Source organism: Saccopteryx leptura, chromosome 4 (assembly GCF_036850995.1).
Source record: "Saccopteryx leptura isolate mSacLep1 chromosome 4, mSacLep1_pri_phased_curated, whole genome shotgun sequence".
In the NCBI taxonomy this organism is placed as follows: domain Eukaryota; kingdom Metazoa; phylum Chordata; class Mammalia; order Chiroptera; family Emballonuridae; genus Saccopteryx; species Saccopteryx leptura.
Genome location: NC_089506.1, coordinates 221,470,330 through 221,610,106, shown reverse-complemented (window position 1 = coordinate 221,610,106; position 139,777 = coordinate 221,470,330). Strand labels below are relative to the sequence as shown.

At 58.0% G+C, this 139,777-nt stretch overlaps 3 protein-coding genes and 1 non-coding gene across 7 annotated transcripts in view; 1 reads left to right on the top strand and 3 right to left on the bottom strand.

Moving 5' to 3' along the window:
• The window catches only part of SCNN1B (sodium channel epithelial 1 subunit beta), a 53,636-nt gene extending 9,110 nt beyond the window's left edge, over positions 1 to 44,526 (top strand). Inside the window, exons 1-13 of one of the 4 annotated variants that reach the window (XM_066383415.1) lie at positions 12,089 to 12,108; positions 24,278 to 24,597; positions 25,753 to 26,029; positions 29,236 to 29,426; positions 34,615 to 34,718; positions 36,292 to 36,455; positions 36,777 to 36,884; positions 38,094 to 38,211; positions 39,876 to 39,951; positions 40,051 to 40,108; positions 41,998 to 42,059; positions 43,756 to 43,831; positions 44,069 to 44,526. In XM_066383415.1, coding sequence (XP_066239512.1) covers positions 24,287 to 24,597; positions 25,753 to 26,029; positions 29,236 to 29,426; positions 34,615 to 34,718; positions 36,292 to 36,455; positions 36,777 to 36,884; positions 38,094 to 38,211; positions 39,876 to 39,951; positions 40,051 to 40,108; positions 41,998 to 42,059; positions 43,756 to 43,831; positions 44,069 to 44,449 — 1,926 coding nt within the window. In that variant the 5' untranslated portion in view covers positions 12,089 to 12,108; positions 24,278 to 24,286 and the 3' untranslated portion in view covers positions 44,450 to 44,526. Of the gene's footprint in view, positions 1 to 12,088; positions 12,109 to 24,277; positions 24,598 to 25,752; positions 26,030 to 29,235; positions 29,427 to 34,614; positions 34,719 to 36,291; positions 36,456 to 36,776; positions 36,885 to 38,093; positions 38,212 to 39,875; positions 39,952 to 40,050; positions 40,109 to 41,997; positions 42,060 to 43,755; positions 43,832 to 44,043 lie in introns of those variants that run through there. The other 3 variants (XM_066383414.1, XM_066383417.1, XM_066383416.1) reach the window with 3 other exon arrangements.
• A 6,098-nt stretch (positions 44,527 to 50,624) lies between these two features.
• COG7 (component of oligomeric golgi complex 7) lies at positions 50,625 to 104,294 on the bottom strand. The gene is made up of 17 exons (XM_066383408.1): positions 103,385 to 104,294; positions 99,574 to 99,722; positions 99,148 to 99,264; positions 93,966 to 94,134; positions 90,911 to 90,993; positions 89,187 to 89,309; positions 86,793 to 86,991; positions 82,697 to 82,824; positions 80,067 to 80,221; positions 71,590 to 71,706; positions 69,537 to 69,602; positions 66,035 to 66,221; positions 64,079 to 64,222; positions 58,385 to 58,468; positions 55,176 to 55,290; positions 53,878 to 54,021; positions 50,625 to 51,002 (listed from the first exon to the last, which is right to left on the bottom strand). Exons 1-17 carry the CDS (start codon positions 103,548 to 103,550, stop codon positions 50,836 to 50,838), a joined length of 2,313 nt encoding a protein of 770 aa, XP_066239505.1. The 5' UTR covers positions 103,551 to 104,294; the 3' UTR covers positions 50,625 to 50,835.
• A 1,688-nt stretch (positions 104,295 to 105,982) lies between these two features.
• LOC136404635 (U6 spliceosomal RNA) lies at positions 105,983 to 106,089 on the bottom strand. The gene has a single exon (XR_010751355.1). It is a non-coding gene; the product is annotated as a U6 spliceosomal RNA (small nuclear RNA).
• Positions 106,090 to 106,317: 228 nt separating this feature from the next.
• GGA2 (golgi associated, gamma adaptin ear containing, ARF binding protein 2) lies at positions 106,318 to 139,159 on the bottom strand. The gene is made up of 17 exons (XM_066383418.1): positions 139,040 to 139,159; positions 130,523 to 130,607; positions 128,341 to 128,416; positions 127,266 to 127,364; positions 124,963 to 125,086; positions 123,879 to 123,982; positions 122,607 to 122,687; positions 121,939 to 122,076; positions 118,860 to 118,941; positions 116,637 to 116,762; positions 115,821 to 115,940; positions 115,345 to 115,373; positions 114,238 to 114,368; positions 111,940 to 112,097; positions 110,585 to 110,754; positions 109,194 to 109,304; positions 106,318 to 108,738 (listed from the first exon to the last, which is right to left on the bottom strand). Exons 1-17 carry the CDS (start codon positions 139,110 to 139,112, stop codon positions 108,628 to 108,630), a joined length of 1,818 nt encoding a protein of 605 aa, XP_066239515.1. The 5' UTR covers positions 139,113 to 139,159; the 3' UTR covers positions 106,318 to 108,627.
• Between the last annotated feature and the right edge of the window lie 618 nt (positions 139,160 to 139,777).

Genomic DNA, 139,777 nt, shown 5'->3' with positions numbered 1-139,777 from the left:
GTGGAGCCCACTCTGGGGCCCGGGCCTCAGGGAGCCCCGCTGAGCCAACACTAACAGAGTGCTAGCTATCGAACAGGCTCAGTGAGCAATGTTTTATCTGAGTTATTTCATTTAATCTGCACAAGGACCCTATCAGGTAGGAATATGATCGCCTGGCCTCTGGTGGCGCAGTGGATAAAGCATCAACCTGGACCACTGAGGTTGCCGGTTCAAAACCATGGACTTGCTTGGTCAAGGCACATATGGGAATTGATGCTTCCTGCTCCTCTCCCCCTTCTCTCTCTCTCTCTCTCTCTCTCTCTCTCTCCGTCTTTCTGTCCCCTGCCTCTCTAAGATGAATAAGAAAAAAACCAAAAAAAACCATAATCATTATCATCACTATTATCACCATCACTATTATCACCCTTACCATCACCCTCACCACCATCATCACCATCATCTTCATCATCATCCTCCCCACCATCATCACCATCATCACCCTCCCCACCACCCTCCCCACCATCATCACCCTCACCCTCATCATCATCATCACCATCATCTTCATCATCACCCTCCCCACCATCACCATCATCACCATCATCATCATCACCACCATCACCATCATCACCATCATCATCATCATCACCCTCACCATCATCATCACCCTCACCATCATCATCACCCTCACCATCATCATCATCATCACCATCATCTTCATCATCACCCTCCCCACCATCACCATCATCACCATCATCATCATCACCACCATCACCATCATCACCATCACCCTCCCCACCATCATCACCATCATCATCACCACCATCATCACCCCCACCTTCACCCTCCCCACCATCATCACCATCATCATCATCATCATCACCCTCCCCACCATCATCACCATCACCATCATCATCACCCTCCCCACCATCACCATCACCACCATCACCACCATCACCATCATCATCACCCTCACCATCACCCTCCCCACCATCGTCACCATCATCATCATCATCATCCTCGCCACCATCATCGCCACCATCGCCATCACCACTAGTAGCAATATCACGGACACCCACATGACTTCCCAGACCCAAGGATGAACCTGCAGGTGGGAAAAGAGACTCAGAAGACCTTACACATCCATCCCCCTAGAAAGATTGTAAAGTCTGAAGACCCAAATGTGATTCTCAGTTCTGACACTTTCTAGCTGTATGACTTTGGGCAAGTTACCTGACTTCTCTGTGCCTCTGAGTCCTGTCTGTAAAATGGGGCTGATTACAGTTCTTGCCTCACAGGGCGGTGATGAGGGTCGCACGAGCGGGCGCATGTAAAGCACTCAAACCGTAAAAGCAGTCGAACACGGGAGAACACTCCGGCAAGGGGAGCAGCAGTTCAGAGGAGAGCTTGGGATCTGCCTGGCCAGGCGGTGGCACAGAGGACAGAGAGTCGATCTGGTGTCCTGAGGACCCAGGTTCGAAACCCCGAGGTCGCCAGCTCGAGCGCAGGCTCACCTGTTTGAGCGCAGGGTGGCCGACTTGAGTGTGGGATTATCGACATGACCTCATGACTGCTGGTTGATCCCAGAGGTCGCTGGCTGGAGCAGGGGGGTCACTGGCTTGGCTGGAGCACACCCCCCCCTCATCAATGCAGGTATGAGAAGCAATCAATGAGCGACTAAAGTGACACAGCTACAGGTTGATGCTTCTCATCTCTCTCCTTTTCTGTCTGTCTGTCCTGCTAAATAAATAAATAAAGGAGAGCTTGGGGCATCTGTTTGGAGATCCCAGCGGCTCTGACTGTTGAGGGCAGGCGCTGCCCAGCTAACACGAGAACAGCAGTGAGGCCAGCCCGGGGCAGCTCGGTGGCAGGACTGGAGAGACCACTCATGGGTCCTTCTTTCTCCCTAAGAAGCCGGGGGGTGGAGGGTGGAGGAGGGCAGCTCTCACCTGGAACAGGACTGAGAGTTCAGAGCGGGAGCTACGACCTGCCCGGTCTGGGAGAGATCAGGGAGCAGGACCCTCTTCCACACGGATAGAGGAGGTTCCAGCCAGAGCCAGCCACCCCCGGCCGCTGACCGAAACGGTCCTCCAAAGCTGCCAGCCAGCCCAGACTGCCACCATCGTGGTGCCGCTGCCTCTGGGCCCCTCCCCCTTTGTGAGGATGTGCGTCTGAGGTCAGTGCTCCGCCAGGTGCCCCGAGTCTCCCCCCTGCAGCCTCCAGGGCTGCCGCACACCCCTGAGTGGGTCCAGCTCCGGGGACGGCACTCCCACAGAACACGTTGTGAAGGGTGCCCCCTAGGGTTGTGTAGTGCGTGGCCTCCACGGCCGTGTGGGGCAGCTCTGGGAGCCCCCTTCTTCCTGGAGAGGGGACAGAATCTCTTTTGGGTGCCCCGCGGCCGGCTGCAGTTCATGGCACAGAAGGTTAGAGCAGCGTCTGGATGTCAGTCAAGACCCAATGAATGCCTTGCCGTCCAAGGCCAGTTCTTGAGAAGGTTGTGCCCGGCCATTGCGGTGACCGGGGATTGTGATGGATGACACATGGTCCTTGACAGAGATTACTGAGAGACAATATAGCCAAGTGGTCATAAGAGCGGGCCCTGGAGTCAGACAGACACGGGTTCAATTCTGCGCTCCTACTCTTCCTGTGTGACTTGGGGCAAACCACCTGACCTCTCTGTGCCTCAACTTTCCTCATCTAAAAAATAGGCATTATAATAATCCCCATGGGCGTGTTCTAGTCCTTCCTCTCTGGCCGTTACTGGGAGAAGGGAATGAAATGCTGCAGGTGAAGCTCTGAGCAGGGGGCCCGCCCAGTCGTAAAACGGTCACCACCTGTTAAAGGTCGGTGACATCCCTACCCAGGGAGGTGCGGTGCGGGGCTCCCTGAAATCCGTGCCGAGGCCACTGAAGGATCCGGGGCCCCGTCTGAAGCCTGTGGCCCGGAGCCACATCCAGGCAGTACTTGATCGGACTTGTCAACATAACTTTTGCGTAATCAGGTGCCACTGAAATGTCGGAGATTGTGTGCCGGGAAGGAAGAGGCCTCGGGTCCAGGCTTCTGTGCCCTCCGTTCATTCCTGTCGACCGGAGGTCAGAAAACTACAGACCACCTGTGTTTGTGCAACCTGTGAGCTAAGAATAGTGTGGGGGGGGGGGAACGGTTGGAGTTGGTAAAAAAAAAAGAGAGAGAGAGAGAGAAGTATTACTCCATGACACAGGCAAATGACATGAGGCACAAAACTCGGCGTTCGTAGAGTAAGTGTGATAGAAACACAGACACACCCCGTCGTGTATCTGCGGCTGCTCCTTGAACCGCTGTGGCAGCCCGTGGCGGCCACCGAGACCACGGGACCCACAAAGCTCAAACTCTTACTGCTCGGCCCTCTGCTGAAAAGTGCTGAACCTTGCTCCAACACACGGCTCCCAAATTCAGCTGCTTGTTGGAATTACTGGGAACTTTTTATTTCTTTTTTAAGATTTTATGTCTTCATTTTAGAGGGGGGGGAGAGAGAGAGAGAGAGAGAGAGAGAGAGGGAGAGAGAGAGAGAAGGGGGGAGGAGCAGGAAGCATCAACTCCCACAGGTGCCTTGACCAGGCAAACCCAGGGTTTCGACCCAGGGACCTCAGCATTCCAGGTCGACGCTTTATCCACGGTGCCACCCCAGGTCAGGCTGGGAACTTTGTAAAAGCTTGATGCTTGGGCCGTGCCTCAGACCAAGCGAGTCGGACTCTGGCGATAGAGCCAGATGTGGATCCACCGTGCAGCTGAGTCCGGGCCCTCCGTCCCAGCCCCTACTGTGTGTCCTTCCAGCCGTGCCTGGGTGGGCTGTCCTGAGTCCGGAAAGTTTCCCCAGAGTCAGGCACCTTTTCTGCCCCAAGGCCTGTGGGCAGGGTGGCAGGCTGGCCCACACGGGCCTTATTTTTGTGTGACCCACACAGTAATTTTTATATCGGGAAGTCTCACTGGAGCGTCTGGGCTCAGGTCCTCTTGAAACGCCGGAGCCCGGGCCGTCCTGAGCCCGCATTTCCACGGGGCGGGAAGCCCCTGGGTCTGACGTGGCTCCGTTTCTTCATGCCGCCTGCTTGGCCCCTGCCAGCCCTTCAGTTTGAGAGCCCTGACTTCATGGTGAGGGAATCTAACCTAGCATCTCTCTCAAATTTTAATGTGTCCATGCGTGCCCCGGGGTCTCGGTCCAGGAGGTCAAGCGGGTCTGGGTGTTGTGTCTCAAACATGCTGCTGGGTGATGCTGACCCGCTGGGCCTGGAGGAGGCCTTGGTTCTGAAACTTCAGTGTGGCCCAGTCAGCTGGGGGCGGGGGGGGGGAGGGTGCTGTTCCAACCCGGAGTTTCTGCCTCAGGCGGCCGGGGGTGGGGGGGTGGATGGATGCGAGGATTGGCCTCTCTGACAGGTCTGCGGGAGCTGTGGCCGCTGCCTGTTTGGAGCTGGACTTCAGAGCCGCTGGCCCTGGCCGTGCAGCCTGTGCTGGACCCGCCGGCTCACACCTGGGCGGGGGCTCGGTGGTGCCCCCCCCCACGGCGGACTCTCCACCCTCTCTGACCTCAGACGCCCCGCTGTTGCAGAGGGAACCGGGTCTCTCCCGGCGTCTTCAGCCAGCGGTCTCCTTGACCAGACCCAAGCGGTCTCCTTAAGTTCAAAGCCACGATTTATTTAAAAGACACCTGGAGCCTGGAGAGAGCAGAACTGTCCGTCAGTCCGTCCGTCCGTCCGTCCGTGACAAACCTCTTCCCCGTTCTGATAGGCTCTGATCCCCACCTCCTACAACAAAGGCCCCCTCCACAGAGGTCTCACGTGAGATCCCACAGCCCCCCCACCCACCCACAAGCAGATCTGAGCCCCAGATCCAGGGTCTGGGATGGGCCAGGCCTGCAGTCACAGGGCGGGAGGGGACAGGCCACACCCCGAAGACAGCTGTGGCGGCTGCAGCTTCAGGAACCCTCCCAGGGCCCTCCTGAGGGTCAGGCTGGGCCGGGCGCCGTCTGCCACAGCTGCCTTGAACAAGAACGAGCACCCCGGTCAGGACCGGTTTCCCGCAGCCGTTGAACCTGCGAGGGCTGGCAAGCCAGATGGGTGAACTTGAGTTGATCAGAGATTATGAATGATTTAATTCTCTTTCTGGATCCTTCCGGGCCGGGACCGGCTGCCTCACAGGACCTCCGCGTTGGCTCAAGGAGCACCTGCCCACCGTCCTACGGGGCAGTCCCGTCTGACAGGAGGCGAGCGCGTGGGGCCCGGCCCCTGGGGCGGGGTGGGGAGGTCTGGGCAGCCGAGGGCAAGCTCCGGCCCCCCTCGCCCCGGCTGGGTGACCTTGGGCGGCCAGCTGCTCTGTGCAGGCAGCGAGGATCACACCTGCAGGACTGACCCGGGCATCAGATGCGACGGTGTGGACTCGGTGCCAGGGCAGCTCCTGGCACACGCTGGGTGCGCAACAATGGTGGCTGCTCCTGCCAGCGTCGTGATGGGTATAAATCGTGGTGATTGAGCTACGTGAGCGGCTCCTCCCATGCTCTCGCAGCCCGGCAAACGGAACGGCGCTTGTATGGGCAAAAAAGTACCTGTTTGGCACCAACTGTACTCGTACTGATATTCAACTCTTATCTAAGTGCCGACTGTGCTCTAGGCCAGCACCAGTCAATATAAATATAACACAAACTGACCCACATAAGCAAACTATGTATACATTTTCTACAGGTCACATTTTTTTTTAAAAAAAAGTGAAAAGATAAAGGAGAAATCAACTTTAATCTATTTTACGGAATCCCTATAGGCAAAATACCGTCCCTTGAACATGTCCTCAATATGAAAAGTTACTAACGAGATTTTTATTTTCTGGTCAACACATCTTTTTTAAAATTTTGACAGTTTAGAAAACAAACACCTTGACCGCCTTGACCATTTCTAAGCGTCCAGTCAGGTGGCGTTGGAGACGTTCACGTTGACACGTCACTGTCACCACCGTCCCTCGCCAGAACTCTCTGGAGCATCTTCCATCTCTGGGGGGCTGGGGCCTCTCTGAGAGGTGTTGTTGGAGCCGGGGCTCCGTGAAGATCTGGGGCCCTGGCCCGCCACGCTGCCCCTGCCTGGGCTCTGTGCCGGAGTTTCGACATGTGGACAGACAGACGCCAGACCCCACCTCCACCTGCAGAGTCGGAGGAGCTGTGTGTAAGGTCTGGACGTGCATGCACGTGTGTGCATGTGCGTGTGTGCGTGTGTGTGCGTGCGTGTATGTGTGCATGTGTGCGTGTGCGTGTGTGCGTGTGTGTGCGTGCGTGTATGTGTGCATGTGTGCGTGTGCGTGTGTGTGCATGTGCGTGCATGTGTGTGCGTGTGTGTGTGTGCGCGCGCGTGTGTGCATGTGCGTGTGCGTGTGTGTGTGCATGTGCGTGTGTGTAAGAGTTCACTGAGGGTCCCAAAGCACAGCCAGGGGAGCTGTGGTGGCCTCTGGGGAACCGCTGGCCCCGGGTCACTGCTCTACACAGCGGGAACAGCAGGCACAAAGCACCTGTGCTGACGTGGTCCCCGCTTAGTGGAGGAGCAGAGTGGGGAAGGCAGACCGACCGGGTAGGACCTGCGTACCAGGGACAGCGGCCAGGCCCCGTTGGCCCTCGGCTCCTGAGACAATGGTCAGGAGCTCAGTGTTAGTTTTTTGTTGTTGTTGTTTTTGTATTTTTCTGAAGTGAGAAGCAGGGAGGCAGTCAGACAGACTCCCGCATGCGCCTGACAGGGATCCACCCAGCACGCCCACCAGGGGGCGATGCTCTGCCCCTCCGGGGTGTGGCTCTGTTGCAACCAGAGTCATTCTAGCACCTGAGGTGGAGGCCATGGAGCCATCCTCAGCGCCCGGGCCAGCTTTGCTCCAATGGAGCCTCGGCTGCAGGAGGGGAAGAGAGAGAGAGGAAGGAGAGGGAAAAAGATGGAGAAGCAGATGGTTTGTTCTCCTGTGTGCCCTGGCCAGGAATTGAACCCGGGGTTTCCACATGTTGGGCCAACACTCTACTGCTGAGCCAACTGCCCAGGGCCTCAGGTGTTACTTTAAGTGCAGCGGGAAGCTATTGCTGGACTCGTTGCAGGAAAACGTGAGGTGTTCTGGACAAAAACTTGGGACTCTCACTCTTTGCCTAGGCCAATAATAATAATAATAATAATAATATTGGGGTCAAGGCACCGTGTATTACTGCCTTTAATCTGCTAGTGGGGGGGCTTCCAAGGCTGGTGGTGAAATAGGGGACTGTATTTCCACAGGAGGGTACGGAACTTGTTAGTTGGGGGGAAAAAGACTAGATTCACCCCCAGGCAGAAATCGGTCCTGCTTGGGGCGAGGAGTGGACGAACTGACCCTCTCTTCCCAGTCCCCGAGTTAGGAGGGGGTCTTCCAGCCCCCTCTCTCCCCGCCCCGGTCTCCCCTTCATGCTGGATGGCGCCTCTTCTCTTGGCGGCCTGTGTGTGAAGTCTACCTGGGCTGCCGTAGCCAAGTACTACCGCCGACTGGGCGGCTTCAACAGCAAAACCGTGTTTTCTCGCGGCTCTGGAGGTGGCAAGTGCAAGGTCGAGGTGCCCCCGGAGACGCTGCTTCAGCGTGCAGGGGCCACCTTCTCGTGTGTCCTCACAAGGTCTCTCCTCTGAGACGGCGTGGTTCCCCCTGTCTCTTTGGGTGTCCGAATGTCTTCTTAGAAGGAGGCCACGGTCAGATCAGATTAGAGCCCACACTACTGGCCCAGTAAGCTGAATTATTTCTATTTCTTTATATATATATATATATTTAATATATTGATTGATTTTACCTAGAAAGGAAGACAGAGAGAGAAAGAGAGAGAGAGAGAGAGAGAGAGAGAGAGGAACACTGATCCATTCCTGTGTGTGCCCTGACCGAGGATCGAACCGGCAACCTCTGTGCTTCGGATGGATGCTCGTCTCACCAATAATCCGGCTGCGGTCTTAATTGGTTTTTTAGAGACTCTGTCTTCAACTACAGCTGCATTCTGAGGTCCTGGGGGGTTGGGGCTTCAGCACACGAATTTGTGGAGGACACAATTCAACTCCCAGTGGCAGATGGATAAAAGGGAGGCCACTCTCACCCCAACACACACAGTCAGCGGTCGTGTCTGGAATGCTAAGTAAAAGACGCCTTCCCCCTGGAAGGCTTCCAGCCATAATCAACCCTCAAAACCACACCAAGGGACACCGGGTGGATGTCCACCCTGCCCCCACCTAGCCCTGAAGGCCAGACATACTTGTTGAGCACCTACTGTGTGCAGGTTCCGGGCTGTTCAAGCACCGGGAAACCTGTCCAGACCCCTCCCCACCTATAGTAGTAAGACATAAATAGCCATGATCCGAGGCAGATGGGAGCAAATAAAACCGAAGGAGTTGGTCCTCAGAAAATGCTGTGGGGCTGGGGGGTGGGGGGGTGGCAGGAAGAAGGAAAGATGACTTCCATTCACTGGGGACTGGGAAATGAAATAGGTACTCCCTCCCCTCGTTTTACAGATGGGGAAACACCAGGGCACAGAGAGGGTAATTCAGCTCCACAAGGCCACACAGCTACTAAGTGACCGCCGGGATACAGAACCCAAGCCCTTAAGCACTACTCTCTTTTAAAGGGGGGATGAGAGGAGTAAGAGGGGACCCAGGTTGGGGCCACACTGAAAGCCGTCTTGAACGCCAGCTAAGGGTTTGGTCTTTATTCTGGGGACACGGGACGCCGCCCCCATTGAAAGCTGCTGGCAGAAATGTGGCAGGTGACAGCTAGGCCTCCCGGAAGTGCAGTGCCAGACCTGGGCATTCACCGATGGAGCCGGGAGACGCCCCTGCCAGCCACCGCCCTCCCTAGAGCAGGCTTGCAGGTCAGGGTGTCATCTCAGCCGCCAGCTCCACGCTCCATCCATCCCTCAGTCCCCGACAATGATAACGACGGGCCACCGTGACTCGCCGCCCGGCTGAGAGCTGTACACGACGCGTGATCTCGTGTCAAGCCTCCCTGGAAATACAGGCCCACGGAGGGAGGCGCACTGGCAGGCCCATGTACAGGTAGAGACACCTGGAGCCCAGAGACCGTGCTGTGGTGGGTCCAAGACTCCGCCCACTGGGTCTGACGCCCAGAGCTGACGTCTGGAATCATCGCAAGATCATCTGTGTTTCCTGCTGGGACACGGAGTGGCTCTAGAGCCGGACCGAGGACACAACCGACACAGGACACGCGCCTCTGAGTTTAACCTGGTTGACCTTGTCTTTCTGAGTCTCGTCGGGGACGTGGCATTCTGTGCCCCGTGGAGCAACCGCCTCCCGCCCCCTCCCCTGCTCCCCACTCGGCTGGCACCTGCTAAGGCTGGCAGATACCTCTGCTCCAAGGTGCCTCCGCCTTAGCAGGGAGGGAAGAGAGCAAATGAAACCAGCTGCATTCTTCCCCGGGCCGCCCCACACCACCCACTCTGGGCAAGTGGCCACTTGCCCAGGGTGGGTGGGGCAGGACCGTGGGCTGGGTGCTCGCCACGGGCGCCCCCACGTTGTCTGTGCACACAAGGACGTGATGACACGGCTCCTGGCATCGGGCCCGGTGGGCGAGGTGTGTTTTTTTCCCCTTGTCACTGTGACCCGGGACACAGGATCAAGCCGGGTGCTGCTGAGTCCCCAGCAATAAGGAAGCAAACGCAGCTCCAAGGCTCCTTATGTCAACACGGGTTTGGAGGAAGACAGGAGCCGTGCAGGAAACACGCCTTCCGAAGCTGGCCCCTCCTCCGAGATCCCTCCTGGGCCCGCCCGCCCTGTCCGTCCGCAGGAGGAAAAGAGGGGTCCTCCCCAAGACGCCACTGCGGGAAGAATGGCTGAGCCGCTGGAAGACCCGCAGTGGGGTCTCCAGGTTGATTTCACGCCCCTCTCCCGGGGGCTTTTTCCCCCCCTTATATTATAAAAGGAGCAGACATGTTTAGGGAACAGTTGCAACTGCTAGACCCGAGGCGGAAGTGTAGACACCCCTGACCTGCACTTCTGTGCTAAACCCCCCTCTGCCCCACAGTGGGTGCCCAGTCCCAGACCACCCAGCCTCCTCCCCTCCTCTTTCCCTGAGGCAGTATCTGAATTCAGAGACGCCGACCTGTATTTATTTATTTTTATTGAATGTTTTGGGATGACAGTGGTTAATAAAATTATATAGGTTTTAGTTAGACTGTACAATGCTATAGAAGCCTACATGTTTTTAATATATATTTTATTTTTTTTAAACTTAAAATTTTTTGTTGGTTGGTATTTTTTGTTTTGTTTTTAATTTATTTTTTTAGAGACAGAGAGTGAGTCAGAGAGAGGGATAGACAGGGACAGATAGACAAGAACGGAGAGAGATGAGATGCATCAATCATTAGTTTTTCATTGAGCGTCGCAACACCTTAGTTGTTCACTGATTGCTTTCTCATATGTGCCTTGACCGCGGGCCTTCAGCAGACCGAGTAACCCCTTGCTGGAGACAGAGACCTTGGGTTCAAGCTGGTGGGCTTTTGCTCAAACCAGATGAGCCCGTGCTCAAGCTGGCGACCTCGGGGTCTTGAACCTGGGTCCTCTGCATCCCAGTCCGACGCTCTATCCACTGCACCACTGCCTGGTCAGGCCTAAACTTAAATTTTTAAAAAAATTTCATTTATTCATTTTAAAGAGAGGAGAGAGAGAGAGAGAGAAAAGTGAGAGGGAGGGGTAGAGAAGCAGATGGTTGCTTCTCCTGTGTGCCCTGACCGGGAATCAAACCCAGGACATCCACACACCAGGCTGATGCTCTACCACTGAGCCAACCTGCCGGGGCCTAAGCCTACCTGTTTTTTTTTTTTTAAAAGGTTCTTCTATAATTCTTACTGCCTAACAACCATTTGTCCTGACAGTCCATTTTCCAGTAGAACTGTAGTTCTCACTTTTATCAAAGTAACATTGTTTTCATAAACCTTTTCCACGTTGACTTTTAAAAAAATAATAACTTTCTCTTTTATTATTTTTTTAATCATACAAGCAATATCTCTTCCTCTGTTCCTTGTGGAAAAGTTACAAACCACAGATAAACTAAAAGTATCAATATATTCTTAAAAATCAACCACAGGGCCTTCCTCCACACAAAGATAATCAGTATAGACTTTCTGGTCAATCCCATGCAATTTTTTTTTTTTAACCTCATGCACATCAATACCTATCATTCTATATAGCTTTTTAACAGTCTTTTTTTTTTTTTTTTTTTTTTTTTACAGAGACAGAGAGTGAGTCAGAGAGAGGGACAGACAGACAGGTACGGAGAGAGATGAGAAGCATCAATCATTAGTTTTTCATTGAGCATCGCAACACCTTAGTTGTTCATTGATTGCTTTCTCATATGTGCCTTGACCGCGGGCCTTCAGCAGACTGAGTAACCCCTTGCTCGAGCCAGTGACCTTGGGTCCAAGCTGGTGAGCTTTTGCTCAAACCAGATGAGCCTGCGCTCAAGCTGGCAACCTCGGGGTCTCGAACCTGGGTCCTCCGCCTCCCAGTCCGATGCTCTATCCACTACACCACCACCTGGTCAGGCTATATAGCTTTTTAAAAAAACAAATAAAATGAACCATCCCCCTTCGGGGCTCCCAGCGCCTCCTCTTGGGCCGGCATCGGACCCGGTTGCACCCTGTGCTCTGGTGAACATTAACGTAGCACCTGAGACTATAAGCAGAGGAGAAAGGCAGTGAGTGTTTCATCATCATCAGGTGTGGTCGCCTTTCCACCCGGCCAGGCGGACAAGGAAGTGACATACCAGGAGCGCTCTGGCCACGTGACAAGACCGCCTCTCCAAGGCTCGGCCTGTTGGCCCCAGGCCAGAGAGCTGCTCGTGACTGCTCTCCGAAGCCCTCCTGAAACAGAAAGTGTGTTTCTGGCAGCTGTGGCCACATCTGGTGTCCTGGAGACAGGGTCACCGGGCTGGGTCGGCAAGACAGGTGTCCCACGGGAACTGCTGGGTGGAGGCTGATGTCACCCTTGACCGGCGGTAGACGAGCCAACAGAACAGGTTTTGTGAGAGCTCTGGCCTTTGCCCGGGCGGCCAGCGAGGGGCCCGAGGGGTCCACAGAGCAGGCTGTCCTTGAGTCGCAAGTGGCCAGGTGTTGTATCTCATCCGGTGAGTTGCAGAGACAACGGCGGACCTGGGCTGAGTCTGCCTCTTCCGTGCGGGGCGCGTGGAGATGGTGTTTGGATGGCCCTCGACACATCTCTCATGTCCCCTGGTAACTGTTTGTGTTGCATTAGGAAACATCTCTAATTAGCGACCTCAAACCTGTGATTTTGTGGATGTCGCGGCTTTGGACGAAACTCAAGGAGGTGTTTAAGTAAAAAACAACAGTGAGTCAGTTTTTTAAAGAAAGATATGGAGACTGTGACTGGTACCCGGTTGCAGCCCAGAACGAGAGAGAGAGGGCAGCACTCCGGGTCTGTCCTTGGGTGTCAAGAGGCCCCTGGCCGGGGAGCTCCGTGGATAAAGCCTCGTCCCAGCCCTCCAAGGTCGCAGGTTCGACCCCCGGTCAGGGCACCTATGAGCAACAACCAATGAGTGAGTGCACAACTAGATGGAACAACTCAGCGGGACAAGGAGTTGATGTTTCTCTCTCTCTCTCTTCCCCTTCACCTCCTCCCCTCCGTCTCGGCTTTACTCTCTCGCTCTCAAGTCAATGGAAAAAATTAAAAAAAAAAAAAAAGTTGGTGCTAGCGAGCTGGCCACTATCAAAGCCAGCTGGTCACCACCGGCTGCCCCTGTCTTCAGAGCAGCCCCCGGGGCAGTGTGCGCGGGACCACGGGTCCAGCAGCTGCTGCAGACGGGCAGTCGGCAGGCGTGTGTGATCTGAGCTCCGGCCGCCGGGGGGCTGGGCAGGTCCAGGCACTTGGGAAAGGAAGTCCTGTCCCGCAACGTGGTCCCACCACGTTGTCTCTGAACTGTGGGCCCCGCGCACCAGCCCTGGAATGTTTCTTTTATTCCTTTAATTTTTTAAATACTTTTATTTATTCATTTTAGATAGAGGAGATAGAGAGAGAGAGAAGGGGGAGGAGCAGGAAGAAGCATCAACTCCCATAGGTGCCTTGACCAGGCAAGTCCGGGGTTTTGAACCGGTGACCTCTCAGCGTTCCAGGTTGACACTTTATCCATGGCACCGCCAACAGGTCAGGCTTGCACGTTTATTTTTTGAAGGGAGATTTCTAAATAGGTCTGTGTATCTGAGAGATTTTTTTTTTTTTTAGATTTTATTTATTCATTTTAGAGAGAGAGAGACAGAGAGAGAAGGGAGGGAAAAGCAGAAAGGATCAACTCCCATATGTGCCTTGACCAGGGAAGCCCAGGGTTTTGAACCAGCAACCTCAGTGTTCCAGGTCGATGCTTTTACCCACTGCGCCACCACAGGTCAGGCAAAGAAGTTATCCCCCAAATCTGAGAGATTTTTTTTTTTTTTTAGATTTTATTTATTCGGTCTGTGTATCTGAGATTGTCTTTTAGACTCTAGACAACCATGTTCGGGTCTAGAAGGGGTCCCAGGGCCCTCCCGCCATTGTGGACGATCCTCTTTCGTTGTGTGGCAGTCTTTTAAAAAAATAAATAAATAAAATCCTTCTAAGCTCTTGACCGTCAGCCCTCAGCGGGAGCTAGTAAAAGGGACTCTCGGGAAGTGAGTGTTGGATCGTCACCAGGAAGGGGGGAGGTCCCAGGTCTGTCACCCTCAGGATGTACCCAAGTTCAGAAAAAGTGCAGACAGAGGTCCTCACCCTTGTGGCCAGTTTCTTCTGTGATCAGATCTTTATAACAGTCACTGTCAAAAATAAATGAGTTCCCACGTCTTTTGCCTGTCACCACCTGTGAGCCGAGTGGCACTTCTCTGGTTGGCAATGGTGTCAACGCCGCGGTGATCCACCCGCGGCCACGCTGTCCACGCCGCCGTGATCCACCCGCGGCCACGCTGTCAGTGCCGCGGTGATCCACCCGCGGCCACGCTGTCCACGCCGCCGTGATCCACCCGCGGCCACGCTGTCCACGCCGCCGTGATCCACCCGCGGCCACGCTGTCCACGCCGCGGTGATCCACCCGCGGCCACGCTGTCCACGCCGCCGTGATCCACCCGCGGCCACGCTGTCAGTGCCGCCGTGATCCACCCGCGGCCACGCTGTCCACGCCGCCGTGTCCCACCTGCACTTGGAAGACTGTGTTGCTGCTCTGGTCACTTGCGTGAGCTCTTGAACAACAGAAGCTAGTAAGAGCCAGTACACATACAGTGCTGTGAATCGGGCACCACTTGTAGCATGAACTTTAGAAAACGCTGGCATAGGTAGGCGTCCTATTGTCCCCAGTCCTCGGATGAGAAAACGGAGGCACAGAGACACCGTGCAGCTTGCCCCTGGCACAACCCTCCGCGAGGTGTGGCCAGAGGTCCCCACCAGCAGCAGCTGGGCGCACTTGCCTGGCATCCTCAGTCACCTTCCAGCCAGCACCAGCCAGCCTGGCACAGCGGGGGCCGCTCGCGGCTGGCAGCCAGCAGGGTGGAGCCTGGCTCAGGGTCGGGGTGAAGACGGAGGCAGGCCCCGCCCCGTGCGCTTGGCCCGTGCTGGCTCCTGTCGCGGCCACCACGCTGCTCCGACCTGAGCCCTCCTTGGCCCGTGCTGGCTCCTGTCGCGGCCACCACGCTGCTCCGTCCTGAGCCCTCCTTGGCCATGCTCAGTGCCTGCAGATCGGGCCTGACGGGCCCCCTTCCTCTCTCAACACCCCAGGGGACAAAGCTCCTGCCGTCACGGGCCTCTTTGGGAAAGGTGGTTTCATTTTGCCGGGAGACAAAGAAAGGGTTCAGGTGGCTGAGTCCTGACCAGATATCCTGGAAGTTTTTTGTTGTTGTCTTTGTAATTTTTTTTTTTGTATTTTTCTGAAGTGAGAAGCAGGGAGGCAGACAGATTCCCGCACGCACCCAACTGGGATCCACCCGGCATGCCCACCAGGGGGCGATGCTCTGCCCATCTGGGGTGTTGCTCTGTTGCAACCAGAGCCATTCTAGCACCTGAGGCAGAGGCCAGGGAGCCATCCCCAGCGCCCGGGCCATCTTTGCTCCAATGCAGCCTCGGCTGTGGGAGGGGAAGAGAGAGACAGAGAGGAAGGAGAGGGGGAGGGGTGGAGAAGCAGATGGGTGCTTCTCCTGTGTGCCCTGGCCGGGAATCGAACCTGGGACTTCCACATGCTGGGCCGACGCTCTACCACTGAGCCAACCGGCCAGGGCCTATCCTGGGGTTTTAAAGAAGGTACAGGGAGGAGAGTGCACGGCGTGGGGTCCTCTGCCCCCAGCTTGATGCAGCCGGCCTTCCTTCGAGAGGGAGCCCTCTCCACTCCACCCCCAGGAGGCAGGGGTCTGTATTCCAGGTCTGGGCGCTGCTTTGCCACCTGCGTCCTGTGGCTGGCACCAGCCATGCGGGGGCGGGGACGAATCTGCACCAGCACAAGGTGTGGGTTAGGGAAAGGGCTTCATAGGAATGCCGCAGGCTACGGCCGGCAGCCAGATGGAGTGCTCCAGTCTCCCAGGCTCTTTAGGGGCCCGGACCCCTGCCGTGGTGGTCAGGCCTCCCGTCCAGGCAGGGCAGCGACCCTCAGCTCCCTGGGTCTCCCTCCACAGGGGACAAGTCTAGTCCGTAGCCGGCCGACTTGGCTGCTGGTACCAGGCAGGCTGGGTTCAGGTAGAGCTGTTTACAGGAGTTGTCTGGAAAAGCCAGCTGCCAGCCACTGGGGACTCTGGGGACCACTGGAGACCTTGGGGACCGTGGGATTTCCTCACCAGAGAAGGAGTCGGTCCCACAGAGAGCAGAGCCTGGGCCCCACATCTCCTGCTGGCCGTTCTCCGTGAATGACAGTCCCCTCACAATTCAGAGTGAGGACGCAGGGCCATGTGGAGTGATTCTGCTCCTTGCATAAAATCATACTGACCGTAGCAGCAGCGGCAGCGGCGACCGTGGGCCCAGCCTCCCTCCGTGCCGGCGCTGTGCAGAGGGCTCCCCGGCCTGATCTCCTTCGAGCCTGGCAACAGCCCAGGAGGCACGGTTACTGTTGTCCCCATTGGACAGATGAACTCCAAAAGGCTAACCTGTTATTGTGGTGGGTTGAGCCCCCCCTGAGGGGACAGCAGAGCCAGACCCTGACGAGGACCTGACTCCCACGCCCCACCCTGTCGGCCCGCGATGAGAGTGGAAGTCATTTCTGGGTCCTTCACGTGAGGCGTTTGGGGGCTTGTCCAGGGCCGTGGGACGCGCCCCTCTGTGCTGTGGACAGGACTCCCTCACGGCTCTTTGAGGGTCTCCCCGCCCCTAGGGTGAGAGGGTGACCCCATCCTCACCTCACCACTGAGGGAGCCGGTGGGACTCCCTATCAACGTGCCCCACCTCGTGCCCAGACACCACCCTAAAACGGGGGACAGTGGTCCCACAGGACCCCTCCACCCCCTCCACGGGGTGCAGGCGTGTGGTCACCGCCGAGACACCACAGAGACAGAGGAGAGTGGCCCATCGGTGACCCTGCCACAGACTCAGCAGGGACGTCAGGAACTTGGCCGTACATTCTTATAGCATTTCAGAGCTGGAATGAGCGTGGAAACACTTCTGGACCAGTGCCTGCCGGCCGACCGACCGACCGCTCCCTTCGTGGCCCACAGAGAACGGGTGTGCTCCTGTCACGGGCCGCGGTCAAGGAACCAGGCGGCTGGGGCAGATGGCGCTGGGGGGTGGGGGAGCGCTCGGACCGCCCCCCACCGGCCTGGCCAGCCCGCTCACGCCCAGGCCCAGGGTGTTAACACCGCCGCTCACCTGCGGCTCCTATCGGAACCGCTCCCCCCAACCCCCAGCCAGCCTAAAACACAGCTGCTCCGCCTCGCTTCCCGCCCGCAGGTGTGGCGATGCTGTGTGCACCCCAAACACCCCACAGCAGCCTTCTCGTTCCGGGAGGCGAGGATGTCTGTAGGTGGAAGGTCTTACCGTGCCGCGGTCACCTCAGCCCCTGCTCACTGGGCGCGTGCGGGCACCCAGCTCACCTGCGGGCACCCAGCTCACCTGCGGGCACCCAGCTCACGTGCGGGCACCCAGCTCACCTGCGGGCACCCAGCTCACCTGCGGGCACCCAGCTCACGTGCGGGCACCCAGCTCACGTGCGGGCACCCAGCTCACGTGCGGGCACCCAGCTCACCTGCGGGCACCCAGCTCACGTGAGGGCACCCAGCTCACCTGCGGGCACCCAGCTCACGTGCGGGCACCCAGCTCACCTGCGGGCACCCAGCTCACGTGCGGGCACCCAGCTCACGTGCGGGCACCCAGCTCACGTGCGGGCACCCAGCTCACCTGTGGGCACCCAGCTCACGTGCGGGCACCCAGCTCACCTGCGGGCACCCAGCTCACGTGCGGGCACCCAGCTCACCTGCGGGCACCCAGCTCACGTGCGGGCACCCAGCTCACCTGCGGGCACCCAGCTCACCTGCGGGCACCCAGCTCACGTGCGCACGCCCATGAGACGTGGAGGTGCTGGGTCCCGGCCGTCCCGTTCCAGATGCGGTGGAGACGGCCAGTCGCTCCCCACAGGACGGCGCGGCTCACACCCCAGTCGCTCCCCACAGGACTGCGCGTCTCACACCCCATCCGCTCCCCACAGGACTGCGGCTCACACCCCAATCGCTCCCCACAGGACTGCGGCTCACACCCCAATCGCTCCCCACAGGACTGCGCGGCTCACACCCCGTCCGCTCCCCACAGGACTGTGCGGCTCACACCCCGTCCGCTCCCCACAGGACTGCGCGGCTCACACCCCAGTCGCTCCCCACAGGACTGCGCGGCTCACACCCCAGTCGCTCCCCACAGGACTGTGCGGCTCACACCCCATCCGCTCCCCACAGGACTGCGCGGCTCACACCCCAGTCGCTCCCCACAGGACTGCGCGGCTCACACCCCAGTCGCTCCCCACAGGACTGCGCGGCTCACACCCCAGTCGCTCCCCACAGGACTGCGCGGCTCACACCCCAGTCGCTCCCCACAGGACTGCGCGGCTCACACCCCAGTCGCTCCCCACAGGACGGCGGCGGCTCACACCCCAGTCGCTCCCCACAGGACTGCGCGGCTCACACCCCAGTCGCTCCCCACAGGACTGCGCGGCTCACACCCCAATCGCTCCCCACAGGACTGCGCGGCTCACACCCCGTCCGCTCCCCACAGGACTGCGCGGCTCACACCCCATTCGCTCCCCACAGGACGGCGGCGGCTCACACCCCAGTCGCTCCCCACAGGACTGCGCGGCTCACACCCCGTCCGCTCCCCACAGGACTGCGCGGCTCACACCCCAGTCGCTCCCCACAGGACTGCGCGGCTCACACCCCAGTCGCTCCCCACAGGACTGCGCGGCTCACACCCCATCCACGTGGGAGCTGGGTTTTCCCTCAACGCTTGGCCAATACCTGGTATTTCAAAATATTTTAACCCTTTGGGTTGTGAGTTTTTTCCCAAAAAAAACTAAATTCGTTCCAGTTACACTTTTATTAACTTAAAATCATGTTTGTTTGATAACCCATTTATGGAAACAAGAGGAACATACATTTGCCTTTTTTTTTTAATGTTGCCTGACCCATGTACCACCGTCCTCTGGACGGCCAGGAGGCACGAGGACGTCCGTGAACGTTCATACTAACAAAGGGTTCATCTTTGTGAATCTAATGGCTGCCACACAGAATTTTAAAACATAACTCCAATCAGCATCAATTAAAAATTGCTTTAAAAAATTTTATTTACTTTCTGGCTCCTGTGGGCATGTCGGCGACAGAGAGCCAGGGGTGCATTTCTTAACTGTCCGCCGACTGTGCATGCTCGGCTCTTAGAGCGAGCTGAGCATACAACTGGGGCTTACTAGTTACTAAGTGAACAGAGTAGACATTTATATGTGTTCACTGATGTTATGCCAATAAGTGGGATTTTAAAAAACGTCGATACGGTTCAAAATACAAAAGGTACAAGAGGAGTAATCAGGATTTTGTGTGTGTATGTTATTTTTCTGAAGTGAGAACTGAGGAGACAGACTCCCGCATGCGCCCGACCGGGATCCACCTGGCATGTCCACCAGGGGGTGATGCTCTGCCCATCTGGGGTGTTGCTCCGTTGCAACTGGAGCCATTCTAGCACCTGAGGCAGAGGCCACAGAGCCATCCTCAGTGCCCGGGCCAACTTTGCTCCAGTGGAGCCTTGGCTGCGGGAGGGGAAGAGAGACAGAGAGGAAGGAGAGGGGGAGGGGTGGAGAAGCAGATGGGCGCTTCTCCTGTGTGCCCTGACCGGGAATTGAACCCGGGACTTCCACACACCAGGCCGGCGCTCTACAGGAGTAATCTCCTTCCCTGCCTGTCCTCCACCCCCAGTTACCTAGTTTCGTTTCTCGAAGGCCGCGCCTGTGACCACTTCCTGGTGTCGCCCCCTGAGAGGTCACTATCTCTACACTTTCTTTTCTTCACCCAAATGCACGCAGGCTCTACATACTGACCAGCCCTTTCTTGTCGTCCACTGAACTTCAGGCCTGGGCAGAATCCTCCTTCTCCGATCATCTCCGATAAGACTGTGCGCACCCTCTCCGGAGCGCTGGGGGCGGAGCGCTGGGGGCGGAGCGCTGGGGGCGGAGCGCTGGGGGCGGGGGGCTGGGGGCAGGTTGGGGGCTGGGGGTGGGGAGTCTCCTTACGGCCCCCCTGAGCCACATGGCGCTTGACTTTTTGGGAGGCCCTGCGGCTGCTGGTGAGCTCAGCCCCAGGTGAGCGAGGGGCACACCAGGGAGGAGGCCGGTCCCTTGCCGACTTCCCTGACACCCGCCGCCAGAGCAGGTGTGAGAGATCAGGTGTCTCATCTCGGTGCAGAGGTGGCTGGAAGATGGGTGGCCTGGTTTCTATCCCCAGACCTCCTACCTCTGACCCACAGCCACAGCAGGTTAGTCCTGCCCACTGCAGTCACCGCTCTGGGAAGTGGGCATACTTGTGCCCACCCCCACGGACTGGAAAGGGGGGGTAGCAGGAAGACGTGAGAGGAAACACTTGGGGGAGATCGCAGGCTTTGGACCGGCGCACGCTGCAGCCAGGTAGAAAGTAATTAACAGAATGTCTAAAGGGTGGCAGGTGCGACCACTTTAAGCGGTCCACAGAGAAACCCTTTCTAAAATAGTGAAATCAGCCTGACCAGCCAGTGGTGCAGTGGATAGAGCATAGGTCTAGGATGCTGATGGACCCAGGTTCGAAACCCTGAGGTTGCTGGCTTGAGCGTGGGCTCAGCAGCTGGAGTGTGGGGTCACTGGCTTGAGCATGGGATCATAGACATGACCCCATGGTCACTGGCTCGAAGAAGGGGTCACTCGCTCTGCTGGTAACCCCCTGGTCAAGGCACATATGAGAAAGCAATCAATGAACAACTAAGGAGCCACAACAAAGAATTGATGCTTCCCATCTCTCATCCTTCCTGTCTGTCTGTCTTGCTAAAAAAAAAAAAAAATTTAAAACGTGAAATTCTTTTCATGTGTATTAGAGAAAGTATGGCTTAGGATATCAAATGTATTTCACAGGCATATTTTTCCTTAGTGTATGTAGTATTACTTAGGACCAGGCTGCAAAATTTTAAGCTAAAAAATGAGTCAAGTTGATATTCTAGGCAAAAATTGTGGAGGTGGTGTGCAAGTGACTGCTGTTTGGGACACACTGAATTAGTGGGTATTTGTGAGGGAAACAGCAAAATCAAACTTACAGAGGCCGCTATGGAAACCCATTTGAAAGGTTTCTTTTTACCTAAAGCACATACGCAGGGCACAGTCAATCAGGTGTCAACCAACTCGTTCTATAAAGGGCCACCTCGTTCATCATTTCGGCTTAGCAGGCCACCTTTCGTCTTTGTCACGCCATCTTCTTTTTTTGTTTTTATAACCTTGAAAAACCTCAACACCCTTGTCAGCTCCATGGCTGTACAGAGACGGGCCTGGGCCTAGGTGTCGAGGTGGAATAGGCAGGCGTTTTACCGTAAATGAAGCAGTTACGGAACAAAGGAGCTGCTGGTGCCCCAAACACAGTCAGACCACGGGAGTGACACCTGTTTATTCAAGACACTTGTTTCCTGATAACATTCCTGTTTTCCTTAGTCCCCTTTTTCAGTATTTTTATGACCTCACAGATTGTGTGTTTAATGTTTCAATTCATTGCCGTGTATCTTTTTTTTTTTTTTTTAAGATGCTCCAATTGTCCCTCCTTTCCCAGTAGGAAGCACTTCAAGGAGTCCTTTGGAGTGAGCCCAGGAGACTTGGGGCGCCTGCCGTTGCTTTCTGCTGTGATAAGCTACCCCAGTTTCATCTGGTGCACTTCCTGCACCAGAGGTGGACTGAGCCATTTTTCTAAGAAGCCCTGGTTTCTTTCGGTCAGGAATGGTGTTTATAGGGACCAAAATCTGGGTGCCTACAATGCACGGGTTTGTGCCTTGACTGGATTGGGGGTGGGGGGCTCCAGCTGAGCCAGTCACCCCTTGCTCAAGCCGGCGACCTTGGCGTTTCGAATCTGGGTCCTCCGCATCCCAGTCCGACGCTCTATCCACTGCGCCATCGCCTGGTCAGGTGACTTCTGCACTTTCGATGGATGAGTTCTGTGATATGTGAATTATATCTCAATAAAGCTGTTATTTTTAAAAGGGAATTTTAAAAAAAATACTAGGCTAAGGACAAAAAACAACAACTTGTTGCAAACCCGGTGCAGTTCCTGGGTCGTCCGTGTGCAGCCTCCCCTTCAGAAGGCTGACCTTATGAATGACATTTATGTGTCTGTGGTCAAAATCATTAGTGACACCCACCGGGTTCCCAACTCCCCTTCCTCCCGGAGGCTGAGTCCCATCTCAGGGAAGGTCCCTCTCTGAATGTGAGGGGACGTTTTCTCCGGGGAAACAGACACGGGTGCACGCCACATCTGTCACTCTTGAACTTGCGGCCAGAAACATCTGCCCCGCGTGGGGGACCAAGATGTCAGCTTGCACCTGTGACTCTCCGGAGCGTGACAAGGTCCACTCTCCCTGCGTCCACGTTCGGGACGCCGTCTCCCACAACCTGGCTCGCTTGGGTTGGTTTCAGCTGTAAGCAGCTTTAAACCTTTCTGCACAAGCTGTGTGTACATTCCAAACACAGACCATCCATCGCCTTGGGGATAAAATCTGACAGAGCATTGTTTGTAGCATTTCTGGATTCTGATTGGACTCATCTCCTGAGGGGCCGAACAGTCGTTAGGAAATAAGACAGTGTGGAGTGGACTTTCATGCGCCTGTCCTCGACACCACCCTGGTTTTTCCTGCTCTCCTATTGCGTACTGAACAGTTTTCTGTTTCTTTCTTTTTGTTTCTACATAAATGTACTTAAGAACCCGAGTAAAAGCCAGTAGCTCCTCTTAACGGTAAACAGAAGATCAGCACTTAACAATAAACCCAGGGGAAACAGAGTGTTGTTAATTCAAAGTGGATACTGTTGCCCGACAAGGCTCTGCGCCTGAGGTCTCATTGTTCAACTGGAAGATTAGAGAGGGGGGTTAAATGGTGTTAAAGACCTGCTTGTTCCCAGCTGAGAGGTTCTCCCTGATGGGAAACGGAGTGATCACACGAGAGAAGCCCTTTCTCCGCATCTTCGGCTCCGATTTATCAGAGCTTAATGTGCGAGTCCAGGTCTCGGGGGTTCCATACCCAACGGTTCTTTATGACAGTTTCTGTGGATCATCACGATAACAATGAAACAACCTCAGAAGCACCCGGCAGTGCCTGGGTCACGGTGAACATGTCGTGCTTTGACGTGGCTCTTGCAGTTGTTACTATTATAGTCATTGTTGCTTTATTATTCCAGAGCAGGGAGTGGGCCCTCTGGGGAAAGGCGGGGGGCGGGGGGCTGGGTTAATCTGGCCGGGCGCTTACTCAGAGAGCTTCCTTTCCATCAGAGAGCAGAGGGCGGGGAAGCGGGGAGCCTTTAACAAATGGACTAGCGAGGTGAGGGCCGTGGCTGGGTCGGAAAGGCAGGTCAGGAGTGCAGTCGCTTGGGCGCGTTTAAGATCACTGTTTAGAGGAAGAGGTCGGGTGTCATTCGTTTGGCTGTCTGGTGGCGTTCCGGGCACTGTGCTGGTCTGGCTGGGGACACCACTGTCCTCAGAGGGTTTACGACCCCACAGGAGTGAGAGACTGCTTGCAGAAGTAACTGTGACACAGGGTAACAGAGGCGAATTTCTTTTGTGTTAAGATTCTGACAGTAGGCCCTGGCCGGTTGGCTCAGCGGTAGAGTGTCGGCCTGGCATGCGGGGGACCCGGGTTCGATTCCCGGCCAGGGCACATAGGGGAAGCGCCCATTTGCTTCTCCACCCCTACCCCCTCCTTCTTCTCTGTCTCTCTCTTCCCCTCCCGCAGCCAAGGCTCCATTGGAGCAAGAATGGCCCGGGCGCTGGGGATGGCTCCTTGGCCTCTGCCCCAGGAGCTAGAGTGGCTCTGGTCACGACAGAGCGACGCCCCGGAGGGGCAGAGCATTGCCCCCTGGTGGGTAGAGCGTTGCCCCTGGTGGGCGTGCCGGGTGGATCCCGGTCGGGCGCATGCAGGAGTCTGTCCGACTGTCTCTCCCGGTTTCCAGCTTCAGAAAAATACAAAAAAATACAAAAAAAAAAGATTCTGACAGTAGTGCCTGACCAGGCAGTGGCGCAGTGGATAGAGCATCAGACTGAGACGCAGAGGACCCAGGTTCGAAGCCCCGAGGTCACCAGCTTGAGCACGGGGTCGCTGGCTTGAGCGTGGGATCATAGATATGACCCCATGGTAACTGGCTTGAGCCCAAGGTTGCTGGCTTGAACAAGGGGTCATGTGCTCTGCTGTAGCCCCCCCCCATCAAGGCACATATGAGAAAGCAATCAACAAACAACTAAGGAGTCACAACAAAGAATTGATGCTTCTCATCTCTCTCCCTTCCTGACTGTCTGTCCCTAGCTGTCCCTCTCTCTGTCTCTGTCACACACACACACACACACACACACACAAAAGACTCAACCAATGATGCATAAATAAGTGGAACAACAAATCAATCTCTCTCTCTCTCTCTCTCTCTCTCTCTCTTCCCCTTTCTCCCCCCTTCCTCTCTCTCTAAAATTAATAAAACTTAAACATTTCTAAGGAAGGAGAAAGGGAGGAGGGACGGCTGCCTGGTGTGCCGCCTCCCGCGGGCACCCTCGCCACGCGAGGCCGGAGCCGCCTCTGACACGCACCCCCCCCCCGCCCGGGTCTCTCCGCAGGTGCCCACGATGCAGGTGAAGAAGTACCTGGTCAAGTGCCTGCACCGGCTGCAGAAGGGCCCCGGCTACACGTACAAGGAGCTGCTGGTGTGGTACTGCGACAACACCAACACGCACGGCCCCAAGCGCATCATCCGCGAGGGGCCCAAGAAGAAGGCCATGTGGTTCCTGCTGACCCTGCTCTTCGCCTCCCTGGTCTTCTGGCAGTGGGGCGTCTTCATCCGCACCTACCTGAGCTGGGAGGTCAGCGTCTCCCTCTCCGTGGGCTTCAGGACCATGGACTTCCCTGCCGTCACCATCTGCAACGCCAGCCCCTTCCAGTAGGTGGGCCCCTGCTGGCCTCAGCCCTGGGCTCTTTCTCTTCCTTCCTGCGAGCTTTCCTTTCCTCCCTTCCCTCTTCTTTCCCTTTCTCTCTCTTTTCTTTTCTTACCCCCGGGCCCCACCTCCTTTCTACTCCGATACCTTTTCTTCTCTTCCCTCCTTTCTCTTTCTTCCCTTCTTGGCTTTTATAAACCCTTTGCCGCAAGGAAGGTTTAAAATTCAGAAACATCCTGGGCTGAAAGAGAAGCTCGGGATCGTCTAGTGGTCCCTGGCTTGGGGCACAGCGGTGCCCAGTGACTGGTTCCAGAGGTGTCATAGAAGCATCTACCATGTGCCAGGCACTGTTTTGGGGCTCTGGGGATACATCACTGAACGGAAGTCCCTGCCCTCTTCACGGCCTACCAAAGAAAACGAATGCTCATCTTTTGTTCCTTTCGATATTAAATGAAGCACCATAGTTTAATCATTATCAGGTGATGATAGAAACATACACGGTGGCCGTGCACTGAGTGCTTACGAGACGCCAGGCGGTGTGGTGAGTGTTCTCGGGTAATTGATGTCATTCTGACCCACGCAGCTGCCCTAGAGCTGGGCGCTCCTGTAGTAGCCCCTAATTCACAGGCCAGGAAATGGAGATTCAGAGAGGTCAAGGAACCTGCCCCCAGAGACACACAGTGGGCAGTGGTGGCGTTTTGAACTCAGGCCTGGTCTGAGTCCAGAGCTGCCACCGTGTACCCACTGGATGGCGAGGGCTATGAAGAGGACAAGCAAGAAGACCCAACCTAGTCAGGGATGAAGAGAATATTTCAAGTGGAGGACACAGTATGTGCCAAGGTCCTGGGGTGAGACAGAACTCGGTACATTCAAAGAATTGAAAGAAGGACCAGTGTGGCTGAGTCATGAAAAACCTGCCTGACCGGTGGTGGCGCAGTGGATAGAGCATCGACCTGGGATGCTGAGGTCCCAGGTTCAAGACCCCGAGGTCACTGGCCTGAGCAGGGGGTCGCCAGCTTGAGAGGCGGAGGCTTGGGCGGGGCTGTCTTCTCCCATCGAGGCCGCTGTACTAGGATAGGAGGGGTCCGCAGCCCGCTCTTGCTGTGTTTCTCGGCTGCCCCTGGCCCCTGACCAGTCTCTTCCCCCCAACCCCCACCCAGGTATTCTAAAGCCAGGCACCTGCTGAAGGACCTGGACCAGCTGATGGAAGCAGTCCTGGAGAGGATCCTGGCCTCGGAGCCGGCCCCGGCCAACGCCACCGCGGCCCTGAACCTCACCCTCTGGAACCACACCCCCCTGGTCCTGATCGACGAGCGCGACCCCCGGCACCCGGCCGTCCTCGACCTCTTCGCGGTCACTCACAACGACTCCACAGGCCGCAGCCCGGCACCCCGAAGGGCCTGCAACGCCCAGGAGTGCAAAGTAGCCATGAGACTGGTAAGTGGGGCCCGGGCACACGGCATCGGGGGCCCCTCTCGGTGATGCCGCCGAGAGATTCCTTCCTTTAACAAGCAGGGTCTCGCTGGGGTGGAGGGAAGGCAGGCTGGGAGCCAGGGCCGATCCTGTGTGCTTACCAAGCTATTTCAAAAGTAGAAATAGGCCTGGCCTGTGGTGGCGCAGTGACCCGGAACGTGGAGGTCGCCGCCGGTTCAAAGCCCCGGGTTTGCCCGGTCAAGGCACATACGACACGCAATCAATGAACAACTACAGTGAGGCAACTATGAGTGGATACTTCTTCCTCCCCACCCCCTTCCTCTCTCTGTAAAATCAATAGATAAAATCTTTTTTTGTTTAAGTAGAAATAGATGGTATGGTAGTCAAGACATTTTTGGATGCAGGTGATCCAGCTCAGACTAGCTCAGGCAAAACAGGGACGTCATTGGCTCACACACTCAGAGGCCACGGGTAGGTGGAGTGCAGGTGCGGCTGGATCCAGGCGTTCAGCTGCCCTCATCAGGGCTCTATTTCTCTCCATCTTGGTTTAGGCTTTTTGTTTGTTTGTTTGTTTAATTGGATTTATTGGGGTGACAATGGTTAATAAAATGATACAGGTTGCAAGTGCACAGTTCTAGAACACATCCTCTGTACTTCTCTCTCAGTTGTCTTCTCTCGCCGGTTGGCTCTCTGCGCACAGAGGGCCTTGGACATGCCTGGTCTGTCCCTCCAGCTTAGCACCCCCTCCAGGAAGCTCCTTTTCCCCGTGGCCACACAAACGTCCTGGGCTTGACCCGCAGGTCACAGGCTCGCCCCTAAACCCATCACTGTGGCTGGAGAATGGACTCTTGTGGTTGGCCAGTCCTGGGGTCATGTGATTGAGCATTTGTGGGCTCGGAGCAGGTGGAAATCACTGCTGTGTGTTGTAGCCACTGCCCCAGGGGTGCTGTACAGCACCAGGCAGTGGCCGGCGGTGCCTGGAGATGCCCTGAGAGCCCTGGGGGTACCATCCCTGGGGGTACACATCGCTGGGGGTACCATCCCTGGGGGTACACATCCCTGGGGGTACCATCCTGGGGGTACCATCCCTGGGGGTACACATCGCTGGGGGTACCATCCTTGGGGTACACATCCCTGGAGGTACACATCCCTGGGGGTACACATCCCTGGGAGTACCATCCCTGGGGGTACCATCCCTGGGGGTACCATCCCTGGGGGTACACATCGCTGGGGGTACCATCCTTGGGGTACACATCCCTGGAGGTACACATCCCTGGGGGTACCATCCTTAGGGTACACATCCCTGGGGGTACACATCCCTGGGGGTACACATCGCTGGGGGTACCATCCCTGGGGGTACACATCCCTGGGGGTACACATCCCTGGGGGTACCATCCTTGGGGGTACCATCCCTGGGGGTACCATCCCTGGGGGTACACATCCCTGGGGGTACCATCCTTGGGGGTACCATCCTTGGGGTACACATCCCTGGGGTACCATCCCTGGGCCCCACTCTTGCAAACTCGGAATGGGTGGCCCTGGGCCAGAGCCTAGGAATCTGTATTGCTAACAAGCACCCTGGTGATTCTGATACGCAGCCCTGGTTGGTGAGCCAGGTGGGGGTGATGCACCCCCCAGAGAGAGGCCACTGCTGTGCCTGCCACCGCGTGGTCAGGACTCGGCCCCATGTCCCCACGCAGACCAGCACACGGCACAAGGCAGCAGGGTCCTTCTGCCAGCTCGAACCCGGTGCCAGCTCCTTTCTGGTGCCACCTGTGTCCATGTCCTCGTCCGAAAAGCCCACGTGTTCCTGGTGGCCGTACCGGTTCTCGGGCGGTCCCTGTGTGTGCGCACGCATGTGTGCATGTGTTTTATGTGTGTCGCACATGTGCGTGTTATATGTGCACACATGTGTGTGTTGTGTGTGCTATGTGTGTGGTGTGTGCACATGTGTTGTGCATGTGCACGTGTGTCGTACGTGTGTCGTATGTATGCGTGTTATACGTGTGCACGCACACGTGTGTTGTGCGTGTGCATGTGTGTGCATGCTGTACATGTGCACATGTATGCTGGGGGCCAGGGTCTGCTGCTGTCGTGCCCTATCAGCTTCTCTGGGCCTCAGGTTCTTCATGAGAACAGGGCAGTCGCCGTGAGGACTGAACGGGCCCTAGGTGAGGCCTTGGGAACAGAGGCTGGCCCGGTGAGTGTTAGGAGTGGTCATCACCTCTCTAAGGGGAGGCAGCAGCCTCCAGCAGGGTCCTGGGGACCCCTGAGGATGGAGCCCCGGGCGCCGTGGGAAGGGCTGTCCCAGAGTGTGAGGAGAAACACCCTTCAGCCCCCTTTAGCCCCCACTGTGACATGAGGACGAGCAGGGGCAGAGAGCCCAGACCTGAGTCCCAGGGCCAGATCGGTTCCGGTTCTGTGTGGTGGCCTGGACTTGGTGGTGGGCCCGCGGACAAGGCCCAGGCATCTTCCCCAGGGTCCGGGGAGGCGGAGTCCAAGACCTTCGTGAGTCACACGGCCTCCAGGCAGCTGTCTCTGGAGTCTGGGGGAGGGGCTGGGATAGGAGCCCAAGGGTCAGGGGCCTGAGTGTGCCCGCTGGCCTGAGTGTGCTCGCTGGCCTGAGTGTGCCCATGGGCCTGAGTGTGCCCATGGGCCTGAGTGTGCCCCACGAGCCTGAGTGTGCCCCGTGGGCCTGAGTGTGCTCGCTGGCCTGAGTGTGCCCATGGGCCTGAGTGTGCCCGCTGGCCTGAGTGTGCCCCACTGGCCTGAGTGTGCTCGCTGGCCTGAGTGTGCCCGCTGGCCTGAGTGTGCCCATGGGCCTGAGTGTGCCCGCGGGCCTGAGTGTGCCCGCGGGCCTGAGTGTGCCCGCGGGCCTGAGTGTGGTGCTGTGTGTGTGAGCCTCGGCGTTTGGGTCTGGTAGGGAGTGTGGATACATGTGTGCATGGTTGTGACCCTGACAGAGTGGCTAGGACACAGGAAGGGGGTGTCTGTCTCTGTATTTGTGCGTGCATGTGTGTGTGTGCATATAAGTGTACATACGTGTGGCTGTGTGTGCGTCCTCGTGAGCGTGCAGCGCGGGCTGTGAGCCGTCGGGTGTGGCCAGGAGGGGAAGCACGGCTGGCGGAGCGTGGGCCCTGCCCTGGCGCTGTGCCTGGGGCCCCCCTACCCTGGGCCCCCCACCACAGCACCCCCCTTGGTCTCCGCAGTGCTGCCTCAACGGGACTGTGTGCACCTTCCGGAACTTCACCAGCGCCACCCAGGCCGTGACAGAGTGGTACACCCTGCAGGCCACCAACATCTTCTCGCAGGTGCCGACCCAGGAGCTGGTGAAGATGGGCTACCCGGGCGAGCAGCTGATCCTGGCCTGCCTGTTCGGGGCAGAGCCCTGCAGCTACAGGTGAGAGGTGTCGCGGGTCACGCCCCGGCCGGGGGGTCCCCACCGGTCCCCCCACACCTGTCTGTGCCTCGGGGTCTTAGGACACGTTTCCGGAGCACCCGGTAAAGATTATGTGAGCGCTCTGGCACAGGCGGATGAAGGTCGGTGGAGGCCCCAGGAGCAGAAGGAGATACTGGGCCCCTTGTCATTAGAAAAAAGTGTCACGTTGGGGTTTTGCGGGGCCCTTCAGACGTCGAGGCCCAGAGCACGCGCCCGGTGCGCCCCCCGTTAAATCCGCCTCTGACTCGAGAAATCAACTGTGACTGTGGAATCATTTCAGCTGTACAGAGCAGCTGCAGAGACAGGACACAGCGTTGGTCCCTTGTCCTCCTCCTCGGTGTCCCCTGTCACCACGGTAATTTGTCACAACTAAAAAAACAAAACCAACACGGGCACAGTACTGTTAACTAAACATGACACACTTTATTCAGATTTCGTTGGTTTTCCTGGTGCCCGTTTTCTGTTCCCGAATTCCACCCAGAAGGACCACACCGTGTCTAGTTGGTGCGTCTCCTTGGCCTCCTCTGGGCTGTGACAGTTTCTCAGACGTCCCTGTCTTGGAGGACGGTGACAGTTTCGGGGTACTGGCCAGGTGTTGTACAGGAGGCGCTCCCTCTGGGCTTAGACAGATCAGAGGAGGGCTTGGGGAGGGAGAAGCCTGGCAGAGGGGCGGTGCCCTCCTCGTGGCATCAGAGCGGGGACACGCGGTCGCCACACGCACCACCCGGGACGCTGACCTTCCCGGCCTCGCTCGGCTAAGGTTCGCAGTGGGTGACGGGGCACCACACTCCCTTCCCAGGGTGGGTGTCGTGGAGGTGGGTCGCCAGGTCCAGCCCACGCTCTCAGGGTGGGGTGGGGGTGGGGTGGCGGGGGGCAGAGGGGGACCCAGGCCGCTTGGAACCCTGCTGTGAGGCAGCTGGGCCTCGTCTCCACGGGTGCATCTGTGGACTCATTTCTTGCTACCAGCACGGACTCCTGTGTATCTGGGTTCTCATCCAGTGCTGCTGCTGCTGCTGCTGGATTCTCTGCTCAGACGCGCCCGGCGTGGGCCGCTGGGAGTCTCGACGTGTCCCATCTATTTGCTTATTTCTTTGTTCCTGAGCACGCCGCATTTCTGGCACCAGGAGGTGCCCCAGGCCTGGAATCGGCCCCTGCTCCGAGGGCCCCCCTCCCCAGTTCCTTTTACGGGAGAGTCATAGTTAGAAACCTAGAGCACAGGCACAGATCATCATGATCATGACTATTACTATCGGGACTGCTACTGTTACAAAGTCAGGGATTGGCGAGCTCGTTTCTGCCCTGACCCCTACCACACAGTACCGCCGAGGTGATACTGCTTCCTGCGAGGAGGCTCTGGTCTCCTGGCTTCCCCTGGAAGCCTGCTGGTCTCTGCATGCCTAGGCCCTGGCCCGGGAGAGGTCTGGGAGGAGAACACGTGTTCCTGCAGTCGGGAGGTGGCCAGTCCCGGGAGCAGCCTCTCTCTCGGGGAAGAGCTTCATCAACAAACAAATCATTGGCAAGTCGGTACAGGGGCCGGAGAGCACAGCCCGGGCAGGAGGGGTCCGGCCACGCCCCACTCGTCTCCAGCTCCTGTGCTGCAGATGTCCCCGGCGCTCTGTCGGGAACACCGTGTCCCCACGCCCCTGGGGCGGGGTCTGTCCCTCCAGAGCAGTCAGTGCCCGGCTCCAGCTGGTTGGCCCCGCTCTGTTCCCGCCCTGTGGCCACAGCCCTGAGCCCACACGAGACGCGGCTCCTCCGTGGGCACGGAGCCCGCCCTGCCCAGGGCCCCTCTCCCTCCAGCTCCCCGGGCTCAGCTGCCTCTCACTCTGCCCGGGGTCTCTCCCAGGGTGCCCCTCCGCCAGGAGCCCTGTGCCCAGGGGCCTTCGGGGACACTCCTCCATGCCCGTCTGTGCGGGGGCCCTTATCACGTACGATTTACAATGTTGACCAACACGGACTGTCTGTCCCCGTGTGCTGGCTGAGCGCTGGGGCCCCTGGGCACACTCGGCCACCAGGCCTCTGTCCTGCGGGCGCCCGGGCCAGGCAGAGCGGTGACGTGACTTCCCGCGGTGGCCAGCGAGCGAGTGGGCGGCAGGGCTGGCGTCCGTGTCCAGGCTGGCCGGTCCCGCTGCTCCTCCTCACCGGGCTCACGTCGGCAGGGGCCGGCTGGGCTGCAGGGCCCTCACGGGAGGCGGTCGCAGACTCACGGGCGTGTCCGCCGGGCAGGGTGAGGCTTGTAGGACAGCACAGCGCTTCTGTGGATGTGCCCTGGCCCTGGACGCCCCGAGCCCCAGCCAGCCTGGTCTTCATAAAAGAAGGAAAACAATCTACCCCGACCTTCTGCAGAGACCGGAGCGCCCACAGGGACAGGAAAACAATCTACCCCGACCTTCTGCAGAGACCAGAGCGCCCACAGGGACAGGAAAACAATCTACCCCGACCTTCTGCAGAGACCGGAGCGCCCACAGGGACAGGACAGAGTCTGGTCAGCCTGCACGGACCTGCCGCCCTCCGCTGGGTTCCCACGGCGGTCCCCCCCCCCCGTAAAGTGTGCCCCGCTGGCGGGAGCTCAGGCCGGACAGTGAACGAAGGCCACACAGAAGCACAGCACGGGTCACCCACCCAGAGACGAGCGACAGTCCCTCGCTGCCGTCCCCTATCCGGCCATGGTCACCCTCGTGAAAGGCACGCGCACTTTGTTGCGGGTTTGAATCGGGGTCCAGTCAGTGACGGTCACACACTGTGCTCCTAAGCCAAGCCTGCCCCCTGCCCCCTGTCCCCTCCCCTCCCCCCGAGGCTGCGTCCCCTTCCTTCCCTCGCCGTGCGTTTGGGGAAGGGGCTGGGCTGTTCGCCTTGCTGAGCCGCCCACGGTCTTGGCTTCACGGGTGACTTTTTCCCGTGGCCTCTTCGAGCCTGTTTCTCGGTAGGAGTCGCTGTCAGTGGCCGGGAGAGTCAGACACTCGGTCCCGATCGCCCGATCGGCAAAGCCTCTGGCTCGCCAGCCCGTGTCCTTCTCGCCAGAGACACACACAGCGCCCGTCCCTCCGCGCCCGCCCCTCTGTGCGCCCGTCCCTCCAGGCCCGTCCCTCCGCGCCCGTCCCTCCGCGCCCGTCCCTCCGTGCCCGTCCCTCTGTGCGCCCGTCCCTCCACGCCCGTCCCTCCAGGCCCGTCCCTCCGCGCCTGTCCCTCCGTGTCCCTCCGCGCCCGTCCCTCCGCGCCCGTCCCTCCGCGCCCGTCCCTCTCTGCGCCCGTCCCTCCGTGCCCGTCCCTCGGCGCCCGTCCCTCCGCGCCCGTCCCTCTGTGCGCACGTTGGTCCCCTGACGGACCGCTGCCCCTCCAGTTATTAGCTGGATCCAACCACTGCTCTGTTCGCAGTGATATTGCAAGAAAAAAATAAAATAAAACCAAAGGTCCCATGGAGGGAAGAGCCATAGATTAAAAGACGCTTCAGAGACATACTAGCCCATCGCACGCTGATGTCGCTTGGACCCCAATTTAAACAAACAGACTGTGGTCACAGAACTGATAGGGAGCCAACCAGAACTTCAAACTGGATATTTATGAATAGGAAAGAATTGCTGTCAGTTATTTTTTTAACACGATAGTAGCATTCTTTTCGAGTTCTTTCTTTCAGAGACCCGTATGAAATGTTTCTAACAAAGATACGCTGTGTGAGATCGGCTTCGTAACAATGTGGACGGGAGCGTGCAGGGCAGGTGGCGTGGGGGGAGGGGCGTGACCGGCCCAGGGGGGGGGGGGGCTGCGTCTCTCGCACTTTGAGATGTTTGAAATGCTCCATATCAAAAGGAGTTCTTAAGGAAATTCTCTGGAATGACAGTACACTGCGTCTCCACTCCCTTGAGCGCCTGGACGGAAACGTTTCTTGCTGTGGAGTTACTTCCCTGGGAAACACGTCCCCACCAGGAGACAGGGCCCCGTGGAGGGTCGTTCTCCGTGCCTGGTCTCTCTCCTCAGCACCCCCTGCCCCACTCGGGGACCCTCCCCTGACTCACAGCCCCTCTCTGGGCCTCCGTCTCAGTCCACTCCCTTCCTTACCTGAATGCCCGAGGTTGTGCAGCCCACCTGGCTGGATTCCCCCCGGAGAGCGTGGCTTAAAGCAACAGACATTTCTTTCTTTCTTTCTTTCTTTCTTTTTTTTTTTGTATTTTTCCGAAGCTGGAAATGGGGAGAGACAGTCAGACAGACTCCCGCATGCGCCCGACCGGGATCCACCCGGCACGCCCACCAGGGGCGACCGCTCTGCCCACCAGGGGGCGATGCTCTGCCCCTCCGGGGCGTCGCTCTGCTGCGACCAGAGCCACTCTAGCATCTGGGACAGAGGCCAAGGAGCCATCCCCAGCGCCCGGGCCATCTTTGCTCCAATGGAGCCTTGGCTGCGGGAGGGGAAGAGAGAGACAGAGAGGAAGGAGAGAGGGAGGGGTGGAGAAGCAGATGGGCGCTTCTCCTATGTGCCCTGGCCGGGAATCGAACCCGGGTCCCCTGCACACCAGGCCAACGCTCTACCGCTGAGCCAACCGGCCAGGGCCAGACATTTATTTCTTCACGGAAGAAGCTGGAGGTCCGAAACAGAGATGTCACCGGGCCGGCTCCGTCCGGAGGCTGCGGGGAGGGTCCTTCCTGCCTCTCCAGCTCTGGGCGGGCGCTCCGGGTGCCCCTGGGCTGTGTCCGCATCACTCCGACCTCCGCCCCGTCTTCTCTGCCCTGTGTCTTCTCCTCACCTGTCTCTCGTGAGGACAGTGGTGATCGGCTTCGGAGCCCACCTGGGTACCTGGCCAGGCTGACCTCCCGTTAAGATTATTGGTTCCATCTGCAAAGACTCTTTTTCCAAATAAGGTCCCGTTGACCAGTCCCTGGCCTGCGGATGTGGACGTGTCTTTTGGGGACCCCAATTGAACCTTCTCCATAGCTCACATGACCCTGTGGATGAGACAGATGGAAACATGAAAGAAACTTCCTTTTCCTGGTTCCCGGGCTGAGCCCGGCCCCTGAGAGACTTCCTTCCCACCTCCGCTTCTCCCAGGGGGTGTGGGGGTCCCTCCGGCTTGCGCTCAGGCATGGGGGGGAGACGGGGGCACCTCGCCTCTGCCGCAGCCTCCGGCAGCCCCCCCAACACGGGCCTGTCTTTCAGAAACTTCACCTCCCTCTTCCACCCTGACTATGGTAACTGTTACATCTTCAACTGGGGCATGACAGAGAAAGCGCTGCCGTCGGCCAACCCCGGGGTCGAGTTCGGTGAGTCTCAGTCCCCCCTCTGCCAGAACCGTGAGGTTGGGCCTCCCCGCCCTGTGGGGGCCGCAGGGCCAAATCACCATCCAGCGTGGGATCAAGGGCAGGGCCCGGGGTGGACAGACAGAGGAGGAGGAGCCGCGTGGGGCCCTGCTGTGTGGGGGGCCACCCAGGTGCCTTCTCGACCACCGTCCCCACAGCTGCGAACCCCCAGGGCAGGCGACGGGGCTTCTGTCTCACGACTGACCAAGCAAAACGAGGGTTCAGAGCCGGGTGCTTAGTTAGAGGTGTGAGCTCAGGCCCGCTGTCGGCAAAATCCCAGCACCGTCCACCCGGCGGGGGTTCTGAGCTCCGGGCTCACTGCCCGCAGGTGGCCAGCCTGCCTCACGGAGTCACTGAGAGACAAGGCCGGTGGACCTCACTGCCCAGGGAAAGGCCGGGGGGCTCGGGACGGCTGGGGCTCTCGGGCTGTGGGCCAGGCAGGGCGGGGACCTCGCCTCCCTCCCCTCTCAGGTTCTGACCGCCACCCCCCCAGCCAGCCATCAAGGGTCAGGCGGCCATTCAGTACCCATCAGGGCTGCTGACCAGCAGGGACATGGCGGGCTGACGTCCTTCACCCTGCTCCGCCCCCCCCCCCCAGAACACTGTACCAGAGAGGGGTGGGTCCTCTCCTCACAGGGTGGGGGGTGGGGGTGGGGGGCTTGGGGGGCAGAAGAGTGGGATCCAGGGGCCCTGCTGCCTGTATGAGAGTCTCAGCAACCCCCCTTCCTCCCTGGCGACCTCGGACGAGTGCCTTCACGTCTCTGAGCCCCGTCCCCTCCTCTGTAAAATGGGGGTAACAGCGTCTGAGCCCCGGGGAGACCGTGCGTGAAGATCACTCAGCCCAGCCCTCAGCAGGAAGCAAATGCCCGACAAGCAGCAGCCAGAGGGGCCCAAGCCCCTCTCCCCACAGGACGGCCGGCCGGCAGGCCTCTGCCCTCAGGAAGGGAACTGCCCGCCCAGGGGGGAAGGGAGACGAGGGTCAAAGAAGAAACAATCATACAGTGAGGCAGGTTCTTGGAGAAAAAGTTCCAGAGCTGGGAGGGGACCCAGTAAAGACCCAGAGACCTCGCCTAGGCAGCAGGGACAGGAGGGGCTTCCAGGGGAAGTGCCCGGGCCTGAGACCGCCATCGGAGAGCTGGGTCTTCTAGGAGGACAGCTGGGAACAGCGTCCCGGAGGCCTGGCGTCCTCGGGACGGGGCCGCAGCTCAGAGGGCTGGGTGCGGAGAGCGAGGGCCTGTGGGAGGCAAGGCAGAGCCACGTGGGGCCGGCCCCTGGACCTGCCTCCCTGCCAGGCGGGCTGGGGAAGCGAGAGGGGCCCCGGGAAGGGGCCGCAGTGGCGGGGACGAGGGCGGGGGCCTCGGAGGAGACCAGGAAGACGTCCTCCGGAGTCTCACGAAGTGGAGCCCGCTTCCCGGGCCGGCCCGAGGGGTCCCGTTGGACAGAGGGGAACGTGGATGAGCAGGTGGCGGGTCTCCCTTCTCCCTTCAGCCTCGGGAGCGAGTTCAGGCCGCCCTCAGCAGCCCCTTCCTCCCCGCAGGCCTGAAGCTGATCCTGGACATCGGCCAGGAGGACTACGTGCCCTTCCTCACGTCCACGGCCGGCGCCCGGCTGCTGCTGCACGAGCAGAGGTCGTTCCCCTTCGTCAAAGACGAGGGCATCTACGCCATGTCGGGGACGGAGACGTCCATCGGGGTGCTGGTGGTACGGCCGAGCCCCGGGGCGCCCGACGGGGGTGGGAGAAGCCCACCCGCCTAGCACCCGCCTAGCACCCACCTCCCGCGGCCTCTTCAAGCCCCGGCCGGCCTGCATGGTCCACTCCGGCCTCGCCCTCTGGCTGGACCCCGCCAGTACAGCCATGCTCTGGGGGAAGATCAGCACCCACCCCCATCCGCACCTGCTGGGGACCCCTGCGCCCCTCCCCATTTCCAAACCCCTAGACCCACGTGCTTAATCAGAGGCGGGGGCCGAGGGGGCCGCCTCAGGCTGACCAGGGGTCCCCGGGACCACCCACTCGGGACACAGGACAAGCTGGAGCGGAAGGGCGAACCCTACAGCCAGTGCACCGTGAACGGCTCCGACGTCCCCGTGCGAAACCTCTACGGCGACCACAACACGACCTACTCCATCCAGGTAGGGAGGGGACAGCGCCGCCCCCACCCCCGGGGCCCCGGGGCCCCGTCCCGGCCACCCAGCCGAGGCTGCGTCTCTGGGCGGCCCTGGCAAGGCTGGCCCTGCTGGACTTGTATGACCACAGTCTGCTTTCGTGGATTCTGTGACACTCGGGGCCGTGGAGCCAGCCCCGTCCCTGCCTGGGTGCTCACCAGGGCCCAGGGCTGCCCGCCGGTCATCCCCACTCAGCAGGTGTGCTCTCGGCGGCCCAGGGTGGCACGACCTCACGCCGGGGTGCCCCCAGAAAGAACCCTGTGTGTGTGAGGCGCGAAGGGGGTGCGTGCATTGCAGCATCATTTGAGCCTTTCCACACCCCCTCCCTTCCCGAGGTAATGATATAGGCTGCTCAGAAGAATCAGGGGATGTTTCAAAGTGAATATGAAATGATAAAGTATCCCCCGATTCTTCTGAGCAGTGCACTCTCATTATTATCATTACCCAGGCTATTTTATTGTGAGCGTGTACTAAGAACAGCAACAGGCTGATTGTGTGCAAGGCAGACACTTTCCCAAGTGCTTCACACATATTGAATCATGTCATTCGCACAACCCTAAACTGTGGATACTGTGATTAAGAATGACGAGACTGGGCCTGGCCAGGCGGTGGCGCAGTGGATAGAGCGTTGGACCGGGATGTGGAGGACCCAAGTTCGAAACCCTGAGGTTGCCGGTTTGAGCACGGGCTCACCAGCTTGAGTGCAGGGTCACGGACTTGAGTGTGGGGTCATAGACATGACCCCATGGTTGCTGGCTTGAGTAAGCGGTCACTGGCTCTGCTGTAGCCCCCCGGTCAAGGCACATATGAGAAAGCAATCAATGAAGAATTGATGCTTCTCATCTCTCTCCCTTCCTGTCTGTCTGTCCTTCTATCTCTCTCTGTCACTAAAAAAAAAAAAAAAAAAAAAAAAAAGACGGGACTGGAATGTGTAGATGTCTCATCAGTTTACCTGAGAAATCCCTCTGGCAGGTCCACCCTCGGGGAGTCAGCCTGGGTCCCTCCACCAGGGACCAGGACAGGGAGGGCAGTAAGCACAGCTCAGGCCCTCACCACCCCGTCTCCGCCGGGGGGACCCTCCCCTCTGGGCACTGAGCTCCCTGGGCCCCTCCCCCCGGGGCTGCGGTGGGGACACCTCTGGTCACGGCTGTGTCCCCCCCTGTGCCCCACCCCCAGGCCTGTATTCGCTCCTGCTTCCAAGACCACATGATCCGTAACTGCAGCTGTGGCCACTACCTGTACCCACTGCCCCCTGGGGAGAAATACTGCAACAGCCAGGAGTTCCCAGACTGGGGTGAGTGGGGGCCCCAGCCATCGGCACCTGAGCCGGCCGGGCCACTGTCCGCAGGGCTCTGACTGCCGGGGAGGGCTGCGGTCCCGGCCCCGGGCAGGACCCAGGGGGTACCCAGGCTGGCTCAGCCCCATGCACTGTCCGCAGGGCTCTGACTGCCGGGGAGGGCTGCGGTCCCGGCCCCGGGCAGGACCCAGGGGGGTGCCCAGGCCTGCTCAGGGGGGTACCCAGGCCGGCTCAGCCCCGTGCACTGTCCGCGGCCCCTCCCGGGGACCCAGCTTCCCTCCGCATCTTGGCTCCACATCACGTAGGCTTGAGATGTGTCCGTGCAGGCGTGAGTCTGTCTTTATGGGCTGTGTCTGTGCACCACATAAACCCCCTCACATGAGTGAGCCTGGGTGTGCAACTCTGGCGAGTGCACGCGTGTACGTGCATTCGTGTTTTCCCACACACGTGTGAAAGGGCCCCTGTGTGCTTGTGTCTGGATGTGCAGCTGCACTCAGGACCGGGGCCCAGTCTCAGCCTGGGTTCATGCCCCGGCCGGTGCTTCCGGTGTCTGCATGCGCGCACACCGGTTTGTGCGGACACGTGTGTGTGCACGCAGCCTCAGCCCTGTGTCCGTGTCCGTGTGGGCTCACCTGGCCTCTCTGGGGTGTTGGGGAGAGGGGAGAGGGGAGAGGGAGGTGCCCCCCAACGTCATGAAACCTGAAGCCACAGGAGGAGGAGTCCCTGCTGGGCTCACACTGAGCCGGAGTCCTAACAGCCCCGAGTCCAGACACCTGAGGATGTTGTAGGCGGTAGAGAGAGCCCCACCACCTCTTTTTTTTGTTTGTTTGTTTGTTTGTTTGTTTTTTGTATTTTTCTGAAGCTGGAAACAGGGAGAGACAGTCAGACAGACTCCCGCATGCGCCCGACCGGGATCCACCCGGCACGCCCACCAGGGGGTGACGCTCTGCCCACCAGGGGGCGATGCTCTGCCCATCCTGGGGGTCGCCATGTTGCGACCAGAGCCACTCTAGTGCCTGGGGCAGAGGCCAAGGAGCCATCCCCAGCGCCCGGGCCATCTTTGCTCCAATGGAGCCTTGGCTGCGGGAGGGGAAGAGAGAGACAGAGAGGAAAGCGCGGCGGAGGGGTGGAGAAGCAAATGGGCGCTTCTCCTGTGTGCCCTGGCCGGGAATCGAACCCGGGTCCTCCGCACGCTAGGCCGACGCTCTACCGCTGAGCCAACCGGCCAGGGCCTCCCACCACCTCTTAAACACCTCCACCTCCTAAACACCAAAAACATGCGGGAACGAGAGAAGAAACTGTATCCCTTCCAACCATCTGTTCCTTCTACACAAGCCTGCCACCCTGGTCCCCACTGGGAATGAGGAGCACAGACAGAGGGGAGCCGCCCTGATCCCCCTGAGCTGAGTCCGGATGTCTGGGGAGAGGGTCCCCGGGCCAGCTGGGGCGAAATGGCTGCAGATGGGGGGGGGGGGCGGAGGGATGGATGTTTCTCCGGGACAGGGCAGTTTAGGCTGAGACACCTCCCCTCCCAGTCCCAGACCTGCAGTGGCCCAGGGCAGGAGGGCAGAGAGAGGGCGGGCAGGGGCTCAGTGCAGGGAGGAAGGCCGGGAGGACGGGGATGGCTCAGAGTCTCCGTCCCCCCACTCCCCCCCCCCCAGTGTACTGCTACTCGGAGCTGCGCCGCAGCCTGGACCAGAGGGAGACCTGCATCAGGATGTGCAAGGAGTCCTGCAGGTGAGTGTCCCCCGGGGGGCCCAGGCCGGGTGCTGCGGGCCGGAGCAGGGCCGTGGGCGCCGCGGGTGAACAGCCACAGCGCCGTCCTCTCTCTTCCAGCGACACCCAGTACAAGATGACCATCTCCATGGCCGACTGGCCTTCCGAGGCGTCTGAGGTGAGATGGTGGTGTGGCCTGGCTCCTGGCCGCCCATCTCTGGGCCTCTGGGCGTGGGACCTTGGGGAGGGTGCTGGTGCCTCTTCTCTCCACCCCCTCCCCTCCCTCCCCCTTGGGGAGGGTGCTGGTGCCTCTTCTCTCCCCTCCCCCCCCATCCCCCCGTCCCCCCCACCTCCTAGACACTGTGCTGGGGACACAGTCCTTTGTCCTTACACGGCTTACATTCTACTCAGAGAGACAGCCTATGGGAGGAAGGTTGTTTCCAAATCTGATCATGGTTGTGTAGGAAGTGAACTCGGGGATCAGAGGACCTGGGGGAAACCTCTTCAGCTAGGGTGGTCCGGGAAGGGGCCCCTAGACCTGGAGGATGGAGCTGCGCCCCCACGGGCAGGGCTGGGGAGGAGGACTGGAGGATGGAGCTGTGCCCCCCCCCCCACAGGCAGGGCTGGGGAGGAGGACTGGAGGATGGAGCTGAGCCCCCGCCACGGGCAGGGCTGGGGAGGAGGACTGGAGGATGGAGCTGAGCCCCCCCCCCCATGGACAGGGCTGGGGAGGAGGACTGGAGGATGGAGCTGAGCCCCCACGGGCAGGGCTGGGGAGGAGGACTGGAGGATGGAGCTGAGCCCCCCCCCCATGGACAGGGCTGGGGAGGAGGACTGGAGGATGGAGCTGAGCCCCCCCCCCCATGGACAGGGCTGGGGAGGAGGACTGGAGGATGGAGCTGCGCCCCCACGGGCAGGGCTGGGGAGGAGGACTGGAGGATGGAGCTGTGCCCCCCCCCCACAGGCAGGGCTGGGGAGGAGGACTGGAGGATGGAGCTGAGCCCCCGCCACGGGCAGGGCTGGGGAGGAGGACTGGAGGATGGAGCTGAGCCCCCCCCCCCATGGACAGGGCTGGGGAGGAGGACTGGAGGATGGAGCTGAGCCCCCACGGGCAGGGCTGGGGAGGAGGACTGGAGGATGGAGCTGAGCCCCCCCCCCCACGGACAGGGCTGGGGAGGAGGACTGGAGGATGGAGCTGAGCCCCCACAGGCAGGGCTGGGGAGGAGGACTGGAGGATGGAGCTGTGCCCCCCCCACGGGCAGGGCTGGGGAGGAGGACTGGAGGATGGAGCTGAGCCCCCACGGGCAGGGCTGGGGAGGAGGACTGGAGGATGGAGCTGAGCCCCCACGGGCAGGGCTGGGGAGGAGGACTGGAGGATGGAGCTGAGCCCCCACGGGCAGGGCTGGGGAGGAGGACTGGAGGATGGAGCTGTGCCCCCCCCACGGGCAGGGCTGGGGAGGAGGACTGGAGGATGGAGCTGTGCCCCCCCCACGGGCAGGGCTGGGGAGGAGGACTGGAGGATGGAGCTGTGCCCCCCCCACGGGCAGGGCTGGGGAGGAGGACTGGAGGATGGAGCTGTGCCCCTACAGACAGGGCTGGGGAGGAGGACTGGAGGATGGAGCTGTGCCCCCCCCACAGACAGGGCTGGGGAGGAGGACTGGAGGATGGAGCTGTGCCCCCCCCCACGGGCAGGGCTGGGGAGGAGGACTGGAGGATGGAGCTGTGCCCCCCCCCACGGACAGGGCTGGGGAGGAGGACTGGAGGATGGAGCTGAGCCCCCCCCACGGGCAGGGCTGGGGAGGAGGTACAGCAGGTGCAGGACCAGAGGCGGGGAGGGGCTAGAAGGGGGTGGCTGAGCCCCTGGGGGAGGGGTCCGGAGACCAGAGTGCCTTCTCCCCATGACAGCAGCCCCTTTGTGCACTATTACCTTCCCTCCCCCCGTCCCAACACATGGTCTCTGGAGCCTCAGGAAGGCTGGCTGTGGCTGCCTCCCGCAGGGAGCACGGCTGGTGGTTGGGAGGGGAGGCAGCAGGCCCCATTTTCCTTAGCCGCCTTCTCCGGTTACAGGACTGGATTTTCCATGTCTTGTCTCAGGAGCGAGACCAAAGCACCAATATCACCTTGAGCAGGTAAGCCCGGAGTCTGGGGAGGGCCAGGGAAGGCAGACAGGGCCGAGAATCAAAGTCTTAGGAGTGGAGTTTAGACAGGGCAGCCCCTCAAACTCCTTCTCAAACTGGCCAGATCCAGGAGCAGGCCTGGGAGAAGAAACACGGGGTGAGAGAGAGGCCAGCCCAGAGGACTCAGAATCTGCTACTCCCTAAAGGAGAGCCTGTTCCTCCATCTGTCACTTGTTTGTTCATCCATCCATCCATCCATCCACCCATCCATCATCCATCCATCATCCATCCATCCACCCACCCATCCATCATCCATCCATCCATCCATCCACCCATCCACCTATCTACTCATCCATCCATTCATCCACCCATCCATCCATCCATCCATCCATCCATTCATCCACCCATTATCCATCCATCCATCATCCATCCTTCCAATCTTCTACTCATTCTTCCATTCATCCCTCTATTATCCATTCTTCCATTATTCTACTCATCCATCCACCCACCCATTCTCCATCCATTCATCCATCTTTCCATTCATTCAACATAAACATGCACTGAGCCCAGAAAAAAGACACAAGGTCTGTACTATCAGGGACCTGAGCCTAGAGGACAGAGAGATGCGAACAAAGCTCACGGTGAGGAGAGTCTGCACCAGCCCTCCCTGTGGGAGCACGGCAGGGAAGGAGCCTGCATCCACCCGAGAGATAAGGGAGGTCTGATTAGGGAGGTGGCACTTGAGACAATCCTCCAAGGAGGAGTAAGAATTGGTCACAGCTGACCGGTGGTGGAGCAGTGGATAGAGCATTGACCTGGGACCTGAGGCCCCAGCTACAAGACCCCGAGGTTGCCGGCTTGAGTGTGAGCTCATCTGGCTTAAGCGCAAGCTCACCAGCTTGAGTGTGGGGGCTACCGGCTTGAGTGTGGGGTCATCAACAGGATCCCATAGTCCCTGGTTTGAGCCCAAAGGTTGCTGGCTTGAGCAAGGGGTCACTGGCTCAGCTGGAGCTCCCTGGTCAAGGCACATATGAGAAAGAATCAATGAACAATTAAAGTGCTTCAACTATGAGTTGATGCTTCTCATCTCTCTCCCTACCTGTCTCTCTCTCCTGCAAGAAGAAAAAGAAAAAAAAAAGCCAAACAAACAAAACTGTTCCAGAAAAATAAATAAGAAGAGGCAACAATGTCCAGGCAGGCGGAAGATTGGGCACAGAAGAGCTTAGTCCTTCTGAGGACGATCAGTGTGAGGGAGAGGGGAGCTTTCAGGGGTTGTCTTGGGCCAGAGTACCCCTTAGGAAGCTGGTGCAGAAAGGGGCCCCCAAGATGGGTGCTGGGCAGAGACGCCCTCCATGGTCCAGGCACTGAGGGGCAGGGGGCAGTGCTGTTGGCTCTTGCTTGGACCTCACCTCTCATGAGTGGGTCTGTGAGAAGTTCAAGCCAAGGACAGTTGAGGCAGCTTCTTGGCTGCCTTTTGTGTGTGTGTGTGTGTGTGTGTCTGTGTGTGTGTGTGTCTGTCTGTGTGTGTGTGTCTCTGTGTGTCTGTGTGTGTGTCTGTGTGTCTCTGTGTGTGTATGTCTCTGTGTGTGTATGTGTCTCTGTGTGTGTGTCTCTGTGTATGTCTCTGTGTGTGTGTGTGTGTGTCTGTGTGTGTGTGTGTCAGTGTGTCAGGGAAAGGGCACCAACCAGTCCTTGCTGCCTCCTACAGGAAGGGGATTGTCAAGCTCAACATCTACTTCCAAGAATTCAACTATCGCACCATCGAGGAGTCAGCAGCTAATAACGTGAGTTTGGGGGTTCCTGACACCTCCGCCCTGTACTTTTGAGGGTCAGGAGGGTCCCTGGCCCCACAGAGGAATTGGGATGATCTCTAAAGCCAATTGTCTCCCTGGGCTGAGATGGTCGCCGCCCCTTCCCGGTCAACAACCCAGCCCCCCAGGAGCCCGAGGGGCAGGGCTTCAGGCAGGAACCTGTGCGCCGACCCCCCCTCCGCCAGGGCCTCAGCCCCCGACTCCCCACAGATCGTCTGGCTGCTCTCCAATCTGGGCGGCCAGTTCGGCTTCTGGATGGGGGGGTCGGTGCTCTGCCTCATCGAGTTTGCGGAGATCATCATCGACTTCCTGTGGATCACCGTCATCAAGCTGGTGGCCTTCTCCAAGGGCCTGCGGCAGACCCGGGCCCGGGCTCGCTACGCCGGCCCGCCGCCCACCGTGGCCGAGCTGGTGGAGGCGCACACCAACTTCGCCTTCCAGCCGGACCCGGCCCGCCCCGGCCCCGCCCCTGGGGCCTACCCCGATGAGCAGACCCCGCCCATCCCGGGCACCCCGCCCCCCAACTATGACTCCCTGCGTCTGCAGCCCCTGGACGTCATCGAGTCTGACAGCGAGGGCGATGCCGTCTAGAGCAGGGGTCCCCAAACTTTTTACACAGGGGGCCAGTTCACTGTCCCTCAGACCGTTGGAGGGCCGGACTATAAAAAAAAACTATGAACAAATCCCTATGCACACTGCACATATCTTATTTTAAAGTAGAAAAACAAAATGAGAACAAATACAATATTTAAAATAAAGAACAAGTAAATTTAAATCAACAAACTGACCCGTATTTCAATGGGAACTATGCTCCTCTCACCGACCACCAATGAAAGAGGTGCCCCTATCAGAAGTGCGGTGGGGGCCGGATAAATGGCCTCAGGGGGCCGCATGCGGCCCGCGGGCCGTAGTTTGGGGACCCCTGGTCTAGACCCTGCCCCGGCCCACCCTGGGCAGCCCAGGGAACGCAGACCTGGGAAACCAAGACCAGTGCCCACAGCCTCACGTTATCGTGCCCTCTCCAGAGGGCCGGGGGGGATGGGTGTCCCCGCCCAGGGTCCACGTCTCTCGACGGAGAGGCCAGCAGCTCCTAGCCGGTCCCAGGCCGAGGGCTCCAGAGGCTCACGGTGCGGGGACGAACGTGGGGATTGTAAACTCACTTGGTTTCCACCCACCCCCAACCCGACCCGAGCCCTGGGCCTGGGACGTCCCAAACCCGAGAACACCCTCCACCCCGTGCCAGTCACCATCTGCTCCCCCTGCTGTCACCCTCAGAACCCACGGCCACGCTGGCTCTGCGGAGGGACTGGCGTGGTCAGCAGCTGGGCAGAGCGGGAAGGGCATCGGGCTGGGGGCGGGGGGAGGGCCAGATAGCACACGTGTCAATCTGGAAAATAAAGGTAGAGACCCCCAAGTCGAGCTTTGTTCTTCTTCGTCCGACGGGGCAGCCAGAGCGCCCTGACACATCCCCAGGGGTGGGAGGGTGCCCACGCTGGCGTGAGAGCGAAGCCTGCCCACGGACGGGCCCCGAGTGGGTGGCTGCCCAAGTAAGTGCCTCTGCAGTGGTCCCGGGAGCAGCTGCCTGAGGACGTTCTCAACACCGTCCCCTGCGCTGCTCTGGGTGACAGGACAGAGCGTGAGGAGGGTGAGGGGAGGGAACTGCCCAGCTGGGGTAAGCTCCGGCCGCTGGGAAGAAGTGCTGTGTCCCCGCCCTCGCTCCCCGGGCTGTGCCCACGTGGCTAGCTGGCCCACTCCAAACCCAGCCAGCACGGCGGGGAACAGAGCTCCAGGGCTGGCTCCCATTGGTCCCCGGTTGGGTCATGTGCCTGCCTCTGAACCAATCGGTGTGGCCAGCTTGGACAGGCTGCTCGAACTGGTCACCCCTGCCCACTCCTGAGACCGACTGGAATTACATAGGTCCAGGGCGGCAGGGACATGGCTCCTAGGAGTGCCGGATAAAACACAGGCCAGCAAGTTAACTATGAATTTCAGATAGAAAACAAATTATTTTTTTTTCTTAGTGCATGCAACAGAGAGACAGGAAGGGAGAGAGACGAGAAGCATCAGTTCTTCATTGTGGCACCTTAGTTGTTCACTGATCGCTTTCTCACATGTGCCTTGACCAGGGGGCTACAGCAGGCCGAGGGACCCCTTTCTCAAGCCAGCGACCTTGGGCTCAAGCTGGTGAGACTTGCTCTAACCAGATGAGCCCATGCTCAAGCTGGCGACCTTGGGCTCAAGCTAGCAACCTTTGGGCTATTTCCAGCAACGTTTGGGCTCAAGCCAGTGAGCATGGGGTCGTGTCTATGATCCCACGCTCAAGCCAGTGACCCCATGCTCAAGCTGGCGAACTCAGGGCTCAGAACTGGGTCCCCTGCATCCCATAATCGACACTCTATCCACTGCGCCACCACCAGTCAGGCAACAATGAATTCAATTTTCAGTAGAAATACATCCATGCGACATTTGGGATATATTATACTAATAAATGGCTAGTTTTTCTGAAATTCAAAATTAACTGATTGTCCAGTATTTTTGATGGCTAAATATGGCAACTGTTGTAGCTCCCCAGACAGAGGTCAGGGAGCAGTGACGAACGACAGTGGGGCTGCTTTAGCAGGGACAGCTGACCGCCGCAGGGCCCTGCTGGACACCTGCTGTTCTGGGTGGTGAAGGAGCCTTGGTGTCCGTCCAAGCCTGGCGCCTCAGCCCAGCCCCGCTGCTGGCCCACAGCGCCTGGTCCCCGGCCTGGTCCCTAGCCTGGAACCCAGACCCGCTGCTGGCCCACTGCGCCTGGTCCCTGGCCTGGAAGGGACGTGTCCGAGGGGGCAGCTGAGCAGGAAGGAGGTATCAGAAGAGACTTGGAGCCGCTCTGGCCAAAGGCAGCGAGCGTGGCCTGGGCTGGTGTGGGGAGGGCCTGGGAAGCCGGGTCTCCTGGCTCAGGGCCTGCGGTGTCTGCACTCCTGCTTTTGGTAGTGAACTACGTGCACCGCCGCTATGACGACTACTTTGTTAGCAGCAGTGAGCGTCGTCTCTGCACTGGCTTTTATCCCTCTTGCTAATCAATGGCTACATTGTATCAAGCTCTTACCCCATGCCAGGCCCCAGGCCAAGTGCTTTATAAACCTTGTTTCATTTCATTCTCATCTGCACTGAGAAACAGTATGGCCCCATTTTACAGGCAAATCAATAGAGGCTCAGAGAGGTTAAGTGAGGTGCCCAAGGGCGCTATGACCCTGGTAAGTGATGGAGGTGAGACTCCAGCCTTGCCCTCTTGCTGCTAGGGGTCTTAAGCATCCTCATCCCTATGTTGAGGGGAATACGGGGGCGGGGGAGGATGCACTCGGGGTGACACTAGAATCTATGCGAACACAATCAATTAAAATCAATAAAATTTAAAAATTTAAACAAAGAAAGAAGAATACTTGTCCCTAACGGGGACCTCAGGGATTTCAAATTGTCTCATCTGATGCTCTGGGGCAGGCAGGGCAGAGCAATAATTATCTAGCCGCCGCTCTGCCAGCTCTTTGGTCACAAGTTAATTTGAATCGAATTAAGTTAAACAAAGAACACGTGGTTTCTTGTATTATAATAAAAGTCCAGGGACTTCAGGCCTGGCTGTATCCAGGGGTTCCCCTAGGCCTGGTGGTCTCTCCAGCTGCTGGCTGTACTTTTTTCTCTGTGACGTCCCCCTCAAACAGGCTCTCTCCATGTGCCACGCTCTACCCCACAGTCCCGGGCTCCATCCCCTCAGCTCGGAGACCACAGTGGGAAGAAGGCTCCCTGCCCCCTTCACCTCCATCCTGCCAAAGCCCTGAGAACGAATGAGGGTCATTTGGGTCAGTCTGGACCCCGGTTTTCATTCTGAACCCGTCACTGCCGCTGGGGGTGGGGCTGCCGCCCGGCCAGCCTCAAAGACCCCCCAGGAGAGACTGGGCAGACGTCTGGCTGCAGCAGGAGGGGTACGGGAGCGGCTGCCCCAGACCTGGGGGTGTGTGAGCCTCAGAGACCCCCCAGGAGAGACTGGGCAGAGACTGGCTGCAGCAGGAGGGGTACGGGAGCGGCTGCCCCAGACCTGGGGGGGTGTGAGCCTAAGAGACCCCCCAGGAGAGAGTGGGCAGACGTCTGGCTGCAGCAGGAGGGGTACGGGAGCTGCTGCCCCAGACCTGGGGGGGTGTGAGCCTCAAAGACCCCCCAGGAGAGACTGGGCAGACGTCTGGCTGCAGCAGGAGGGGTACGGGAGTTGCTGCCCCAGACCTGGGGGGATGTGAGCCTAGAAGACCCCCCAGGAGAGACTGGGCAGAGACTGGCTGCAGCAGGAGGGGTACGGGAGCGGCTGCCCCAGACCTGGGGGGGTGTGAGCCTAAGAGACCCCCCAGGAGAGAGTGGGCAGACGTCTGGCTGCAGCAGGAGGGGTACGGGAGCGGCTGCCCCAGACCTGGGGGGGATGTGAGCCTAGAAGACCCCCCAGGAGAGACTGGGCAGAGACACCTGGCTGCAGCAGGAGGGGTACGGGAGCGGCTGCCCCAGACCTGGGGGGTGTGAGCCTAGAAGACCCCCCAGGAGAGACTGGGCAGACGTCTGGCTGCAGCAGGAGGGGTACGGGAGCGGCTGCCCCAGACCTGGGGGGGTGTGAGCCTAAGAGACCCCCCAGGAGAGAGTGGGCAGACGTCTGGCTGCAGCAGGAGGGGTACGGGAGCTGCTGCCCCAGACCTGGGGGGATGTGAGCCTAGAAGACCCCCCAGGAGAGACTGGGCAGAGACTGGCTGCAGCAGGAGGGGTACGGGAGCGGCTGCCCCAGACCTGGGGGGGTGTGAGCCTAAGAGACCCCCCAGGAGAGAGTGGGCAGACGTCTGGCTGCAGCAGGAGGGGTACGGGAGCGGCTGCCCCAGACCTGGGGGGATGTGAGCCTAGAAGACCCCCCAGGAGAGACTGGGCAGAGACTGGCTGCAGCAGGAGGGGTACGGGAGCGGCTGCCCCAGACCTGGGGGGGTGTGAGCCTAAGAGACCCCCCAGGAGAGAGTGGGCAGACGTCTGGCTGCAGCAGGAGGGGTACGGGAGCTGCTGCCCCAGACCTGGGGGTGTGTGAGCCTCAGAGACCCCCCAGGAGAGACTGGGCAGAGACTGGCTGCAGCAGGAGGGGTACGGGAGCGGCTGCCCCAGACCTGGGGGGATGTGAGCCTAGAAGACCCCCCAGGAGAGACTGGGCAGAGACTGGCTGCAGCAGGAAGGGTACGGGAGCGGCTGCCCCAGACCTGGGGGGATGTGAGCCCCGGCCCAGGCTCCGGGTGGGCGCGTCAGCTGTCCCCCCTCCTCTCCGGGAGGCCGCCGTCCCTCTCCCCTCCAGACCAGGAGAGAGGCACCGTCCCGTGCCTGGTCCAGGGCCCGGTCAGAGCCCTTCAGGGCTGAACTACAAGTTGGCTGGGCCCGAACTGTCCAGCAGACGACACTCACCCCGCAGAGAAGGTAGGTTGTACGTCCTGCGTGCCATTGCCCCTGCTGGAGCTCCATGCTCTCCCAATGACCCTGTGAGTTAGGGACCACCGGGCCGTGCTGTCAGGCCGGAGAAGGAGGCTCAGCTAAGTGCCTGACCCCGGGTTCCCTGGCTGGGAGGGGGCGAGGCCGGGACTCGGAGCCCGTGGCTCTCACGGATGCGGAGCAGAGGTCACCCCAGATGCTTCTGCTTCTGGGTAGCAGGTCGCACCCCGAGGTTGCCAGCCCCCCCTTCTCCAAGGCCACAGCCAGGCCTGAACCCCCCCCAGGCAGTCTGGGGTCCACAGGAAACCAAAACACTTTTCTTGGGGCAGGTTCACAGTGGATGCTGTTCTGTCCGGGGCCGCAAACCAGGTCCCCAGGCTGGACTGACAGATGGACAAGAACTGTCCTGGCCGCCTGGTGGGGCTGGTCCCTGAGGGGCCCTGGGCTTGGTGTGCCACTCCAGAGGCAGGAGCAGGGCGTCCCAGCTGGGGGCACGCGTGGCGTACTGCAGGAAAACAGTAGAGATTCAACTGCAGCCTCGAGACGAGTCTTGGGCGCGGACTTCTGAACGCCAAGTCCTGCGGGGGCGGAACGCTGCCCCCACCAGCCCTAGGAAGATTGTTTATAGGACGCTGATCCCTGTAGCCATTTTCCCACGTGCCTGGGGGCATCGGGCGGTCAGCGTTCTCTGCACCTGAATCCACTGTGGATTAACAGTGACCTGGGCTCTGCTAATCTGCTTGATGAGCCAAGAGACCAATAAACAGGATGAGGCTGCAGAGATCTGGGCTCTGGGTCCTAGAGGCCGGGAGTCCCCTGGACCCACTTTTCTCTCTGTTGTGTCTTGTGTGTGTTTCTGACGTCCTGCGGGCGCTGTCCTCTCGGCACCTCTCTCTCTCCCACCCCTTCCTCTCTCTCTCTCAAATCAATCCATCAATAGAAACATTTGTTAAAGAAAGAGGAAGAGCCAAGGTCCTCACCCTCCCTGTGACCCAGTCCCTCCCTCCGACCTCACTGCACTCTCAGCCTCCGCCCGCTGGCTGGGGCCGCACCTGCGGGCCTGTGCTGACCCTCGGCCGGCCTGGACACTCCCGCAGTCGCTCTGCACCGTGTCCCTTGTCCTCTCGGTCTCAGGTGGCCTGTCCACCTTCCGCCCCAACGCCCTCCTGTCCCCAGCCCGTGAGACGACCTTCTCCGCTGCTCCGCACGCTGACCCCTCCCCCAGTGCGGAGGGCAGAGCCCGGCAAGGACCCAAATGTTCACTGATGGAAGGGAAGAGACAATGTCCTTACATTGCACTGTATTTATTGTTTTCAAGATCAGATCACTTTAAAAAGTCATCCGGAAAGTCCTCTCTGATAAATAATACACCTCTCAACTGACACATTTTTTTTTAATCACAAATGAAAGTCTTTTTAAAACCGATTCCGCCCAGACCCGGGCAGTTTCAGAGCGAGTGCTGCCGTGACCTGGAGCCCCGGCCCCGTTCGCTGGGGCAGTCAGTAGTCCACGCCCCGCATGGCGGCCACCGTGGTGACCAGGCGCCGCGGCAGGCCTTTGCTGGCCTGTCTGTAGTCCTCGGGCTTGGTCTTCAGGAGCGCCCCGACATTCTGGAGGGTGCGGGAGGGCGCAAGGCCCAGCGCGTCCATCACGTTGATCAGGTAGTCTGCGGGGCAGGGGACAGACGGACTCAGCACCGGGCAGGACTGGCCCCTCAAGGCCACCCGGAGTAACAAACAGGGACACTCCCCAGCTCCCAACGCGGGGTGCCTGCCCCGCCCTCGGCAGGGGCCTGGACTGCGAGGGCTTCCCTGAGAGGGTCAGACCGGGCTGGGCTCAGCAAGTGCAGGAACTCCAGGGCAGTCCAGGACCAGCACCATCACACCACACCCCACTCCTGCTGGTCACAGCAGCTCCACACTGCGGACTCCTGGGCTCCGGCCCCCTCCCCAGGGGACCCTCAACCCCTCGGGCTCTCAAGACCCATGAGCTCATCAGAGCAGTCACCAAACACTTCCCAGCGGAGCCTCCACCGTGAGGACAAGGCAGGTGCTGGGCGTGGTGGCCTGACACCGTGCAGGTCCCCACACCTCCCAGGTGACCCGCTGGGGTACCGGCTAACGGATTCCGAGCCCACCCCAACCACGGCGACCAGCCAGCATGGGCATCTGAGGGGAGCTGAGGTCGGGAGACCTCGGTGACGTCCAGCAGGCTCTCCGCGTCCCTGCCCCTCCCCGCGGACGCAGCCAGCGCCCACCAGACGGCACAGAGGTGGGACCGGGACAGAGGCCGTGAAGGCACGTGCTGAGCTGGGAGTGATGGGTGAGTGGGAGCTGCCCTTCCTCCTCCTCTCCTTCCTGGGTGGGCGACCAGGGAGCGTCCACAGCGGCCCCACGTGGGCCCCTGGCGGCTGGGGAGACCAGGAGACAGCCCCGCCCGGCCCTCCTCCGCCCATCACCGCCTGGTCCACGTCTCCTCCCTGACGGTGGAGCACCTTCCTCTCAGTGTCCCCGAGGGGCCTGCTCTGCCCAGCCGGTCGGCTGCTTCCCAGGAGGGGCGCCACCATCGGTCAGACACCTGTCTCCTGCTCCAGGAAACTGAGCTCCAGGCGCCTGCAAGCCAGGGGCCTCCTCACAGGAGCCCACGGTGCACATGACACCCTGTGTGTGGCCAGCACGGTGACTCGAGGTGTGTTTGTTAAAATGTTTTTTTTAAGTGAGAGAAGGGGAGATAGTGAGACAGACTCCCGCTCCCAACTGGGATCCACCGAGCAACCCCCTTCGGGATCAAGCTATTTTTAGTTCCTGAGGCTGACATATGCACCAAATGAGCCACTGGCTGCGGGAGGAGAGAAGGGGAGAGAAAGAGAAGGGAGAGAGGGGGAGAGAAGCAGATGGGCGCTTCTCCTGTGTGCCCTGACCAAGACTCAAACCCAGGGCTTCCACACGCCGGGCCAACGCTCTATCCACTAAGCCAACCGGCCAGGGCCTGTGAGCCTTTCACTGGAGTTCCTCTGGGCCCCGCCGGCCACAGCCCACGCCCTCCAGCACCCCTGCCCGGCGCGAGCGCAGCAGCACAGGATGTCCACGGCCCATCCCCCACAGCACAGCGGCACCCACACTGACCGAGGAACGGATGGGTCAGGCGGGGAGCCTCACAGGGAGGGAGGGCCGTGTGAGGAACTGAAATCAGGGCCACCCCAAACCCTGCTCTGCTCACGGGTCCCGGATGGTGCTCTGCTCAGGCCCCTGCCGTACTGACCACCCCAAGTGCTGCCATCCCCCCCCATTAGCACCCGCCCAGTGAAAGGGGCGCGGGCGGCGGGGGCCAGGCCTGACTCCACTGCTGACAGCTCTGGGACCTGGACGAGGGGGCCGTGCTCTGTCTCCTTCAGCAAAACCAGAGGCTGACTGAGCTCCACCAGGCCCCCAGGGAGCTGATCTTCAAGGGCCCCCACCTTCTCCCCTGGGTACCCCAAGACCTGCCACGGTGAGCCAGGGGACTGATACCAAAAGACAGGGAACAGTCCCTGGCCACCTGCCCACCAAACCCCCACCTCAGAGCACCGCTGCACCAGTGAGTGCCAGCGGGAGCAGGGGGCACAGGCCTCCGCCCTGGGCAGCGGGAGCAGGGGGCACAGGCCTCCGCCCTGGGCAGCGGGAGCAGGGGGCACAGGCCTCCGCCCTGGGCAGCGGGAGCAGGGGACACAGGCCCCCGCCCTGGGCAGCGGGAGCAGGGGGCACAGGCCTCCGCCCTGGGCAGCGGGAGCAGGGGACACAGGCCCCCGCCCTGGGCGGCGGGAGCAGGGGACACAGGCCCCCGCCCTGGGCGGCGGGAGCAGGGGGCACAGGCCTCCGCCCTGGGCAGCGGGAGCAGGGGGCACAGGCCCCCGCCCTGGGCAGCGGGAGCAGGGGGCACAGGCCCCCGCCCTGGGCGGCGGGAGCAGGGGGCACAGGCCTCCGCCCTGGGCAGCGGGAGCAGGGGGCACAGGCCTCTGCCCTGGGTGGCAGGCAGGCACTGCAGGGCTGCAGGGGGCACAGGCCCCCGCCCTGGGCAGCGGGAGCAGGGGGCACAGGCCCCCGCCCTGGGCAGCGGGAGCAGGGGACACAGGCCTCCGCCCTGGGCAGTGGGAGCAGGGGGCCCTGTCCTCTGTGCCTCTCTTCCCTGTCAGCACGATGGGGTCCAGAGCAGCGACCTTGCAACCTCGCAGGGGTGACGAGGGGCTGAGCCTGGCTGGCACTGGGCAGACCCGGCCCACAGCAAGAGCCGCCCCAGCACCAGCTGCTACAGAATGGGCCCGAAGGCCGGCGGCAGCACAGCCCGCGTCTGCGCCTGTCACGTCACGTCACATCACGTCACCTCCCTGATGCTCTCAGCCCCAACGGCTACCAGAATCCCCTGCTACCCGGCCCAAAACACACGTCAGAACCTCCGGGGCAGGGCCTGGAGGACCATCTGCATTTTTAAGGAGCTTCAGAGCCCAATCCGGAGCCGCCCGTGAAGAGGACCTGGGGGGGAGTCCCCGTCGGGAGGGAACCCACCGATGTCCGTGGCCAGCTGCTTGGTGGAGTGCGGGGTGAGCTCCGGGATCTGCAGGATCACGTCACAGTAGGTCTGCATCGTGGCTCTGGCCACCGAGCCCAGCCAGTTGTCCGCCATGTTGTCCAGCTCGGGCAGTTCATCCCCTGGGAAGGGAGAGGCCGTCACCAAAAGACACAGGCCCCGCTGAGGACACACCCACCCGCAGCAGTGTTCACAGAGCCCTTCCGGGCGAGCTGGCCCGTGGCCGGTGCCCTGTGCACACACGGGCCCCACGGCTGACCCTCTTGACCGTAGAGACACAGGGAACCACTGAGAAAGCTCCCTTTTCACGGTGTTTAGAAAAAGTCGCTTCTCTGGGGCAGAAAGTTCCTCCCGGCTCTTAGAACGTGCGCTCAGTGAAAATGCTGGAAACCCTGACTCTATATTCAGGATCACAGGGCGACACTTTTCCTTGCAGCTGGAAACCCTGATTCTATATTCGGGATCACGGGGCGACACTTTTCCTTGCAGCTGGAAACCCTGACTCTATATTCAGGATCACAGGGCGACACTTTTCCTTGCAGCTGGAAACCCTCATGAGAAATGTGGAGGGAGAAGAAGACCGAGGCTGTAAACACACAGGGTGGCTTCTAGTGCTGGTGAGGATTCCAGCTGTTGTGACCATTTTACTCCAGGGAACCCAGGTGATGGGCATCCAGGATTTCACCGGACTGTGCCCACCACGTGTGTGTGTGTGTGTGTGCGCGCGCGCACGTGTGAGTGTGAAAATTTCTATGAGGGTTTCTTTGAGAAAATGTTCTCTAAATTTTTTAAACTTAAAAGGCTTATCAGCGAATAGATAAAAATAAAAATCTCTACGGAACCTCAGAGCCCCTCCCCCTGGAAGACTGGTGCACGTGTGTTTTTACACACGACGGAGAACTGAACCAGACAGTACAGGAATGCAGGCAGGAAGTAAGCACCTGTCACACCACCCTCCACCCCCACGGGCACGCTTCTCTCACACCCGCTCTCAAGGTCCACTTCCTGTGCACACGCGGGAACACCCCGGGTGGGTGTTTATTGTGCACACCCCGATCTTTCTCGGTCACTGTGCTACGCTCAGGACCGCTCTGGTGGGAGCTGGGCGGCCACATGCAGAGGGTGGGGGCGCGACCCTGAGCCCGTTTGTCCGCACACCTGCCCCCCTCAGGCCCTCACCTTGCTCGGGAGGGAAGGGCAGCTTGCCCGCATGCAGAGGGTGGGGGCGCGACCCTGAGCCCGTTGGTCCGCACACCTGCCCCCCCCAGGCCCTCACCTTGCTCGGGAGGGAAGGGCAGCTTGCCCGCGTGCAGGGCCAGCGCCAGGGCGGAGTCCTCCTGAGTCACAAAGGGCTCCAGGTTCAGGGGCAGGGACATGATGTACTGCCCGATCTGAAACAGAAGACGCCCATGGGAACTTCACGAAGTGCACGTGGATGAGGAAGGCTCAGGACAGACAGACACGCTGCCGCCGCTGGGGCACCCACGACGTCTGCGTGTTCCCGGTGTGCTGACGCTGGGTGGCGACACCTTAAAGAGCAGCGCTGGTTGGCACGGTGGGCTCAGCACTGTGGGATGCATTCGCCGTGAGCTCTGCCACGGACGAGGTGACGAGGTGACGGACAGCAGCACACTCTGTGCACTCACAGCACTTGTGTCAACCTGAGTCACTACGGCTGCTCGTGTCTGACTGGCCGTACACCCCGCTCCTGGGTCTGGGCTGGGTCTCTCCCCTCCAGGGGGTTTCACAGGCCAAGGAAGGAATATTGTTGGTGTGTGTGGGGGGAGGGGGGGCATTTATGATTATAAATTAATTTGGAGAGAAAAGTATATTGTTTTCACAATACAAACTAGGAAATAAAGACAGAACATCGTTGGCTCCGAGACCTCTGGGAATAGTGTTTGTCGCTCGTCTGTTGGCTACACGTGACCGCCATCATGCGTGTGTTCCGAACACCTACTTCCATCTCAACCCAGAACTGTTGTTCTGTGTCTTGAGGTAAACATAAAATAAGGCTGATTCCCAGGCTATGACAGCGTCACGTACATTACTTTAAAAAGGCCTGGGAGCCTGCTGCTGCTTTCTCAGGCTCCCTGTTCATTCCCGACATTTGTCTCCACTTCACACGAAAGGTCCGAGCACTCACACGAAACTGTCCAGTGGCAAGTCCCCGAGAGCACAGTATCCAGTTAACACTCCGTCAGCTACCGGCCCCGCGGGCCTCACGGCCACGGCCCCCTCATCCCAGACATCCCACGGGTCTGGCAGTGTGAGCCGCGCTGACGGAGACCAGACACCGTGGTCTACCTTTAAAAGGGGACAGTTTCCCCTTTCATTTACTTGGGATGATTTTCCACTCAAACCAGACAAGTGGCCGCTTACCTGACTGACCACCACTGTACCTTTCAGCTTGGAAACGGCCCAAATTCCTCCCTCCCCACAAGGCTGGGGGACGAGAAGGTGCCAGGTTCCGGGCCAGGACTCCCCCTCCAGCACGCGCCCCTTCCACCCCGTCCCCCTCGGCACAGCCTCCTGAACACCCACTGTGCCCAGACCCAGCACGTCCCTGTGTTTGGTACGCCTTTCATCAGTGACCCTCCCTTGCCGCTAATCCAGACTCAGTTTTACTCAAAATAAAACGTCGTTCTGCCTCGCGTCTGCGCCATCTCCAGGCTCTTCACGGCCCTTCTCCTGCTTCACCTGTTACCACACTCACGGGGTTCCGCGTGGGTGACCACCACAGGCAAAGTAGCCTTTGGGTACAAATCGTCAGTAACCTGACACCTCCCACTTTGAGTCCATGGCCTTGGGTGGTGGGAGGGGCTTCCTGCAGGGGCTCGGTCCACACTCACTCTGGAACCCACGTGGAGCGGAATGCTTACCATCTCACACTCCACAGACACTCCCGGTGTCCAGCGTGGGCGAGCTCAGGGACTCAGGAGCAGTGTTGCCACCAGACGGACCTGGTCTGAGTCCCGCTCGACCACAGCATGACCTTGGGCAGCGTAAGCTGTCAGGGCCTCGGCATGAGCTCACACTTACGCCCACCAGCCGGGCAGAGGAAACCAGTCCTGTGAGACACACACAGAGAGCCGCCATCCTGTCCTGAGCCTCGTGCTCGCCAGCGTCACTGCCCCCGCCCGCGTACAGAGCTGTGGACACAACGGGCCCTCCAGTCTGCACTGAGGACAGCCCTTGCGCGCAGCACGTGTCTGACGAGTGTCCCTTCCTGTCCCCTGCAACGCCTACAGGCAGGTGGGCCAGAGCAGGGGGAGGGGGAGGGGGAAGGAGGGAGGGGGGAGGGGGAGGGGTGGGGGAGGGGGAGGGGTAAGGGGGGAGGGGGAGGGGGCTGCCCAGAGGCCCCCCCTGGCCTCCTGGCTCCCCTACACCTGCAACACCAACTCAGTAACCCCTCGCGTGCTTCTAGCAACATTGTTTCCTGAACCAGTTCCCTCTGTCACACATACTGTCTCAGTTCTAAACAAGAAGTCATCCGCCTGGGCTGTACAAACCCACCCACGGCTTCCCTCTCCTTGGGCAGGAGATGGGGTAACGGCGGGAACACCCGGCATGCCGTGCTGTCCCCAGTGGACAGAGCGGGGAACGCCAACCTCCCCGCCGCAGGGATCAACACAGACTTCTAGCTGTCCAGCATTCACCCCTAAAATTCCTGTGTCTACTGCCAGTCATAACTTCAGTGGGGCAGAGGATTCTACAGTGAGGTCACGGGAGCCAGAAACCGCCCCTGCGACGGGACATCACTCCCATACAGGCTTTCTTACAGGCACCACATTTCAGAGCCACCAACGGAGACCGACGGCGGGCAGGAAAGGTGAAGCTGCGAGCAGAGCTCTGGGCGCCCGTCGCCTCCCCACGTGGCACGGTGGGAGGGGGAGGAAGGGGCCACGAGCGCCTGCTCCCCACAGGGCTCGTTACAGTGCTGCTGAGGGGAGCGCACAGCACGGCTGGCACACGCAGCACGGCCTGAAACACGCAGCACGGCCTGAAACACGCGGCACGGCCTGAAACACGCAGCACGGCCGGCACACGCAGCACGGGCTGAAACACGCAGCACGGCCGGCACACGCAACGTGGCCGGCACACACGGCGCTGGTGGCACACGCAGCAGGTGCTCAGTGAGCCGGCCGACTGTGATCGTAGACCCACATACACACCGTTCTGAAAACCCAGAGACCTCGGCCACTGCAGCCGTCCCGTCAGGCCTTCCTACCGGGCTCACTCCCACGCCCTCGGGCCGAGGGGACTGCGGCAGGGAGGTGGGGGCGGGAGGGCAGCGTGCTGGGATTGCAATCTGCGTGTTTCGGCTGCATGTCCCTAAGTGCTGGGTGTGGACGGAGACCTTGCAGAAGCGGAGGTCCCACAGCCCTGCTGCGGTAGTGACCACTCTGCCCAGTGGGCCGGGACCGACACCGAGGGGAGCCCTACAAGGCGATGACCCCGCGGGGAAGAGCGCAGGCGGCTCACGTTGCTGATGTACTCCAGGGGCGTGAGGCTGAAGGTGGGCAGAGTGTCCGTCAGGGTCTCTCCGATGCCGGCCGTGCTCCAGCTCTGGGGGAGGAAGGACAGCAGGTCACTGTCACTGCACCGGGCACACGGGCGGGAGAGCGCTCCCAGGCACTGTCTGTGCAGAGCTGGCAGACCAGGGCTCTCTTACCCACCTCCCGGGAGCCCACTGCAGAGAACTCTCTCTACATTCCTGCAGACCCAGGAAGGAGGCGCCCACCTTCTCCACTGAACTAGTCTGGGCCCCACGCCCTGCTTCTCCCTCAGAACAAGAACTGGAGAGCTGGCCTCCTCTGCTCTGAGCTTTCCTACTGCGTGGGGGCCGCGGCTGGGCTGGGCGCCGGCAGACTCGCCACCACCTGGGCGCCGCTCTGGAAAGCCGCAAACCAGACAGAGCCCAGGAGAATGCCTCCCCCTGGGAGGGTACAGGGAGGCTCTCCGGCTGCAGGGACGCCCAAACCACACTCACTTCTATCCACCTTCTGGATCCATTTCTGAACCAACTCAGAACTCGGAGGAGAGGAGACAGGGAGATACCGTCTCCAAAACCCGCCCCGCCGGCTGCCCCGTGGTCCCCTGTGAGCCCCATCTGGGGAAGCCGGCTGTCCTGTGGTCCTCTCTGTGAGCCCCGTGGTCCCCTGTGAGCCCCATGGTCCTCTCTGTGAGCCCTGCCTGGGGAAGCCGGCTGCCCCGTGGTCCTCTCTGTGAGCCCTGTCTGGGGAAGCCGGCTGCCCCGTGGTCCCCTGTGAGCCCCGTCTGGGGAAGCCGGCTGCCCCGTGGTCCCCTGTGAGCCCCGTCTGGGGAAGCCGGCTGCCCCGTGGTCCCCTGTGAGCCCCGTCTGGGGAAGCCGGCTGCCTGTGGTCCCCTGTGAGCCCCGTGGTCCTCTCTGTGAGCCCTGTGGTCCCCTGTGAGCCCCGTGGTCCTCTCTGTGAGCCCTGCCTGGGGAAGCCGGCTGCCCCGTGGTCCTCTCTGTGAGCCCTGTCTGGGGAAGCCGGCTGCCCCGTGGTCCCGTGAGCCCCGTGGTCCTCTCTGTGAGCCCCGCTGGGGAAGCCGGCTGCACCGTGGTCCCCTGTGAGCCCCGTCTGGGGAAGCCGGCTGCCCCGTGGTCCCCTGTGAGCCCCGTCTGGGGAAGCCGGCTGCCTGTGGTCCCCTGTGAGCCCCGTGGTCCTCTCTGTGAGCCCTGTGGTCCCCTGTGAGCCCCGTGGTCCCCTGTGAGCCCTGCCTGGGGAAGCCGGCTGCCCCGTGGTCCTCTCTGTGAGCCCTGCCTGGGGAAGCCGGCTGCCCCGTGGTCCCCTGTGAGCCCCGTCTGGGGAAGCCGGCTGCCCCGTGGTCCCCTGTGAGCCCCATCTGGGGAAGCCCTCAGCACCAACACGTCTCCCTTCGCCATTCAAGTGGGGATGCACACACGGCCCCATGTGAGCCTCCAGCTCTCTGGAGGGCAGGGCACGGTGCTGGCACACACACGGTTACACACCAGCCCGGCACACCCTCACATAAATCTGGTTTCTTAATCCCAAGATGAGTCACCTAAAACCAGCCTGGAAAACAGGGCCCTTTCTGGCTGGGCTCCTGGAGGAGCTCCCGAGGTCACACTGCGGCCGCGCTCTGACGGCCGATCTGATCTTTTCAGGAGCATTCTGGGAAGGTAGTGACCACGTCCACCCCTGGGCTCTGGCCCAGGCTACGCCTCTGCTGTCCTCCCCATGCCCTTCAGCACAAGGGGATCCTGCCTGATTTCCTTTGCTCCAGACAAGTTCTTTCCTTCCCCACCCTGCCCCATGATTTCCTAAACTCTTTGCTCTTGTTTGAGAATCCTCTTCCGTTTCAAAATGCCCTACTGCTCAGTTAACTCCCACAGCACTGAGAGGGAGCGCCCGGTCCGATGGCTCACATGTCCCAAGTGCTCACGGTGGGCTCGGCTCTGCAGGGAGGGGACAGCCCACACACACTCGAGGGAGGCGTCCTTGTCAGGAGGTGTCGGTGGCAGACGCAATCAGCAGAGCAGCACAGGCTCAGAGTGACCAGACAAGGGGCCGGCCACACGGCCCGGGAGAGGCGGAGAGAAGCTAGGAGAGCACACAGCTCTGAACACCAGGCTGAGGAAGCCTTCGCCTTCCGAAACAAACTGCTAAGGGGGGGGTGGGGGGGGGGGACAGAGAAACAGACAAGTCGGCACACAGGAAGGGAACGTACAGTGCAAAAGACACACAGAGGCTTCTCAACCAACCGCATGCAGGCTGCCCAGACCCGAGTCAGACAGGGGAGCAAGCGGAGGCGTCCGTGAGGCAGTGGGGGGTCCGGACGCTGCTTGGTGACACTAAGGAGCTGGGAGAGGACCACACGTGGACCAGAGTGGCCAGGAGCTGACCCAGAGAGGCCAGGAGCTGACCCAGAGTGGCCGGGAGCTGACCCAGAGTGGCCGGGAGCTGACCCAGAGCGGCCGGGAGCTGACCCAGAGAGGCCGGGAGCTATGGCCGGGAGCTGACCCAGAGCGGCCGGGAGCTGACCCAGAGAGGCCGGGAGCTGACCCAGAGCGGCCAGGAGCTGCGGCCGGGAGCTGACCCAGAGCGGCCGAGAGCTGACCCAGAGAGGCCGGGAGCTGACCCAGAGCGGCCAGGAGCTGCGGCCGGGAGCTGACCCAGAGCGGCCGGGAGCTGACCCAGAGCGGCCAGGAGCTGCGGCCGGGAGCTGACCCAGAGCGGCCAGGAGCTGCGGCCGGGAGCTGACCCAGAGCGGCCGGGAGCTGACCCAGAGAGGCCGGGAGCTGACCCAGAGAGGCCGGGAGCTGACCCAGAGCGGCCAGGAGCTGCGGCCGGGAGCTGACCCAGAGAGGCCGGGAGCTGACCCAGAGCGGCCAGGAGCTGCGGCCGGGAGCTGACCCAGAGAGGCCAGGAGCTGCGGCCGGGAGCTGACCCAGAGCGGCCGGGAGCTGACCCAGAGAGGCCGGGAGCTGACCCAGAGCGGCCAGGAGCTGCGGCCGGGAGCTGACCCAGAGCGGCCGGGAGCTGCGGCCGGGAGCTGACCCAGAGCAGCCGGGAGCTGACCCAGAGTGGCCGGGAGCTGACCCAGAGAGGCCGGGAGCTGACCCAGAGCGGCCGGGAGCTGACCCAGAGAGGCCGGGAGCTGACCCAGAGTGGCCGGGAGCTGACCCAGAGAGGCCGGGAGCTGACCCAGAGAGGCCGGGAGCTGACCCAGAGCGGCCGGGAGCTGACCCAGAGTGGCCGGGAGCTGACCCAGAGCGGCCGGGAGCTGACCCAGAGTGGCCGGGAGCTGACCAGGTTGGATGGAGCTCCCTGTCCTCCTCTCTCTTCTCACTTATGCAGGAGAATTTCTGTAATAAAAAGAATCTCAAAAGCAGACTGCCGTGCTGGCCCTGGGGAGCATGGGGGCATCCTGAGTGAGGAGACAGCAGCAGAGCAATGCTCCGTGAGGATGAACGCAGCAGCTCCGAGACCCGAGGGTGGGGGGACAGAAAGCTCAAGAGCAGTCCAGAGACGATGGGGACCGGACCGGGCAGTGGCCGTGACACAGAGGGAGCCACATCTAAAAAGGAGGAGCCAGCACAGCTTGGTGGTAAAGTCACTGGCAGAGGGGGACAGGGGCTGGAGGAGCAGCAGCATGAGGTGGGACAGAACCCGGGGCCGGCTGTGGGGAAAGACCAGGGTCACAGGGTCCAATGGGCCAGCGCGTGGACGGGAGGCCCTGGGAAAGGCTTCAGGCAGGAGGAAGTGACCAGGTGGAAGGGTGAGGAAACAGGAGGAAACAGGAGGCCCCACGGGCACACGGAGCTCAGGGGGGTTAAAGAGCAGGCCCAGGGAGTCTGGAGAAGGCAACTGGAAATGAGGAGATTATGTCTCCACTGCTCAAACTTTAATTAAAATGCCTTCAAGGGGCTTTCCTATCCATCTGTCATCAGGTAACACGGTAAACTTCAGTAACCTGTATTGCTTCCTTTCTGAAGATGAATACATGCACTGTATTTTTTAAAATTCTCATTCCTTTTAAAAAACTAGAACCACAGCCTGACCAGGCGGTGGCGCAGTGGGTAGAACGTCGGACTGGGATGCGGAAGGACCCAGGTTCGAGACCCCAAAGTCGCCAGCTTGAGTGCGGGCTCATCTGGCTTGAGCAAAAAAAAAAACACAAAAAACAACTCACCAGCTTCGCGGGTTGAAGCAAGGGGTTACTCGGTCTGCTGAAGGCCCGCGGTCAAGGCACATATGAGAAAGCAATCAATGAACAACTAGGTCTCGCAACAAAAAACTGATGATTGATGCTTCTCATCCCTCTGTTCCTGTCTGTCTGTCCCTGTCTATCCCTCTCTCTGTCTCTCTCTCTGTCCTTGTGTAAAAAAGAAAAAAAAAAAAGAGAACCACAGAAAGAAAGCCAGCCACTCTCTATGAAGCATCCACTCATTTAGCAGCCATTGTGGTAAATCCTATCACCTACAAAACCTCACTTAATCCTCCTGTATCTGTACAGTGAACAGTTACCGTGTCCCCTCCATCAAGACGAGATGAGGGCACAGAGGTGGGAGCAGCCTCAGCCGCGGGAGCCGAAACCACGTGCGGGCGGTGTCCAGGCACTGCGCTGGCCTGTCACTTCCGCTACACGTGACTGTGTGGGCGTGGCCCCGACCTCACTTCCGCTACACGTGACATGTGGGCGTGGCCCCGACCTCACTTCCGCTGCTGCACGGGTGGGTCGTGGCTCTCCTCCCATCTCCCCCGCCCCGACCACCCTGGAAACGTAGTCTGGTTGGAATAGCTCTCACGGCCCTTTGCATGGAAAAGCAACTAAGAAAATGAAAATCAGAGAATCCCAAGGATAATCGTGTAAGTCAACCAGGTCATTCGCTGGACGGATACTGCACCCAGGGGGGCACAGACCTACGAGGTCCCCCAGGGAGCCGTGAGTGTGGCCAGACACCAGCCGGGCACGCGCTCAGGAGGCAGCAGGGAGCAAAGAGCTTGTAACGAGGCCAAGCTCGCTCCTGTTGCTCCCGAAAGGATCTCCTGGGTGTTCAAGTCCCAAAACTGTCTTTAAAAAAAAGAAGCCGCATCCTGGAAAGACTTGAGGAGGCGGTGAGAGAGGTGAGCAGGGAGCAGGCCCAGGAATCCAGAAGGAAAGTGAGGAGCTCAGGACCCGGGAAGCCGGAGCCAGGAGAGAAGATGTGCCTGGGGGCAGGTCCCTGAGAAGGACTCAGGACTCAGGACGACCAGAGAGAGGAGAGGAAAGGGAGGCGCTCTAGGAAAAGCCCCTAGAAGAGCACCCAGGAATGAACACGGCCAAACCCTCCCCACCCCAGATCAAATCTGGGGAGGCCCCCTCCTGAGTCACGTTCTGGAACGGGTTCTCTAGAAATGCTGGTGGCATGAAAGCGGTCTCACCAGCTAGCGCCCCAGTGGCATGGTGCCTCCCCCCCCAAAGGGCACAGCCATGTGAGTCCAGCAACAGCAACCCCAGGAACAGCCTGGAAGCGCCGTCACAGTAACTGCAATTAAGATAAGGAATTCTTGCTTAGCAATGAGCTGCAGGGGACAGGACCTCCATGCAGGGGACGGCTGGCTTCGGGGCGTCAGCAGGCCCCTCCCGAAGCTGCTGGGGGGGCACGAGGAGGGGCAGGGGGCAGAGGCAGGGAGGCGGGAACCTCACCTCCATCTTGGGGAGGAGCAGCAGCTGCTGTTTGATGCGCAGGAACACCGAGTCGAAGGCCAGCTGGTGGGCCTGCTGGTTGAGCCGTGTCAGGGCTGCGCGGGACACAGACAGCAGGCTGTGGCTGCTGCTGGACCCTTTCTCCTAAAACGAGAACATGCAAAAGGCTGTTTGTCAGGCCCTGAATCTAGCCCAAGATAATGGCCAGTTACCTATTTTGAAAAATCACTGAGAGGAAAATAGTGTGTGTTTCTAGACACAGAGGTGCCCAAAGCAGGACCCTGGGACACAGCCCCGCCCCAGCTACTGAACGGGAATCCAGCGGGGTGCTGGTGCCCAGGAATCTGCACTTCTCGCTCCCTTTTCCGGGTGATTCGCAGGCGTCTGAGCTAACACAAGCTCGTGGGTTGGCAGTTTACGGAAAACCGGCCGGCGACTGTTCCTCAGGGAAAAACCGACCAGAGTGTCACATACAGACAAGAGCGACGGCCAGAGGCTGACCCGGCGAGGGCAGGTCAGTCCCGCTGGGCTGCGTGCCAGAGCACGCACAACCCGTGAGTCCCCAGGAACCCCAGGCAGCCTGAGAGAATGCAGGGACAGAGCCCCAGCTCTGCGATTACAAATGAACCGATTACAAGAAACAAATCAGATCAGATCAGCAGTAAAGATAAACGGAGTCGCTGAACCCTAACACAGGAGCGCAGCCGTGGACGTGCCAAGCGGCTTTAATGGGGTCTGTCAAGCTCACAGGCAGCCTGTCGGTGGGCCAGGGTGCAGACGGACAGGGAGAAGCCAGCCAGGTCCAGAAGCACCCTGCCGTCTCCCCAGAGCCTGAGGCCCGTCGGGGGAACCCAGACTGCAATCACTGCTACGGGAGCACCGTCTCCACTGCCTGCCACCGAGATGAACCTCATGCCAGACTGCGCGGTGTGAGGAGGACTCTGGACAGGATGCCTGTGGCCCCTGTGGAAACGGGCCTTTCCCAAGGGAGCTGTGGAACACCGTTTATTGGGAGGTCCTTCTACCCCTGGACCCCAAGGGTTTAAGCTCAACGTCAAGGGCAGCTTTATGGCAGACAAACTAAGAGTCCAAAGGAACAGCCAGGAGGGCCCCGCTGTCCCCAAGTCTAAGGTTGCCTCCTGCAGGAACGGGCCCTGGAGGGTGGCCTGGTCCCCTCCACCCTCGCTCATCCCTGGGAAAGAGGCGCGGCTTCTGACTGCTGGGCTGGGGCCAGCCCTTCCCGGGTGTGCCCCCAGCAGGCGGCACCCACTCTGCTCCCCTCTGCCCCTCAGTTAAAGTATGCTGTCCCTGCCTGCGGGCCAGGGGCTGCTGGCCGGCTGGGGGGGGGGGGTGCAGCAAGCTCCTCTGGCCACAGGTCTGAAGCCACTTGCTCCACCTCCCATATGTCAGCAATAATGCCCCCCTTTCCCGACTCCGACCTCTATTCTACAGCTGGTCCCGGCCCAGGCTGTCGGTCAGCTCCTTAAAAGCACGACATCAGCCTGACCAGGGTGGCGCAGTGAATAGAGCGTCAGACTGGGATGAGGAAGACCCAGGTTTGAGACCCCGAGGTCGCCAGCTTGAGCGCAGGCTCATCTGGTTTGAGCAAAAGCTCACCGGCTTGAGCCCAAGGTCACTGGCTCGAGCAAGGGGTTAATCTGTCTGCTGAAGGCCCGCGGTCAAGGCATGTATGAGAAAGCAATCAATGAACAACTAAAGTGTTGCAACACGCAACAAAAAAGTAATGATTGATGCTTCTCATCTCTCTGTTCCTGTCTGTCTGTCCCTGTCTATCCCTCTCTTTGACTCTCTGTCTGGGCGCGACATCAGTGAGAGGAAAGGGGCAGCAGCAGGACAGGCCGCGACTCAGGCCCCAGGCTAGGAGGCTGGGGTCAGGAAAGGGCACCGACAGGGGAAGCGGCCAGTGGCCAGCACACCCTCGGCCTGCGCCCACACCTTGAGGGAGTAAAGAATTTCCAGTAAGCCAGCGTGTTCCACGGGGTTCTCTTTCTGGAGGTAATTGTACTCCTGCCACGGGTTCTTGGCCGAGTTCTTCTTGTCCGTCGGGATGCCGTCCTGAAAGCCAGCCAGGCTGCGCGGGCTGTAGGAGTCCGACAGGTACTTCCCCGCTGTGGACAGGACCCTGCAGGGACAGGGGCGAGGGTTACGTCGTACGGACGCTCTTCTGGAAGCACCAGTGTGCTCCTTGCTAAGTCACAGGGCACCCTCCTGGGGCAGGTGGATTCAGGGCCCATTTTATAGGGAAATGAAGACGCCCTTCCCCGTGCAGGAAGGACTGGGGCTCAGGTACTCAACGCCAGGTGCTGACGGTTCCTACTTCACACTCACTCCCCGGATACACCGTCTTCCTCATGACTGTCACTGCCCTGCCATGGAGCCCTGGGCACTTCCTGTGGGGCCTGCCTTGCTACATGAGCACCCGTCTGGGGTAACCCGCCCCTCAGCCCCAGGGGCCCAGACGGCAGCAGACCACAGCTGGACGGCACGTCCACACAAGGGACCTGCCACAGCCCGGCTCGCGTGGGCTTGTGCTCACCAGCACCGTGACGTTCCTGCTGTGGGTCCGGCCCAGCGAGGGCCCTAGCTACAGAGGCCGGCTCGCCAGTTTCTCTGGGGAAGGAAGAGGCCCCAGGAGGGCCGGGCGTGCCCATCACCCTCTGGTGCTGCTGGGGAAGCTGCGCTGTCTCCAAGGAGGTGACCGCCCCCAGGGGTGGCGAAAACCCTCCCCTCCGCCCTTCCTCAGCCCAGCTTGACCCTCCAGCCTGCAGGCTTAACGGAACAGAATGATCCAAACACACGTACCCCGGAGATCAGACACCGGGGACATCCCAACGTGGCTCATTCTGACCCCCTTCTGGAATTCCTCATGGAAACTGCTTCGGCCACGGCAGCTTTTAGGTTGCCCTGACCCTTCTCCCCCAAAGTCTGGCGAGTTGTCAAGGAACGAATGCCCGCCGTCCCTGCACCCAGACCCTGGGGCCTGCCCTCCCACGGGGCCGCTGCTGACCCACCACCGCCTGCCTCAGCCAGTCCAGTCCCGTTCCAGGGTCCCTGTTGCTCAGGCCCACTGGTCATTCCAGCTGGGTCCTTCAGTTGCCAGACTGGCCGTTCCTGCGCTGCGGGACCTCCCAGTCGCCCTGTTCCCTGTCCGGCCCCTGGCCTTCCCCGTGCCCTCCCACACTCCTCTTCCTCTGCCTTCCTAAGGGGAGCGGGATGACCTTTCCAAACAACACATCCGGTTTTGTCCTTTCCCTGAAGAGCCCTCGGGGGCCCCAGGATGAACCTACACCTTCCCAGGCGGGCGCCAGGCAGGCCCCTCCGTCGCAGAAACTGCCGGAGCCCTGGTGGCCTTACGCCCGGTCCCTCGGGTATGCCAGCCGCCCTACCCCAGCCCACACGCCACCTCACACACCCTTCCCCATGCGCCCGGGAACCCCACTGCCCCCCAAGTGCGGGGGCCGGGGCCATGTCTGCCCCGTGGCCCTCCTGCCCTGAGGCGCTCCACCTCTGTGCCCACCAGCCCCGCCCACCGCTGAAGGCATTCATCATCCTGTTTCATCTCTCTCCTCCTGGAAGGTAAGGGCAAGACAGGGCTCTTCATCTCTGAGTTCCTAACACTGAGCAGAGGACCCGCCACACGGCAGGTGCTCAATAATTTTTTTTTTTAAGAAAGAGACAGGAGGCCCTGGCAGGTTGGCTCAGTGGTAGAGCATCAGCCTGGCGTGCAGGAGTCCCGGGTTTGATTCCCAGCCAGGGCACACAGGAGAAGCGCCCATCTGCTTCTCCACCCCTCCCTCTCTCCTTCCTCTCTGTCTCTCTCTTCTCCTCCCGCAGCCAAGGCTCCATTGGAGCAAGGTTGGCCCGGGTACTGAGGATGGCTCTGTGGCCTCTGCCTCAGGTGCTAGAATGGCTCTGGTTGCAATAGAGCAATGCCCCAGATGGGCAGAGCATCGCCCCCTGGTGGGCATGCCGGGTGGATCCCAGTCGGGCACATGCGGGAGTCTGACTGCATCCCCGTTTCCAACGTCAGAAAAATGCAAAAACAAAAACAAAAAAAAACCCAGACAGGAAGGGAGAGAGATGAGAGGCATCAACTTGTAGTTGTGGCATTTTAGTTATTGCTTTCTCATACGTGCCTTGACCAGGGAACTCAAGCTGAGCCAGTGACCCCTTGCTCAAGGCAGCGACTTTGGGCTTCAAGCCAGCGACCTTGGGATCATGCCGATGATCTCGCGCTCAAGCTGGCGACCTCAGGGTTTTGAACCAGGGACCTCAGCATTCTGGGTCAATGTTCTCTTCTCTACATCACCACCTGTCAGGCTCACTAACTATCCTTGGAATGACAACCTGGTCTCTGGCCTTAGGGAGGTCAGCCCTCGGCCTGCCATCCAAGTTGAAGAACAGATATGGTGGGAATGTTTCAAGTATTAAGAGATTCCAGGTTAAAGTGTCAGAATAGTGTGCACTACAATAAAAACCAAACCAGTATTTTGAAAACGGCAGATAAACACAGCTCTGCCCTCCCCGGCCCCTGGAGGCCCCCAGCACCCGCCCGTTCTCACCGCACACCGGAGCCCTCCCACAGACAGCACTTCCGGACAGCAATCTTCAGCCACTGTGCAGCGGCGGCCAACTACTTAGTCAGGGGCTCTGACCTCTGTATCCTCAGATTGGCAAAAAATATGTATTTTTTTTTGGAGTGGCAGTGAATTTTAGCGTTTAGTTCCCGTGTGCCATGAGATGAGGAAGGCTGCAACGGCTGCTCTGGGTAACGAGTTGTCTGAGAGGAGAGGGCGTGCCGCTGGGCTGCACAGCTGTCTGGACCGGGCTTCTCCCCGAATCCGGAGGAGCGGGGCTTAGCCGGGCCAGGGGAAAGGAGAGGCCCAGCTGGACGGAAGGGGGCCAGAGGCCGGGGGCCGGCTGTGAGGCACGCCGGGGCAACGTCAGGCCCTGGCGAGTATCAGAGCAGAGCAAGGGGCAGAGGGGACTTGCCCCGGGCAGGTGGGCAGCACCGAGGTCGCTGCAGAGCCCAGAAGGCAGGCTGGCGGGGTGAATCCCGATTGGGCTGCCCAGGAGACCAGCTACCACCTATCAACACCTTTTCTGTGGGGAAATTCCTCTTCAGGCCCCGTAACTGACGTACAAACAAGAGGGGCATCCAGCCCGGCCATAATCTGGAGGTGACATGTACTGTCCCCATTCAGGCTGCAGCGTCCAAATCTCCTCAAAATGCCGTGACCGCGGCCAAGCAGGTCAGAGCCTGGCCCCTTCTCGGAGTTCAACAGATGTTTAATGAGAACAACAGTGACACCGTGTATCGAGGTCCAGACAGTCCTTGAACAAGGTGGCTTCAGTGTGACCCTAAGCTATGGTTCCCGTGTGCTGTGTCGAGTTCTTCCCCAGGAGAACCCAGGGCCACACCTGGCTCTCTCCTCACCTGTTCGCCAGCTGCTGCTCGAAGTCCCCGCACTGCCTCAAGAGCTCTCCGCAGGTGGCGATGATCCTAACAAAACAGAAAGCACTTAAGGGCAAGTGTTTGGAGTGTCAACCTGGACGCTCAAACATTGTCTCATTCATAAAAACTCTCAGCTATTCACGCCTGCGGTGTGCTGCGCTCTGGGGAAGCAGCTAACCCTCTGCCGGCCTGCCTGGGGGGTGCCGTTCGTTAGTGATTACCGTTAGACAAGAGGTGCCCCCTCCTAACCCTCTCCTGTCACTGGTCTCTGCTGGGCACCCCAGTTGTACTGCACAGGCTCTCCAATAACTTCACAGGTGCAAACTACTCAGGTGCTTTTTTGGGCTGTGTCCTTGAGAAAACGGGCTGGAAACACTTTTAAGAAATATAAAAGCTGAAATCCCTTCTTTAGCGTCCGATGCTGCCCCTGCCGAGCGCAGAGGAGAGCGCTGTCTGGATGCGGGAAGAGCCTCCTCCGCGCACACACGTGAGCCGGGCAGGGAGGGCCTGCCGCCTGCTTCCCAGCGACAAGCCTGAACGGCCATCAGAGCTGCATTTAACGATCTTCATTTTCAAGTAATTTTATGCAAGGCCTCTGACTCCAGCTCCCGAGTCTTTCCACACCAAACGATAATGTCAGGACAAATCCAAGGATTAAAAACATCTTAAGCCTCGTTAACTTTTAACTTCCTCTGAAAGTGCCTGTCATCACCAGGGTATCTAGACATTCCATCGCAAGGAAGGCGTATGAGAAAGTGCAGTGCCCCTCGCCGCGGTACACGGAACCCAGGCACGCTCCGATACTCCGTGCCAGCACGGGTGACGGGGGGGGGGGGGGGCATGTAGAACATCACACTTCATCAAAACACCCCCAGCCCAGACTGGAGCCCCTGGCGGGGCGGAGGGGAGGGGGTAATCCAAATGCTCCCAGGAGGTCCTGACTGCACCGTGATCAGAGAGCTTCAGAGGGCAGAGCTGCTAAGCCACCCGGGGGCAGGGGACCCGCGGCCCAGCAGAGTGTGCGCACGCCCGGTCTCACGCGGGCTTCAGAGGGGCAGAGCTGCTAAACCACCCGGGGGCGGGGGACCCACGGCCCAGCAGAGTGCGCACGCCCAGTCTCACGCGGGCTTCAGAGGGCAGAGCTGCTAAACCACCCGGGGGCGGGGGACCCGCGGCCCAGCAGAGTGCGCACGCCCAGTCTCACGTGGGCTTCAGAGGGGCAGAGCTGCTAAACCACCCGGGGGCGGGGGACCCGCAGCCCAGCAGAGTGTACGCACGCCGGTCTCACGCGGGCTTCAGAGGGCAGAGCTGCTAAACCACCCGGGGGCAGGGGACCCGCGGCCCAGCAGAGTGGACGCACGCCCGGTCTCACGCGGCTTCAACGTCCAACCCCAGGGGGCCGTGTCCTTGAGACAAGGGGGCCGGAGCTTCCGAGTTTTAAGTGATGTGAGAAATCTAGGTTATGTTAAATCAGGTTTTTAAATGTTGGCAACTAACCCAAACATTTTTAAAAAGCTGTGATCACACCAAACACGTCCACAGGTCAGATCGGGCCCAGGCCAGGCAGACTACACTCGCTGGATGGACACATCAAGGGTCCGATTTCTCAGGCCACATAGCCTCCTCCAGGACCTGGCTGTCAACAACCTCTGGGGGGTCACCACACTGCCTTTCACGGAACCGTCCACGGTCCTTTGCAGGCCGAACAGCTGGTACTACGGCATCGGACCCAGAGACAGGAGCCAGTCCGCCTGGTATTTTCTACGTTAAGCGCTGAGGTACTTAGACCAAAGATGACAAATTCACGTCATCAAGTTTAAACTTGTTAAAACTATTTTAAAAGGCGGCTTCTTGGTGTTTAGTTGGGTTGGATTTTTGTTCAGGGGTTTGTTTTCAGAGTCCAGTGTTTACTTAAATAAAAAAAAAAAGGCAGTGAGAGGAAAAAAAACCCCGACCCCTCACAAACACACCGGTCATCTTACACACGACAGCACGCGTGTCGAAGCGGCCCGCACGTAACCGCGCCCCACGTCACCTGATGGAGTTCTGGAAGGCGGCCCAGTCCTCCTGGAACAGGGAGCCGGGAGGGGCATCGTCCAGCCCGCACTTCTTCCGGATCGAGTGGAGCGTGCTGCTGAAATCGGACACGTACCTGGGGGACAAGGTGACAGGGCTGTGGACATCCAGTCCAGTACCTGGGGGACAAGGTGACAGGGCTGTGGACATCCAGTCCAGACCTAGGCTCTGGAACCATCCAGTCTGGACCGGGCTCGCGACCTTGAGGGCGGCTTCAGGCCCCTCCCGGGGGAGACGACACACAGCCGAGCCCAGGAAGGTCTTCTCACCGGGCGGGCGGAGCCGAGAAACCACACAGGGAAATGACTCCCTTGTCCTGGCAATCCATCTCTTTGGAAGGTGGTTCAGAGAGCTGGTCTAAGACAGCGGGTCCCACTCTAACACCCAGCGTCCCCGGGATGCTCTAGGGCCGTTGTAAGGTACCAGAAAGCTGAAAAATTAACATTGATATTCTAGGAGGAAAGGTCAGGCTTTCCTATCCCGTCCCTCCTTAGGGAGCGAGGGAGAAGAATGTAGAAGTTTCTGGCTTGCAAGACGATGGGTCATTTAGTTTTAAATCTAAAATAAAGGTTAACCGAGAAACTTCTCTTTCAACGGGAGACAGCATTTATATACCGCCTTGCATTGATTGTAGTCCCTCCCCCTCCCTGGAATCCTGAGAGTAACACACCTGTAGGCTAGTGAGGGAAGAGGAACCCTGAAAGATTTATAAACATCTCTGATTGTGTTACCTTGAAAGTCTTAATGTTTCTGTGTGTCCCCTAAACAAATGTTGTCAGCTGTACCGTGATGTCATGCTCTCCCCCGCCCGTGTGCAATCAAGGGTATATAAACAGCCCCTGAAATATTTTGGGCACACGATTTGGGTGTGCTGCCCCATGTAAGCTATATGCAGCCGGCATATTTAATAAATCTCCTCCTTTAATAAAACTCTTCAAAATTCATCTGGACTTGGTATCTCTACGTGAATTAGATGGAGTGAGGTGCGGTGCCTTTCAGAATCTGGGGTGCGGTCCTTTATAACAAGGCAGGTCGCTGGTGCCCAGGGAGCCTTTGCTGCTCTGAGCCCCGGACTGGGAGTGAGCAGCCAGGCTCCACCCCGGCAGGAGCCGTCGATGGCACAACCACTCGGTTCCCCGCTGAAGCCCCCCGGCCTGTGCCTTGTCCCCGCCCACCGCGCACTTCCCCTCACAGCCTGTCCCCGTGCGTGCTTCCTGCTATGGCTGTCCTCAGGCCAGCAGCGCTGGGGGGACGCTGTGCCATAGCAGCTCGTGACCCTGTCCCCAGAACAGCACAGGAGATGCAGAAATAGCTCCTGAATGAATGAGGACTGGGCCGCGGCCTCGGGCAAGCAGCTCCGTGCTGCGGAGCCCGGTTTCCCGCCTTTAAAGCGCACGGTCAGCCCCACGCAGAGCTCCGGGCCACTGTCGATGGGCCGGCTTGTCCTTGCTCTCCTGTTTGTCAGGACCGACCGCGGCGTCTGCACGCAGCGGCCTCCGACTCCCCGCCTTTCCAACCGCACACTAGCGTGTCTGCTGTTTCCCATTACGTTACCCAAGGCTGTTACCACAAAGCACCAACCACACAAATACAGATTTAGAGACTTTTTATTCTAAACAATAACGACGTTAAAAGAGCTAAAAGTCAAGTGGCCATATCAAGGTCATAAAAGTATTTTAAAGAAATGATCATGGCCCTTGGCCAGTTGGCTCAGTGGAGAGCACGTTGGCCGAGCGTATGAACATCCCGGGTTCAATCCCCAGTCAGGGCACACAGTATGAACATCCCGGGTTCAATCCCCAGTCAGGGCACACAGGAGAAGCGACCATCTGCTTCTCTCCACCTCCTTCTCCCCCTCTTCTCCCTCTTCCCCTCCTGCAGCCAGTGGCTTGGTTGGTTTGGCCCCAGATGCTGAGGATAGCTTGGTTGGTCCAATCCCATCAGCATCAGTTGCTAAAAATAGCTTGGTTGATTCGAGCATTGGCCCCACATGGGGTGGTTGAGTGGATCCTGGTTGGGGTGCATCTGGGAGTCTGTCTATCTCCCCTCTTCTTATATAAAAAGGAAATTATCATGATACCTTAATTTCCTTAATGTTTTTATAGTTCCAAAATATACCTGCAGAGAAACTGAACTACTAAACCTTAATTACTAACTTAAATTACTTGAGTAGAAAATATATGGTGACAGAAAGAGACTTGACTTTGGTGGTGACATACTGTGGAATTGTACACCTGAAAGTTACATAATTTTATAAGCCAATATCACCCCAGTAAGTTCAATAACAACCTAAAAAGAATTACAAAACTTTCGACAAAGTGTTTTGTTGAAAGTTTTAAAAATGGACTTGGTGTCGTGCTGCGTTTCCCCATGGAGCCCTCGTGACGTGAGGTCACCATGAATGCAGTGACACACTGTGCTGTCTGAAGAGCAGGACCCAAGAGCTGACGTGGGCACTGCTTCTAGGGGGCTCGGTTCCTGGGGCGCGGACGGGTGAGTGCATGACCTTGGGAGGCCGTGCTCAGGGCACAAGGTGCCCCTCCACCTGCAGCACTTGTGTGCCTCACGGGAGGTCATGCCTATGCCTCCCTTGCTTCCAAACCACAGGCTCGAAGTGTGGAGAGTGGACCGCAACGGCCCCAGGCACAGCCCCAAGCAGTGCGTCAGCATGTTGGACAGAAAAGCCAGTCAGGGGCCAGGAGGCAGAGACCGCCTCGGACCGGCCGCTGACCACAGCTGCGCCCTCCGCACACGCCCCAGCCTTCCGGAGGGGCAGTCCTTGGGGAGCAGGAGGCCTCGAGGACAGAGGGACAAGGCAGTGTTGAGAGCACGCTGTGCTCTAGCTGCAGGAGGCTCACTTGCTGCGTCAACACCCTGCCACGCTGACACACACGTGTAAGAGCGTGCCGGCCCCCACGCACATCTCTGCAGCCATGACAGAGCCGGGGGGGGGGGCAGGCCACAGAGCTGGGGCGCAGGGGAGCCAGGGCGCCCCACACCGGCCCGCACCTCCCCATTCCCCCACAGCCAGCGTCAGAGCCCTGCCTTAGGGTTCCACACACACCTTCCTGTGACAGCCACACCCCCGGGAAAGGTGACTCTATCCTCATCAATTCGCTCAGAGAAAAGGAACCCGGACTCGATCCCACCCCAGGTCCTGTCCAGTGAGCGTCAGAGCCAGGGTCTGAGCCCTGGGGGCCCCAGTGCAGCGCCCACACTTCAGTCAGTCAGAACCCCAAGTTCTGAGAGACCTTGTCAGCTGCTCTGTCCCATCACCCTGGTTCCGGTCAGGCAGCCTCTCCCGTGCCCGGGTGGCTCACCCTCCATTAATGCCCACAGTATTACGCCCGCCCCACTGCTGAGCACTGTCTCATCTGACCCCTGCCTGACCCTGCACAGCTCTGCCTCACCCTGACTTCCCTCGTGTCAAACACCAGCTGTCTTTTTTCTTTTTTTTGACAGAGACGGGGGCAAATAGGGACAGACAGTCAGGAAGGGAGAGAGATGAGAAGCATCAATTCTTCATTGCAGCATTTTAGTTGTTCACTGATTGCTTTCTCATATGTGCCTTAACTGGGGGGCTCCAGCAGAGCAAGTGACCCCTTGCTCAAGCCAGCAACCTTGGGCTCAAGCCAGTCACCATGGGGTCATGTCTATGATCTCACACTCAAGCCAGCGACCCTGCGCTCAAGCAGGTGACCTCGGGGATTCGAACCTGGGTCCTCCACATCCCAGTTGGATGCTCTATCCACTGTGCCACCACCTGGTCAGGGAACACCAGCTGTCTTTGTAGTTTCAAAATCTCCCCTTCTAAGAGTAAGTGACCAGGTTTCAGTTTGAATTTCTAATGTGGATTTGTATTGTTTGTGTGTTTTTTTAAACAAAGTAACCAAAGTAAGCAACAGAGCGCTAGGAGAAAAAGCGTCACTGAGAGAAGCCTCCGGGCGGCCCAGCTCCTCGTGTTCAGGGAGGAGAGAAGATACAATAAAGCTGATCAACAAGAACCACTGAGAACCTGGAGGGAAGAAGCAGACCAAGAGCAGAACGGTCAGAACTTGTCACTGCTCAAGAGGAGGACTGAGAGTTGGCAGAAAGGAAGACTTTGTCTTTTATAACTTTTATATTTAAAAAAAGTTTTAAAGCCATTGTTTTCCTTTTACAATAAAATTTCTACATCTCAAAAAAATCCTCTCCATCCACAGAATCCCAGTTGGTGGCAAAGAGGTCAAATTCCAACTGATGAAACTTGTCACCAACACGTCTCTTCCTACAGGAGCGCCTCTGGGCCATCTGGTCACGCGTCCGGCTGAGGGGGACACGTGTCCTCAGCAGGACGTCAGCCTGTGCCCCGTGAGCCACCCTCAGGAGGAGCTGACTGCCACAGAGTGACCGAGAGAGCTGGCTGGGTCCAAGGACCCTCAGAGCTCACAGCGGCATGCTCAGTATTTACGGAATGACAAGAGCTCCCAGACTTTCAAGAGCAGAACTCCTTCAGCCGATAAGAGGAACTTCTTGAGGCCCAGGGCAGGCTTGCTCCAGCACAAGCTACCAGCGAAGGTCTCCTGGAGAGCCGAAGAATGTCCCGTCTCTGAACTGGAGACATGGGAGCTGCGACCCCCGACGGCCCCCTCCCCCACCTCCGTGACCAGGTCACGAAACCCAGCCTTGAGTTGCTTTCTTTCCTTCTCTTTTCTCTAACTAAACTTCATTTTACTCCCCCCTTCTCTAAATTTTTAACAGCTTTGTGGTGATATAATTCACATACCACACAAGTCAACTGTACCACTTAACATACTAGACAACTCAACGGTTTCTGATATAGTCCGAGTGGTCACCACCATCAACTCCAGAACATTTTCATCCCCCCCAAACCCCCGTAACTTTTAGCAGGCGCCCCTCTCTCCCCAGTGCTGCTCCCACCCAGCCTCAGGCAACCACCAGCAGAGAGGTCTTCCCGCCCTGCCGGTTTCCTGTCGCTTCGTATCGACGGGATCGTCTGACGGGGTCTCCCGGGGCTAGCCTCCTTCACTTAGCGTATGTTCACATACTTTTATTTTTTACTTTATATTTTTAATTATATAAGAAATGTGTGAACTTATGCTCCTTCTTAGAAACCCAGAAACTAAGAGCCCTGGCCGGACAGCTCAGGTGACTAGCGCATCGTCCCAGAACGCAGAGGGCCGGCTCTACCCCGATCAGGGCACCCACGGGAACAGCTCGAGGGTTCTGTCTCTGTCTTTCTCCCTTCCTCTCCTGCTAAATCAATAAATAAAAATTTAAAAAGAAACCCAGAAACTAAGAGATAAAAGTAAATCCCCTGTGATCACCACCCCAGTCCTTGCCCATCTCCCCAGAGATAAGGAGTGTTTTGAGTCTGTTGCCTAACTTTCCACATCAGGGCTCAGCCAGCTTCCTTTAAAAAAAAAAAAAATTGCTGACTGATTTTAGAGCAGGGGTCCCCAAACTACGGCCCGCGGGCCACATGCGGCCCCCTGAGGCCATTTATCCGGCCCCCACCGCACTTCCGGAAGGGGCACCTCTTTCATTGGTGGTCAGTGAGAGGAGCATAGTTCCCATTGAAATACTGGTCAGTTTGTTGATTTAAATTTACTTGTTCTTTATTTTAAATGATATATTTGTTCCCGTTTTGTTCTTTTACTTTAAAATAAGATCTGTGCAGTGTGCATAGGGATTTGTTCATAGTTTTTTTTATAGTCCGGCCCTCCAACGGTCTGAGGGACAGTGAACTGGCCCCCTGTGTAAAAAGTTTGGGGACCCCTGTTTTAGAGAGACAGAAACCTAACAGAAAACATTTGCTCCTGTGTGGGACCTGACTGGGGCGCTACTCGACAAGCTCCACACGTCCAGACAACACTCTAACCCACCGAGCCGCCTGGCCAGGGCGGGGCTCAGCAAAGCTTGTGGTAAGCTCTAGACCAGGCGTCCCCAAACTGCGGCCCCCACCGCACTTCCGGAAGGGGCACCTCTTCCATTGGTGGTCAGTGAGGGGAGCACTGTATGTGGCGGCCCTCCAACGGTCTAAGGGACAGTGAACTGGCCTCCTGTGTAAAAAGTTTGGGGACCCCTGTTCTAGACATTCTCGGTTCTGAGCTCTACAGGTCTGTGTCCTAACTACTCAACTCTACCTTCACAGTGCGAAGGAAGCACAGGCCACAGGTAAGTGAAAGAGGCAGCTGTGTACCAAGAAAGCTTGATGCCAAAAACAGATGGCAGGGCACATTTGACTGATGAGCTCGAGTTTGCCAGCCCCTACTTTACAGGGATGTAGAGTGCATTTTATCTTATTCACTTTTTATTAAGTGAGAAGCAGGGAGACAAAGAGACAGACTCCCTGCATGCACCCAGACCAACCGGTATCCACCTGGCAACCCCCTACCAGGTGATGCTCTGCCGATCTGGGGCCGCTGCTCTGCTGCTCAGCAACCGAACTATTTTATTAGCACCAACCTCAACACCTGGGCCAACTCATGCTACCCACCGAGCCATGGCTGCAGGAGGAGAAGAGAAAGAGAGAGGGGGAGGGGGCGGGGTGGAGAAGCAGACAGCTGCTTCCCCTGTGTGCCCTGGCCAGGAATCAAACCTGGGACATCCACATGCCGGGCTCACGCGCTACCACTGAGCTGGAACATACAGTGCATTTTTTTAAAATATTTTATTTATTGATTTTTTAGAGAGAGAGGAGTGAGAGAGAGAGAGAGAAAGAAGGGGGAGGAGCAAGAAGCATCAACTCCCATATGTGCCTTGACCAGGCAAGCCCAAGGTTTCGAACCAGCGACCTCAGTGTTCCAGGTTGACGCTTTATCCCACTACGCCACCACAGGTCAGGCTACAATGCATTTTAAAGTACAAAAAAAGGACCCAGAACAGGGGATGGCACCTGTGGTTTTTGTAAATGAAGCTACACTAGAATGTAGCCACACCCACTCATTTACATGTCATCCAACTCTGCGCCCAGATTACTGAGGTGAGTGACACAAAGGTCTCTACTGACCACAAGGCCGGAAGCCAGAAACATTTACCGTCTGGTTCTTCACAGAAACTGTGTTCCGAACCGCTGCAGAAAGTGACCCGAGTTTGTATGCTCTTTTCACGTGAAGTACGAGGCTTTACCGGTCATTCTGCAACTGGTTTCCGACCACTCAACAGTATTTCTGAGACATAAGCGTGTCGGCAGTGTAGATGCAACCAATGCCTCAGGTGCCGCCCAGAGCTCCCGGGTGAGGACACCACACCTCACGCAGCCACTGCCCTCTGAGGACACTCAGGATGCTCGCGCTCCAGCACCACACGCAGGGTCACAGCGAACATCCTTAGGCACGTCCCCTCGGGCTCAGCAGGGAGTGCTACTCCAGGGGTCAGAGCAGGCACGGGGACACACGCACATTTCTAGGGGGACAGACAGCACCGCCCACCCATGTGGCCCTGACTCCCCTCCTCCAGGGTTCAGAGCAGGCACAGGGACACACGCACATTTCTAGGGGGACAGACAGCACCGCCCACCCATGTGGCCCTGACTCCCCTCCTCCAGGGTTCAGAGCAGGCACGGGGACACACGCACATTTCTAGGGGGACAGACAGCACCGCCCACCCATGTGGCCCTGACTCCCCTCCTCCAGGGGTCAGAGCAGGCACGGGGACACACGCACATTTCTAGGGGGACAGACAGCACCGCCCACCCATGTGGCCCTGACGCCCCCTCCTCCAGGGTTCAGAGCAGGCATGGGGACACACGCACATTTCTAGGGGGACAGACAGCACCGCCCACCCATGTGGCCCTGACGCCCCCTCCTCCAGGGTTCAGAGCAGGCACGGGGACACACGCACATTTCTAGGGGGACAGACAGCACCGCCCACCCATGTGGCCCTGACTCCCCTCCTCCAGGGTTCAGAGCAGGCACGGGGACACACGCACATTTCTAGGGGGACAGACAGCACCGCCCACCCATGTGGCCCTGACTCCCCTCCTCCAGGGGTCAGAGCAGGCACGGGGACACACGCACATTTCTAGGGGGACAGACAGCACCGCCCACCCATGTGGCCCTGACGCCCCCTCCTCCAGGGTTCAGAGCAGGCACGGGGACACACGCACATTTCTAGGGGGACAGACAGCACTGCCCACCCATGTGGCCCTGACGCCCCCTCCTCCAGGGTTCAGAGCAGGCACGGGGACACACGCACATTTCTAGGGGGACAGACAGCACCGCCCACCCATGTGGCCCTGACTCCCCTCCTCCAGGGTTCAGAGCAGGCACAGGGACACACGCACATTTCTAGGGGGACAGACAGCACCGCCCACCCATGTGGCCCTGACTCCCCTCCTCCAGGGTTCAGAGCAGGCACAGGGACACACGCACATTTCTAGGGGGACAGACAGCACCGCCCACCCATGTGGCCCTGACCCCTCCCCCGCCTTACTTGGCAAAGAGGGACTTCAAGGCTGTCAGCAGGCCGCAGGTCCCCAGGCCGTTGGTGAATCGGACGCATCTGTCCACCGCCGCGGTCGCCAGGCCAAAGAGCTTGCCCACAGAGTGGCTCAGCTCCTGCACGCAGTCAATGACTTCCCCGTGCTCCTGGTGAGACAGCAGCGCCTCAGACTCGAGAACAAATGAACCGACCGCACTGACAGGGGAGGCTTCCAAGCCTCCTCACCCCAGAAAAACCACTGACAAGGGACATCAGAAATGCAGTCCCCAACTGTGACAGCTCTTCACGAGCCTGAGCTGAGCAGGACGGTCTAAGTGGCCGGTGGGATCGCAGAAATGACCCCCCCCCCCGAAAAGCACGATGGAATCCTAACGCTCACCCTTACACTGTCACCCCTGTGACTGAGAGGACACCCCCTTCTGGGTCTCAAGCTAGGACTCAAACTCCCTGATTCAGACATTCCAAAAGAATGCCATGACAAGAAAATGCCTCGCTCCTTCGGGGACAAGAGTGTGGCTGAAGCAGGACAGACTGTCCAGGAAAAGGGGACACTGGGGAAGGCCAGCGAGTTCAGTTATCGTAGGATCTCCTAAATGTCAACTTGCCTCCCACAAGACAACCTGGTATCAGCCCCGGACAGGACCTCTCTCCCCCACACCCACCCAGTGCCCACACGCAGACCACCTAGTGCCCCGGACAGGACCTCTCTCCCCCACACCCACCCAGTGCCCACACGCAGACCACCTAGTGCTCCGGACAGGACCTCTCTCCCCCACACCCACCCAGTGCCCACACGTAGACCACCCAGTGCTCCGGACAGGACCCCTCTCCCCCACACCCACCCAGTGCCCACACGCAGACCACCTAGTGCCCCGGACAGGACCCCTCTCCCCCACACCCACCCAGTGCCCACACGCAGACCGCCTAGTGCCCCGGACAGGACCTCTCTCCCCCACACCCACCCAGTGCCCACACGCAGACCACCTAGTGCTCCGGACAGGACCTCTTTCCCCCACACCCACCCAGTGCCCACACGCAGACCACCTAGCGCTCCAGACAGGACCCCTCTCCCCCACACACCCACCCAGTGCCCACACGCAGACCACCTAGTGCTCCGGACAGGACCTCTCTCCCCCACACCCACCCAGTGCCCACACGCAGACCACCTAGCGCTCCAGACAGGACCTCTCTCCCCCACACCCACCCAGTGCCCACACGCAGACCACCTAGTGCTCCGGACAGGACCCCTCTCCCCCACACCCACCCAGTGCCCACACGCAGACCACCTAGTGCTCCGGACAGGACCTCTCTCCCCCACGCCCACCCAGTGCCCACACGCAGACCACCCTAGTGCTCCAGATAGGACCCCTCTCCCCCACACCCACCCAGTGCCCACACACAGACCACCTAGTGCTCCGGACAGGACCTCTCTCCCCCACGCCCACCCAGTGCCCACACACAGACCACCTAGTGCTCCGGACAGGACCTCTCTCCCCCACGCCCACCCAGTGCCCACACACAGACCACCTAGTGCTCCGGACAGGACCTCTCTCCCCCACACCCACCCAGTGCCCACACACAGACCACCTAGTGCTCCAGACAGGACCCCTCTCCCCCACACACCCACCCAGTGCCCACACGCAGACCACCTAGTGCTCCGGACAGGACCCCTCTCCCCCACACCCACCCAGTGCCCACACGCAGACCACCTAGTGCTCCGGACAGGACCTCTCTCCCCCACACCCACCCAGTGCCCCGGACAGGACCTCTCTCCCCCACACCCACCCAGTGCCCACACGCAGACCACCTAGTGCTCCGGACAGGACCCCTCTCCCCCACACCCACCCAGTGCCCCGGACAGGACCTCTCTCCCCCACACCCACCCAGTGCCCCGGACAGGACCTCTCTCCCCCACACCCACCCAGTGCCCCGGACAGGACCTCTCTCCCCCACACCCACCCAGTGCCCACACGCAGACCACCTAGTGCTCCGGACAGGACCTCTCTCCCCCACACCCACCCAGTGCCCACACGCAGACCGCCTAGTGCTCCGGACAGGACCTCTCCCCCACACACCCACCCAGTGCCCACACGCAGACCACCTAGTGCTCCGGACAGGACCTCTCTCCCCCACACCCACCCAGTGCCCACACACAGACTGCCCTAGCGCCCTGTCCCCACTGTCCGGCAGCTGGGCCCCTGCTTATCTGCCTCAAACAAGACTGCCAGAAAAAGAAACTATTCAATCAGAGAGACAGTCGACCCACGCCCACCCAGAGGAAGCTCCCGCTGGGCTAGCTCTGTACTGGGATGTCCACGAGAAAACTGGGAGCGCATCTCTGGTCTCGCTTTACCCCCGGCAGAAAAGCACGCTCCCAAGAGCCCAGGAGGCCCTCAGAGCCGGTTCCGCACATCTGCTCCCACTCCGTCCTCCACCTCACACCTGCTCCGGTGTCTGCCCCCCACACCCCTGTGCCCCGCCAAGGGCTGGCCCAAGGGACCCGGGGCCGTGTGGGGACATTACCAGAGGCACTGCGCTGATCTGGGGACCCGGGGCCGTGTGGGGACATTACCAGAGGCACTGCGCTGATCTGGGGACCCGGGGCCGTGTGGGGACATTACCAGAGGCACTGCGCTGAGCTGGATGAGGAGGTGCTTGGCTTCCATCTCGCCGTACTTGAGCTGGTAGGGCTTGTATGGCCCGTACACAGCGGCCACCAGCTCCGCCACCTTCACCGGGTTGTGCTCCCCTGCGGGGAAGGGGACACGAGAGGGCACTGTGAGCGCAGACTCGGACACCAGCTCTGGAGAGCGACCGGACAACAGGTCCTGGGACCTCCCTGCCTCAGCGCAGGCTGGCCACACTCACGGGCGGGCGGCTGCCCCTGGCCGCGGGGGCTGCCCTCACTGTCCAGCGTGTTTGGACGGTGGCTGACACTGGTCTCCAGCACTAACTACTACAGACCCCACCCACTGGGCCCCACAACGCACGGCAGTCATAAACCCCTTCATAGTGTAATTGAAAAATAAAAATTATTTCAAGTCAAAAAGAAAAAAAAAAGCCTGACCAGGCGGTGGCGCAGTGGATAGCAGAGGACCCAGGTTCGAGACCCCGAGGTCACCAGCTTGAGCGCGGGTTCATCTGGTTTGAGGAAAAGCCCACCAGCTTGAACCCAAGGTCGCTGGGTCCAACAAGGGGTCACTTGGTCTGCTGAAGGCCCACAGTCAAGGCACATATGAGAAAGCAATCAATGAAGAACTAAGGTGTTGCAACGTGCAATGAAAAACTAATGATTGATGCTTCTCATTTCTCTCCATTCCTGTCTGTCTGTCCCTGTCTATCCCTCTCTCTGACTCTCTCTCTGTCTCTGTAAAAAAAAAAAAAAAAAAAAAGACCCCCATCAAAGGAGGGACTCTCATCAGTCGAGTCCAAGCACCAGTACGCAAAGAAGGCTCTGCAGACGCTGCCCCAGGCCGGGACAGGCCGGGACAGAACGGGCCCAGGCACCGCGCCTTCCCAAAACCCCTGGGCAGTGACATAAATGCGAAGCTTTCTATCAAAAATTTAAATGGGCACATTCTAGGACACAGCGATTCACCTTGTCAGCGGAGCCTCTGCCAGGGACCCCGGCACCCCTGCCTGAATACTAACGCTACTTCTAATTCCACATCAAGGGGCTGGCCTTCCTTAGTAAAGAAGGGGATTTCCTTTCTTTGTCTCTCTTTACTATCACAATGAATGCATGAACTCTTTTTTATGCATTGTTTTCATTCATTATTGCCATTATTCATTTCAAACCTGGCCTGACCCCTGGTGGCGCCGTGGGTAGAGTATCGGCCTGGAACATTGAGGTTGCCGGTTCAAACCCCGGGCTTGCCTGGTCAAGGCACATATGTGAAGCAACTACTATGAGTTGATGCTTCCTGCTCCTCCCCCTTCTCTCTCTCTCTCTCTAAGATCAACAAGTTAAAAAAAAATCTTTAAAAAAATAATATTTTCAAGTTTGGTCCGTGGGGGCTCCTTCAGGCTGGCACCTGTGTCTTTCTGACACATCCCCATCAGTCTCAGAGTGATTTCTTGTTTTTCGACAGAAACTGTTCCAAGAATAAAAAATTATAGTAACCCATAGTTATGGTCATTAAACATTTAATGATATAAGAAAAGTCTCCTCATTTATTTTAAGCAAGGAAAGAGAATATAGTACACAACCAATATTTAAAACATACACACATGCGTGTGTGTGCACAAAGTACACGTGTGTCTGTGAAAAACCCGTCCTGACATCGGAGTCACTGGGAGGAAACCCCGAGTGATGACGTTATGGCTCATTTTTATTCTACTTTTGTGTTTCCACAGTATGTTTAAATTAAAAAAAAAGCTTTTGGAAAATTGCAAGCGTGATCATTAACACTCTCCAGGGCCACGGTCAGGGAGCGCCTGCACCCCCCACCCTCAGTGCCGTCCACGGCAGCGGGGGGAGGCCCTGCGCCTGGACTGCCTCCCTCCTGCTCAGCCCCAGCAGGGCGCGCGGCCTCGACAACCCCAGCAGGACGCGTGGCCTCGACAACCCCAGCAGGACGCGTGGCCTCGACAACCCCAGCAGGACGCGCGGCCTCGACAACCCCAGCAGGACGCGCGGCCTCGACAAGCCCAGCAGGACGCGCGGCCTCGACAAGCCCAGCAGGACGCGCGGCCTCGACAAGCCCAGCAGGACGCGCGGCCTCGACAAGCCCAGCAGGACGCGCGGCCTCGACAACCCCCAGCAGGACGCGCGGCCTCGACAACCCCCAGCAGGACGCGCGGCCTCGACAACCCCCAGCAGGACGCGCGGCCTCGACAAGCCCAGCAGGACGCGCGGCCTCGACAACCCCAGCAGGACGCGCGGCCTCGACAACCCCCAGCAGGAGGCGCGGCCTCGACAAGCCCAGCAGGACGCGCGGCCTCGACAACCCCCAGCAGGACGCGCGGCCTCGACAAGCCCCAGCAGGACGCGCGGCCTCGACAAGCCCAGCAGGACGCGCGGCCTCGACAACCCCAGCAGGACGCGCGGCCTCGACAACCCCAGCAGGACGCGCGGCCTCGACAACCCCCAGCAGGACGCGCGGCCTCGACAAGCCCAGCAGGACGCGCGGCCTCGACAAGCCCAGCAGGACGCGCGGCCTCGACAACCCCCAGCAGGACGCGCGGCCTCGACAACCCCCAGCAGGACGCGCGGCCTCGACAAGCCCAGCAGGACGCGCGGCCTCGACAACCCCAGCCCCTGCAAGCTGCCACGGCCAAGGCCGGAGCAGGGGGGTGCCAGCAACACCTGCGGGTCACCAGGACCCGGACAGTAAGCACACTCCCTGGGCTGTCCGAGGCAGTGACACAAGTGTCACTAAGAGAAGCAGCCTAGCTGGTGACACAGGTACTGTTTCCTCATCTGACAGCAGCGTGTCACGAGGTCCGTGTCACCTAACACGTCACAATGCTTCCAGCACAGAGCAACGGCTGGGGAAGCACAGCCCCCTGGGGCACCGTGTGCCCGGTGGGGACAGGGAGGGCTGCTCTCAGATGGCAGCGGGGTGCCTGCTCTCCGTGGTCCCCTTCAGTCCTGATGCAACACCCTGCCCTCAAAACTGCTGCCACATAGCCTGACCAGGCTGTGGCGCAGTGGATAGAGCATTGGACTGGGATGTGGAGGACCCAGGTTCGAGACCCCGAGGTCACCAGCTTGAGCGCAGGCTCATCTGGTTTGAGCAAAGCTCACCAGCTTGGACCCAAGGTCGCTGGCTCCAGCAAGGGGTCACTCGGTCTGCTGAAGGCCTGTGGTCAAGGCACATATGAGAAAGCAATCAATGAACTAAGGTGTTGCAACAAAAAACTAATGATTGATGCTTCTCATCTTTCTGCGTTCCTGTCTGTCCCTATCTATCCCTCTCTCTAACTCTCTCTGTCTCTGTAAAAAAAAAACACACAAAAAAAACTGCTGCCACATAAAAGAGCTCCCCTAGCCCTGGCCGGTTGGCTCAGTGGTAGAGCGTCGGCCTAGTGTGCAGGAGTCCTGGGTTCGATTCCCAGCCAGGGCACACAGGAGAAGCGCCCATCTGCTTCTCCACCCCTCCCCCTCTCCTTCCTCTCTGTCTCTCTCTTCCCCTCCCGCAGCTGAGGCTCCATTGGAGCAAAGATGGCCCGGGCGCTGAGGATGGCTCTGTGGCCTCTGCCTCAGGTGCTAGAATGGCTCTGGTTGCAACAGAGTGACGCCCCAGATGGGCAGAGCATCGCCCCCTGGTGGGCGTGCTGGGTGGATCCTGGTCAGGAGCACGTGGGGGTCTGTCTGACTGCCTCCTCATTTCCAACTTCAGAAAAATACAAAAGCCCCCCTAACCCATTTGTTCCCTGAAACCTAACGTGTAGGTTGAACTGCCTGAGATACCGATGACTTAGAAGGAAGACACTCCATTCACAGAGTGACCTATGCTAGCAGCTGGTGGCTAATGTCCACCCACCTCGTCTACCTTCCCGACCCCACCGAGGCCTAGCACTTGCCCAGACTGCGCGAACCAGCGCGCAGCCCGGCTGTCAGGTGAATGTATCAGGCAGCAACGGCTTCCACACGGCCGTGATTCTGTGGAAAGTTTCCACAGCTGCTGCGAAGGCAAGCAGTGATCCCTCCCATCTCTGTGAGAGCGGTCGCCCGAACAGGCAGAGCAGACGGGGCGGGAGAGGAGTGATTACGTGCGTGGGGCAGCAGCGCCGTCTCCAGCCCCTTGGCGAAGTGGGTGGTGGTGGCGTACAGCTCCAGCAGCGTGGGGAGCTCCAGCTCGGGCCCCGCCCGCTCCACGCTGGAGCCGAGGCAGGCGGGCAGGGGGGGCGCCAGGTCCCCCAGGGTCTGGATCAGCAGCACGGTCACCACCTCGCAGGGGTTCTTGAAAACCTGCAGTGGAAGAGGGGTACGCGCATCAGCACACGTGGTTGCGGATCTCCGAAAGAGGCGACCTCCTGGGTCACTCCGAGTGGCCTCCTCAAGGGCTGTGAGCCCAAGTTTACCCACGGCAAGCGTGGACATGCTCAGGAAAGCCAAGTGAACTGGCAGGACGAGCAACCCGTCCGTGTCGACCGCCTACTGCGTGTCTCTCCCTGGCCCCAAGTGCTGAACTGCTTGTTCTGTGTGGTGACAGAGAGGAAGACCGGGGTAGAGACAGACAGGAAGGGACAGTGAGGAGAAGCATCTGTTCTTCTTTGTGGCACCTTAGTTGTTCACTGATTGCTTTCTCATATGTGCCTTGCCCGGGGGGTTGCAGCAGAGCGAGTGACCCCTTGCTCAAGCCAGCACCCCTGCTGGTGAGCCTTGCTCAAACCAGATGAGCCCACGCTCAAGCTGGCGACCTCGAGGTTTTGAACCTGGATCCTCTGCGTCCCAGTCCGACGCTCTATCCACTGTGCCACCGCCTGGTCAAGCTATTATGACATAATTTAAATATGCACAAACATGAAACCAGATATAAGACTGTTCTTATGCAACTCAAAAGCCAAAAAAGTCTAAGTTTAAAAACTATGAAGTCAGCCTGACACAACAAAGAACTGATGCTTCTCATCTCTCTCCCTTCCTGTCTCGCCCTATCTGTCCTTATCTGTCCCTCTCTCTGTCTCTGTCACAAAAAGAATAACTATGAAATAAATAAATTTAAAATTTTTACTAGAAAATACCCTGAAATAAGTGAAAATAAAAACACTATACAGAAAAACTTATGGGACACATCAAAAACACTTCTTAGAGGAAAATGTACAGCTGTAAATGAAGACATTAAAGAAAAGTATCTCACATCAGTAGCCTAACTGGACACATTAAGGAACTAGAAAAAAGAAACTAAACTCAGTAATAGCAAAAAAAAAACAAAAATAATAAAAGATTCGAGCAGAGACAAATGCAAGAGAACAGAAAAATCAATTTAAAAATCAACAACACTAGCCTGACCAGGCAGTGGCACAGTGGATAGTGTTGGCCTAGGACGCTGAGGACCCGGGTTCGAACCACGAGGTTGCCACTCTGAGCAAGGGCTGACCAGTCTGAGCACGGGGTCGCTGGCTTGAGCCCAAAGGTCACTGGCTTGAGCCGAAGATTGCTGGCTTGAGTAAGGGGTCACTGGTGCGGCTGGAGCCCCCTGGTCAAGGCACATATGAGAACCAATCAATGAACAACTAAAGTGACTCTACTACGAGTGGATGCTTCTCATCTCCCTTCCTGCCTCTCTCACTCTAAAAAAGAAAGAAAGAAAGAAAGAAAGAAAGAAAGAAAGAAAGAAAGAAAGAAAGAAAGAAAGAAAGAAAGAAAAGGAAAACTATCAGGTAGAAACTAAAACTTCTACAGGATGTTTTTGTTTTTGTCTTTAAGTCTGCACTGGGTTGTTCAAGGAGAAAGGGAGGAGGTGAGCGGAGAAGGGTGACAGCCAGCTGCATGATGACCTGGACGAGGAATTCTCTCCGACCACAGCGAGTTCATTCCAGCACACGGCTGGCAAACACCCGAGAGCGAGTCACAGCTAGTTTTGAAAGTAATACAGGTGACACCATAAGCAGACACAGGTAGCTTTCTCTCTTCTAAAGAGGACCTGGTACCCCCCCCCCCCCATCAAGAAAAGTGGACAGCAGTTCACACCCTTGATGGCTGACAATGCCTAGCGTTCTGGGAGAGTAAGTGATAAAAAGCTTCCTCTTCAATACAGCTCCCGGGTCTGCCTCTGACCCAGGTCGGAGGGCACCTTTAAAATCACATTCCTCCACTAGCTCGCGAGGTGCTGAGAACAAGGGACGCTAACTGCAGAGCAGGGAAACCTGACCCAAGCTGAGATAAGACGAGCTTGTTCACTCCCCTCGCACCTGACGGGCCTCCTGCGCTCAGATGAGGAGATAATGGCCCACAGGAATTCCAGGGTGCCCTCGCTGAACAGGGAACACTGCCCCATCAGACCCAGTTCAGACCCAGGTAAGACCGAGGTAACAGTGTTAACTGACAGCGAGAGCTTTTACTGCCTTGGGTTTGGACGCTTCTCTTTTAACCCCTTCCGAGACGGCAGGTGCTCTGCATGCGAGACAACTCCGCGCAGCCGCCCGGAGCCCAGGGGCCGTTACCTGGGCAGCCCACTGGATCTGCGTGTGCCAGGCGCCGAGTAAGGCATCGTAGAGTCCGCTCAGTTGCCGGTCCAGGGGCAGGTCGCTCTGGCCCAGCTCCTGCCAGACGCCCACAAGCTGCGCCTGCAACGGGCAGAACAGAGGGGCTTCCTGGGTGCGCCGACCCCTGCCGCCCGCCCAGCACCGAGGGGCCTTCCTGGGCGCGCCGACCCCTGCCGCCCGCCCAGCACCGAGGGGCCTTCCTGGGTGCGCCGACCCCTGCCGCCCGCCCAGCACCGAGGGGCCTTCCTGGGCGCGCCGACCCCTGCCGCCCGCCCAGCACCGAGGGGCCTTCCTGGGTGCTCCGACCCCTGCCGCCCGCCCAGCACCGAGGGGCCTTCCTGGGTGCGCCGACCCCTGCCGCCCGCCCAGCACCGAGGGGCCTTCCTGGGTGCGCCGACCCCTGCCGCCTGCCCAGCCCGCCCTGCACGGCACAGCACCCCTGCTGCCGCCTGTCCTGAGCAGCAACACCCACGTACAGGCAGGGGAACGGCACCCCACCGCCGCCTGTCCTGAGCAGCAGCACCCACTTACGGGCAGGGGAACAGCACCCCCACCGCCGCCTGTCCTGAGCAGCAGCACCCACTTACGGGCAGGGGAACGGCACCCCACCGCCGCCTGTCCTGAGCAGCAGCACCCACTTACAGGCAGGGGAACGGCACCCCACCGCCGCCTGTCCTGAGCAGCAGCACCCACTTACGGGCAGGGGAACAGCACCCCGCAGCCGCCTGTCCTGAGCAGCAGCACCCACTTACGGGCAGGGGAACGGCACCCAACAGCCGCCTGTCCTGAGCAGCAGCACCCACTTACGGGCAGGGGAAAACAACTAACTGACAGTTATCGGCTTTGATCATCAATCCAAGTTCAATCTGCTGCCCTCTAAGTGACCTCAGTGACCTCTAAGAGAGGTCTCCTTTTTTCCTGCTCCAAAAGCAGGCCCCACCCTTCTGAACAGACCTCAGAGGCGGCAGTGTGAGCGTGTTTTACAGATTCGAGTCCTACCACTACTGTTTGAATGACACACGGGCATCAGACTTGGAAGAACTAAGGTCAGCCCAGGACGTTGTCAAGTTTTTCAGGAACTGAACTTCAACAACTCTAAGAAACAAAACCCTCACGGCTTGCTGAGGGCACAATAAAGCTTCAGACAGGACTCTCCCCTAGAGAACCAAAACGGAAAAACAAAAACAACTTCTCAGTCTATGAATGAAACCCAGCTGTGAGGAATACGAGAGAGACCACAGCTGCGCTGGCTGGTGGTGCCGTGGAGCAAGAGTGGACCCGGGGCACCAGGGTCACCGGTTCAGTCCCCGGGTCTCAAGCTCAATGCCAGTTGCCCGTTCGATCCTGAGGGCGCTGGCTCAACCCCAAGGTCACCAGTTCAAGGCCCGGTCAGGGTGTGTTTGAGGGGCGATCAGTGGGAGCACAGTTAAGTGGAACAAGTGGATGCTTCTCTCTTTCTCTCTCCCCCCACCCTCCTCTCCCCTCTCTCAAATCAATGGGGAAAGAGAGAGAGAGAGAGAGAGACCAAAACTGATGATTCATTTCCCAGCTGGCAGTCACATGCATCTCCAGACTGGACAGAGAGCACCCCCTGCTGGCTGATGAGAAGAGGTCAGAGCCCGGAGGTCACGGGGACCTGAGTGCGGAACGAGGGCCCCCCAGGCAGCCCGCCCGCGCCTCACCTTGTGGCACTTGTAGTAGTAGGCCAGGAGCTGGGGCATCCGGTCGATCTCCGCGAACACCTTCACAAACGTTCTGGACTGCTCTGAACGAGAACACGGCGCGTGCACGCGCTGTCACTGAGCTTTCCGTGGCAGCCAAGAGGAAGAATTCACCAAAATACACGTAGACGCAGAGCTAGCCACTCACGAGTTCCCACTAGACGTGATGCGACTCGTGGAGAGTGTCCACACGACAAACAAGTCGGGTGAGAAGCAGGTACGTGTCTCAACCGGACACTGTTTAGAGTAACATATCAGTCAAGCATCACTAACACAGCTAAGATTGTACAGCGGCCGAGTCCTCGTCAGACGGGGTAGTACAGTGGTTAGAACCGGGGCTGGCGGGGTCGGGCCTGGGCTACAAGCCCAAAGAACTCGTGCTCGGGGCTGTGAGAGGGCAGGGGGAGAGCCGACAACAATCTCGGCTTGAAGCAACCTGCTTGCCTGGCTCTGAGGTGGAGTCATAAATCGTCAGCGTCAGAAAGGTATCTAAAACAGCGCCAGTCCATCCCGTTTGAGGACAACTGCGGCCCAGCCAGCTCTGACCGCTTGCGGTCACCCGCTCAGCCACGGTGCTGCCGCTGCCCAGCCAGCTCTGACCCCCACGGCCCGGACTCCTGTGCATGTGGACTACAGCGCCAAGACGGGCAGCCCCCTTGGGGGCCAAGAGCACGGGCACTCCTGCTGCCCCCGCCCGGCGCCCCCCAAGTCGGGGCGGACGCTCTCCTGTGGCTCCCCAACCAGCCGCCCTGTAATGGGTACCCCCGATGGCACCTGCCCCTCCTGCTGCCCCCAGCCTGCACTGGCCACTCCGCCCTGCACTGGCCACTCCCGATGGCACCTGCCCCTCCTGCTGCCCCCGGCCTGCACTGGCCACTCCCGCCCTGCACTGGCCACTCCCGATGGCACCTGCCCCTCCACAGAGCCAGACAGCCTGTGGATTCCATCTAGTCACTTGTGGAACAGCTGTCTTTCCTGGGCACACAGCTCCATAGGACTGTGACCTCTCCCGTCTCGCCCACTATTTCTAGAAATGAGCACAGCACACGGCAAGCAGGCAAACGGGCTGTGAACGCTCTGCTGGGCCCCTGCCATGCCTGCGCCAGCACCAGGGCCAGGCCGCCACACCAGAGCACGTGTGTGCTCATCACTGGGCTGACTGCCCCGTGAGTGACCCCGCGGCCCTGTGCTGCTGGGTGGGTCTCCCCGGGGTAGTGCCAACCCACCCCGTAAGCTAAGGTGGAAACGCCCTAGGAAGACATCGGGGGACTGTGGGCTCCGCTCCCTGGTACCCCATGCATTTCCTGTGCCCGCCGTGTACACGGAGCTCTCTGCCCTCGGTGGTCGGTGAGACAGGCAGCTTCAGCGAACCACAGCGTGGAGGGCAGGACAGAAGGGAGGGGACACCGGCCACAGCCTCTACCCGTGTAAGGGCGTGGTGCGCAGACGGGGACAGGGCTCGGTCTGCGATGCGGGAACCAGACTCGTCCGGCTGTAGGTATAGCCGCGACCCCCCACCACGTGGCGCCCCCTGCGTCTGCATGCTGTGTGCAGTGTGGGGCGGGAGCGCTGGGGAAATGAACGTCCCGGCCAGCCCTCAGAGCGGCAGCAGTGAGGGTGAGATCCTCTGCGTTACGGGGCACAGCACGGGCACCTAAGGAACCGTACGATCCAGACTCTGTGTGAGGAACCATCTCCCCCCTGGGCTGAGAACTAACGTGCATCCCTGAGAGTGCGAGAGGCCCAGGGGCAGTGTCAGCTGCTGTGGCGGCTGCAGGAGGGGCCCCAAGGACCAGGTCCGCCAGGCACCATGGCTCAGCACTGCCCCCTCAGGTGAGATGCAGACGGAGGATAACAGCACCGAGCTAGAGCTTGTGTCCCGTGTGGCCAGCGACTGCCTGGGATCCTGCAGAGTGCTGAAGGGTCACCCAGGGATTACCCAGGCGCCCTGCACCACTGTCCACTCTGTCCCTGTTATCCAAACAGGACTCAGGAGAGAGAACGCAGATGCTTTTACCTAGTACCTGACATGAGAGTATTTACTGTTTGAAATAATGCAAGCAATTAGAAATCCCCACACACCATGTAGGTGCAACAGGGTGTCACCGTGGACTCTCCTTACATAGTGCACCTAGTCCTCGGCCTTAGTCACTGCACAGAAATACAGAAACCAGTGGACAAGATATGCGGACAGACTGGCAAGCTGACCCACACCACGAGAAATTAGAACAGCACCCCAACTGGGAATGGTCAAATAATTTAAGTCAAATGGTTTAATAGTGCCAATTAAAGTAATCAAATAATGGTTCAAAAAAACAAAACCGCAGTAAATTAGACTCTTTTAAATAAAAGTTTTTTTTCTAGCTATATAATAGCATGTTCACGTTGGAAAAATAAAAAACAAAATTTGAACAAAATACTTGGCCCTGGCCTGTGGCTCAGTGGTAGAGCATCAGCCCTGTGTATGGACATTCGGGGTTCAACTTCAGGTCAGGGCACACAGGAGAAGTGACCATCTGCTTCTCCAAACCTTTCTTTCCCCCTTCTCTCCCTCTTCCCCTCCTGCAGCCAGTGGCTCAACTGGTTAGAGCATGGCCTCGGGCACTGAGGACAGCAGTGGTTGGAGTGCATCAGCCCCAGGCACTAAAAATAGCTCAGTACTTGAGCACTGGCCCCAGAGGGCGTTGTCGGGTGGATCTTCGTAAGGGCACATGCAGGAGTCTGTCTCACTATCTCCCCTCCTCTCACTTAAAAAAAAGAAAAGGCATTAAAAAAAAAGATGAGTAGAGAGGTGGTCAAATGAGTAGATTTGTGATAAAGCTAATGGGGCAAAATGCCAAGGCCAGGATCAGACGATGTGCTTGTTGTACACTTATTTCAGCTTTTCTGTATTCTGAAATATTTCATGTAAGATGTTGAAGAAAAGGCAGCCACCACAAAGCTACAATTTACTTCTAATCTAGGTAATTTAATCAACATTGAGACACTGTTAAGGCTAAAGACAGCCAGCACTCACCTACAGACTGCGAGGTGAACGCCGCCACGATCTGGGGGCTGGCCAGGGCCTCCAGCCTATTCTTCAGGGCCTCCAGGTGGACACACTTTTCTGAGTAGTCTGGTGTGTCCACCAGCATCATCAAGCTGTTCTGCATGCCCGTCAGCTTGGCGGAAATCACAGCGATGTCCTATAAAGAGGCGAGCACAGAGGAGACGTATTTTAAAACGCCTCTGCCACTTCAGTTAATAAGGGACAAAATGTGTGTGAAAAAGCACAGAATAAAAAAACGGCCAGTAAATATGTTTATTACGATTAGTACTCAAATAAATGCAAATTAAAATGAGAAAGTACTATTTTCCTAAGCAAATGAGAAAACTGTTTTGTGTCTTTTGGCACTTTTAAAAATTTTTTTTATTAATTTTTAATTTATTGTGTTTACATGGATTCAAATGTCCCACTGAATGTAACTCCCTCACCCCTACCCGTGTCCCTTTCACACCCCCTTTGTCCTCCCCCAACTCCCTCCCCCTTTCCCTCTGAGATTTGCTGTCCTGTTATCTGTATCTGTTATATATATATATATATATGATTTCACTAATCCCTTTACCTTCTCTGATCCCATCCCCTCAACCCCCTGCAAATGGAAAAACTTTTTAAAAGTCTGTCCGGTACCATAAATTCATACCATCTTTCCTACCACCTTTCCAGAAGGCAATTTTGTGCCATGCATCAGGAGCCCTAAAATATTCCTAACCCTGACCTGGTGTTCCCTCCTCTAACACCTGCCTAAGGAAATAAATAATCAGAGAACACCAAGATACTAACATATTATAATCAGTGTGATTTCAGTGTTGTCTTAAGGGAAGCAACCTAAACCTTCCACATATTCCAATGTTTCAATAATCAATAAAATGTAAATTATCAGTCACTCAAAAATAAAGGTTTTTGGAAAGTATTCACTACACAGCAAAATACCACTTACTATTTAGTGAAATAAACAGAATAAAAAAGCATAGACACAAGACTATATGGAAATGTGTATCACCTACAATATTAATATATGCACATGTGTAATACATGATTTAAAAGACACAAATGTGAGTACAAACACAAAAATCATACTCCTGGGAGTTAAGAACGAGGCTCATTTTGTTTTCTTTCAAATATTTCTCTGAATTTTCTGAATCTCCTAAGACACACATAGATTGGGAACAAATTTTTTTTCATTTTCTGTTGCATGAGGTTTTAGAACTGTTTCTATATATTTCTGCATCGCTGATTCCAAATCTGAAATCCGTCTTTTGGCGCATGCTCTAGTTTTTATGCAATTTTAATTTCTTTTTGTTAGTTAATGGCATGCATTGGTTTTTAAATTGGAGTTAAAGAGCAACAACTCTTGGATTGAACATAACCACAAGGCAATTAATGTTTTACAAACATCACTTTTACATAATTGTAGTTGTTTTTAAATGTAAAAAAGTATTATCTGATAAAAACTCTCTTATTTAAGATTGAATCATGGCTTCTTCGAGTAGGCGTAAATGTAAGAATAGTCCTGACACCTTCTGTTATATATGTGCCTGTTACACCCTCAACATCAAAGACACAATATTTCATCAGTTGTGACACGTGCATATATTGCCTATTTTCAAGTTGCCCTTGGCGATCAAGACAAGAATTGGGCTCCTCATATTGTGTGTCATAATTGTGAGAAATGCTTCGTGATTGGACAAAAGGAAAATGCAAAGGAATGGCTTTTGGTATTCCCATGGTTTGGCGTGAACCTAAGGACCACAGCAGTGACTGTTATTTCTGTCTGATCCATACAAAGGGCATCGGCAAGAAAAAACGGCATATGATCACATATCCTAATATTCCTTCAGTAATACGACCTATCCCACACTCTGAGACACTCCTGGTTCCAGTTTTCAATGGTTTTATTTCTTCTCAGGACGAAGAAAGTGAACATGGTGATCAAGTGTGTTTTGATAAGATGCATGAAGAAATGGTTGTAGAATCTGAAGGGTCTTCTTCTGATGCCAAGCAGTCATTAACCCCTCAGCAGTTTAGCCAACCCGAATTGAATGACTTAGTAAGAGATTTGGGCCTATCAAAGAAAGCAGCTGAGTTATTAGCCTCCAGGCTTCAAGAAAAGAATGTACTTCATCGGACAGCTAAAGGATCCCATTGTTCAGAAGCGTGAACAAATTTTTGTGGACTTTTTTTCCAAAGACAAACACTTTGTTTACTGTCACGATATCAGTAGTCTTCTCAGCCAGCTAGGGGTTACCACTTACAGTCCAACAGAATGGCGGCTATTTGACAGCTCTAAACGGAGTCTGAAATGTGTTCTCCTACACAACGGTAATGTTTATGCAGCGGTTCCAGTTGGTTATTCAATTCATCTGCGAGAAGATTATAATGACATAAAAATTGTCCTCGAGCCTGACCAGGCAGTGGTGCAGTGGATAGAGCGTTGGACTGGGATGCAGAGGACCCAGGTTCGAGACCCCGAGGTTGCCAGCTTGAGCGTGGGCTCATCTGGTTTGAGCAAAAGCTCACCAGCTTGGACCCAAGGTCGCTGGCTCGAGCAAGGGGTTACTCCATCTGCTGAAGGCCCGCGGTCAAGGTACATATGAGAAAGCAATCAATGAACAACTAAGCTCTCGCAATGAAAAACTGATGATTGATGTTTCTCATCTCTCTCCATTCCTGTCTGTCTGTCCCTGTCTATTCCTCTCTCTCTGTCCCTGTAAAAAAAAAAAAAAATTGTCCTCGACTTACTTAAATATGAGGAGTATAACTAGATCGTTTGTGTGGATCTTAAAATGGTAAATTTCCTGCTAGGACAACAGAGAGGTTTCATGAAATATTCTTGCTTTCTGTGTTTGTGAGATAGCCAAGCTCGGGAGAAACACTGGACACAGAATGAGTGGCCAAAACGTGAAGCTCTGGAAGCAGGGATGCAAAATATTGTGAATGAACCTGTAGTTAATCGAGACAGGATCATTTTTCCCCCACTTCACATCAAACTTGGCTTAATAAAGCAGTTTGTTCAGGCTCTAAATAAAGAAAGTGAATGCTTTCAACATATTACTTCTGCTTTTCCTGCCTTGTCTTTCGAGAAGATAAAAGCAGGTGTATTCAATGGACCTCAAATTTGAACCCTCATATGTGATGAAGAATTTGCCAGGAAGATGAATAAGGAGGAGAAAGCAGCATGGCAGTCTTTTGTGGCAATTACAAAGAACTTCCTTGGCAACAAAAAAGCAGAAAACTATGAACTTCTGGTTCAAAGGATGCTGTTGGCTTTCCGCGACATTGGATGTAACATGATTGTTAAGATTCACTTCCTGAACAGTCATCTTGATAAGTTTCCCGAAAATCTTGGAGCTATTAGTGATGAGCAGACTACTGCTGGAGCATCAAATGAGATTGTCCTCAACAAATACACAAACACAAGAGCTACAAACGCAAATTTTTGCCTGAATAGAATTTAAATAACTTTTGCATAGATTTTATGATTAAAATGTTTTAGTATGTTCTGTTTCAAAATTGTAGACAAATTCTGATGTAATCATATCTTTTAGTATATTAGTGTATTTACTGCATTATATAAATTATTATATTTTCACAAAGATGATGCCCAAGAAGACATTCTACTTCATTATGTTAAACTAAATGTTGAAAATTTTATTAAAGTAAGATGAAAACATAAAATCTTGAATTGCAAAAAAACTGTAGCTTACAAAGAAAAACTAATGTCAGATTTGAGATCAGCACACACGAGTTAGGTAAGGACAAGTGTTTTTGTGGATGCAACAAAAATTTTGTTCCCCAGGGTTATGTTTATAATGAGAAAAATATGAGTTACTTTTTAAAAAAGAATTAAGAGTGTGATAAGGAACCGCATTTCACTCTAGTACCCAGTGTCTGTATCAGGCGTTCAAGACACAAGGAGGAGGAAGGTCGCGTTCCCACCCTGAGCTCAGAGTCCTGGGACTGGAGACTACTACACAATGTAACAAGTGTGGCTTCCTGTCACAGGAGCACAGGTGAGGGGCAACTCATGTTGCCTATGAGAGGCGAGGGGCCAGCAGAGAGAATAAGGAAGCAGGTAGGTGACCCTTCACTGGACCTTGAGGGACGAGTGGAGGTTTACTGTCTCTTAAAAAAGGAGAAGACATAAAGGCATAGAGTTACCAGTCCAGAGCAGTCACAGTGTAGAATTCACGTGGAGGGGCGGCCACAGAAAAAGCCACACACAGCCTGCTGGGAAGGAGAGCCACGCCCTGCCCCTGTGCTTAAACGTGTCTGGAAGAACCCTAGCTGGAGAGCCTGGCTGGTGAGGGGCTCGTCCTGAAGTGCAGAGGCCACTGGTTCAATCCCCCAGCAGGGCACATACAGGAACAGTTAGCTGTCTGTCTCTCTCTCCCTCTCCCTTCCTCTCTCTAAAACCAATAAAATTTTTTTAAATTTTATTTGGTGGCCTGAGCAGGCAGGCGATGCAATGGACAGAGCATCAACGTGGGACACTGAGGACCCAGGTTTCAAACCTGGAGGTCGCCGGCTTGAACCTGGGATCACAGACATGACCCCATGGTTGCTGGCTTGAGTAAGCGGTCACTGGCTTGGCTGGAGCCCCTGGTCAAGGCACATATGAGAAGCAATCAATGAATAACTAAGGAGCCGCAACTATGAGTTAATACTTCTCATCTTTCTCCCTTCCTGTCTGTCTCCCCCTGAAAAAAAGACTGCAAAAGAGATGATAATTCATTTTGCTTCACAAATGAAAAAGTTTTGATAAGACATCCGCTCACTTCATCCTGACAGGCGGGTTTGAGAAGTATCACTACTTGCCACACTGCAGACCGGGAGGGGTCAAGCAACTCACCACGGTCCTGGGGTGTGGAGGCCCCTCCGCCCACACCCCACACTCTCGTTTACTCTGTTTCCTCTGCCTCTTTTATTGGGGCGTCTCCCGAATGCATCTGCGGGGCTAAGAAGCCTCAGCAGGCGGACGGCATGAACCAGAGGGTGGACACCTCCGAGCGCCCTCGGATGCCCTGCCCGTGTCTGAGTGTTTCTGTCTGCGGCCGTTCCCCACCAGCGGCGTCAAGTGAACGGCACCCTCATCAGTCTGCCCGGACCTCCAGCTCCTGCCCGAACAGACCTCACAGCCCCCGAACAAGGAACCCACCTGAGCCTTGAACGTCTCCTCTATGTCGGCGCTCAGCGTGCTCCACTTGTCCGCCTCCTGCAGGGACTCGGCGGCCAGCTGCATCCGGGACTTCACCTGGTCGATCTCCACCAGCACCTGGGGGCGGGGGGTCAAATCCACGGAAGTGCTCTTCCGCTCTCTCTGCCTCCCACCAGTGACGTGACACCGAAGCGCTGTGCCACGTCCCCACGTTAGTTAAGGGGGCTCCTGCGGCCACTACCCCGCCCATCACCCACCCGGCTCGATTCCAGCAGCAGGTGCTGAACAGGCCAGGAAGCCGAGAAAACCCAGCACAGGAGTCGTCTGAGCCCTCAGCAGAGTTCTGAGTTAAGGACAGCCTCCCACTCTAAGAGGGAACATCTCCCCAAACCACCAAGGCAGCACCCAGCACAGGGGCCCAAATACCTGCATTGACTGCGACGTGTCCTGTTCAAACTTCTTAATGTCCTCCTTGACAAGTATCATTTGTTCCTTCAGAAAAGACGCCTCCTGTCTAAGGGCTTCGACGTCCCGCAGCACTTTGGGCATGTTCTGAAGGGCCTGGTGGCTCGTTTCTGCAGCAAGAACCCGGAACAGAAGCAGGCAGCAGAGGTGAAAATCGGGCCAGCACCAGCGGACGTCGATCAGAAATCAGACGACGGGAAGGAAGATATCTACCAACCACACGTCTCCTGAGCCTGCGGGGAGTGGGGGACGGGAGGGAGCTGGCCTCTGCCAGGACCACGTCCTCCCAGACAGATGGGCGAGGCCCGCGGGACTGAACGTGGAATCACCGCCGACCGGACCCAACAGCAACTGTCCTCCACCACTGAGTTCAACAGGGACACCCCTTCCGAGGAACGGGGATGGAGCAGTGACACTGGGGGGCAGCCAATTCCACAGACATTTATCACTTACTGTCCACACCCCCTCTAGCAGCCACCTCTACAGACAGAGAAAACCGAGGCTCAGAGAGACTAGGTAACTTGACCAAGACTTCAGAGCTGAAACCAAGCCTTCCCTCTTCTCAAAAACCTTAAGCCCCGACCCCCTCACCCCTCATCAAAGCACATATGGGAAGCAAACAATAAACAACTAAAGTGACACGACTAAGAGCTGATGCTTCTCATTTCTCTCCCTTCCTCCCCACCCTCTCTCTCTCAAAAATAAAAATAAAAAGAATCTCCCCTCAGCCCCAGCTGGGTAACTCAGTTGGTCAGACTGTCATCTCAATACACCAGTTGTGGGTTCGATCCCCGGTCAGGGCACATACAAGAATCAATGAATGAATGCATAAATTAGCAGAACAAATTGATGTCTCTCTCTAAAAAATCAAATACAAACACACTACCATGTTTAAAAAAAAACAAAAACAAACACACCTGACCTATGGTGGCACAGCAGAAAAAGAATCAACCTGGAATACTGAGCTGCCAGTTTGAACCCGTGGGCTTGCCCAGTCAAGGCACATGTAAGCAGCAACTATTACGAGTTGATGCTTCTCGTTTCTCCCCTGCCCCCTTTCTCTCCCTCTCTCCCCCATCTTCTCTCTCTAAAAATAAATAAACCCTAGAAAAAAAAATCAACCAATGAATGCCCAGATAAGTGGAACAACAAATCAATGTTTTTCTCTCTACCTCTTCCTCTCTAAGAAAAATAAAATAAAATCAATGACAAGAAAAAATAGAGTCTGCCTCCCCGCATTCTTCATTTTCTCCCCGTCAGCCCTCATTTGGATCATCAGCAAGTTCTCCCCTTTCTTCCTCCTAAAAATGTCTTCAGCCTGACCAGGCAGTGGCGCAGTGGATAGAACAGGGGTCGGGAACCTTTTTGGCTGAGAGAGCCATGAACGCCACATATTTTAAAATGTAATTCCGTGAGAGCCATACAACGACCCGTGTACATTATGCATTATCCAATAAAAATTTAGTGTTGTCCCGGAGGACAGCTGTGATTGGCTCCAGCCACCCGCAACCATGAACATGAGCGGTAGGAAATGAATGGATTGTAATATATGAGAATGTTTTATATTTTTAACGTTATTATTATTTTTATTAAAGATTTGTCTATGAGCCAGATGCAGCCATCAAAAGAGCCACATCCGGCTCACAAGCCATAGGTTCCTGACCCCTTGAACTAAGGTGTTGCAACGAAAAACTGATGATTGATGCTTCTCATCTCTCTCCGTTCCTGCCTGTCTGTCCCTATTTATCCCTCTCTCTCTCTCTCTCTCTCTCTGTAAAAAAAGAAAAAAAAAGAAAGTCTTCAATCTATTTCTCAGTGTCTCCACTGCCATCTCCCCAGATGAAGCCGCCATCACTCCCCTTCTGAAACTCAGAGACAGCCTCCAGAATGGGGGACACAGTCGCATCAGGTCAGTGCCCAGCTTAAAGACCCTCCACTGCCTTCACATCACACTCATTTTAAATAAAACCCATACTCCTTAAGGTGACATTAAAATCCCTGCATGACCTAGCCCCTGCCGACCTCTCTAGCCCAAGCCTGGGTCTTGTTCAAGGGCGCGTCTCCAGACCCAGAAAAGAGCGTGTGCCCAGTAAACATCTGCTGGCTGAGAGAAGGAGCAAATCAAGTCTCCAGCTGAGCAGGGGCCCTCCCCATCTCCTGCTGGAACCCCTGCTGTGCCTTCTCTTCACTGCACACTGCGGCCTTCATCTCATCTGCCCTGGACGGGAAGCTTTAAACCCCCAGAAAGCTTCTCACTGCCAATGGGGTGAAACCCAAACTCCTGGTGAGGGCCAGTTAAGGCCTTTCCCAGTTTGATCCCAATCTACTTTCCTGCCTTATTGCCAGCAGAAGTTTCCCCCATCAAAGTGTGATCCTCCAGTAATAATAAGAATACCGCTGGTTTGCTCAATGGTTAGAGCACCTGCACCCCTGCAGATGTCCTGGGTTCAATTCCTGGTCAGGGAACACAAGAGAAGCAACCATTTGCTTCTCTTCTCCTCTCTCTCCCCCTTCTCTCTCTCTCTCTCTGCCTCTCGCAGCCAGTGGCTCCATTGGTGGAAACGTCGGCTTGATTCCAGCAGTGGCCTCAGACAGGGGTGGCAGGGGGGATACCAGTCAGGGTGCATCCGGGAGTCTATCTCGTTATCTCCCGTCCGGGGAGGGGAGGGGAGGGGAGGAGAGGGGAGGGGAGGAAGAAAAGCACTGATGTGATCCATGGAGCTCTGTCTGAACATCTCACCTTTCCAAGGACTGGCCACTAGGATTTTTCATAGTCACTTGCCTCTGCATGTGTGGTCCCCTGTCCCTTACTGTCAGAGAGACTGCAAAGAACACGGGGCCTGGACAAAAAGCCCGGGTTCAAATCCAGACACCCAAGCATTAGGAAGGTGTCCACGCTGGACTAGCTACCTCTCTCAGCCCCACTTTCTACAGCTATAAAGTGTCAACAATAACGGTGCCTAACCTCCAAGGACTCCCGCCCAGCTTCAATGACAATGCTCACAAAAATTAGGGGATATTTCGTCGCTTCATGTTCACTTTGAAACATAGATAACCACACAAATCAGGTGACACTACTAACATTATGGCCAGGTCCTTTCGACATTGTGCGAGACATGCCCTTCGTGGTGGGACCTCAGGCATCTTGTCCATCTCTGTGATACTCTGCACCATTTCAACAGTTACAGGAATTACCACCAAATTTCCAAATATTGCGGGGAGAGGGGCAGCCATCGTCAACCCTGGTTGTGAGCCGCTCTTAACAGATATACGGCTCTTAATTAAAACCGCCCCTGGCACACCCAAGATTCAGATATTTGCTTTGTAAGCGTCCTCCCCTCCGTGCGCCATGACGTCAGGTGCCGTGATGTCCTCCCTCCGTGCGTGGTAACGTCATCCCCATGCGCCGTGACGTCACCCTCTCCCAGCTTCCCCCGCTCGGTTTCCGGCTCGGTGACGCCACAGCCCGCCCTGGCCAGACTGTGGACACAGGGGACACCTTTCTTCCCCAGCGCCTATTTCTTAACACACGCAGAATAAACGCTCAATCTTTAGTAAAAAGACGCAAAGTGCCACCCAGAAACTGACGTGAAATAAGCGTCCCTTTCCGCCCGCCGGCCCCGCGCCACGAAGGCCCGGGCGTTCCCCGCACGTCTTTGCCAGGCGCGACCGGACGGAGGGTCGGTGGGCTATGACGTCACAGCCCCCGAAGTCACTTCTAACTCAGGTTTGAGAAGGACGCTGGGCCCGCCGGCCGCCGCCAGCTGCTCACCCTCCACGGCGTGGTTCACCTCCTGGATGAACAGCTGCAGCTTCATCACCAGCGTGGCCGCGTGCCCGTCCGCCTTGCCCGCCGCCTCCTTGGGGCCGGCCCTGAAGGCTGCGTTGATCCACTCCTTCACGTCGAAGTCCTCGGCCAGGAACCGGGAGTAGTCCATGGCCGCGCCGCTCAGCCCGGAGACCCCAGCGCTGGCACGTCAGCACTCTGCAGGCGGCGGCGGCACGGACTGGCCCTCGCCGCGCGCCGTACTACTCCCGGAAGTGGCTGCCGTTGCCATGGCGACGGCCGACGCGCGGCGAGTCTCGCAAGCCGAGCGTGGGAAACGCCGCTTCCGCCTACTTAGGCGCCGGTGGAGCACGTGCAGAGGTTCGCGGGGTACTGCCGTTCTCCGCGACGGGAAAATGGGGAGCTGGCGCGGTTAGGCGCCGCTCTCAGAGCCCACAGCAGGGAAGTGGCGCTGCGGGGACGGCACGCACGGAAGCTTACCGGGGACAAAGGGACACACGTGGCCTGGCTCCTGACCACCACCACCTTCCCTTCCTATCCCATCGCTCTGGCCGCACTGACCGCCTGTCCTTTGCCGACACGCCACGTTAGAACTCCCCGGGCCGCACCCACTGCTTCCTCCGGTCGAGAACAATGTGCTCCCTTCGGCAAGGAGACCTGGGAGGGCCTCCTCTGTCGCAGGAAGGAGCCTACCTAACACAATAAACGTCCTGGTAAACAGTTATAAGTAACTCTGCCTGGTATCCGTCCTCAGCCCAGGGATACTCGGTGAGTGCATATGGTAATCCTCGTACTCCTAAATCCACACACTGGGAGAGCTGGTACTCTAGCCTTTGGAGGAGCAAACGGATCAAGCTCCATGCCGAGCTCGGAATCCTGAGATGCCTCTAATACAGGGGTCCCCAAACTTTTTACAGAGGGGGCCAGTTCACTGTCTCTCAGACCGTTGGAGGGCCGGACTATAAAAAAAACTATGAACAAATTCCTATGCACACTGCACATGTTTTAAAGTAAAAAAACAAAACGGGAACAAATACAATATTTAAAATAAGTAAATTTAAATCAACAAACTGACCAATATTTCAATGGGAACTATGCTCCTCTCACTGACCACCAATGAAAGAGGTACCCTTCCAGAAGTGCGGCGGGGGCGGATAAATGGCCTCAGGGGGCCGCATGTGGCCCGGGCCGTAGTTTGGGGACCCCTGCTCTAATGTCCCCTCCTCCAACCACTGGCGCTTTAAAAACGGCTTTACTGCGTAATAAATTCCCAGGACATAAAACTCGCCCATTCTAAGTATACGATTCAGTAACTTTCAATTTAGAGTTGTGCTATCCCCACGAAAACACTTCTGTCACCAAGAGTTCCATGCTGCCCGTTTGCACTTAAATCTCTGCTCACATGCCCAGCCCTACTCGTCTGTCTTATAAATTTACCTTTCTGGACATTTCACACACTATGTAGTTTTTTGCGTTTGGCTTCTTTCACTAAGCATGTTTCTGTGGTCCGCTGTACCATTTATCAGCGGTTTGTCCCTATAGGTTGCTGAACAGTATTCACTGTGTGGATAACATATAGTTTATCCATTTATCAGTTGACAGGCATGCTGCTATGAACGTTCACTACGTCTTTATGTTGACATTTTCATTCCTTTCGGATTCTTAGGGAATTGCTAAACTGTAAGAAAAATTTAAGAAACTGACCAGGCTATCCAGAGTTGTTATACCGTTTTATATTGCCATCAATAAAATAATGTATGAGGGTTCCAGTTTCTCTACAGCCTCACCAATATTTGGTATGAAGTGTAAGTCATTGTTGCTTAACTTTTATTTTCCTAACAAGTGATATTGCACATGTGCTTATTGCCATTTTTTATATCTTTGGTGAAATGTCTATCAAATCTTATGTCAAATTTCAAATTGGGGTTGCTTATTCTTACATTGAGCTTGACGTTCCCTGTATAATTCCTTTATTAAAGATACGGATTGCAAATATTTTCTCCCAGTCTGTACCTGGTCTTTTCACTTGCTGAATGGTGTCTATTGAGATGCAAAAGTTTTTTGACCATGTCCATTCTCACTTTTTCCTTTTATGAGTCCTACTTTTGGGTTGGATGGGTGAAAAAGGAGAAGAGATTAAGCAGTACAAATTAGACCTGACCTGTGGTGGCACGGTGGATAAAGCGTCAACCTGGAATGCTGAGATTCGCTGGTTTGAAACCCTGGGCTTGCCTGGTCAAGGCACATGTGGGAGTTGAGGCTTCCTGCTCCTCCCCCCCTTCTCTCTCTCTCCTCTCTAAAAATGAATAAAATCTTAAAGAAAAAAGAATTTAATAGCACAGCAGAAACTCTTACTCCTCCCTAAAGGTAATTCTGACTTCTAGCAGCACAGATGAATTTGAACAGGCTTTTAATCTACATGCTGTTAAACATGTTCTTTTGTATCTGGCATCTTTCCTTCAATGTTGCAAGAGTGATTCATACTATTACAAAGTTATTATTTAAATTTTTAGAGTATTATGTGGTATGAATACACTGAAATTTGCTTATCAATCTGTAGTTATTCCAATATTGTTAGATATTTAAAATACAAAACACTTCATGAATTTGCGTGTCATCCTTGTGCAAGGGTCATGCTAATTTTCTCCATATCATCACAATTTTAGTATATGTGCTGCTGAAGCAAGTACCCCCCTCCCACTGTTTTTAAAAAATTATTTTTCTACTAGAGACCCTTTTCATTTCCACATACATTTTATAATCAGCTTATAAATTTCTACCAAAAAAAAAGTGCTGCTGGAATAGGGATTATATTGAATTTATAGATCAATTTGAGAATTGGCATCTTGACAATATTGTCTTCCAATCTGTGAACCTTGGTGCTACAGTATAGACATTTTGGGCCAGATAATTCTATCTCTGGCCTCTACCCTCTAGATGCAGAGGGCAACCCTCCCCAAAGTTGTGACAATAAAAAATGTCTCCACACATTGGCCAGTGTCCCTTAGAACAGTCACTCCTGGTTAAGGACATCTAATTTAGACCTTTCAACACTATCTTATAGCTGTACATTGTAAATTTCTTGTACAGACTTATAAATTTATTCCAAAACATTATACTCATTTTAATGTGATTTGTGAATAGAATTTTTTTTTTTTAAGATTTTACTGACTTTAGAGAAAGGTGGAAAGGAGTGGGAAGCACCAACTTGTAGTTGCTTCCCCTGAGCCTAGACTGAGCAAGACCAGAGCTTTGAATCAGCGACCTCAGCATTCCAGCCTGATGCTCCATCCTCTGCACCATCACAGGTCAGACATGAATTAAGTGATTTTAAGTGTCTTGTTATAAAAACACAATTTTTATATATTTATCTTGTACCTTTTGGTGCTCATTGTGTCTCAGTATTAATTTTTTTTTAGATTTTTATTTATTCATTTTTATTAGAAAGAGAGGAGAGAGAGAGAGAGAGAGAGAGAGAGGAAAGAGAACAGGGGGAGGAGCAGGAAGCATCAACTCCCATATGTGCCTTGACCGGGCAAGCCCAGGGTTTCAAACTGGCAACCTCAGTGTTCCAGGTCAACGTTTTATCCACTGCGCCACCAGAGGTCAGGCTGTGTTCATTTAAATCTCACTACGGACTAGGAAATGGCTAGAGCCTGGGGAAGGTATGTAGAGCATGCAAACACAAAAGGAACTCCAGATTACTTTCTCTCGTTACACCCAGTGAAGAAATCACCCCGTTGTTTATGTTTTCACATTTGCTTACACACTGGCGAACCGTGATCGGTTACAGCACCCCCCCACCGACGTGTTGGCAGATTTCCGATGAGATGTAGATGTTGAAAGATGAGCCTGTCCAGTTTCAGATGTTGTAACAAAAAGCCCCAAAAGGAGCCTTGCAGTTTCTGAGGTAGAGTCCTGCCCCAACAGCTGGGCCGCTGGGCTTTCGGAGTCCCTCAGGAGGCCGCCACAGCCCTCGCCAGCCTTCTCCCTCCACCCGGCAGAGCCGGGCTTGTCAGGCACACCCAGTGCCGGGCGCGTGGCAGGGGCCGGGTGTTCACTGCACGCCCGGACCCTCCGCTGAACCCGACTGCAGCACACCCTCAGCTCTTCTCCAGCACCGCTCAGATCCCCGGGCTTCTCTCCACCCACGCGGTCAGTTCACATCCTTCGAGAATCGTCCTCGCTTCTTCAACACGTGACAGTTCCCTTCGAGGCCATCACCTCTAAATGCAACGGGCTTTGCATCTACTTACTCAAAACTCCACCAAGTACGTGTGCTACATGGGTGTTTATTGAATACTCTGCATTTAGTCACCGGTTCAAGCGCTGCTAAGCTCTTTCCCTGTCTCTGCCTCCCCGTGCCTCGTGCTGGGTCTGAAGAAACCAGACCGGGCGGAGCCTGTGGTGACGCGCTGGGTCCCAAAGGGCCCTGAGTAAACGCCTGCGGAGATAAGAGGATGAGGATGGAGAGCAGGGCCCTGAGGACGGGCCCAGACTGGCTGCACAGCCCACGGCCTCGCATCTGCCTTCCCCTTGGCCCGAGGGCGACGCTAAGGCACCAGTGGTGAAGGACGCGGCGGGCCCCCCAGAAGTGGCCCTCGGCTCTCACGGCAGCCGCTCGCCGAGAAAACAGTGCAGCGAGCGTCCCACTGAGGAGAGCATCCGGAACACCTACAAGCAGCACCCCTAATGGAAACGGAGACACGGTCTTACTTGAAAGAGTGCCTGGGCAGACACTCGCTGTCCCAAGACCAACTAGGTCCCTTGTAAGGTCCCTGAGAACAGCAGCCTGGGAACAGCCAAAGACTTTCGAACGCTGACAAGGCACAGAGTGGACGAATGAAAAGCTAACACATGAAAACAATACAACAGCTTTGACTTACAGCACATCCAGCCCGAGGCAGGGAGCTCGGTGTCCACACACACACACACACACACACACACGCACGCGCGCGGCTGGAGCAGGGGGCGATCAGAAACGTGTCTGCGCTTTCCACGCTGCCCACATCCCAAGTTCCCTCTCACACCCCGTCCACGAGCTCCCACCACACACGCGCACACACGCTCTCGCTCTCCCTCTCTGCAGGACAAGTCAGAGGTGGCGTCCGGAGCCTGAATCCGCACAGAACTCGGGGCACGCTGCGCTGGGTCACGTGATCAGCCCCGTCCCGACAGCACTAGTGCGTCTGAGCGTGCGCGGTGGGTGGTGCATGTCCTGAAGAAAGCTAGGCTGCGCCCAGAGCTGCCGGGTCCGGGAAGTCCTTCACTTCTCCCACTTCGCTGAAAGGCTGTCCGCCCTGGTTGAAGGTCAGCTTATACCGTAGCCGGACGGGCTCCTGGGCAAAGAAGTAGGACGGGAAGGCAGTGAGGCGCAACGGAGGGCCCGCACAGAGTAAATGCTGTCCCCACCCAGCAGTCACCAGGGAAGTGCATGAACACTGATTCGGCCCAGGCGAGAGCGTCACACGGTGGGGACAGCGACGGCGTGGCCTGGGACACTGGGGACTACAGACACAAGGGAGCCAGGCACACAGCCTGAAGTCAATCCATTCAAGCAGCCCTAAGTGGGACCACTGCTCAGAGGCCCGCTGAGGACCCTTTCAGAGGACTCGTCGGAGCAGGGAGAGTTTGTGTCCCTCCTGGGCTCCTGGCCCCAACAACCTGGCACCGATCTCGGTGAGCCCGCAGGGTGCAGCCCACCACCGCTCCCAGCCACCGCAGAGATGTCGGCGCAGGGACCGTCACACCGCCATGCCCTGGCCAGGCTCCCCGCTGAGGACGCGGGACGCACCTTGTGTGGGTTGTCGAGCAGCAGCATCTGAGAGATCAGGACTGGCGGCAGCAGAGGACTGAATGCGGGCAGCTGGGAGCTGGATGCCGGCTGCAGCTTCACCCGCATGGACTGCGGGGCGGGAAAGGACAGCGTCACTGCGAGAGCAGGTGAACTGCGGCACTGGCCCTGCGTCCACCCACCAACCGCAGCACCCAAAGGGCTGCTTCCTCCGCGCCCAGATACGGGCGCCGAGGGGCAGTGCCCGGCTTCGGAGAGGCCCGCGCAGCGCGAGGCCGCCTCTTGGCAGCACCCTAACCCTGCCGCTCACTCGCTCGAGGACTTTGGGCCAAACACGTAGCCTCTCCAGCCGCAGACTGAACGCTCATAAAACGGAAGTGGAAATAGCCCGGGCCCCGCACGGCACCATGAGGGTGAGAAAACACTCATCTTGACTCCCGTCTGCCTTGAGGCTTGCCTTCCAGAACACGCCCCCCCCACACTTCTCACGATTTCAGGATAGCTGCCAATCAGTGGGGACCCGACTCCCCTCAAAATTGGACCCAACATCCAAATTGACCAGAGTATCCCTAGACACCAGTTAATGCCAAGGCACACCAGTTAGCACCCCTGTGCCAATCTAGCCTTTTCCTGGGCAATCAGTCTGCGTTCCTCATGCCAGAGGAGAGTTCTTCTTCCATAATTGTTATATTAATGTTTTAAAAAATATATTTTTAATTTCAATTACAGTTTACACTTAATGATACCGCTCACAAAGATGAGGGGAAATTTCAAAATGAGTATGAAGTGATGAAACATCCCCTCATCTTTGTGAGCAGCATGCTCTGCGTTAGTTGCAGGTGTTCCTCCGGCACGGGCAAGTTTCTCTGAGATAAACGGTTCAGGACCACGTGACTCTGCAGCAGCTGCTGCCGTTGTCCTGCTTGGTGGCGAGTCCGTCAGACAACAGTATCCACAGAGGGAAAAAAGGCAGGAGATGGGAGAAGACAGTCTTTTACGTTTTTTTTAATAGAATTTTAGAACGAGAGAGAGAGACAGAAACATCAACTTGTCCCACTTATTGATGCCGTCACTGGTTGATTCCTGTACATGTCCTGACTAGGATTGAACCCACACCCTCAGCATGTGGGGATGACGCTCCAACCAGCTGAGCTACCCAGCCAGGGTGGGAGAGACACATTTTTAAGGAATCATCTAAGCACCTTCCTGGACCCAGATATCAGGACTCTGCAGTAAAATGAGCCAATAAAGTTCTTGTTTTACCGTAAACTACTCTGAGTGAAGATTCCGTCCTTCCACCTAAACAGATAATGTCCCAGCAAAGGGCCTGGCGCTCAGAAACTACCACCTTTAAGGACAAACTCAAGGGGTCTGACCGGCAGATGGCTCACCTTTGGCACGGCCACTTGGAACATGATGTCCCAGACAGGCTGGGTGGCAGTGCTCATCATGGTCAGCAGCAGCACCTGCACCTCGGGGTGGCCGGGGACCCCCGTCTGGGAGAAGTGGAGCAGAATTCGGAATCCGTTCCGGTCGTACACCACGACCGGGGGCAGGCTACCTGGCGGAGAAGGGCCCGGCCGGGAGGGTTGGTGCTGCCGCCATCTCCGGACAGCCCAGCCCGAAGGGGACGTGCACGTCCTTCCCGAGTGCTGCCCAGGGCGCCCTCGGGACGACCCTCGTCCAAGTCCTCACTGCTCCCAGCTGCACACATGGCCCTCCAAACTGAGCTCTCCCACCATCCAACTGTCCTAAGCATTTTACCAGGTATTTTTTATTTTTATTTTATTTTTTTGGTGACAGAGACAGAGAGAAACAGAGAGAGGGAGAGATAGGGACAGACAGAGAAGAAGGGAAAGAGATGAGAAGCATCAATTCTTTGTTGTGGCACCTTAGTTGTTCACTGATTGCTTTCTCATATGTGCCTTGACTGCGGGTCTTCAGCAGACCGAGTGACCCCTTGCTTGAGCCAGCGACCTTGGGTCCAAGCTGGTGAGCTTTTGCTCAAACCAGATGAGCCTGCGCTCAAGCACTCCTACATGTGCTCTGACCGGGATCCACCTGGCTACCCTCTTCTGGGGCCGATGCTCAAATCAACTGAGCTATTTTCAGCACCTGAGGCTGACACTTGGACCAACTGAGCTATCCTCAGTGCCTGGGGTCCATGCTCAAACCAGTAGAGCCACTGGCTATGAGGAAGGAAGTAAGAAAAGAGAGGAGAAAGAGGGGGAAAAGAAGCAGATGGTCACTTCTCCTGTGTGCCCTGACCGGGGATCGAGTCCAGGGCATCCGCACACGGGGCCAACGCTCTACCGTGAGCCTACTGGCCAGGGCCATAAATAAACTTTTAAGAAAACACAAAATTATCAAAACCAGGAAACTGGACATTCCCTTCTTGCATTCGAAATGACTGGAGATCACGCACCTGAGACTCAAGCCCCGAATTCAGTTCTGCCTGCCCACACCCTCACAGCCGCCCGAGACAGAGATCTGCCCACACCCTCACAGCCGCCCGAGACAGAGATCTGCCCACACCCTCACAGCCGCCCGAGACAGAGAAATCGTTAAGGGAAATATGAGCTATGAGCGAGGAGCCCTGCGGCTCTTAACCTCTGCCCTGAATCTGCCCCGAGGCAAAATCTCCACCCGCGTCCTCCTGAATTTAAGAGTTATCCCCATGATTCCAGAGAGGATAAAGGTGGGCGTCTAATAGAGACAAAGAACGAAGTGGAGGAACTGCACTTACTGGGCTTCACAGACTCCAAAGGGACAACCACGTGAGCCAGAGGTGTATTCTGGGAAGATGGAGACGAAGCCAACGGGCCAGCCTCCCAGGACCAACCCGGAGACGACTTAGTGCCTGGTGGTACTTCCTTGGGGATACTTTTCTGTGGAATGTAATTCCTGCACAGAAATAAAAAAAATATCAAGACTAGCAAGAATCTGCCTGACTAGGTGGTGGTGCAGTGGATAGTGTCGAACTGGGACGCAGAGGACCCAGGTTGGAAACCCCGAGGTCGCCGGCTTGAGCCCATGGTTGCTGGCTCTTCTGTAGTCCCCTGGTCAAGGCATATGTGAGAAAGCAGTCAGTGAACAACAACAAAGAATTGATGCTTCTGATCATCTCCCTTCCTGTCTATCTGTCCCTATCTGTCCCTCTCTCTGACTCTCCATCCAAAAAAAAAAAACCCAGCAAGAATTCCAGGAATCCGTAATGAGGCTTTCTGAAGAACAGGATAAAGGGGGGAGATACATACACATGTACATGTGTGAGGATGTGTGTATTTTAGAGGCACGTGACTTCAGAGGCACAGATGATTTAACCTCTGCCTCCATTGCCCAAGGGCTGCTGGAAGAACCGGGAAGCACCTGGTGGAATGTGTGACACACAAGGACCCGAGGAGTGAGAGCCAGCTGCTACCATCACAGCAAGGACCTGACGAGTGAGAGCCAGCTGCTACCATCACAGCAAGGACCTGACGAGTGAGAGCCAGCTGCTACCATCACAGCAAGGACCCGAGGAGTGAGAGCCAGCTGCTACCATCACAGCAAAGACGCGAGGAGTGAGAGCCAGCTGCTACCATCACAGCAAGGACCCGAGGAGTGAGAGCCAGCTGCTACCATCACAGCAAGGACCCGAGGAGTGAGAGCCGGCTGCTACCATCACAGCAAGGACCCGAGGAGTGAGAGCCAGCTGCTACCATCACAGCAAGGACCCGAGGAGTGAGAGCCAGCTGCTACCATCACAGCAAGGACCCGAGGAGTGAGAGCCAGCTGCTACCATCACAGCAAGGACCCGAGGAGTGAGAGCCAGCTGCTACCATCACAGCAAGGACCCGAGGAGTGAGAGCCAGCTGCTACCATCACAGCAAGGACCCGAGGAGTGAGAGCCAGCTGCTACCATCACAGCAAGGACCCGAGGAGTGAGAGCCAGCTGCTACCATCACAGCAAGGACCTGAGGAGTGAGAGCCAGCTGCTACCATCACAGCAAGGACCTGAGGAGTGAGAGCCAGCTGCTACCATCACAGCAAGGACCTGAGGAGTGAGAGCCAGCTGCTACCATCACAGCAAGGACCTGAGGAGTGAGAGCCGGCTGCTACTATCACAGTGATCAATGCGCCTGTCGGGCCGTCTCCGCCGTCTGACAGCAAGCAGCCCGGGCAGGGTCAAGCCCACACGTGGTCACCAGAGTGACAGAAGCCAGGAAGATGGGAACACAAATTACACGCACAACCTCGCTCTTATTCTTCATCATTCTGCACATTTGCCATACACACGGAAAATCGTTTCGGGAAAACTAAAGTCCAGACAGAAGCAACGCACCAGAATCAGAATGCTGACGCCCTGGAGCGATGAGAGAGGGAAGAGGATGGGGGGTGTGAGCTCCCATACAGCGCTGCCCAGAGCCCCGGCCCCGCCCCCGCCCAGAGCCGCGGCCCCGCCCAGAGCCCCGTGCTCTCTCTGCCGGAGTCGCAGGCACTCAGGCCACTGAGAGAAGCCACACAGCTCCAGTATTTCTAGAGGCAAAGGAACAGGATCTAGGCAAAGGTGTTCATATTTATAGCTCGAAGTGCCTCTACTTTTACTTTTTTTAATGAGAGAGAAAGAGATGGAGAAAGAAGGAGAGAGAGAGAGAGAGAGAGAGAGAGAGAAACGAGAAGCATCAGTTCTTCGTTGTGGCACCTTAGTTGTTCATTGATTGTTTTCTCACATGTGCCCTGCCTGGAGGGGCCCCAGCCGAGCCAGTGACCGGTGCTCAAGCCAGCGACCTTGGGTTTCACACCCGGGTCCCGAGCGTCCCAGGCTGACACTCTATCCACTGCGCCACCACCCATCAGGCAACAGATAAAGTCTTTTTAGAAAGCTGTTATTTACTGCTGCTCCTGCTTAAACAAACCCTGTCCAGGTCCCTTCCTGACTGGGGCGGGGGGGGGGGGGGGGGGGGAGCAAAGGAGAGGTGGGAAGCGCAGCTGCAGCCCCTCTGTGGCAACGGAGGGCCACCCATGGGGTCCGGGCACGGCCATCCCCTCACTGAGGACTCACGGCAGGGCTGGGGGAGGCTGCGGGGAGAGCAGGTCCAGCAAACTCCTGTCCGCTGACGGGTCCTGCCCACCGCCGCCGGGCAGTGTGCTGGTGGGGCTCCTCTTCTCCTGACCACTGCTCCGCCCTGCCACCTGCCAAACCAGGGTGGGCTGGTAAGGTGGGGCATGAACACCCACGAGCCACGGGGACTCTGCGCACAGCCCTCCCGCCCACCAAGCTGCTGTAGCCTGAGGCAGGAGGACACAGCAGGAGCCTGGGGGCACTGAAGAGGACAGGGGTCCCAGGAGGAGACAAGGAGGTCTTCCCTCTGGGGCTTCACGCCAGGCAGCGCAGTGAGGAGGCGGCTTTGGCCCCTAAGTCTAGAAGCGCCCCCAGGCTACACGGTAGTCCTCCTTCCCCCCCAGGCTACACGGTAGACCTCCCTCCCCCCCAGGCTACACAGTAGTCCCCTCCCCCCAGGCTACGCGGTAGACCCCCTCCCCCCAGGCTACGCGGTAGACCCCCTCCCCCCAGGCTACACAGTAGTCCCCTCCCCCCAGGCTACGCGGTAGACCCCCTCCCCCCCAGGCTACACGGTAGACCCCCTCCCCCCCAGGCTATGCAGTAGCCCCCCTCCCCCCCTAGGCTACAAGGTAGACCCCCTCCCCCCAGGCTACGCGGTAGACCCCTCCCCCCCAGGCTACACGGTAGACCCCCTCCCCCCAGGCTACACGGTACCCCCCTCCCCCCCAGGCTATGCAGTAGCCCCCCTCCCCCCCAGGCTACACGGTAGACCCCCTCCCCCCAGGCTACGCGGTAGACCCCTCCCCCCCAGGCTACACGGTAGACCCCCTCCCCCCAGGCTACAAGGTAGACCCCTCCCCCCCAGGCTATGCAGTAGCCCCCTCCCCCCAGGCTACAAGGTAGACCCCTCCCCCCCAGGCTATGCAGTAGCCCCCTCCCCCCCTAGGCTACAAGGTAGACCCCTCCCCCCCAGGCTATGCAGTAGCCCCCCTCCCCCCCTAGGCTACAAGGTAGACCCCTCCCCGCAGATAGCGCTGTCCACCTGACAGCAGGTCCAGGGCCCCCACCCCCTCTGCAGTCCCCAGGAAGGGAGTCCTTACTTACCCTGTCGATAACTGGAGCATCGCTGATTCCTACAAGAAGGAACAGAGAGAGATGCACACCAGTCACTCCACCTGGCAGGAGCTGGGGAGCAACACCCCGTCCCCTCTTCCCAGAACTCTCAGAAAGCCCGGACCCCCTGGCCAGGCCGCTCAGCTCAGTGTCAAGCTGACGTGCTGGGGTTGCGGGCTGGATCCCCAGTCAGGGCACGTACAAGAATCACCAATGAGCACAAATAAGTGGACCAACAAATCGATGTTTCTCTCTTTCCCTTCCTCTCTCTGTAAAATCAATAAATTAAAAAAAAAAGCCTCGACCAAGCTTCTTACCCAAAGTCGTTCCCCTCGTGCACGGCCAGTCTGAGACAGAGCAGGGGGCGCCTCTGAGCTTCCAGGACACCCGAGCCCTCTGAGAACAGGCTGCTCCCCGACCCGGGACTCGCTCTCCCGGGAGCCCCGCCCCCGGTGCCCGCCCCTCACCTAGGGCAGCCAGGTCCTGGTGCAGCAGGGAGGTGGCCACAGGCCCCGCGGGCTCAGCCCCACCGTCCACCCCCAGGTCCATCAGGCAGCTCCTCGTGCAGCCGGCCGGGCTCTGGAAGACTAGAGGGCAGACCGAGGGAGGCAGGCGGTCAGGGGGCGCTGTGTCCCCGTGCGGCTGCGCAGGGCCCTCCAGCCGCCTCCCGGTCACCCTTGACCCTCGCCCAGAACTTCCCCTCGGGGGAAGGGCCCGGCACACAGCCTGAGCTGGTGCCCGGAAGGACCAGAGGACCGCCCGTCCCCCCCACCACCCCGCAGCCGGAGTCCTCCTCTCCGGCCGGCCCTTCACCAGCACACAGCACAGCTGGCCTGTCCAGCTCACAGCCCCGGGGAGGCTTCTGACCACGGCTCATCAGAACCGCCCGCAGCACTGGGCAAGCACACTAACACCGGCCTCGCCCCAAGCGGTCCTGACGCAGGAGGTCCAAGCCGGGGCCTAGGAACCTGCATGTAACCCGCACTCCAGGTGATTCTGAGGCCGCTGGCCCGGCACCAGGAACCGTGGACAAGACCCTGTTTCAGGTCTCCAGCTGCACAAGCACACACTCACGTCACAGCAAGAGGACCCTGCACTCGGGCGTGACACAGCCACCTGCTTGTGTGCGGCCAAAGCTGGGGTCCGGGCGGCACCCGCTTCTCGGGGCCCGGGGGGCAGATCTCACAGGACAGGGAAGTGGAGCACGCTCTCTCCTTCCCACACCGTGACCCAGAATGTTCTGAGCACCAGTCCCTCCCGGGGCTGCAGGTCTGTGCACACACCTCTGGAGACAGGCAGGTCTCCCCCCGGGTCGGTCCCCGCGCTCCCGAAGATGACACGTCCCTCCATCACCTGCTTGTACAGCAGAACGCCCTGGGTCAGGAGGTCATTGGCCTGGAGAATCTCCGCTGAAGGACGAGAGAAGAACCAGAATCCCGACACCTCAGTCTTTCCTAAGCCGCCCACAACGCAGCTGCCCCCGGGCCATACCTGCCCCCCGCCCCCACAACGCAGCTGCCCCCAGGCCATAGCCCCCCTGCCCCCCGCCCCAGGATCAGCCCCTCGAGCAGCTCGAGGCACTCAGTCCCTGAACCCCAACTTTCAGTTCTTAGGGCATGAAAGGAACTGAATTTTCTAACGTCCTGTGCCTGTCCTGTCCAACAGTTGAGAGATTGCTCCATCAACCCCGACTGGGAGGCTCAGTAGAGAGTGTCGTCCCAGCATGCTGAGGTTGTGGGTTCGATCCCCGGTCAGGGCACATATGAGAAGCCACCAATGAGTGCACAACTAAATGAAACGAGTTGATGCTTCCCTCTTTATCTCTCAATGAAAAAATTAAATTAAAAAAAGAGAAATATGGGCCCATGAACTAAGGAAGTGAAACTACTTCATCTAGAATTAAAACAGAAAGCTGTTTTAGCAATGTGGATGTGAAGAGTAAAACAATTTTTGGCATTTTCTTTTCAGTTACTGGAAAGCTTTTTTAAGTATGTAAGAAACAATTTGGTACATGAATCATCCTTTATAAAATCTAAATTTAGGTCAAGAATTTCTGATGAAAACAATGTACAAATTAAACTGCCCTCAAAGTATAACATATGCCCAGATTTCAAAACACTACTGCACGCACACCTCCTGGGGGGGTTGCCTGCAGAGTAACTCTCCGCGGGGACAAAACAGCCCAAAGGCAGGCGCTGCGCAGGCCACAGGGACCCAGCACAGCTCTCAGGAGGGACCCAGCAGGCCACAGGGACCCAGCAGGCCACAGGGACCCAGCACAGCTCTCAGGAGGGACCACGTTGCCTCCTGTCAGCACCCGGATGCCGGGGGCCTCGTGACCACCCCGCCTCCACCCCAACCGAACCTGAATCGGGTTGAGCTCCCTGATCCAACTGAGAAGCAACATCGGGAGTCTATAAGGACTATCAGGAGCCGGGAATCGCGCTCAACTCCATGGGAGGCGCCATCAGGAAACTCAGAGCAAGAGAAACTCGACAAACCAAAGCACATGCTCATCACGCAGTCGACAGGAGAGGATGGGGACTCCTCTGTCCAAAGACTTAAGAAATATCAACCAATTTCCAAGTCTGCCTTTTTTTTAAGTCTGATGTAAAGCAAACTGTTTAACTAGGAGGGGTCTTGACTGGTGGTGGCGCAGGGGACGGAGCCCCCTCTCTCGAGCCACTGGACACTCATGTTAACACAGGTGTACAACACCTACCTTCAAAACAGACCTTCTGGATACAAGCCCCTCCCAGTTTCAGCACCACTACAGCAAACCTTCTCAGGAGCTGTCCACGCTGCCTGACCGGTGATGCACAGTGGACAGTGTTCACCTGGGACACTGAGGTCCCAGGTTCAAAACCCCGAGGTGCCCAGCTTGAACTCAAAAGTCTCTGGTTTGAGCAAGGGTCACTGGCTCAGCTCGAGCCCCAGTCAAGGTAGGTATGAGAAAGCAATCAATGAACAACTAGAGTGAAGCAACTCGAGCTGGTGCTTCCTCTCAGGTCCTTCCTACCTCCATCTTTCTCCCTCTCAAAATCAATGAAAAACACAAACTTAGAACTTACCCTGGGCTCGGTACTACAATTCTCTGCTCTCCTGACCACTGTCCCTTCCTCTCCTCCCCAGCTGGCCCCTCAGTTACCCACCCAGCCCCTGAAGGCACTCGGAGCAGGGGACCCTCCGAGCTGGCCACTCGCAGCATCTCCGGCCTCTGCGGGCACCCTGCCTTCCTTCAGGCCACCAGCGGCCTCTCCTCTCGCCCTCGTCCCCAGTGGACGCGATCAATGTCCCCCTCGTCCTGGGCTTTCAGAGCAGCTGCTGCTTTGTGCTCGAGGACAGATTCTCTGAGAACCCACCCTCAGTGAGCTCAGCCGTGCCCCTCCCGACCCCACCCCACGAACCCCGACGCCATCCACCTCGTTCCGGGCATGGCGGAGGCAGCGGGAAGGAGCCGCCACTCGCACCTGGCGGCCCAGCCCGGGAGGAGGAGGACCTAGTACCTAGCGCGTCGTCATCGTCCACGGTGTCGCTCGCCAGCCGGAACAGGGTGGGCCGCAGCTTCTCACACCTCTCGTACACGACCTGGGAAACAGCTCGGGTCACCACACGCCCGGGACCCCAGCGCAGCAGAGCCTGGGCCCCAGGAGGGTCACGCGGCCCCACACTCAGGACGCAGGTGAGGCGACACGGGACTCCAGTCTCAGACACAGCTTGGGCTGTAACTGCACAGGAATTTGTAAAGGTAGCAGTTGGAAAGGTGACAGAGACCTCGGCTGAAAAAGACCCCCGCACGTGGGAGCACAGCTGTCTCTCCTCCGAGCCCCCATCCCGGCCGCCACTGCAATGGATGACCCCACAGAAGGCGGCGGCGGTGCCCTGTCCAATTGCCGCCCAGTGCCAGGAGTCCCTCCACAGGTCCCCCCAGAACTGAGCCTCACCCCAGCCCCCAAAAGTATCTGGGAAGTCTCGTCTCCCAGATCAGCACCGGGCAGCGCTCCCGACCTGCCCAGCATCTGCACCCCGCTGGGGAGGGGACACCGCTGAGGAGGGGACCCCACTGGGGAGGGGACACCACTGAGGAGGGGACCCCACTGGGGAGGGGACCCCACTGGGGAGGGGACACAGCTGAGGAGAGGACCCCGCTGGGGAGGGGACACAGCTGAGGAGGGGACACAGCTGAGGAGAGGACCCCGCTGGGGAGGGGACACAGCTGAGGAGAGGACCCCGCTGGGGAGAGGACACAGCTGGGGAGGGGACCCCACTGGGGAGGGGATACAGCTGGGGAGGGGACACAGCTGGGGAGGGGACACAGCTGAGGAGGGGACACAGCTAAGGAGGGGACCTCGCTCGGGAGGGGACCCCACTGGGGAGGGGACACAGCTGAGGAGGGGACACAGCTGAGGAGGGGACCCCACTGGGGAGGGGATACAGCTGGGGAGGGGACACAGCTGAGGAGGGGACACAGCTGAGGAGGGGACACAGCTGGGGAGGGGACCTCGCTCGGGAGGGGACACAGCTGAGGAGGGGACACCGCTGAGGAGGGGACACCGCTGGGGAGAGGACACAGCTGAGGAGGAGACACAGCTGGGAAGGGGACACAGCTGAAGAGGGGACCCCGCTGGGGAGGGGACACAGCTGAGGAGGGGACACAGCTGAGGGGACACAGCTGGGGAGGGGACACAGCTGAGGAGGGGACCCCACTGGGGAGGGGACACAGCTGAGGAGGGGACACAGCTGAGGGGACACAGCTGGGGAGGGGACACCGCTGAGGAGGGGACACAGCTGAGGAGGGGACCTCGCTCAGGAGGGGACCCTACTGGGGAGGGGACACAGCTGAGGAGGGGACACAGCTGGGGAGGGGATCCCACTGGGGAGGGGACACAGCTGAGGAGGGGACACAGCTGAGGAGGGGACACAGCTGGGGAGGGGACCCCACTGGGGAGGGGACACAGCTGAGGAGGGGACACAGCTGAGGAGGGGACACAGCTGGGGAGGGGACCCCACTGGGGAGGGGATACAGCTGGGGAGGGGACACAGCTGGGGAGGGGACACCGCTGAGGAGGGGACACAGCTGGGGAGGGGACCCCGCTGGGGAGGGGACACAGCTGAGGAGAGGACCCCGCTCGGGAGGGGACACTGCTGCACGGCCTCCTCCCCTGCAGGGAGCTCGGTCACTCCACGAGCACCAAGCCCTCTGCCTGGTGAGTCTGGGCAGGAAGCAGGACAGAGCCCTGCCCTCTCACTTTGTCCCTGGGTGCTACCCGCCTACGGAGGCCTCCATCGGCCCCACCCCTTCCTGCTCTGAGTCTTAAGAAGGAACCCCTTGTGGGAAGGACTTAGGCGGCAGGTACACCCGCCTGGTTCTAGGGTTCAGGGTCAGGAAGCCCCTGCCCAGTCCTTAGTTGACACATTTTCCAATGTCACCTTTATCCACAGTAAGGATGAACTTTTCTGCACCTGACCAGTGGTGGCACAGTGGATAAAGCACTGACCCAGAACGCTGGGGTCTTCTGGTTCCAAGCCCCGAGGTCACCAGCTTGAACAAGGGGACACTGGTTCAGCCCTGGTCAAGGCACTACAAGAACCAATCAATGCACAACTAAAGTGAGGGCAGCACGACTTGATGCTTCTCCCCCTCTCTCTCCCTTCCTCTCTCTCGAAAAAGAAAAGGTGAGGTTTTGTTTCCTGCTGTGACTGTCCTACCTCTAGATGGTCATTATCTTGGCTGGAAAGAAACGTGCTCTTTAAAAGCCCCGTACGCCAACACTCCAAGGGGCTCCGGTGCGGCTGGGGCAGTTTAGGAGCAAAGCAGAAGCCCCCTGGCACATGAGACAAGGGGCTGAACAAGCGGCCAGAAGGCCGAGCTGTTAACAGCCAGCGCACACACCACATGACCCCTCACCCGGAGGGGGTCCAGCGACACAGCCTCTCCACGGGGGTCGGCTCTGGAGTGTGTGCTGGCCCAAGCCCCCAGCCCTCCTGAGTCCAGTCCCCTCCAGCCCCAGGGGACGTCCAGCATGGTCCTCTTTACAGCTCTGCCCAACCCGTCACAGGTGACTGACCCAAGCAGACCCATGAGCCGCAGAGGCCAAACCGAGTCTCCTCTCAGGAATCCGGTCTGGGCAAGACCAGTTCGTCTCTGCTGGCCTTACGAGATGGAAGGGCCGGCACACGGCGCGAGGGGTTCGTCCTGCGCAGGGAAGCCGGAACGCAGAGAAGCAGGACCCAGCCTGCCCGGGGAGGCGGGGCAGCGCTCCGGGGAGACAGAGTGGCCGACGCGGCATCTCGGTCCCGCCCGCCCAGCCTCGCCACAGCAGCAAAGGAAAAAACTGGGCAGATCGAACTTCAAAATTAAAACCTTTTGCTTCAAGACAAAAACACCCTTTTGCTTCAAAGGACAATCAGGACCATGAGAAGACGGGGCAGAGAGGGAGAAGATGACGAGGGACAACGCCACAGACGGACACGTGCACATACAGGAAACAAGTCAGTGCCTCCCGTCCCGTGTGGGGGTCACACAGCCCCTCCGAGTCCCGACCCCCCTGCCGGCTGCCCGCTCAGAGCGGGGACGGCGGGTACCTGCAGGGCCTCCTGGTCCGGGGGCGCCTGGCCCGGCCGCTGGTAGCGGCCCAGCATCTCCTGCAGCGCCTTCACGTGGCTCCGCACCTCCTCCACGGCGCTGACCCTCCGGGACACCTTCTCCGACTTCTCCTGCTCCTGAGGGGAGGGGGCAGTGAGGGCGCAGAGCCCAGGACCGGGCCTGAACACGGGCAGCACGCTGAGCAGCTCAGGGCAGGGCAGTCGCCGCACTGCCGGAGGGCGTGCTCGCTCAGCAGGGAGGCCCGTCCTCAGAGCCCAGGACCCCGGGCAAGACTGCAGCAGGGGCGAGGCGACCCACGGCCCTGTCCACCAGCCTCAACCCTCTGGAAACCAGACTCCCAACCCGGACTCCGTCCACAGGACTGTCAGTGGGACACGAAGTGCGATGCTCTGTGCTCCTGGACACAAGTACTTGAACAGCACACAGCGTGGTCCCTGCTTCCGGTCACCACCCGCTGCCCTCAACGAGCCCATGGCTGATCCCCCGCTCAGACCAGGAGGTCTCCTCCCTCCCCTGGATAGCTGTATGTAGGTATGTACACACACACACACACACACACACACACACGCACGCACACACACGCACACGCACACAGTGCAGCCCCTGTCCAAGGCCGGTTCTGCAGAAACTCGTGGAAAACACCCACCTCCTTGACCAAGCTCTTGATGAGGCGGTTGGCGGCCTGCAGGTCCTCGGGGTGGCTGCTCCTCAGAAGCCTGGTCAGAAGCTGGGGGAGCAAGAAGAGCAGGTGACACCCGCCCCTTCGGGGTCAGAGGGACAGTCGGTGGGGCAGTGATAGGAGAGTTCACACCAACAGTAAGAGCTCGTGCAGCCAAATGCGTTATCTGAGCGAATCCGCGCAATCACAGGTTACGGAAGTCCTGCCACCGTCTGACCACTGGTTTCAGTGGGGCAGGGAGGTGGGGACGATGTCCCCCAGGGGACACCTGGGGAAGCCTGGAGACACTGGTTGTCACACTGGGGATGCTGCTGGCATCTCGTGGATCGAGGCCAGGGATGACCACTGCACAGGGCACAGGACAGTCCCACAGAAAACCACCCGCCAGGTGTCGGAGCCGAGGTGTCCGGACCCCGGACTACGGCGGGCAGGCCTTCACGGTCTTGTTCTCTTGACTCCGGCGCCCGCAGAGCACCTGGATGGCGGGGAGGCCCCTGAGGTGTCAGCAGCTCTCCCGAGTGACTCAGGACCCCATCTTTCTCAGAAGTCCATGCCCTGACCCCTCCCTGCTCCTCCCACCCTCGGCAACTGTAAGGACCTCGCAGGAGAGGAGCCGGGAGACAGGCAGGCCAAGACCCAGCATAGCCCTGAACGCCTGCCCGCAGGGCTGCCCGGCCAGGGAGCACCAGCGTCCAGGGGGGCAGAGCTCAGCGGACGGCACAGGGGACGGCAGGCCACACACAGCCGGGGCCTGCCTGGTACTGCGCCGGCCGGACCCTCTGAGTGACCCAGACCAGGAGGGACCGGAAGCATGGCCACCACTGACGCCCTGGGGCTACCTGGTCTCGGCCGAGTTTAACCACCTTCCTTTACCTTCCTTCCTTCTCCTTCCTGAGGGGAGGTTCTGGGAGGCAGCGGGAGGAAGGGCAGGCGTGGGGGCAGGCTCGCCGGCACGGGCAGACCTGAGCTGACACACGGTGAACTGCCTTCTCTCCACTGTCTCCCCTGGTACTACACACACCAGGACGACTGTCCACACCGCAGAGAACTCCCAGACCCACGCCGCCCACTCGTGAAAACTCGCTCCAGAGGACCCACTCACCCCTTTACCGCCTTCTCCCACACGGGGGTTCAGGGCTCAGCAGACATGGCAGGGGAAGGGGACACCTGACGGCATCCCCAGGAGAAGGGCCTGAACAGACTCCAGGCAGGCCGCCAGGTCCGGGAAGAGCTCCTCACCTTTGACTTTTCTTCGTCAGCATCAAAGATGGAGCTCTTGGGCCAGGGAGAAGGTGGGGGCAAGATCTTATCCACTGGCAGCTTAGGGTCCTGCTTTATGATTCCTGAAACATGCAATTCACCAGGTGAAGATGCTGATCCGGCACCACTGACACCACAGGGTCCCGCATAAACGGGACCTCCAGCTGGGAAACACTGCCCGCGTCCAGCTGGGAAACACTGCCCGCGGCCTTCACAGGCACACCCAGGGCACGCTCGCCATCCTCGCCCAGAGCACCCGGGACCAGCACAGACGCCCGCTCAGGGCCACCTGTCAGAGCGGAGCCGGAGTCAGCGGCCAGCAGCCCACAGCCTCTGAGCCGTGAAGACCCCGACCCTCTCACACAGGTGCCCACCTCCCAGGGCACAGAGCACAGCGGGGTTCCTGACACTCCGGAAACACTGAGTGCCATGATGGGGAGACAGTCCACCCTGGCCCCAGTCCCTCCCTCTGCAGAGCCCAAGGGGAAGGGAGGCCGCCCCAGCTTCCGCACAGGACACAGAAAGGCTTGGACAGCGTCCACATTCACAACTGTGCAGGACAGTGCAGACCCTCTGGGCCCAGGCCCCGCCTCCAGTGCTGTCAGCATCTGTGTCTCTGTCTCTCCATCTGTCTCTCTCCGGAGACCAGGGACACACTGCCTGCCTAGTCAGAGCAGAGACGAGGAACGAGGGCTAAGGGCCCCCCGCTGTCAGGACAGGCCAGGGACTGAGCCCTCCCTGCCACACGCAGGAAGGGCAGACCTCGCGCTAGGAGGGGAGGAGACACTGAGACACCAGTCAGCCAGCCCCGACCGGACACGGGCTGGCACCGACACCCACACCGGAGGAGCCGGACGCCTGGGGCAGTGCCGTCCCGCAGCTAGGACACCTCAGCCCAGCTCAGCTTCTGCTGCCGGAAGGAAGGTGTCCCCCGTTCCGGACACTGAAAATGACTCGTCTGGGTCCCCACCGCCCAGTCTCCTCCAGAGAATCACAGCGCACACGAGGGACGGCCACGGAGGCAGCACGGCGAGGGGGACGCGGCGTGGCGGCGGCAACAGACCTTGCTTCTTCAGCATCTGGTAGGCGTCTCGGATCTTAATGTCTTCCGGGAACCAGACCGTCCAACTGAAGAGGATTTCGATGACCCTTCCTTTCACTCTCTCCGTGGTCCAGGACCCGAGGTACTAAAAAGCAGCAGGACGGAGAGTCACAGAGCGGCCGGGACCCGGAGGAGCGTGCAGCCCACAGAGACGGCGGCCGGGACCCGGTGGAGCACGCAGCCCACGGCACCGCGACGGAGACCGCGGCCGGGACCCGGTGGAGCGCGCAGCCCACAGAGACCGCGGCCGGGACCCGGTGGAGCGCGCAGCCCAGAGACTGCGGCCGGGACCCGGTGGAGCGCGCAGCCCACAGAGACGGCGGCCGGGACCCGGTGGAGCGCGCGGCCCACGGCACCGCGATGGAGACCGCGGCCGGGACCCGGTGGAGCGCGCGGCCCACGGCACCGCGACGGAGACTGCGGCCGGGACCCGGTGGAGCGCGCAGCCCACAGAGACCACGGCCGGGACCCGGTGGAGCGAGGCGAGGGCCCCGGCAGGCGGACAGCCAAGGCACAGCGAGGGGTCAGCCACCCGGCACAGGCCAGAGGGCTCGTCCTGGGTTTCCAGAGTCAGTCTCCAGAACAGCCGAGACGACCGGCCCCCACACCCCAGCCCACCTCAGAGCACTGCGGACACTCCTGGGTTTTTGTGGAACAATAGAACAGGCTGGGTCTCTGTCTCCAGTTCCTGGCACAGTTCCAGAACCCCTGGGGCTTTCCTGAGTCACAGGACGTCTGTTATTCACAATGACCCCCTGACCACACCTGAGGCTGAGTGGACCACTCAGGGTGGGCACTTAGTTTCAACAGAGGGGCTGACTATGCCAGAAATTCCAACCACGTGGCTGGAGGGTTCGGACTCAGCCTTGTTGGACCCGCAGCAGAAACGGGGCCGAGAGCGAGCTCAATCACACGGCCATTAACTTAGTCACGCCGACAGATGAGAACTTCTGGTCACAACCCTGACGCAAGGCTCACAGAGCTTCCCGGCTGAACACCGGATGTGCCGGGATTCGGCGTGCCTGGATTCCGCAAGGAAAGGCCCGCAGCTCCGCTCCCCTCCCCCAAGGCCGAGGCCCACGTGTGTCTCCCACTCTCGGCCTCTATAATCACACTGAGCACAGCGCTCTCCTCTGTTCTCCGAGTCCTTCTCCTGAACGACGGAACCCTGTGGAGCGGCCATGGGAACCCCCAAATTGGTAGTGGGTCAGGCAGGAGAGCAGACACCCGCAGCTGTCGTGTCAACCGGGCACAGCCTGGGCACGAGAGTCCTGGACGCGAACCTGATGACACCGGGGCACATTGCAGGGACCAGACAGCTGCCGTGCGAAGCAACCCAGGTGCCACCGTGTCGTTTCCCAAGCTCGGCAGCGCTAAGACCAGCACCAGGAGGACGCTGCCCAGGATGATGTGAGAAGCGCTCTGAACCCAGAGCCGCACCTGGCCCCTCCGCTGTCCCTCCCAGGGATCCGTGCCCACCCGGCAGAGCCGCACCTGGCCCCTCCGCCGTCCCTCCCAGGGATCCGTGCCCACCCGGCAGAGCCGCACCTGGCCCCTCCGCCGTCCCTCCAGGGATCTGTGCCCACCCGGCAGAGCCACACCTGGCCCCTCCGCTGTCCCTCCCAGGGATCCGTGCCCACCCGGCAGAGCCGCACCTGGCCCCTCCGCCGTCCCTCCCAGGGATCTGTGCCCACCCGGCAGAGCCGCACCTGGCCCCTCCGCCGTCCCTCCAGGGACCTGTGTCCACCCGGCAGAGCCGCACCTGGCCCCTCCGCTGTCCCTCCAGGGATCTGTGCCCACCCGGCAGAGCCGCACCTGGCCCCTCCGCTGTCCCTCCCAGGGATCCGTGCCCACCCGGCAGAGCCGCACCTGGCCCCTCCGCTGTCCCTCCCAGGGATCCGTGCCCACCCGGCAGAGCCGCACCTGGCCCCTCCGCTGTCCCTCTAGGGACCTGTGTCCACCCGGCAGAGCCGCACCTGGCCCCTCCGCTGTCCCTCCCAGGGATCCGTGCCCACCCGGCAGAGCCGCACCTGGCCCCTCCGCTGTCCCTCCAGGGATCTGTGCCCACCCGGCAGAGCCACACCTGGCCCCTCCGCTGTCCCTCCAGGGATCTGTGCCCACGCCGCAGCTCCTCACGGCAGCTCCTCACCGGGCCGGGCTCGCAGGTGACCCCACCCCCTGGAGGAGACTGCTTCCCCAGGCACGCAGGCCCCCCTCTGGGACCGGGCCGAGCCGGAGCCCACAGGCTGGGCCACAGCACGCACCTTCGGGGACAACACCTTGATCAGCTCGTTGAGGAAGCGGAACTTGGCCACCTCGCTGTGGAACTTCTCCCCGCAGTGGTTCACGCACGTCTCCAGCACCTGCAGGGACACAGGACCCAGGAGAACGGGAAGGTCACCTGCTGCAGGACCATCACAAGGCTGACGAGCACCTGCTGGAGCCAGCGCTGGTGTCTGCTCGGCACCATGGTGACGCGACACTGCAGTTCCAGAGGAAGGGAAACCTTTCCAGGTTGTTTTTTAAGAAGCACCTATTTGCTCTGGCTGTTGCGGGCAGGTCCAGGCCAAGCAAACAGCTGGGGGGTTGCCCTGAGGTCACCCCACCCTCAAGGACATGACTTGGCCAGTGAAACCCCCCCGCTCAGCGACAATGACCAGCCCATGAGGCCATGGGCTGCTGAGCCCTCACCCACACCCACACACACACACACACACACACACACGGTGGGGCTCACACACACACACACACACACACACACGGTGGGGCTCACACACACACACACACACGGTGGGGCTCACACACACACACACACACACACACACACACACACACACACACACACACACACACACACACGGTGGGGCTCACACGCGCTTTCTCCGGCCCACATGACTGCGCACCATTTCAGATTAGTCACAGACATAAAGAGAATGCATATAACAATCTGGATTTGTGGTTTCTCTTGAAAACCAGGAAGTGCTGGTGACAAGGGGCCCGCACTCAGGTGGCAGCGGCCTGCGGTCCGCCCAGCAGCCCCCACCACCCCGCGTGCTCTCAGGGCTCCTGGCGCTCAGGGCAGCTCATTCACCACATCAGCAGCCCGGCCCGCAGGCACCTATATATAAGGCCCTGCCTTATAAGGAGCAGAAGGAACTAACACCTTAGGAGGCTTGGAGCCGCTCTCTAGAGTCAGACCCGGGAGAGGCCAAGGCGCCAGCCACGGCCACAGGGCAGACCGCTCATGCCCCCGCAGCCCCCCACACACCCCCGACCAGGACTGCGGCCCAGCTTCCTCTGCGGCAGGACAGGAGAGCTGAGACTGAGGGCCAGACTCACCAGTAAGGCGTACAGAGCCTCTCTCTCTTGTGGGGACTGGATCTTGTGGGCCAGCAGCCAGGGCGCATGGGTTGGGCTAAGGGAAAACAAAGACACGTGGACTCTGGGCGTCCAGGGACAAGCTACCGGTCACCTCCCGCCCGGGAGCGTGCGCCACCAAGTCACCTCCCGCCCGCCCGGGAGCGTGCGCCACCAAGTCACCTCCCGCCCGCCCGGGAGTGTGCGGGCCACCAAGTCACCTCCCGCCCGCCCGGGAGTGTGCGGGCCACCAAGTCACCTCCCGCCCGGGAGCGCGCGCCACCAAGTCACCTCCCGCCCGGGAGCGCGCGCCACCAAGTCACCTCCCGCCCGCCCGGGAGCGCGCGCCACCAAGTCACCTCCCGCCCGCCCGGGAGCGCGCGCCACCAAGTCACCTCCCGCCCGCCCGGGAGCGCGCGCCACCAAGTCACCTCCCGCCCGCCCGGGAGCGCGCGCCACCGAGTCACCTCCCGCCCGTCCGGGAGCGCGCGCCACCGAGTCACCTCCCGCCCGGGAGCGCGCGCCACCGAGTCACCTCCCGCCCGCCCGGGAGCGCGCGCCACCGAGTCACCTCCCGCCCGCCCGGGAGCGCGCGCCACCAAGTCACCTCCCGCCCGCCCGGGAGCGCGCGCCACCGAGTCACCTCCCGCCCGTCCGGGAGCGCGCGCCACCGAGTCACCTCCCGCCCGTCCGGGAGCGCGCGCCACCGAGTCACCTCCCGCCCGGGAGCGCGCGCCACCGAGTCACCTCCCGCCCGGGAGCGCGCGCCACCAAGTCACCTCCCGCCCGGGAGCGCGCGCCACCGAGTCACCTCCCGCCCGGGAGCGCGCGCCACCGAGTCACCTCCCGCCCGCCCGGGAGTGTGCGGGCCACCGAGTCACCTCCCGCCCGCCCGGGAGCGTGCGCCACCAAGTCACCTCCCGCCCGCCCGGGAGCGCGCGCCACCAAGTCACCTCCCGCCCGGGAGCGTGCGCCACCAAGTCACCTCCCGCCCGCCCGGGAGCGTGCGCCACCAAGTCACCTCCCGCCCGCCCGGGAGCGCGCGCCACCAAGTCACCTCCCGCCCGGGAGCGCGCGCCACCAAGTCACCTCCCGCCCGGGAGCGCGCGCCACCAAGTCACCTCCCGCCCGGGAGCGTGCGGGCCACAGCAGAGGCGGAACGTGAGAGCACGCAACTCACACACAAGTCACCCTGCCTGCAGCCACTGCTGTCCAGGGCACAGTCCCTCCCCAGCCCTCCCACCCCGACCGCTCCGAGCCGCGCAGTCAGGCCCGGGCCTACGGTGAGCCGCGCAGTCAGGCCCGGGCCTACGGTGAGCCGCGCAGTCAGGCCCGGGCCTACGGTGAGCAGCCCAGACCCTGTCTGAGGTCTGAGAAACACCGGAGTGAACAGTGTGGTCAAACCTTCCTCCCATTTCCAATGCCAAACGGTCAGTAATACGCAGATTAAACATCTGGATGTTTCAGGTCCCATCCAGACGCTTTGGAAACAGAATTCAACACAATCTTGCCCTTTTCCTGCCTCTTCTAAAATACAGTTACATTTAAATTATGAACAATACACTGATGTCGTTTACAATGCTACCTTCTAACCCTAATACTCAGGTCTCCTGAGTATGAGTGTTTCATAATACTATTTAAAATTTTTACTTATTTAGAGAGAGAAAGGGGGAGAGAGGAAGGGGGAGGAGAGAGGGAGAGAGGAAGGGAGAGGAGAGAGGAAGGGAGAGGAGAGAAGAAGAGAGGGAGAGAGGAAGGGAGAGGAGAGAGGAAGAGAGGGAAAAAGGAAGGGGGAGGGAGGGAGAGAGAGAAGCATCAATTCATTGCTCCACTCAGTTGTCACTGATTGCTTCTCATATGTGCCTTGACCAGGAATCGAACCAGTGACCTTGGTGTCAAGCCGGAGACCTCAGTGTTCCAGATCGACGCGCTACCCACTGCGCCACCACTGGTCAGGCAAAAATTTAAAAAAAATTGCCAATGACAAACTGACTATTTTGTTTTTTAAAAAGCCATGAATTTGCTCTTTCTAGAAAAATAATGTTCTTAGATCATGGAGAGAGAAAAAAAAAGAAAGAACGCCTACTTGTGTAAACAGGCCCGAGACAGACTGGCCTGCACCTAGTCTGAGGGGCCTCGGAGTCAAGCAGGAAGGTCACCTTACCCATTGGGATCGGTGTTCACCTGGTCACAGAAATTCTGGATAGCTGACCAATCCTGTTCTGACATGCTGGGGTCTGTGGCTTTATCTGTCAAGTAAATAAAAAATAAATAAAATTAGCCTGGCCTGAGGTGGTGCAGTGGATGAAACACTGACCTGGAACACTGAGGTCGCTGGTTGGAAACTCCGAGCTTATCTGGTCAAGGCAGATATGAGAAGCAACTATGACGAGCTGATGCTTCCTGTATCCCCTCCCCCTTCCCTCTCTCTCTCAAGTCAATAAATAAAATCTTTTTAAAAAAAGAAAGCATAATAAAAAGAAACATATGCCTCTTCCCCCCAACATCAGTATGCCTGCCGAGGGCTCCATCGCACCTCGAGGGGATCAGACCCCGTGCGCAGACGGTCGGAGGGACAGGACCACAGCTGTGCTGTCCCCACAGCTGGCACGTGATACAGCCTAAATGAGCATCTGCTGACCGGACAAGCACATCAGAGGGACAGGACCACAGCTGTGCTGTCCCCACAGCTGGCACGTGATACAGCCTAAATGAGCATCTGCTGACCGGACAAGCACATCAGAGGGACAGGACCACAGCTGTGCTGTCCCCACAGCTGGCACGTGATACAGCCTAAATGAGCATCTGCTGACCGGACAAGCACATCAGCTGACAAACGATCGCCCTGAACGGGGTTCCGTTTCTGGTGCAGGGGTTCGCCCACATGGGCCTCCCCCCTCGTCCGGCAGGGCCCCCCTGTGGCCCTGTGATGAGACACGCAGAGGCCGGCACCTGTGAGCTGCTCCTACGTTTCTTAGCCATGTGACAGGAAGCCCAGAACAAACCAAGGCTCTCGGCGGCTCCACTTGGTCACCCCACCGTCTCCTCAAAAGAAACACCCCTACATCTAAGCCTCAGCTTACTGAAACCCTAGCTGACCTGTGCAAGAAGCTTCGCTGTGTGTGGGCGGCTTGTCCGATCTGACCAGAGGACATCTCCTCGCCCTCAGTCCTCACAATGCAGTCTCTCTGCTACCGTACACTCCCAGGGACCCAGATCCAACCAGGACAGGGCCCCCTGCCGGAACATTCGTATTGGGACAAAATCTGAGGATACTGAGCATTGAAGGACATCAGGGGACAGCAGGGGCAGGGGACGTCGTCAGAAGCCTGACACGAGAGAACGGCCTGCTGAAGGAGGGCCAGTGCCCAGCCCCCCTGGACTACGGGGGGTGGAGCTGTCTGTCCTGGGGCTGGACAGTGGCAGCTTCTTCCCCTCTTCCCACTGCTCCTGCAGAGAAAGCCTGTCCAGCAAGCCTGTCCAGCAGCCCAGCAAGGATGCTCACCCCCCGACGGACCCAGGCCACAATCTCTCACAGATGAGGCCCCTCCTCCCTGCTGTCCAGACCGTCCAGGCCTGCTGGCCTCTCCGTGACATCTTACTGGTCCTGACAGAGAAGCTTCCGAACTCTGCAAACAGGCCAATTCCCAGGGTCAGACTTCCGACGTATTCAGATGGTCAAGGACAACCTTCATTTCCACCTCCTCCCCCAAAACCTCTCCCGAAACCTCCACCACTCTTCCAGCCCCCACTAATTCTCCTCCCTTCTGATGACTCAAGACTCAGTGGCCAGCAAGAGTTTAACTTTTCCTGACTGTGGTCACATTCATGTCATGTGGAAGTCACGTTGTCTCCTCAGCTCTACAGTGAGACTCAAAGGACAAGTCGTCCCCAACCTTCCCACCCATGGACTTCACTCTAAGTGCAAAAGGAGGGGACAAAGGAAAGAGAAGAAATGGATCAATTTCCACATACCCCTCCCCCTTTTCTCCTTAGAGCTCCTCCCCTATGCTCCACCTCTCAAACTCCTATCCACCCTTCGCACCCCAAGTCAAATACCCCTTCTTCATAAAGATACCCTTGAAAAAAAATTGATTATTAAAAAAAAAGAGAAGTTGTCCTTGATCTTTTTTCTCCCACCCCAGAAAACAGAAGCTGTCTCTTCCTCCTCTGAAGACCCACAATCCACTTGCCCCTTTTCAGGACGCAGACCACTAACTCCGCCTCTTATTATATTACTTCCACATCCTTGGGCTCTCTGAGCTCGGTCCTCCACTAGAAAAGTCAGGGAGACAGGACCTTCCTCTTGGGATAATCATGAGACTTAAGCAGACCTGTCTGAAGCAATCAGTACATCAGCAAATATTAAGTCGGCAACAGAGAATAGCTCCTCTTACCATTGACTGTAACATACAGCCTGGGCCTTTTCCCTTAAAAATATGGGCAAATGACCCAGCTGGGTAGCTCAGTTGGTTACAACATCATCCCTATACTCCAAACTCGCCAACATCCCCGGTCAGGGCACATGGAAAAATCAACCAATAAATGCATAAGTAAGTGGAACAACAAATCAGTGTTTCTCTCTTTCTCTCTAAAATCAATCAATCAATAAAAGTGACCCTGGCTTTTTTTTTTCCCCAGGTGGTTAGAATGTCAGGCTAACATGCCAGGGGTGTGGGTCCAGCCCCGTCGGGGCACACACAGGAATAAACCAATGAATGTATAAGTAAGTGGAAGAGCAAATTGATGTTTCTCTCTCTCTCCAAAATCAATTTAAAAAAAACACCAAACAAAAGCCTCTGCCTGACCTGTGATAGTGCAGTACATAGTGTCGACCTGTAACACTGAGGTCGCTGGTTCGAAACCCTGGGCTTGCTTGGTCAAGGCACATACCTGGTCCTCCCCCACTGCCTCTCTCTCTCTCTCTCCTCTCTCTAAAGTTAATTTAAAAAAATTAAAAAGCAAGATTTATAGCATTTCAAGTAGGCTACAGGGGGGCGGTATTGAGGAGCCCTGAGGAGCCACTGCGCCACCTCACCCGCAGGTGGTGTAAAGTACCAAAAGCTACAGAATCACTATTTTTTTAAATTTTTTTTCTATTTCTTTTATTTATTCATTTTAGAGAGGAGAGGGAGAGACAGAGAGAGAGAGAGAGAGAGAGAGGAGAGAGACAGAGAGAGAGAAGGGGGGAGGAGCTGGAAGCATCAACTCCCATATGTGCCTTGACCAGGCAAGCCCAGGGTTTCGAACCCGCAACCTCAGCATTTCCAGGTCAACGCTTTATCCACTGCGCCACCACAGGTCAGGCTCAATATTAATATTTTAAGAGGCTTAAAGAACACTTTATTAATTTGGGTTAAGGTGCGCAGAGGACTTTTAAGAATAATCTCTGTACTGTGTGATTGGCATAAACCCAGGATGGCCTGGCATTGTATTGTGAATGCAAAGGGGAGGAAAACATGGATTCCCTGACCTTCCACCACACCTGTGGGGAAAGGGTGAATGGCTAGCCAGGTGCAGGAAGAGAAAAGCCAAAATAAACCTTTTCTTATAGTAATGAGCCATTTGCCAGCATTTGTCCGCACGGAAACTACCTCTCCCACATGAATGCATGGAGTTAATGTGTGTGACTCTGGACAGAGAGATGGCGGATAAACACTAGATAATATAGGAATGCCTTTTAATATGTAAAGAGACATCTTTCTACCATTGTGTTGACTTGTAAATTTTGTTTTCTCCAAAATGATGTATGGCTTGCAAATTGAACATGGTCTTATCATGTTAAAGGGCATATGACTATAACCAATAGTGGTAAGGGGCTCGTAATTGCAATTTTTGCTTCTGTACTTCCGGCTTGCAAAACTATAAAAACTAAGTAGAACAAAGGGCCGGCGCGCTCTCCCTCAGATTTCTGTCAGAGTTGCCGCTGTCGCTTGGCCAAGCTAGACAATAAAGCTCTGGTGTAGAATTGATGGATTTTGGATTTTGTTTGTGTCTTCAATGTTTTGAGTCCCTCCAGATTAGGCTTAACAGTATTAAGAGAACTGCTGAGAGCCCTGGTTAGTGGCACAGTGCATAGCCAGGGCAGCCTGTTCCATCCCCAGTCAGGGGAGGGCACAACTAAGTGGGAGGATGGGAGGGAGGGGGGGGAGGGAGGGAGGGAGATGGGAGGGAGGGAGGGAGGGAGGGAGGGAGGGAGGGAGGGAGATGGGAGGGAGGGAGGTGGTGGAGGGGAAAGTGCTGAGACCCCCAGGTATGAGTGATAGGCTCATCCTCCAGTGATTAATTCAGAAGCAAAATCACCCCACCAGATGTCACCAGAGCCAGGGTCACACCTCTGGGCCGCTAGGCGCAGCCTATGCTTGAACAGTCCCCTCCAGGGACATCTGGATTTCAACCCTTCAACGGCAGTCAAGGCCCAGGGGCCCCTTCTGCAGGAGGTGCATACTGACTTGTACCATCTGGCAGTCATTCAACAAGCACCCGGTAAGGCCCGATCCACCCTGGCTATCCTGTGCTGGGCTCCACCCCAGAGAGAATGAAAGTAGCAGGCACACCAGTCACCCGTTGCCCAGGGAGGCATAAAAGTGGTCTGGTCAGACAAGCCATGCCCCCGGGCAGTGGTCCAGCTGGAAGGGACTGGCTGAGCACTCGTGAAGCTACTGCCGTTCCAGCCACAGGCCCAGAGCTCGAACCCCAGAGAACCAGAGGGCCCGGTCTCCTCTGAATAGCAGGAAACTGGCAGCACCCTGGGATGCCCACTGGCTGGGACTGACCAGCCGAAGGACACCCGTAGGACGGGCTGCAGGAGGCTTTTCATGAGCAGGAACGGGCAGTTCCACGTGCAGCCCTGTGAAACGCGGGCTGGACCAGCCCGGGTGGGGGCAGCTCTGCAAGGCCCAAGTCGCTGTGTGTGTTCCAGGCATGAGCTTCCAAGAACAGCTTCCTGATGTGATTCTCCGGGGGCACTAATTTTCCTCAATTCTAGATCCAGCGCTTTCTTGTGTTTTTGCTAATGCTGCACAAGTTAACTTTCTGCCACCCACAACTAAACAGACGAATGATAACAACAGCGGACCCTTACTAACCCTTACTATGTGCCGGCACTATTCTAAGTGCTTCAGATGTACTAATTTCCTTGATGCCTATGACCCGAAGAGGGATGCACTGTCATGACAGTCCCATCTTGGAAACACAGCGGGCCTCAGGCCCCACCTAAAGGTGCCGTGAGCCAGCGCGGCTAGAAATTCCAGGTCCTCAGTGGGAACAGCAAGGAATTAAGAAAATAGACTGAAAGAGAAAAAGGATGGGCCCCAGAGGACTCTCTACAGACTCTCTACAACGCAGAAGATAGCTTGCAAAAGGCGAGTCTCCACCCCCCCACCTGCTTTATTTATAGGGCAAAGTGAGGCCATTAGCAAATCAAAGAGATCATTAAAACAAAGTCATGCCTGGGCGGTGGCACAGTGGATGGAGCATCGGACTGGGATGCAGAGGACCCGGGTTCAAGACCCCGAGGTTGCCAGCTTGAGTGCGGGCTCATCTGGTTTGAGGAAAAGCCCAACAGCTTGAACCCAAGGTCGCTGGCTCCAGCAAGGGTACTCGGTCTGCTGAAGGCCCGCGGTCAAGGCACATATGAGAAAGCAATCAATGAACAACTAAGGTGTTGCAACGTGCAATGAAAAACTAATGATTGATGCTTCTCATCTCTCCGTTCCTGTCTGTCTGTCCCTGTCTATCCCTCTCTCTGATTCACTCTCTGTCTCTGTAAAAAAAATAAATAAATAAATAAATAAAAAACAAAGTCACATTTCCAAGGCAACCCAAGAATTCTCCCAAGCGCAGAAAACCCCCACCATACATACATCTAACTTCACAAAACAAAGAATAAAAAGGAAACTGCCTCCAGTCTTTCTGAGGGACATGGGGGACAGGATGAGTACAAACAATCCAGTGTCACAGCTAACAGGGAGGTGTGGAAGAAACCTTGGCCTTTAGCAACTTAACCTAGGAGGTGAGGTGGGTGCTGGGCAGACTGTCAGCTTACTGCCAGTTCCCCACACCTCTATCCCTCAAAAATCTAAACCGCAAGGACGCTGTAGGCTTGCGGTCCCTGACATACAGGGGCTTCTTTCTCCACCCAGCCTAGACTCAGCGCATTCCTTCAACACCCTGTCCTTGCCCTATGGACCTCTCTACCCCCACCCTCCACTGCACCACCCCCACTGACCCTCCCACCTCCCAGCAACGCTGGTTTAACCACAGTTCACCTTCTCTGCTCCTACTGGGCTCAGGAGAGATAACAGGATGTCAAGTGGGGAGGGCAGAGGTGATCCTGCCCCTTCTCCCCCAAGGAACATCTGGCAACGTCTGGAGACATTCTGGGTTGAGGGCGTGTGTTACTGATATCTAGAGGATAGAGGTCAGGGATTCCACCAAACAGCTACCGCGCACAGGACAGACCGCCTGCAATATAGGCAGTGCTGAGCTTGGGAAACCCTGTTTGCAGCCGTCCAGGCCAGCTCCCTTCTGTTTCTCTCACCAGCCATTCCCCAACATCCGCACCTTCCTCTCATCCGCAGCCCGACACCCAGCAGGGTTGCTGCTGAGGGGTGTGGTCGCTACTGACACATATTTGCACCTGCAATCATCTTTATCTCCTTCCAGAGACACTCAGAAAAACAGAAGGTGCCCGTCCTGTCACCCCCTTTCTGCTCTGGCTCTGACCCTCAGCACCTCTAAGCTCCTCTCCAACGGCCTGAACATTGAACCTAGAATTCAGGAGGGACAGTTCCCACGAAGGAACATCAAGTCAACAGGGCTCAGCGGTGCCCCTCTCACTAGCGTCCGAATTCCCTCTGGCTACTCTCTCCTCCACTCCACATTCAAACCCCGTTTTAAAAATGGGAGGGGGTGTGGCCACACCCCCTCCCCACCGATTAATTCTGCCTGGCCTGCACTAGACAATTTTATACTTCAAAATAGTTATCAGCTTAAAAAAAAAACTAAAAAAACAAAAAGATGAAAAATAGAGGTAGCTCGTCCCATCTGAAACACTGAAAGATCTAGCAACTTCTGGAGCTAAGAGCTGCCCCCGGGGCAGTCACATTCCCTCTTATCAGCAGCACTTGCAGTCCTTCTAACCCTGCCCACTCCACCGTTTCCCAACACCAGCCTACACCTAAGGGTTCTCCCGTGCCTCCTCATCCACCTTCTATTCCCACCATTTAACTCCCGGCTTTCAACCCCTCTCCCCGGCCCTCCCACCCCGTGTCTGCCTGTCCTTCAGTCTTCACGCTGCGTTCCCCATCTGCTTCTTAACGTTGAGGTGCTCCGTGCTCCAGCCACAGCCTCCCTGGACAAGCTTAATGCCAACGGACTGAAGATTCCCAAGCTGACCTCCAGCTCTTACCAAATCCGACCAACTAGCTGACCAACTACCTCGAGAGCATCTGACGGCACCAAAAGCACCTCGAACTCAACTGTCTCCTCCTCCCTAATCCAGCGCCGTCCTCCCTGGTGAAGTTATCTGTAACCAACCAATTCTCAGAGCCTGAAACCGGGGTCCGTCCTTGATTCCTCCCAGCCTGTGCCTCCATCCTAACGCACCGCTGGCTGCTCGTCGTGCCTTCTAACGATTTCTCCTCTCCACCCCAAAGCCTGTGTCTCCTTGAGCCCCTGAGCTCTTCAGCCTCTGCCTGCCCCAAGTCTCAGTTCCACGTGGCCGCCAGTGATGCTTCCAGCAGGTGTGTCCCAGATCACAGATTTTCTGGCTGAAACGACAGCACCCCTCCTCCCAACACCACCGGAATCAAGTATAAATCCCTTTCTGAGCGCACGAGCCCCTTGAAGAGCTTGCCCCAACTAGCCCTGCAGCCTCTCTTGCGGCCTCGACCTACTCCTTCCCAGGATGCGCCAGCCCCTGTCCCCCTGCTTCTCCACATGCAGTTTCCCGTCTGACATGTCGTCGTCTCTTGTCCACTCAAATTCTATGTCCGCTGGGACAGTCCCCAGGACGCCTTCCTTACTACCGCCCGTTCAACAAACGCGTCCCTCTCTCTGCCCATTACGCACAAGGCGCTGTTGTAACAGGCCGGGGGACCCGCTAAAAACCGGGAGGAGGACCCTGCGTGGCCTCCGTGCGCCCAGCCCCCGCAGAGCCCACTGCAAGGGCACGCCTCCCCGGGAACACGCGGCGGCAGCCCCCTGCACCCGTGGCTGTGTCCGGCTTCCAGGAGGAGACCCCACACAGCAGTCCGACCACGGTCAGCGCGCGCACACGGAAAAGGGGGTCCGTCTGGAGAGCAGCAGGAACCCTCCCCAGCTCGCCAGGGGCGCAGGGGCCGCGCGCCGGTACGGTCGCGTCCCCCGGAGGCCTAACGGTCCCCGCCTCTGACCGGGGAGCGGGGGAAGCCGGCTCTCGGGGTCTGCGGCGGGGTGACCGCTGCAGGCGGCGCTGGCACAGTGCGGGCACGCGAGCAAGGCTCAGCCCAGGTCTGTCCCTCCGTGACCGTCTGTCTGCACGGGGCTGCAGGGCGGCGCGGAGCGGGGCCGAGCGCAGCGCCCGGGCTCCGCCCGCAGCCCCAGGGCCCCTGGGGCTTCCTCCCCTCGGGCCCGGGCCCGGGTCCGGCCCCGCCCTCCGGCGGCGGAGAAAGGCCTCCCGTGAGGCCCGGCTACTCACTGAGCCACAGCTCCAGCGCCGCCGCCGGCCCCGGGGGCCCCCCGGCCGACTCGGACCCCGCCGCCGCCGCCATGGGACTGGCACCGCTGCTGCCCCGCGGCCGGCTGGCTCGCTCCGGATGCCGACGCGGCAGGCGCGGGCCCGCACGTGACGGGGGCGGGGCCTCGGCGGACACGCCCAGCACCATGCAGGCCCCGCCTCTGGGCTGGCGCCTCTCGGGCACGCCCACCGCCGTGCAGGCACCGCCCCTGGGCCGCTTCCTCTCGGGCACGCCCACCCCTCAGGCCCCGCCCCCTGAACCGGGGCCTCTCGGGCACGCCCACCCTGTAGGTACCGCCCCCTGGGTGGGCGTGCTCGTCCTGCAACAGCGGGACTTGGCAGCGAAAACTCGGCGTGCGCACCCGTTAAACTTAAATTTCGGGTAACGAATGGTTCAGTTAGCACTTTTATTCAGGAGGGCTTTTCCTGACCACCTTCTCTAGAAGGACGAGCCTGCTCCCCTCCTTGCTCTGCTTTATTTTCTCCACCAGGTACCTAGCAATGGTTAACACTGAGAAAACAAGTATTGTAGGGTGGGACCTCGCCCCTAAGGAGACCTTTCCTCCCCTAACTTATCTCTAGGAAGGTTAAACCCCTTCCTGACCTTCCCTCCCTGGCATGTCACTAGTCATGTGGCAGACCCCCATAGAGAACGAACAAGGTGACCAGGGAAGAGCCTCAGACAACTTGCATACAAAC

What these genes read in the sequence shown, in the direction of transcription:
- COG7 (XM_066383408.1), bottom strand. Translation starts at nt 103,550, where the DNA reads ATGGACTACTCCCGGTTCCTGGCCGAGGACTTCGACGTGAAGGAGTGG. An exon ending in AGGAGACGTTCAAGGCTCAG is followed by an intron (nt 94,135 to 99,147) that starts GTGGGTTCCTTG and finishes GCCTCTTTATAG; the next exon opens with GACATCGCTGTGATTTCCGC. An exon ending in GCCTTCCAGAACTCCATCAG is followed by an intron (nt 69,603 to 71,589) that starts GTGACGTGGGGC and finishes CTGTTTTGTTAG; the next exon opens with GATCATCGCCACCTGCGGAG.
- GGA2 (XM_066383418.1), bottom strand. Translation starts at nt 139,112, where the DNA reads ATGGCGGCGGCGGCGGGGTCCGAGTCGGCCGGGGGGCCCCCGGGGCCG. An exon ending in GTGAACACCGATCCCAATGG is followed by an intron (nt 128,417 to 130,522) that starts GTAAGGTGACCT and finishes GTTTTCCCTTAG; the next exon opens with CCCAACCCATGCGCCCTGGC. An exon ending in TCAAGGTGTTGTCCCCGAAG is followed by an intron (nt 125,087 to 127,265) that starts GTGCGTGCTGTG and finishes GCTGCTTTTTAG; the next exon opens with TACCTCGGGTCCTGGACCAC.